We start from the raw sequence: 137,484 nt of genomic DNA on the forward strand, positions 1-137,484 counted from the left end.
AGACTACCCGACTGTAATTCATGAATAAGATCATTAATAAAAACAAGGTACAAAAAGGTAGAAAGCACACCGCCCTGTCTAACACCTTGGTTAACAGGAAACCAATCTGATTGGGTTTGGTTTACAATAATTGAACTCACTGTATTTTGGTGACATTGGTTAATAAGTGACCATAATTTACCCCTGATGCCAAGTTCGTATATCTTAAACATAAGACCAGGCCTCCATACCGTGTCAAACGCTTTGCTAATATCAAGAAAACCCACGTAAACATTACTACCTTGTTCCAAATTATGAAAAATTGTTTCATGTAAATTGAACGATGCAGTCAGACAACCTAATTCTTTCTGGAACCCTTGCTGTTGAGTGTTGGGAAAATCTTTCTTGTGTAAAACATACTTAGTAATACGATTGTAGATAACTTTTTCAAAAAGCTTAAAAAGGCAAGGCAATAAGGCTACAGGTCTGTAACTGTTACAGGAATCTTTAGGTTTATTGCCACCCTTATATAACGGAACTATCAGACCGCGTTTCCAGTAGACGGGGACATGACCACAATTTACAATTGCGTTAAATAACTTTAGAAGACAGGAGATAAGTAGTTTACCACCATGTATTATGTGTTCATTTGTCAACAAGTCATCTCCAGGTGCTTTTCGTAGTTTTAAGGTGTCGATAGCGGTGATTGTTTCTTTTAATGTGATCTTGCCTCCTGGTATATAACCGAAGTCTAGCTCACTTTCGTTTTTTAAATGTTGGAACTTCTCCTCGATTTTCATTTGAAATTCGTTGTCAAAATTATCTTCATCCAGTGGAGTGTAAAGTTTCTTGTAAAATGTAGCAAATGTTTCCGCTACACCATGTGGATCCGTGTGAATCACTCCATCTTCATCGCAGATCTCAGGATATACTCGTGATGATCTAGGCCTCCTGCGTTTAGTCAACTTCCAGAACAGCCGAACATCAACTTCAGCAGCTTGATCGATATCACTATATACCTTGCGCATATAATTCTCGTGTTCTGTGTCAAGAGCATTACGAAATTGACGCTTTGCTCGCTTATATTCACGATAGGAAGAGAACTGCATACCTCGAGGTCTTCCCTCAGAAATCCAGATTCTTCGCTTGGTTCGCTCTATCGTGTGCAGATGTTTGACAGATTTTGTCCAATCTGGGCGTGTATAGGGATTATACGACGAGAATGGAATAGACGATTCAGCACAAGATAACAGTATTAACGAGAGTTCATTAGCGAAATCATCAATGTCTTTGTCGTCTTTGAGTATAGTATTAAATAAGTGTCGCAAGTTGTCCTGAACAAGATTTCTATATTCTACAACAGATTCAGGGGTAGCCTTATGCCATGCGGGTAATTTTGATTGAGAATTTCTTAAAGAGTGTCTTCGAATTTCGAAATTAAAAGTCGCTTTGACTGGTAAATGGTCTGATGTAATGGAAATAGACCCTTCTTCAAGAATTCTGTAACTTTTTATCCATTTAAGAACATGCTTTTCAAACAAAATGTAATCGAGAGTAGTTCTCTTTTGGATGAAGGAAAAATGTTCACCCTCAATAACAAAGTCTCTGTTTTGGATGCATAAATTACATCTTGAGACAAAGTCTGATAATAAAAGAGCTTTGATAGGGTTTGTGTTACATGTATCAATCAAGCTGCCGTTGAGATCACCTGCAATGATAACCTTACCATAGTTGGAATAGTAGCTGTACAGATTTTCAAGAATATCAAGCTCTTGTTTATATGTATCAATATTGTTCTCAGATGGCAAATAAACACCAAGAATGTAATAATGGTTGCCATTATGATCATCAAGTTGCATACCTACAATTCGGTTTGTGTTATAACAACTAATTTCTTTAACAGAAAACATCAGCGATTTCTTGTACATAATAGCAACACCGCATTTTCCAGTAAACCCTGAGTTACAATACAATGTGCTATCATCATCAATTTTGACAAAGCAGGCATAATTTCTATGAATACTGTCAAGGTAATTTTTCGTGCTTTCTTTTAACTTATGTTCTGTTACTACCATAATGTCACAATTTTCTTTGTCTAAAACGGTTGACAAGCACATTGTAGATGAGATAATACCACGTACATTCCATGTCATCAGAACAACCATAATATATAATAGAATATTGCTTAATAAGTACATAATATACAAGAAAAAAGTCTACTAGATAACTAATGTGTGTAACATTTGTACTTGTACATCATTTATCTTGGTAGTCATAGTCAGCTTCATTGTCCCAGTCCTCGTGTGTGCGTTGCGTTGCACACTTTAGTTCCCATTCTCTATTGTTCATCCATCTCCTGCACCGAACACCTTCGGGCCAAAAGTCGGGAGATTCCACGGTTTTCGCGAACTCTGGTGGGACGTTTACTTTCGCAGTCATGAGGGATCGATTAAATTTCGGCTTAAATAACATTAAGTGGGTTAGTTTTACACCTTTGTGTTCGATAAAGTTTGCAATGCCTGCTCTTGACGATCCTTTACCTATGCCCGATAAGTAGTATCTGGCTGACTTTTGATATGTAACACCAATAAAAATGTCATCTTCATGCGTAGGAGGTGCTTCCGAGTTACGTTTGTCACTTAGCGTAATAACGCATGATTTTCCATTGTAATCGACCGCTCTGTAATTCGACGGCCCTGAAGATCCACTTATTATTTGTTTGCCTTTGTCTACGTTTTTCTGGCTATCGAAGCGCAAAGTCTTTAATTGACTTGCCTGGGAGTCATTGAACCGCGGCGGGGTAAAACCGTTACCAATAAGAGTACAGTTAGAGGTGCACGACGTGGACTTCCCACTTGAGTGAGATGGAGAGAAATGCAGATTGTCACGCGGCGTATGGTTGTTTGCATGCTGGTCTCGCATCTTTTCTGTCGTGATATTTTGGATTGAGTCTGACGATGTAAAAGAGCAGGGTTGTGATGATGGTGTTGATGATGTTGAGCGTAATGATTGAGTATGTGACAAAGAAGACTTATCCAGCTGTGAGAGGTTACTACGTCCCTCAGTTGTACTATCACTATCACCCTCAGATTTGCGTTCGTTGACCGTGCTGGCGTATGATTTGCATGGACTGAACACACTTATTTGTTTTTGGAAATTCATAGTACTTTTGAGAGCCTCTTTAATTCGTCGCTTGTTTTAGCTTTATACGATTGATAATCCATATGATCTGTATCCACACGTTTGAAATTGTCAGAGGTGAGTTTTTGGAAAGAGTCATATTTGGTGAATCTTGAAACGGATTCTTCTTGGAGGCGGTCATGTTCAGTACGAAGCTGTTTGTATTCTGATTGGAGTGACTCAAGGTCAGAGGTCAGGGATTCAATAGACTTATCTCGGGAGTGTATAACATTCTCTAAATTGGCTACTCGTTGTATGAGAGAATTTATTGTTGTTTTTATTTCCACTGCATTGATTTTGGACATGTCAGTGCCACATGATAACCCTTTGCTTTTATCAAATATTTCATTTATACAAGATTTTTCTCCTTGTGTAAACATATATAATATGTAACAATCTTTAGCATATCTTGCTGTGCTCGAACTGCTTTTTGTAGTTTTTCTGTTGAGCAATTTACCAGTAGGACAATCTGAATGTGTTTTGGCGCGTGAACATAATACATCTCGATACCAACAAATCATACTTTCATCATCTGAACATAGGTCAAGCAATTTGTTTGTGTAAATTTCTTTGGGTAAATTGTATAGCTGACTATTTATATTGTCGATTTTAGTTTGATTTGGAATAATACGACGTTCATTGCCTGCTAATGCTTCTAACACTGACGTATTTTCCGTCTCTTGAGATACTGTGTGGCTAAACAAGCTAGGTTGAAACTCGTTAGGAGTACTCACGCTATTCGATGTAAACAGCGCCGCAAAGTCATCAGTATCCATCGAATTTTCACAATTTAACAAATCTGTCAGTAAACCATCACTAGGAGGACAAGGTGCACCAATTTCATGGCCAAAAGTCTTCCTTTTAGAAGGCTGTGCAAGAACTTGATCACGAGCCGAAATGCTTGGTCCATCACTGTTGGCCGCCATTTTTCTGACTCATTATATTGAAAAAATAAAATTTAGTGATGACCCAGGTACTGTATTGGATATCTCCTGAACTATAAATGTAAGTAAGTGCTGTCATATTTCGTATTTAGATTAAATTCTTTTATGACATGACCTTGTGACACCACAGTGTTTGACCTTGTGACCTTGAAGTTTGACCTACATGTACATGTACTTTTTCTTAATTATATGTATATAAAAACTTACAACAAGAACTTTCATTTCATTCCATAGTCTATGTGACCTTGGCCTCCCAGAACAGGAAGGTCATGCCGGGTTAGTCATGTGTGAATTCTATTCTCTTTACTGAGAGAAGTGGACAGGCATAGCCTACCTCCACTTCTCTTCACAAATCTTCATGTTTTGATTATATATCGAAAACGTATTTAAACTCATGAACCGGTGACGGTAGATTTACGGTTCGTCGCAAATAATTGCCTGGATTTACCTACATTAACAGGCAGGTTATTTCTAGGCTATGTCAGACTAAGCCTATCCACTATATATAAGAGAATATGTGAATTCATGTTCAGTTGCGTCCACAGGCACCTGAAGTGTGGATAGCTTGTATAGATCTTATAAATGTGCATACCCCCCCCCACCCTTTCTAAAAAGAAATTATTTTATACAGAACCAATAATTTTCCAAATTGTGTTGTTTCCCCACCGATCACCCTCATACGTCGTTCTGAATAGTCAGTTGAACTACCTTCTGTAAGCTTTTGAGATGATCACTTGTGAGATACTAATATGTACATCTTAGAACGACGTATGAGGGTGATCGGTGGGGAAATACTGACATAATTGTTTCTGTATGAAAATAATTTCTTTTTAGAAAGGGGGGGGGGTATGTACCTAAGATCTATACAAGCTATCCACACTTCAGGTGCCTGTGGTTGCATCGGAACCCTTTGAAAATTTTCATAGGAATAGAAATTGGGAAAAGGATATTTTAAAGATCACAACAGCATGGCTTTAAAGTCGAGATCGGGATTTTTCAGTGTAAACATGACGTCATTTGTCGATGCTGTATACATGTATCTTTGCGGCTAACCCATCGTCGCAAGCCACAGGTTGAAATAGAATGAAACGATAACCCGGGATTTGTGACGATGCGGCTAACCAAGGGTTTTCAGTCCACTCTGCGGATCTGCTCCCTGAAGCTTTGGCTAGCGAAGATGCTCTCTTGGGAAAAGTGTGACGACACTGACGTGACGCCATTCAGTACTAGATCCTATAACTAGGTAGGCCAAGGTAGACATAGCTGCAGAACTGTAAAATATTATGAGGGAACAGGGAGCCTTATAAAAACCTTCGATTTACGGCGCACAAAACGTTGCGCACGGTTGAGGCCTGATATCGTTGTATTCTTAAGATATTTTCCCACTATACTTGTGTCCAAACATACCTTCAAATATATAGCCTCATACTGCATACGACCCGAAAACTCGCAGCTTGTGATGATTTCGTCTGTTGACGTAGCCATATTAGGTAGCCAGTAAATTCGAATCCCGGTTCATTTCCATACTTGCACAATAATGTCTAAATGTGAACTAATATCCCTACAAATATTTTAGCTAAATATTTTAAATAATATACCATCCCAGTTCCTTTAAATAAAAGTCAGTCGAATGTTTTTTGGGAGTTGAACTATGTTCAATCTCCCTGGGTCATCACGCACTTTTCTGCGCAGTAATTTGTATTGATTTGTATAGTGGTCGTCAGCGAGGGTCCTGTGTCAGCTGATTTACTCCTAGGTAAATCAACATAAACTTTTATAAACATCCGCCATTAAATAATCCATGTAACTTTTCTGAATTAATCTAATTTTGATAATTGACATGTAAATAAATGCAATGATATTGTATTCAAATCAATTTGAATACAAGATTTCGATCAAATTGATACTGATATACATAAAAAAATAAAAGAAAAGGTTGAAAATTGTCGTTTGTAGCGCAGCGTCACCTATAAACATTGATAGGGAAACGAACGACAACTGCACACAAGGCCTATTGACACCGTGGCGCGAAATATCGAATATGGTGCGAAACCTCAGAAAATTTACAAGAAATAACTCTACAACATTGTGTATGTGTATATATTTGGTTTTTTTTAATGTGATATAAAAAATGCTTGATGTTACATGTAGATTGAATTAAAACACGTCATTCCCAGTCAACAACTTTCGATTGGGATCGGAATACGAAATAAAATTTCTTATATCCGGTGGCAAAGTGAAACTTCTTCATGCTTCAAGTTATTGAATTACGTAGTAATTGCACGTTACACATTAGAGAACTGTTCCTTTTAATAAAGAAAGTCACAAAATAGATACAAAATGAGTGTACCTTATTCATTACTGTTACCGAGCTTTCGTCGACTATAATCTCGAAATGGCGTGTTTCGCTGCGCTTGATGACGGTAAGGTCCACATTTTCTACGTGAGTAGTGTGATATTTGTTTATGAATTTTTTGCGCATACATGGTATGTCTCGGCTAGGAATAATGGAAACTTTCTCACATATGTATGTAAAGACATATTAATCTCTATTTTTAAAAATGTAGAACACTTTTATCAAATGACAATGTTTGAAAACGCTTAGAGCCCCGATGTCAGAATTTCCTTTTCCAAGACATCAATATGTCAAATTCATTATCCTTTTTGAATAGTATGTACCATATTTTGTACCAGTTATCCATTTTGAATCCCCTATTACAATGGGATTTTGCTGCACTCTGTAATGTTTGAGTGGATGTCATGAGTGTGTGTCAAACAGAAATTTTAAGAGCATGGGATAAGGTGCTGCCATGTATTACTTCACTATCAAAGTTTAACCCAGTTGCCACAATGTTGAATTTATGCTGCAAAAAGGATTGGAAATTGCTCTGGTCAAAATACATTGTTTATTTGTCTACAGATGAAAGAGACATGAGGATTCTCCCTCACAAACTGAAAAAAAAAATAGTTATGGATCTTGTACATGTATAGTTTATTAATCACTATAGATTTCCAGCATCACAAGTCTGATTCCACTATATGCTTTCCATACTGTCAGGTTCATTCACCCCCTGTTTGAGCCACAGTATAATATCCCAAATACCTTGGCAATAAATAACATTATTTGACTAGTGTTTCATTTTTAGCGGAGTTGCTATGAAGTCGAACTCGGCTTATGATCTGATGAAGTGCCTTTGGGCGGGCACGCATCAACATTTCATTTCCGCACCATAGCTCTTGAGCAAATTATAGGATCTCATTCAAACTTAGATGGATTGTCACCCTCAGTAAGATGAGGAAGCCTATCGATTCTGGGGTCACTAGGTCAAAGGTCAAGGTCACTGGCTATAAATAGACTGAAATTTGGAGAAAATTTTGTTTTCCGCACCATAGCTCTTGAACGAATTATAGGATCTCAATCAAACTTAGATCGATTAAGTAAGACAAGAAGCCTATCGATTCCGGGGTCACAAGGTCAAAGTCACAGTGGCTATAAATAGACTGAAATTTGGAGAAAATTTTGTTTTCTGCACTATAATTTTTTAACAAATTATAGGATCTCAATTAAACTTAGATGGATTATCGCCCTTGATGAGACAAAGAAGCCTATTGATTTTGGTCAAGGGTTAAAGGTCAAGGTCACAAAGGATTTAAGTCGGCTGAAATTTATGTACGCAAAATTTTGCTCCCTGCTTGATAATTCTTGAAAACTTTTCTGCCGGTTCCCTCTATGCCCATTCCTTGCGCAACTCGGCTTGCGCATTTCCGATGCCCGACAATTTTTAATTTTTTTGCATTTCATTTATTTTGAGTTATTATACGATTATTTACCATTCCATTGATCCTCTACAGGACTGTAGTATACTCAGGTGACAGTTTAGCATATTGGACTACCTTTTCAAGTAATGAATCCTTAGAATTAGCTATAACTAGGATTAAACTTGAATGTATATATACAGGGGAAAAACTTCTTCACAACTGCAAGGCATTGATAACCATATTGATTTGAATGTTTGGGCCATAATATGTGGTCACATTTTTCATGAGAATATAAAGGGGTGAAATTCTAGAAAACAACAACACGACTTCAGTTACTCGAGGAGCGTTGTGGCCCATGGGCCTTCCATTATCCATGTTTGCTGTTGTAACACTTTGAAAAACAACAACAGTTGATTTGTATCTAAAATCATGATAATATTCAGTCATTTATCCCCCTACCCTTCCAGTACTATCTTTTCTAACTGAATTTCCACAATGTTCAACTCCCACGAGTACTTTAAGTACTTTGATTATAAGAGAGGGATCTGTAGCTCTGTTTCGTCACAATATTTTTTTCAGAGAGCTACAGTTCCAATCACAGGGGCTCATCACGAAATTTTTGTCTTATTAAAATTGGACATCGTCTAATGTACACGTATCAACACTTCGCCGCGAGTTACGTCCCTTTGCGGGGTCAGCCAAAGGTCAATCGGTGAAAAACCAAGTTTTCCTTCTTTACCTTACCAAATGTAAGATGTTATTACTTTGAATTTTAGCCAATTACCAAGTTTTCATACAAGTTAATGGGTTGCCCCAATCTGGGACATTATTGTAGTAGACTGCAATTGATGGAAACATAACACCCAGATAGCATGACAACGTTGGCCCAACGTTGGCTAATGGTTGGACCGTTGGCCGATGGTTGGCATTGGCTAAACAACGTTGGCCCAACATCGGACCAATGTCAACACGTCACGTTCATACTCTGATTCCGGGGTTAGTCGGGAATACAACATTGGGCCAACGTTGTAATATTGTGACTAATTAATTGCCGGAGTATGTTGTCAACACAATGCTGGCCCAACATTGGGCCAATGTCAACTTATCACTTTCATACTGGTACCGAGGTTAGTTGGGAATACAACATTGGCCCAACATTGTAAGATTGTGATGAAATTCGACTAAAAAATAGATTTTGATATCTATATTTATGACACACGCACACACAAATGCGCATGACTCGCATGTTTTGAAGAAGAGGATGATGAGTTAATTAAAATAAGCTACGTATAGAATGTATAATTGATTTGAAATATTTATAATTTTTGTAAAATATATGCATACATTTTAGAAAACATATTAAAAAATTAACATACATTCAATTATCATTTGTGCAGGGATGAAAATTAACCTTGCATATCAAAAGAATGAACTCAAAAGAGAAAGGTTTAACACATGCAAAGATTACATAAATGCTCTAAAGTGTTGGATTTAGGAAGCAGATTCTAAGATAAGAGCACATTTACTGACCAAGCAATTAGGACAGAGTTTTTCACAGCTTGAGACTGGCCAGTTTCCATGGTAATCTTGATATCTGATATGTTGGGATGGTCAATCCTGTATCTATTTTACGCGTCCAGCATTCTAATCTCGGAGTTTTACTGAGGAATAACGTGAAACAAGGCAACTGAAAAAGGAAAACTTATTCCGGGGAATCGTTTTTATTGTGAATTCAGATTAAAGTAATACGTCCTGGCATACGTATACGGAAATGTAAGAACATTATATATGTATATCTATCTCAAATCAGTTAAATATTTCAGATTTCAAAGCAGAGCCACAGGTTAATACTTTTTACCTAGATCAGGGGTCATTGTACAGTCCTGCAGTTTTAAAAATAATTTTTGCTTACACCTTTTTTTAAGATTACAGCTTCTCTTTTTTAAGTAGAGAGAAATTTAGGGTAATTATTTGACTTTTATTGAAAGGAGCTGCTCGAGCAAACCGATTATGTGCAGACGCAACACACAATGAGATAAACAATGTTATCAAAGAGTGGTTCCGGTACGCATGTGACCGTGAAGGAGGTCGAAAAGAAAGAGAGGAAAGAAAAAAAGACGAAGAGAGAAACCAAAGCTCCCAGAATGCAACAGAGGACAGTGATTCATAATTGTGGAAGAATTAAAGTGTATGCACATGTATCAGACAAAGAGACAAAGTTAACTTGTTTACACTGGAATGCATTTATTGTTTTAATCATATTTTCATTTGACCAGTTGTTAACACAAATTAAATTCATTAGATGTCTTTTATTTTGTTTTGATAATGTGTAGAAGTTGAACAATCCTTATGTCTCTGGTGGAGATTTTAAAAAAATGGATAGATTTTCTACTGAGCTCTAACAGTGGTCAACCTTATATTGTAATTGAAGGAGGATTATGAGATTAGTTACTTCATCTGCAAATTGGAATCGTTTCTAAAATTTGAATACAATATTTTATTGCTTAAATGAAAAAACAAAACAAATAACCAAATGTGTATATGATGTTCGGCAAACATTGGGCCAATTTTATTTCAGTGATTGGCCAATATCATTAGAAAATGCACACAACATTAAGCCAACCTGTGTATGATGTTGGGCCAATGATGGCCCAATATCACACACACTGGGTCAATGTTGATTCAATGTTGGGCTAATATACGAAAAAGGCACACAACACAGGGCTACTGATGACGTTGGGCCAACGATGGCCCAATGTCACACACATTGGGCCAACGTTGATTCAATGTTGGGCCAATGTCATGAGAAAACTTGCATTACATTGGGCCAACATTGGGCCGATGAGCAAAATTACATTGGGCCAACGTCATTTGCCAACATTGGCCCAATGTAACTGATTACGTTGGCCCAACGTTGGCCCAATGTTAGCTTGCTATCTGGGCAGATGCCCAAGCTACAGATAGGAAAATTACAAAGGCCAACGTAGGGAAATACGATTTTTATCCGGGAGATGGCGGACAAGGGACGTAACTTGTGCGAAGTGTTGATACTAGTCTGGGGGACCAGACTAGTGTTGATACGAGAGGGTCAATTCGTGACGTGCCCCTGTTCCAATCTCTACACAGAGTTGTCGTTCCTTGCTCTCACTTGTAGCTACATGTAAGGTAGACAATGCAGTATATTGTTCAATATTCAATAATTTTTATAGATTCATTATAACATTCACAAAAAACTGCCGATGAAACGTAGTTTATATAGTTTCCCAGCATTCTATAATTAGAGGTCGCGTCATCAAGTTGATGTGGGTAGCACGTGACCTGTGTGTACACAATGGTTTCCCAGTCTCGGTGTAGTGTTTCAAATTTTATAATGTACACATGTTTTTATTGTGTCGTGTTTAGCGCCCGATCGTTCGTTACCTCCCATTCTAGAATGTTTGCATAGTGTCAGGAGAGTTCTTAATCATGCCAACTCCTATCGTGACATTTGACCTCCGTTTTTAAGGTCATTTCACTCATTTGTGAAACACTCGTGTCCTTCACCTCTAATGCCCGGCGCTTGGGAAAGGAACTATATACTACGCTCATTGGCTTGTACACTGTCAGAGACCCGATTTAGTACCGCGACAAAATGCCCGAAAGTTCAGCATTATTGTTTGGGGATGCTTGTGTTTTAATGGAGTTGGAACATTATGTCGAGTTGAAGGGAATATAAATTCAGCAAAATGCATTGATATTTTAGATACAAACCTTTGGCCAGTTATTGTGCGTCACTTTCCATACAGAAGTTACCTTTTCCAAGACGATAATGCCCCAGTACACCGATCTCGTTTAACAGAGGAATTCATTGCCAGAAATCGAAAACTTCAATCACAGATGGCATAATATCAAAAGTCTGTCGTGACTCGTCGTCGTAAACTTTTCACATTTTCATCTTCTTCTCCAAAACCACTGGGCGAATTTCAATCAAACTTGGCACAAAGCACCCTTGGGTGAAGGGGATTCAAGTTTCTTCAAATGAAGGATCATGCCCCCCTTCAAAGGAGAGACAATCGCAAAAATAGGGTAATTTAAAAATCTTCTCAAGAACCACTGGGCCAGAGAAGCTGAAATTAACATGAAAGCTTCCTGACAGTGTCCTACACGGCACCTGAGGAGTTGTGGCGAGTTATATAACTCGCCTAAACTCGTGGGACCACTCGTGACAGTGTGACCAGGGATTAAGTCCCTATCCACTAGGCTATTTTAGCGAGCGGCTGGTTCAGACTCCGGCACATGACGTTACGTTATCATGATGTGACCACGAGATTTTGTGAAAAGGCAATATAGTGTTGACGTTTGGACATTCCTTTGTTATTTTCCATAAAGGTTATTTGACCTCGGAGGTATTTCGCCATGTAGCCCATTAAAATCGACGTTGTTAATTTTCTGAATTCCACGTAAAGGTTGCATTTTGAAAATAAATGTTTTATTTCAAATAATACAATGTCATGTATATACAATTTACATCACAGAAATGTTCAATGTTTTTAACAAAAAACACATCTTACAAATTCGATAACAAAATGATAATTCTCAACTTTAATACTCGATTATGTAACATTTTCTAAAGATATGGAACACTAAATAACATTAAATCACAGCACCGATTGCATGCATCTCAGAATGAGACTGTCTGTTCAATGATGGCGTGACCACAGGCACATAACGTGCATGTGGGCGTAACGTGTAACTTTTAAAAACAGCGAATTTGACAACTAACTTGGGATAAATTTTGTACTAAAGAGAATCTAAAATTTTATAAAACAACAAGTTCTAAGAAATTTTTTTTTCATATTATATAATAAATATGGAGATATAACAAGATGTCCTCAGCCTGCCTCCTCAGACGCTGACGAAGTGAAAGTAGAAATTTCATGCTTAGGTAATACTGATTCCACGCCCATCACTCGAATGATCCTATAGATATTTTGCGAGCACAGCGACAACAGTTAACAGCATCAAAGGTGTGAATACCGAGATCCGCCCCTGTCCGTTGCAGTACGTTGTGGAACAGCTGCAATATCCGTATCCTATTTTGTTATCACAAGTATCGGACTCTGACGATAAGCAGGACCGCTCCACGTACGAAAAAACTGAAGGGAAAAAAGAAATGAAAAGACCCCTGCACAAATTCAATAATAGCTATTGGTCAATCTCAATTTCACAATATTGTGTAAAAATATATATTAAAAAAAAATCAAAAAAAAAAAAAAATCAGCTTTTCCCTTGCTTAAATTTCCAAAGTTTAGTCTCAGATTAACTATGCTTGATATAAATTCCATCGACTCATTTCTGAGTGCTGAATTTTTCATAACCATTACGGTCTTCCAATTGAGTATTTAAAACGTGTTTACTCTTAGGTATTGATTTAAAAATAAAACAGGCTGTCCCTTTGTGATTAAAAAAAAGGTATTTTAATGAAAAATAGATGACTAAAAAGACAAAGGTTTATACTTATTTTACAATCCACGGGGGGAGGACGGGCTATCACACGAGTAGATCAAAACTTATAGGCAAAAAATAAATAAATACAATAAAATTAAATTAAAAAGTTAATTGTTTACCCTGGCTATAGTAAAAATACTTATTAGTATATATGTAAATGTTGAAACTCTACTACATGTTCCGATACTTTGTCTGTCATTAATTAACACCAGACAAGTAAAAACATCCAAGTATATCACAGTACGTGTATACAATGTATATATGAACTTTTCACATTCAAAGTTACATATAGAAGTTTCATATATTAATTAATGAGATTATCTTTACCAAAATGATAGAGAAGTTCAAATTCGTTATGTACAGGCCTAATTTATAGTGACAGGAATTTACGACAGAGAAAATTCAGATTGTGGCTTTAATCACTTTAACAGACACCGTTTTTCAACTCGCTTAGAAATTATAAGACAGCCGAGGTACTGTATATCTACAAAACGTAATAAGGTTTCAAATATTTGATAATCCCCTCCTGTTGTGTTCTAGTGAACAGCTGTCGTTCAGTAATAGGGTGCTTTCTTTTTGTCAGATTATGTAAATACGTCTATGTTTGTACCAGTTCAGGTCTGACAGCGAGACAGTATTTAAGGCACACAATCTTTAAAAAAAAGTTGTGTTTCCTATAACCCGACCGACCGAATTACTCAAGAAATTATCGAATAAAAAACATTGTTTCTTATAGACTTGTCAGAGACTCGCATATTTACTGCAGAGGTAAACGATATTAAAGCATATTATAAAATTTAATTAATGCTGAAAAATATAGCCCTTAATGTTCAATGTGTTAATAAACCTGCAAGACGATTGTGCAAAGTTTGAGGAAAATATGATTAATTTTTAACTGATCTACCCGATTTTTATTTTGGATGTTACTGGAAACACAATTATTAGTTTTGGTTTAATGTAACGTGACGCATTTGTAAAAAGAATCGACATATTTCAGTAGGTCTGGTCAAGTATGACCGTATCTAATTAATATTTATTGGCACGCTTTCTATGCAACACTATTAAGCTTACTTTTTGGTATTGATTAAATGTGTAGCAGTGACTTTGATTTTTTTTTTTAAATGTTAGACATTTTATAAATTACAAATACCATATGCATATTGTAAATTACTGATATCTTGCTGTAATTTACAAATACCATATTGTAAATTACTAATATCTTGTTGTGAATTACAAATATCAAATGTCTTGTTGTAAATTACAAATTACAGATAACACTTTTTGTAAATTACAAATATCATGTAAATTTTAAGTAGCGTGATGTCCCCCCTCCCCCAAGTTGTGTACCCTTGCAGTAAACCATAACGATCATCTATTAAGCATTGAATAAGCACACTGAACAATTACGATTGTCAACGAGAATCCTAAAATCTGCTACCTGTTCCTAGACTTTTGAAATATTTGCCACATGCCGCACAGTTAGAGGCGGTGCTTTTCGCGTCCTGTAGCCCGATCTCGTTGATGGATTCCCCACAATTCGTGGAATCACTGTCTGAGTTACATACCCAACAGTCTATCGCCGAGGCTGAAAAAACAACATCAATAAAATCGTTAACACCCGTACAGGTATACACAAGTTATTATTATTGACAGATTAACTGGGGTCGTGTTTGAAAGTCTCAAAGTTTGTGAATACATTGCCTTAAAATTCTTTACGATAGGGAAAATTTTATATTGAATTCAATTAAACTTGTTTCTATAAGGTTTCCCCGCCATATTTAATCTAAATGAATGCTTTATTAGAAATCAATACACCAAATATAACGAAAGTAATTAAATTTAGCATTGCGGTGTTATGGTTTTACATTGAGGAGGGGTGGGGGTTGGGGGGGTATCTTACCGTGACTGACACATCCCAGAAGTAAAATGGACACTAATAACACTGTCTGACCGCTTACTTCCATCCCTGAAGTCACATAAAAAGACGTTCCCACCCAGCACTGGTAAATCAAATCCACACTTGCACAAGCACCAAGTTTCTGTGAAATCCTTTAAAGCACAGCCATTTTAAAGTGAAGTTTCACCCCCTACACTCGTAATCATTTAATAATGAAATAGGCTTTTAAAGATTGTAAAGGAATTAGCGGTGCATACTTTACTTATTGTAATGCCCGTTTGTCACTCAGGTAAAAACTGCACTTCTGATTGGCGTTCGCTCTTGGTTACATATCAATAATGCTTTGTGTATTTAAAAAAAAATCAATCGGGGTTTGGGATTTGCGTTAAACCAAGTGGCGGTCGATACAGAGATTATCCCGTTAGTTAATAGAAAACAGAAAACATCGCTGGATGATGAACTTTAAATTTAAGCTGTGTAGCAAGGGAGCAATCTATATTTTGAAATTCATCTCAATTACCGTCAGTCCTAATACTTTCACAGTTGTTCTTATCAATACTATCCTATGGGGATCCGGGTTTGAATCTTACAATACTTTCACAATTGTTTTTCTCTCTATCTTACAATACTTTCACAGTTCTCTCCCTATCTTAAAATACTTTCACAGTTCTCTCCCTATCTTAAAATATTTTCATAGTTATCTCTCTCTCTTAAAATACTTTCACAGTTACCTTTCTATCTTACAATACTTCCAGTTGTCTTTCTTTCTATCTTACAATACTTTCATAGTTATATTTCTCTACATCTTACAATACTTTCTCTTTTTCTTTCAAAACTTTCAATTATCTTTCTTTCTATCTTACAATACATTCATAGTTATCTTTCTCTACATCTTACAATACTTTCAAATTTATCTTACAATACTTTCTCTCTATCGTACAATACTTTCAGTTTCTATCTTACAATAATTTCACAGTTATCTTTTTCTCTATCTTACAATACTTTCTTTATCTTACAATACTTTCTCTCTATCTTACAATACTTTCTCTTTATCTTACAATACCTCTCTCTATCTTACAATACTTTCGCTCTATCTTATAATACTTTCTCTCTATCTTACAATACTTCTCTCTATCTTACAATGCATTCAGTTATCTTTATCTAATACTTTCACATTTATCTTTCTTTCTATCTTACAATACTTTCACAATTGTCTTTCTTTCTATCTTACAATACATTTACAGTTGTTTTTTCTCTCTCCATCTTACAATACTTTCTCTCTATCTTACAATACCTCTCTGTATCTTACAATACATTCAGTTATCTTTCTCTCAATTTTTCAGTTATCTTTCTCTCTATTTTACAATACCTTCTTTCTATCTTATAATACTTTCTCTCTATCTTAAAATACCTCTCTCTATCTTACAATACATTCAGTTAATACCTTCTTTTTATCTTATAATACTTTCTCTCTATCTTACAATACTTTCTCTCTATCTTACAATACATTCAATTATCTTTCTCTCTATCTTACAATACTTTCTCTCTATCTTACAGTACTTCTCTCTATCTTACAATGCATTCAGTTATCTTTATCTAATACTTTCACATTTATCTTTCTTCCTATCTTACAATACTTTCACAATTATCTCTCTCTATCTTATTGCAATACATTACTTTTAAAGACGGTATAATGAAAGTGAACAATTTTAATGCATGCAGAGAAGCGATGATAGAATTATGAATGACGATAATAGAGTATATTAATGATGTGTGATGGCATACATGCAGAACGAGGGAAACTTGCGCTTATTGAAGAGAAACAAAGGAAGGGTGATAACTCCCAAACATAAAATTCTTATAATGTTTCTTTTAAAAAATACGAAATATTATAGTGATCGTAGAGTCTCGAGAGCCAATGTCAGTAATAGTGGGGGAAAATAATAATGATAAAAAAAAGAACCAAACAAACAAATACAAAACACCCAACCCAATCTGATTAAAATAAGATTTTTGATCCGCTCCGTTATTGTTATGTTGCTACACTAACGGAGCGGATCAAAGATCTTATTTTAATCAGATTGACCCCCAACCCACCCAACAAAACAAAGAAGGAAAAGCAACTATAGTGTAGTATACAAGTTGATGCATATTTAGCAAAGAAAGAACGATCATAACTATTTAACATGAAATAAATTCCTAGCATTAAATAGTCGAGGGTCCACAATCCTGTATGAACTACGAAATATTAGACGTATGCGAGTACTTCGTCATGATCGGACAGTCCTGTCCCTTCTCCTAAAAGAATCTGCGACAACCTGGCTCTTAGACGGGCTCACTCTTGAGATAATAGGAAAAAAAAATCCCACTTTTCAATCTCAACTTAGACCGTCTCACTTTTGATGTGCCATAAGGCTAGTTTTCTCTCATTTAGCATTTTCTTGCTTAATACAAAAACACAGATTTAATCAGCTTCCTCTTCCTTAAGTCTAGGGTAGTTTATCATAATTCTTTAAAACCTCTTGATCTCAGAGAGAGAGAGAGAGAGAGAGAGAGAGAGAGATATTATGATTAATGTAAAAAAAAAAATCAAAATAAATTTTATATTTTACATATGTGTATAGTCTATCAAGTAATTAAATTGCAGTATACTGTTTGATTCAGGGCAATATTGAAACGCAGCACAGCAACTGGTTTTTGTTTATATAAATGAGAAAATAAAGTACAGAAGCCTCCCCAGGTAATCCGTTTTAGAGCACTTCAAACGGTGAATAGGGAGGATGAGTCAAGGCGCTATCTATATATGGTTTGAGCATCACAGTAGACTTGCCCTACCTGCCAAAGCGCGTAGTCTTGATCACCCCTTGATGGATAAGTGGAATCGCTCACACTTACATGTATCTTGAGAAGAAAAACTTACGTTCATAGAGAAAGAAAGAGAGAAAAAGAAATTAAAAGAAATAACGATGTATAACTGTGCTATTCGAAAGGATATTTGATTTAGTCGTGATAATTTTCATTGGTAATATACCAAAAAAAAAAAAAAAAAAATGAATTCCGAGAGAACTGTTAGTTCCTTGGCTTTAACTGGTAGAATTTCCTGTCTGTGTACATGGTGCTTGAAGAGAAGGATGGTGTTCGGATGTAAGAGGAGCCAAGTCATATCGTGGATGTTCTGTTCGTTGTTTTTCTTTTCCCCCGCTGTCTATGGATTTAATTTGGATACCAATACTCCAATTTTTCAAAGAGGAAATGCAGGGGATATGTTTGGATATTCTGTGGCACAACATATCGACCAAGGCCAATCATGGTAAGAAACATGTTAACAGGTGAAAGGTTGTTTTTTTTTTATTTGGTATGAACTTTAACTGAAACTTTACTTGACCAGTGATTGGCCGTCCATTTCTTGAAGGAGAACAATGGTGCTGTTCAGAGCTGTGCTATTTCAGGCGTTATCAGATGATGTTTACCTCATTCTGAGATAACACCCCCACCACGTAACAGGGATGTAGTGATGTTCAATCACGTCGGTATTCACCCTTCCCACGACTGGTGAGGTTACCTAGGCCGCGCCAGCTGACTCTTCGCTTCCTGAACGTTCTGATTTTTTGTGTAAATTGAAATTTTGACCTCTTGGCAGGGGAAACTTAAGAAGCACTTCTCTGGAACTGTAATTTGCGGCTTTGTATAGTATGTAGTTAATTTTCGAAGCTAAAGGGTTTATTGAAAACTTAGCGGGCCTGGGGTGTGTACGGACGATCATAAACTCTTTTGAACCCCAAAGGCAGTGGGCCATACTGGGCGTGATAAGTAATTTATAATGGTCATTAATCCTGCACCTAGTTTTATCTTTATTGTGGTTAGGACAAAGCATCGCCTCTTCCCCTAAAAAATAATAATGAAATTATGCCCTTCAGGACAGCGTATATAGATCGTAAGTAGACGTAACGAGGAACATTGACCCTGTCCCCGGGGTGCCTCTCACGGGCCCCCACTTCCTTGAGTAGTAAACCAGCGGGGAAAGGTTATCGCAAAGAGATTACACAATGATTGGCATCATCAGATAGCGCACCGTGGTATTTTGGGAGAAGAAAGAAACGGATTTCATCAGTAATGTCTTGTCAGGAAGTGGCCCGGTGAGAGGAATGAACAGGCGTGCGCTCGCCGCTGCCATCCAGTTTATATTTATGATCGTAAAGCAGAAGCTGCAGAATATACTTCTCCGTGCAGTGTCTCAATGAACTCTGCTCGTGGAGAAATGCCACCAAAATTAAGGCTGTTGTTCATTAATTATAAAACAATAATCGACATACTATTAACATGCACAGCGTTCTGCACAGCGTTCTGCACATGCAGTACTTATTCTGTGAAAGATGTATATTCTGATAGCCACGTGTCTCATTAAATGCTAATTATTTCCATTCCACAATACAATTTTTTATTACCCCGATACTATTATTTTTTATTAAATTGGTAGCATACTGAGAACATTACACACAGTCTGTGGTGGAGGGTACCGGAATTGTCTGATAATCAAAACAATACACGTGATGAAATTGACCTAAAGCAAACGGTTAATTAAACCTAGTGTCTCTACATAGCATAGATCAATCCATCTCCCACAGGTGTCTTCATTACTAATGTTTGGACAACAAATTTGTTATTTCCGATGTCGCGACAAACCACTCGACACAAAACGGTAGCCGTTGCTTATGCTTGGACCAAATATAATTTGTTATTTTCCGATGTCCCGACGAAGCTCTCGACGCAAAACGACTGTATGCTGATTTATGACATGCCAATAGCCCAGCCACTCATTTCGTGATTTGATTAATGCCGCAATCACTGGCAATATCAGCATTTTATGTCTCGTTTTGATGGATAGTGTCCGAAACGTACACATGTAAAGGACTATTGAGTGTTTACCGATATTTTATGCCTTGCACGTGCTCTGAGTCAATATAAACATGCGTGTATATGGGGGTAAGTGTGTCATTGGATAGCGACCTGCAATTCTCCGCAGGATAGATGAATGAAATCCATCTTCCCTCGTCAATGATATTGATCAGCGTAGTATACATTGAAAAATGCCAGCTCAATTAGTAGTACGGGCACTTAATGACGCCGGATGAGAAAACGAAGAAGGGGGGGGGGTTACACAACCGTGGGCATAGAAAAAGTAAAAAGATCCTAAATCAATCGTTCGATTGTTGCCCACGCGGCACTGAGTACAGTGTTATATTGTTTCGTTTTCTAACACACACACACATTGTTTTTTTAACAAGAGGTCCACAGGCCCCATTGGGTCACTTGAAAAATGGTTAAATGTATCACTGGCCCCAAGGGCAAGAGACGTGTAAAGTGAAATAATTTTCCTGTTCTGCATATAATATAATATAATATCTAAGTTATATTCTAATATTCAGCAGCAGTATAAATACGTTCTTAAAACACATATGTCCCTGAAAGAGTCCATACTGCATGCTGAAAGATTCTGCATAATATATGTTACATTAACACTGTATGACTAATTTTGACCCACCACAGAGTGAAAACCCTGGGTTGCAAATACAATTTTGGTACCCCCTTTCTGCTTTTCCTAAATATGCCTTTAGTTTTTACACAGTATCAAAGTCTTTCAAATGATAAAAATAATAATCACTTTAATAATTTTGTCCCCAACCATGGAACAAAAACCGGAACCCCTGGGATCATGAAATTTATATTTATGGCCAAGGGTTGCTATATGCTCCTTCTAGATAAAATTAATCTTGATATTTAAATGTTTTGCACATAGACACTTATATTAACCAAGTGCGACTCAGTCCTGAAGTCAGAACCCGGCCTTCCCACAGGGATTATGAAATCTACAATTTTGGTAAATAAAGGCTCTACATCACTTTAGTTAGTTTTTCTTGCATGTGCAGTTGTAGAGAAAAAGCTTTTGAAATTGGTAAATTTTTAACAGTTTTTACCCACCCCCTAAAGCCCTGAGGGGTGCAGGAGTCCTGAAATCTACAATTTATGTCCCTTTGTCCCAAATTAGATGCTTCATTTGAAAACATTGAAATGGTAGTTCTGAAGGGGTGCGTCTTTTTACCACAAGGAACCACAAGATACTACAAGGATACATCATTGACATCCCATTCAATCTTAATGAATCTAGATATGGCTTATATGCATTTTTAGGTCATCTGAGTCACTCAGGTGACCCATTTCTATCTGTTTTGTCCAGCGTTGTGTCTTAAGTTTGTGTCATAATTTTTTTAACTTTCTCAACTTTTTCTCCAGAACTGCTTAATCAGTTTCAAACAATTTTGGTTTTGAATTACCCATATTATCATCTATTGGTGAAGTGACACAAAAATTGTGAATTTCAGGATCTCTGTCTCCTGGGGCCTGAGGGGTGGGACTTCAAAAGAAATTGAAGTAAACTTTGAAAATCTTTTCCCATACTCCTGGAAATCAAACAGTAAAGATGTTGGCTTGATTGTAAAGAGCATAGAGCTTTCCATCGAAGTTATGAAATTTATGGCCTAAGGATCAGGGTTTCTGGAGTTAGGGACTGGAACTCTATTGACCATATAGTGAAAGTGCATAAATTCTTTAAAAACCTGCTCTCCTTCATTAAATTTAGCAGATGAACAAAGTGCATGATTATGATGAGCAAGGGTGCTTCTTCCAAAATTGTGATATTCATGGTCCAAACCCCTTGGGTCAGGGGTTCTGAAGTTAGGGTGGGGCTCCATTAATATATTGAAAATGCATTAATTCTTTAAAAGTATTCTCTGCTCCTTGGTATTTAGCCGACAAACTTAGTGTTATATTATGATGAGCAAAGGAGCCTCTTTCTAAATTGTGAAGTTCGTGGCCCCTGGGTCAGGAGTTCCAGAGAAGGGTGGGGCTCTATTAATTCTATATTTAAAATGCATTAATTCAATCTTTTAGAATCTTCTTCTCTCTAGTCGGTTTTTGACAAACGAACTAAATGCACAGTCAAGTATAATAAGCAAAGGTGTTTCATCTTAAAATTAAAAATTCATGGTGCCTGGGTCTGAAATAAGCCAGGGCTTTATTGTTCGTATTTGGTGAAAATGCACCAATTCTTTGCAACCTCCCTACTTCTTGAAATTTAGCAAACAAACTAGGTTCATAGTTGTTGAAATTTTACTCTGCCTTAAGAGTTTTACCTCTTTGTCATTCATTATGATGATCAATCAATGTGATAATGTTAATGATAGATAAATTAGATTAAAGAATTATACTGGGTTGTTACTGATTATAACTGCATTAAGTACTTTGTTGCTCCCTGATCATCTTCCTCTTTTTTTTTTTTAGCAATATATCTTCATCAATCACTTTATTTTGTTTTATTATATAATTATTAGATTGACCCTTCCGTGGCTTCTTTACAGGATTGATTTATACTTAGGTGACAGTTGGGCCTCTTGTGTTATGTAAGAGTAAATTTACCTGAAATAAAGTAATTCAAATGAGAATATATAAAAGTATCCTAAACTTGTATAAGCTCATACATCTTTGAAAACAGATTAGAACTGTAATAAATATTTTCAACTGTGAAAAAAATTAAATATATGTTAATTGTGTATTCCAATACACAAACAAAAGATACCCTCAATAACCCAAAGGACATCCCTTAGTAATCAACTGGAGATAAATGATATGGAAGCATTCATATTATGCATTTAAATCTTTGTGATGAACAAGTCAAATAATATCTTGGAAAGAGTAGAAACAATTAAGATAAATATTTAACTATTATTTCAAAAGGTACAGTATGCCTGAAGATTCCTTTAAATTTGTTAAAAAATTTCTTTAAAAAATTGCAGATGATGTTATACATACCAGTTCATACTACCATTTTGGTTATTTTTTTTTTTAAAGAAAAAGGTTAATATTTCATCAATTACAATAAACAAAAGAAGAAGAAAAAAAATGAGAGTAAACTGTATACGTAGTATGAAATTTCAATCAATGTTGTTAAAAATTACAATTTTTTAGGTTATTATTTTTTCCAGTTCATAATACTTGTAATTTCTTAATTCATCTAAATCTCATGTATTATTTTCAACTTTAAACCAGTACAAATTTTTTGATGTTGTGCAGTAGTTAAAAAGAAAATGCCTAAGTGAAAAATTTTTAGTTCGATAAAATGTGTTGAAAGCTCAAACTTTATTTATTATGGTTCATATATGAAAAAAAAAACCTCCCTAACATTCAGAATGGTATGAGAAAAAATAAACAGGTTTTATAAAAGAAAAAAGGCAGGTGAAAAAACCTTTTAATTGTGCTTTATTATTGCAACAGAGGCAAAATTCTGGCATAGTTTAAGAAAATACCCTGTTTAAGAGCTACCCCTCTGACATTTACAAGGGTTGTCTACCTCCAATACACAGGGAGTAGTAGATGTCATTTAGGTGAACACTGCACATTAGTGATAGGTCAACACATTGTTTTCTCCATATGCAAGGGAGACATCCCTATAATCCCTGGTGTTAGGAATGAATTAATCATGCAACACTTCTAAATTGGTTAAATTAAAGGAATCTGTGGATGCTTAGATCATTTGAAACCTCCACTAATCTTTTGAACTTGATTTATAATACATGTGGTCCTGTTTTTCACCTACAGGATCCCCCATTTCACTGTTAAATGAATAATATGGTCCAGTGACTCTCACATACACTGCATGAAGATACTTTACATACACTGCAGTATCAATAGGATACTTTGGTGTGTCATTAGGTCACATTAGGATGTCATTTGGGGTGTTAATAGGGTTCCTTGTGGTACCATGTGGTGTTAATGGAGTTACTTGGGGTGTCAATAAGGTTGTAAGGGGTGCCTTGGGTGTCATTAGGGTTCCATGGGGTATCTTAAGGTGACACTAGTGTCCCTTGAGGTACCCTGTGGTATCCTTGTGGTTCCTTGTGGTATCCTTGTGGTTCCTTGTGGTAAAAAGACGTGCCCGTTCTGAAGAAATGAAAAATGTTCAATGGATGACTTACAACAGATAATGATTGACACTGACCAGTAGTAATCAGCTGGAAATGAAACAGGTGGAGGTCTAACAGATGTGTAAATAAAGCCCAGCTATACTTCAGCTATGTAGCTACACAAAATTATCATGTACAGTGTACATATATACTTTTATATGAAGAGGGAGAGCACATCAACTATAACACATATCTTCATGTGCAGACTCAGTCAAATATTGAATTTAAATTTTTTTGTATGGTCCTCTCTTTGTGTGCTATATATGCCAGTATGTCAGATGTAATTGAAGTGATTGTGCAGATACTTTAGGATTTCTTCCTAACTGACTGGCACAATCAGGCGGGAACCTAACATCTAATACACAGACCTCGTACTGATCATAGAGAGCAGAGGAGCTCCTGCTGTAATTAGTGCTATTGTTGGGCCCAGTCCTTATTCAGTAGAATTCCCAGTATATCATGCTAAGTGGTCCAGATCTTTTGGTGATGTTTGAACAAGATAAAATTCTGAATAATTAAGTTGTAATTTACAGTATATATATTATAGCTACTACACATTCTGACAAAGATATCTCATGTCTAGTTGATTTTATTTGAACCTATTTATAAAAATTTTGGTTTTCAAGGTGGGGGGGGGGGGTTGTTCCACCCTCAAAATGCGTTATTTTTACCCTTTTTATTTTAGTAATTTTTTTTATGAAGGGGGGGGGGGGGGAGTGTCTGTGCCCCTCCTCCTTCTGGATCTGCCACTAGTGTACAAGGGCAAAATTATACATATTTTTTAAGAATTTTGTTATGGCGTCCGGGACCATTTACTGCTTACAGTTGAAATATATTGCGACCTGAATGGCTCACTGAATTCACGTCCAGTTCAATAGATTTCTAATACTGGTCAGGCCTACAAGAAAAATTGCTGTTTGTACTTCCCGACTGACACTGAATTATACCCCTTATTCCTATATACAGACAATTTTTGTTTATGAATAATGATCGTTAGAGATTATTTGAATAAACATTGTTTTATAGTGAGACTTAATCAGCTTAATAATTAATACTGCTAGGAGACTGGCTACCTAACATGGCTACGTCAACAAACGAAATCATTTGAAGCTGGGACTGTTTCAGGTCGTATGGGGCTTTGATGAATATTTGAAGGTATGTTTAGACACAAGTATAGTAGGGAAATGTGTTATGAATTTTTTGATATTAAATTTATGAGACAGCAACTCAAGAATACAACGATATAAGGCCTCAACCGTGCGCAGCTTTTTGTGCGCCGTAAATCGAAGGTTTTTATAAGGGGTGGCTCTGTAGCTCTCTGTTATGTCAAAATATTTTTTCAGAGAGCTACAGTTCTGCAGCTAATTTTTTATATGCATAGTTCTTTGTGATTCTTCAAGTCGAATTTTAGAGTTACAAATTAATTAACAGCAGGTTTCCATTTTGTACTGAGCAGACATTACTTTATTGTGCGTTACCATTCAACAAGTTAGCTGGTTGAATAATAATTAACACGTACGTACCTGACCACTGTTTAAGATAATTAGTTCTATTTAGTCAAAACTCATTTTGGTAAAAAAAATTTCTCACCCCAAATCATCTTATTCCTTTCTAATATGATTTAAAAAGATATAAATGAATGGTATATATTTCAACTTTTAAACAACAGTCACTATGTTTGTTAAAAGTTACACTAGGAGCCAACTTGTATAGCAGATTGAATTTTTGTCCAGGAAGCAAAAATTCAGGGGACATGATTTGAAGATTGTGTAGCAGTCAGCTGGGTTCGATCGTCGGTGCCAGATAGCTCAGTTGGTAGAGCACCTGACTAGGGATTCAGGGGGCCCGGGTTCGAATCCCGGTCTTGTCCATTGCATTTTCCCCCTTACTGTTACATAGGGATAAAAATCCTGGGTTGACGTCTTCAGGGTGTGAAGACATTTAAGGAGGGAGGAATGTAGCGGTCAGCCGGGTTCGATCGCCGATGGCCAGATAGCTCAGTTGGTAGAGCACCTGACTGGAGATTCAGGGGGCCCGGGTTCGAATCCCGGTCTGGTCCGTTGCATTTTCTCCCTTCCTGTTACATCATTGTAAACAATAGATTTGGAAATAAATGCAGATAAATGCCAAAAATTGTTATTTTTTAACAGGAAATGACTAATTGTATCTGTCATTTGGACTCGTTTTGATTTTTTCAAAAAATTTGGTCCAGTGGGGATCCGGATTGGAATAGGTCCTCAGTACCCCTTGCTTGTCGTAAGAGCTAGGCGACTAAATAGGGCGGTCCTTCGCATGAGACCGCAAAAGCCGAGGTCCCGTGTCACAGCAGGTGTAGCACGATAAAGATCCCTCCCTGCTCAAAGGCCATAAGCGCCAAGCATATATATAGGCCTAAATTTTGCAGCCAATCACCGGCAGTGGTGACATCTCCATATGAGTGAAAGATTCTTGAGAGGGACGTTAAACAATATTAAATCAATCAATCAAAAAATTTGAACAAAATGATGAACAAAATTACCTTTATCCCTTTTGCTAAAGATGGATCTTTTAAGTGAGGAACCCTGCAATTGTTCCCTGACGAGTGTTCGGGTGGAAAATCAACAAGAGACTGGGTCTGAATGTCCATGACAGTGACAAAAGTCTTGGAAACTCCATTGAGGTTTTTATTTGATTTTAGATAATGACAGAGAAAATGAAAATCATCAAAATGTTGAAGATTTTAAAAGTTCTGATAATTCAGTCACCACTTTACATTGGAGATCATGTATCAATGTTCAATTTCCTGTGACAAAATCTTAATACTTGGACTATGCCTTGGTCATGGCTTTACTGAAACATTTCCAATTTCCTTTTATTACCACAAAAACCAGGAGATTGAAGTTTGCTTAAATCTGTAAGATCAATTGGTTTTGCTTTAAGAACTTATTTTAAGTATTAAAAATGTTTCCCCAATTTCATCCAAATATACTTGTTGACGCTTATAATATATGATGAAGACGTTGACATTATATGTGATGTATATGTTGGTGTGACATGTAAGATATATGTTTGTGTGATATTATGTAAGATGTAGTGTTAAATCTAAAGCAATTAAACTGGCATGGCGCCATGCCCTTTTTAATTGCATCAATCATGCCCCTTTTTTTCTCTCTATATAATTTAAAAAAATATTTGTTAACATATAAACAATTGTTCTTTATTTCACAAGGTTGATTGAAAAGTTTAAAATCAAGGCAGCAGGTATTAACTTTTAAAGAGGCTAAATGATTAATTACTATCATAGTATGATACAATGAAAGTGCCCCAAAATTGTCTTGCCGCAATGAAAACTGCCCTTTTGAACATATGATATGTGTGCCCTAGCTCTCTAGATCTTATAGATTTTAAAACACTAAAGATGTATATATGTTTGTGTGACATTATGTATGATGTATATATGGGTGCCGGTAAAAGAAGTACTAATATTGCAATAATCTCTGAATTGGGTAGATATCCTATGTTCTGCTCTATAATCCAAAGTATTTTACTATATTGGCATAGACTTGAGAATTGCCCAGAATCATCCCTGTTATACAGTGCTTATACAGAGAATATCAATATGAATCCATATAATATAAATTGTTGGTACAAAAACATTAGTTATTTTAAGGAAAAAATGGGCATTTTGGTACCCAATTGTAAAAATCTCAAATTCTCATTTTTCAAAAAACAAATGAAGAATCAGGTACGGAAACAATTTTTACTTTACTGGTCAAAACGACATGAAGAGGGTCAGAAATCGGGAAAACTCGCAACATATTTTTCGTATAAAGAAAACTTTACTATGGAAAGTTATATATTTTTAGAATCCCTAGAATTAAGAAAAACTCTATGTAGATTCCGAATTAGTGCACATGACCTTCGAATTGAAAGAGGAAGATATGAATTTACAAAAACCAATTCTGGCCAGAAGATTTCTTTAGAAAGAAACAAAAGAATTTGCGAATTATGTAACCTTAATTGTATAGAAGATGAATTTCTTTTCCTTACTGATTATCCATTCTATGTTGAAGAGAGAAATATGTTTTTTAATGGTATATATACAAGCTCAACAAAAATTTTATCTATCTAACAAATAAGGACAAATTTACTTGGTTGATGATTAATGAAGACAAACCAGTAATTGTCAAATTGAGTGAATATTTAGTGCAAACTTTCAGAAAAAGAAGTGATGCTTTAAAACTGCAAAAATCATTATAGTTTATTATTCATATGTTGGTATACCGTAATACTAATACTGTCCATTTACTTGTGTATACACATGATTAGCAATTCATATATGTATGTACTTGTTTCCCCAACATGCTGCATCCACATGCAGTTTGCAGTCTATGTAACCTAGCTGTAGTTAATGTTGTAAACTTTCTTACTTTTTTTCAAATTTTCCTTCTTTATAAACTGTCTTACTGTTATGCCTTCTGGGCCCAAAATTGGAATAAACTTATCTCATCTTATCTTATCTTATCTATATGTTGGTGTGATATGTTGGTGACCTATGTTTTGGTTTTACAGGATGCTAGTTGGAGCTCCCCGGGCCCAGACAGGACAGCCTGACATAGTACGAGGAGGGGCTGTGTTTAGATGTAGAATAGACCCACACAATCAAACTAATAATATTCCATCCTGGTGTCAAATCATTCCTTTTGACAACCGAGGTCAGTATCCAATCATTTTTACTGTTTCCATGTATACGAGTAGCTTTTAAAATTTTATTTTGTCACTTTCAGGAGTGTCTACGCATACATGGACATCTTTTAAGTTTATTGAAAGATGTGTTGGTCTAAATTATCATATGTTCACAAAATCCAGCAAAAGTTTGTAATTCATCATATTCTAGAACAGATTTAAGATTCCCATGTAGGCTAGATGGACTGGTCAAAAGGGTGTTCATGTTGTCCCCGTGCAGTGTATATCACAGAATCCCTTAATTCTGAATTTTCTCCAGCTTTTTTGTAGCCCTTTAAACAACAACAACCTGGTATTGAATTAGCTATGATTATACAATCTGCTGTAAATCAGTAATATTTCACTACAATTTATTTCCTTTGTCTTGCCATCCACACAAAATTATTCTCATGAACTTCATTTTCACATCAAAGTGAACCCCCAAAAAGCATTTTGTTATTTTTGTATTTGTACCCATGCAATAGCGGTTAGCCGTGTTTGATTGCTGGTGGCCGCAGGTAGCGCAGTTGGTAGGGCACCAAACTAGAGATTCAGGGGGCCCAAATTCAAATTCTGATCTGGTCCGTTGCATATTTTCCCTTCGTTACGTTTGGTGATGTAGACCACCTCCTGAAACTAACAGGTGAAAATGCCTGCCAGGGGATAAAGATCCTGGGTTGATGTCTTCAGGGTGTGAAGACATTTATAAGGAGAGAGGAATGTAGAGGTCAGACAGGTCCGGACACCAACGGCCATATTAGCTCAGTTGGTAGAACACCTAACTAGAGATTGAGGGTTTAAATCCCAGTCTGGTCCATTGCATTTTCTCCTTTCCTGTTACATGATCCTGCATTTTTCAAGATGATACCGATGGATTGATCTGTGTACAAGTAGCATTTATAGTATACCGGGTATATTGTAGTAGTAAGGGTGATTGATACGGATTATGGATATCGGCCTGGATAACTTAGTGGTTATATGGTTAGAGCACCTGACTAGTGATGCAGGAGTCTCAGGTTTGATTCCCGGTTCAGCCACAGATTTTCTCCTCTACTATACTACAATATATTTTGTAACATGTAACAATTAATGCTCTTTTGTAGGGAATGAGAGGCGGACAGATCCATTTGGCATTAGCCAGCCGATTGAGGACAAAAATAACCAGTGGTTTGGTGCGACTGTAATCAGTTCTGGGGAAAGTGGACAAATATTGGTAAATATTCAAATCTTTATTTACCTAGTGAGGAAGGAACCTGAAGATGGAAATTTGTTAGCTCATTTGAACTTGTTGGCTTGGTGAACATAATTTATTTCCCTTACTATAATGGTTTGTGTCATCAGATGTGTGTAAAATGTTATAGATTGTAAGTTGTCCATATTCTGAAAACCCTTTTGCTAACCCTTTGGCTAAGTATAATCAAATTTGGTCCAATTAGTTTCCTTTAGCTATGAGCTTTAACATATATGTGTAGCAGTCAGCTGGGTTCAATTGCTGACGCCCAGATAGCTCAGTTGGTAGAGCACCTGACTAGAGATTCAGGGGGCCTGGGTTCGAATCCTGGTCTTATCTGTTGCATTTTTCCCGTTACATTTGATGTCGCAAACCAGCCTTGGATCTGACAGGTAAAAATGCCTACCAGAGATCAAGTTTCTGGGTTGAAGTATGAAGACTTTTAAGGAGGAAGGAATGTTGTGGTCAGCCGGGTTCAATCGCTAGTGGCCAGATAGCTCAGTTTATAGAGCACCTGACTAGAGATTTAGGGATCCGGTGTTCGAATCCCGGTCTTTCTCCCATTTACACTATATTACACATCAATCTTGCTCATGGGTGTCCAGGTAGCGTAGTGTTAAACACACTTGCGTCTCACCACCCGAGTTCGATTCTCAGGATCGACAGTGGTATATAAGAGGGTATTACTGTCACTTACATTACTCATGCAGACACGTGAATTTCCTCCGGATAGTCCGGTTTCCTCCCACATCAATGACCCCATCATTCCAATATCTGACCCAGTGAGAATTTTTAAGCATTAATATTAGTTACGTAGAACTTAATTGTTTGTCAATCATTGTAAAATGAATTAAGTTCAACTTCTTCTCACAAATCTATATTTAATAATTGTTTAAATTTCAACGGGTGAGCATTTTTAGGCATGTGAGCTTCTTTTAAACCTCATTGAAATGTGGAGAAGTCAATCAAGTTTACACGCAATAACAGTATCCTGAATTGTGCAGCTTTTACATAAGCAGAGATGGTTAATGTTTTAAGCTCATCCCAGTCAGAATCTGGCATCCATCTGTCGGCTGTCTGTCTGTAAACTTTTAACAACATTTCTTTCTGAACCATCAGGCCAGTTTCAAATTATAGCACTCCAGGCTACTGTTTCCCATTGAAGGGATACACCCCACCTCGATCTTTCCAGGGATTATGAAATAAAATGCTTAGAATACTAGGGGTTTTTTTGTTTGTATTATGAGGGTGTGAAGTAGGGAGTAAGTTCTACACTTGTATAACTGGCAAAGTTTATTATACAATATGATCCCCCCCCCCCTCCTCCAACCACCAGCATCATACTCTACATGTATTCCTTATAGTTCTAATGTAATTTGATTCTTTTTATACACGTAAAGTCTTTATGTAAAGTTGAAAGCTGAAGCAAGCTAGCTAGGTCAGTGCTAAATTAAATACTTTGACCATAGGATTAATTATCCCTGCCAATGTATTGGTAGTTTATATAGATACTGTGAATTTATGATATATATATATATATATATTAAAGTAAATAGTGATGAGAGGGGGGGGGGGGATCAAAAAGTCAATGGAGAGGTGGTATAGCTGGAAATTGTCTGATATATTTCCGTGATATAGTGTACATTTAAATTTATTCAAATGTAATATATTACCTATATAGGGCAACAATAGGATACAAATTAAGTGATGCATAAGAATGATAAATTATTTGGAAAACAATCAACATCCAGTTTTGAGACATTGATTCATGTAATACTTTTTATTTGTAAACAGTTGGCTGTAGTTGCTGTGGATGTTTTCAGCAGATGTTAAACATCTGACCTGCTATGTTAAGAACCTGAAAGTTTGGGGAAATGCTTATAGTGGTGAATGGCGAGACATTTGCTTTACATATATGTCTAAGTGGATGTAACTTATTTTCACAGCAACATTTCAGAATATGGTAGTTCGGATTAGAAAGCTGATTATATTGAGGTAATATGGTAGTTCGGATTAGAAAGCTGATTATATTGAGGTAACATGGTAGTTCGGATTAGAAAGCTGATTATATTGAGGTAATATGGTAGTTCGGATTAGAAAGCTGATTATATTGAGGTAATGTGGTAGTTCGGATTAGAAAGCTGATTATATTGAGGTAATATGGTAGTTCGGATTAGAAAACTGATTATATTGAGGTAACATGGTAGCTCGGATTAGAAAGCTGATTATATTGAGGTAACATGGTAGTTCGGATTAGAAAGCTGATTATATTGAGGTAATATGGTAGTTTGGATTAGAAAGCTGATTAAATTTGAGGTAATATGATGTTCTTTTTGTTTACGCATGGTTATCACTCATCAGAGTTTAGCTCAGTGCCTGCCCCTTTCGGTTTTGAGATAGCCGTTTTCTTCAAAACCGTTTCATTGTTGGAATGAGGTGTTGGAACATCAGTGAGATAGGTAGGGGAGTGTATAAGTCTGGCACTTGTGATGTAAGGGATATTTATAAATAACACAAGGTATTAATCATTCCCTCAGCATGATAATCACTTCTCTGTCTATCCCCCTTCAGTGGTTAAGCACATATTGAGATGTTTTATGACATGCACTGTGTATATTCACTGTATGTGTCTGCTGTTCACTGCACCACTGTGTGAAGTTTAACCTTTTTGAATGCTGAAGTTTTAAATGTTCTTTAAGAATTGTTAGCCATTCTACTTGCAATACCGTTTGAATATTAATTAACCCACATAACGCCTGGATTTCTCGAAACAATCTGAAGTTGAAACTAATGGACTTGAGTGTATAAGGTTATACTAAAATGTTAACTTGAGATTTTTTTGAGAAATCCAAACCTCAGGTCTTGTCAGTGATGAGACAAAGATGAGATCTGTTGAGAAGACGAGATCATGGGTATCCGCGACGATGACACTTGAATTAGTAAGAGCTTCGGTTAACCTCTGTATGCTCCTTGTATACTTTGGTAATATTATATGGTAATAAAAATAGATATATTGAAATAAAATGAAATACAAGATAAAAATAAAATGTAATAAAAACAAATATGACATATACACATGATAACGATTAGAATAACAGGTATACAGCTGACCCTCTAGCTGGCTGGAGTACGTTCATTCATTCATATATATATATATATATATATATATATATATATATATATATATATATATATATATAATTGTACTAATTAAGTCTAGCTACAATGTACTTTGTCACAGCTAGGTCACACCCACATCATAAACTATAAGCAATCTGTATAAACTAATCAAGCTGAAATGCGGGTTAGGCATTTTCTCTGCAATGTTTCTTACCTTCATCTCCTGTTTAACAAGAACAACCCCCCCCACCACCACCCCACCCCACCCCCCCACCACCACCAAAAAAAACCCCCCATTTTATTATTTAATTTTGTTCTTGTTTAATCCACTGTTTAGAACTTGGAGAAGATCAGATTATCATAACATGCATATAATATGTTTGGTTTTATCTTGATTATAGCGTTTTGTTCTAGATCTCAGGAGATATGATGAAGTCCTAATTTTTTATTGCTATATACATTGAATTACAAGTGCACTCAGTAGATAAGCAGCACCAGATGTCAGCCATAATCAAACTTTACCTGCAGGTTTAGGCTGAGTAATTGAAAATACTCAGATCTGGCTTCCAAAACTATGTTTGTACATTCCATCTAGCCAAACCTGTATGGGAACAATACACAGACAAAAGAAAACTACATCACTTAGGACAAGGATGAACATGAATGTAGAACTAATCGATTCATCAGTATCATTTAAATGTTTTACTGTATAAAAATCATTAAGGAGGAATGCTACACCAGAGAATTCTTGATATAGATGAAAAATGGCAGTTTTTTTGTGTGTTCAAGAATATTTTGAAATTGAAAAGTTTCAAATTTACTTTATTTAATCAAAAAATGCAGTTCGAACCCGCTATCTACAGTTCAGCATTCGACGTGCTAACCTACTGAGCTAGGCATTGATATATGAAATGAATAGACAAATATTGCTGCAGGGATTTATATTTTCATCTGTCCATGATTTAAAAGGAAGTTAGTCATTATGACGATGTAGAGTACTTCCTTAAAACACTTCATTTTGACTTTAAAAAGATTCCCCAAATCCTTTAACTTTTATTCTGTTGACCTAGTGATTTGCTGGCCAACACTTCCTTGATCGATGTGTTAGCTGAATATTGTACTTAAATTTTGAACAATGGTTGTGTAAATTTATGGCAGCTAGTGTGAAAAATTGAGGATGTATAGCAAAATAGTTACAGAATTCGGTTCTTGGACTTTGGCAGTTGTTTTACCCTTGAATAAAATATCATCAGACCTGTAGATCTTTTCTTGACCGGGTCAAACAAATTTGCTGTTGTCCTCTAAACCAGTCAATATATTAAATGTTTATACTGTTAAATCAATTTTATATACTGTTTGATCAGTACTGTAATTGTTACGAGGCCCAATATTGTCAGAATATAGTTAGATATTGAATTATTTTTAATAAAATTCAATTTAATACAATTAACATTTCACAAATTTTCCATCTGTACAATGGAAGCTAACTGGTTTATTTCTTAATTTTATGTCTGATAATCATAATGTCATCTAAAACTCTAAATCCAAGAAATTTATGTAACAAGAAGGGAGAAAATGCAATGGACCAGACTGGGATTTGAACCCGGGCCCTCTGAATCTCCAGTCAGGTGCTCTACCAACTGAGCTATCTGACCGCCGGTGATTGAATCCGTGTCTTACCACCACAATGATTTTAAATTACAAATGTTTAAGAACAAGAAAAAAAACATGGAAATGGACACAGAAATAGGACATATGTTCAAAGAAGTCTTAATCATATTCCATGTAAGATAGATTATAAATACTTTGCACATGCAGTAACACTATGCTCCCACAAAAACTAGAGAGGGAATCTTATACTTCAAACACTCAACAGGCTTAGAAATAATGATTACAGAGCCTTTCATGTGATTCATTGGCATGAAGCAGGCAGACTTAGCTATTACCGTATCTGTGAAAAATAAACTGCACTCCATAGACAAATCTGATATCGTCTATTTTTTTTTAATTGAAGCTTATCATTGAAAGTGAAAGTCATGACATCCGCTCCATAAATAACTTGGAATTCTTTCATTATATATATTGAAGGCAATCATTGAAAGTGAAAGTCATGTTCTATATATATGTAACAGGAAGGGAGAAAATGCAATGGACCAGACCGGGATTCGAACCCGGGCCCCCTGAATCTCTAGTCAGGTGCTCTACCAACTAAGCTAACTGGCCACCGGCGATCGAACCCGGCTGACCGCTGCACACACTTATATATATATATATATATATATATATATATATAAAAGAGAGGAGAAAATCTATGACTGCATTGATCGGGAATCGAACCCAGGACCCCTGCATTACTAGTCAGGTGCTCTAACACTGAGCTATTGAGGCCGATATCTAAAATCTGTATAGTCCTATGACTACAGTTTACATTCCACCCTTCTTTAATTTGTCTTCAAACGAACAACCCAGATTCTTTTTGCCCTTGGCAGGACAACCTGCAAGTTCAGGGGTGGCCAACGCCACTAACTGTAGTATAAGAGAGGATTCTATGACTGGACTGTGGATATCAGCCTGGATAGCACCTGACTAGTAATGCAGGGGTCCCGGGTTTGATTCCTGGTCCAGCCATAGATATTCTCCTCTCCTATACTACAGTCACGACCTCCACTCCACAATGAACTTAAATCTTTCATCATATATTGAAGCCATGAAGCAGGCAGACTTTAGCTATTACCGTATCTGTGAAAAATAAACTGCAGTCCATAGATAAATCTGATATTGTCTATTTTTTTAAGCTTATCATTGACATTGAAATTCATGGCATCCACTCCTAGTTTTCATATGAGGACTTTCTTATTGTGCAGAGTGTTTGTATGGGTGTTGAAGCTATGCATGTGGGAAGGAGTTAATTGATTTTCTTAAATTTGTTTAGAAAATTAGTTTGTTGAACTTATTCAGATTTGAAGAAATATTACAAAGTGAGTACTTGGTTTATCCATTTCACTTATCTTATAGTTTTAAGGTGGCTAACTACACTAAAGCATTGGGCTGGTGAACCGCAGATCTCGAGTTCAAATCCCCCAGTCTTTTGTTCAGATGTGTTGAAATATTTTTTTTGAAAATCATGTTTTTATCCAAATTTGTATATTTTTTGCCTTTTTGTCATATATACTTATTGTATATCATCATATGTTATATAATTAAATCAATTCGTACTGATTTGAGAAACTATTTCTGGGTGTAGTGAGCCACCTTTAAAAGCTAAGACTTTGTAATCAACTTGAAGATGTGCACATTGCCAGGGTCTATATTCCCAACAATTTTCTAATTTTCTGTGATGTTTGAAAGAAAAGTTTTCCCCAGAACTAATCATTTTAACTGTATATATTTGAGTCAAATTTAGAAAATGTGTCACTTTTGGTGCTATGCCTTTGTGATAGTGTTAGGTACACTATAGATGGCCTTCCTACTAGCTCTGTCTAGTGGGTTAACCCTTTATAATATCGATCAGCAGACCACTGATTTGTTGTGTCAGAGGTCTCAGATTCAATCCTCAGCAGAACTTTGTCCCACAGGTGCTGGCACCCTGGGAGAGTCAGGACACCTTTCTCCCTCTCAGGATCGATTCGAGGGGGACTGTGTTGTAGTGTCTGTTCATGAAGCCTTTATAACAATGTGACAAAATTTCACTGTTAGCTTTATATATAATTGAACTTTGGTATCTCAAACACCAATATATCTCAAATACCACTGGATCTATCAATGTGATTTGACCACACTATAAGTATTTTACCCTCGATATCTCGAATCCTCTAATATATCGGAAGTTTTCCTCGGTCACATTGAGTTCAAGGTAACAAGGTTTGACTGTGCATGCAATGGGTTTTTTGAAACCCGAGTAATGGATATAATAAGACTTAATTTATGGATGTAGTAAGACTGAATTTATTGCTTTACTTTCAGGCATGTGCCCCTAGATATGTATATCTGTCCACTCAGTTCAACAAGCGGGAACCTGTGGGTACGTGCTACCTGGCCCGGTCGGGCAGCACCACATTTGAGGAATACTCGCCTTGTAGAGGAAGTAAGAAGCTTGATGTTGTTGAGGCGTCTACGGTCCAGATAACATTAATATTCCCAACAGTACTAATTTAGATTATTTTCTATGTGAAGAAAGTAGTAAAAATATTTCAAAATTGATTATAGTAATTCAGTTAGAAACAGTGAAATTGCAAACTTTCTAAACAGTCAAAGGTTGGTGAAATTGTACTCGAGACACTTGACAGCTGAGGAATATTCAAGGTATTTTTTACTGAGCTAGATTATTTTTTGATAGGTAAAAAGATTTCCTAAATGTGTATGATCGTACTATGATTTTGTATCATGATTGATGTACAAGGGGCCTGATTGATGGCTGAATCACACACGTGCGTCCCTCAGATATTCAGAATTCTCAAGTTATTTCTGATCATAATCATGTGATAACATGATTTTGTAGAGAAATTTCAAGACCCTGGTAAATACAAGTTTAGTATTGCAGTGCTGTGATGCATTGAGACATAATGCGGCTCTGAAAACATTTGGGAGTTTATTATTGCAAGCATAACCAGCATTGTTCTGACAGATACAAGTTCAGCATTTTTTTTTTTTTTTACACCAACTGCCAAAATATTTGCAACTTTTGGGGTTCTTCCACACCTGAATAAAATTTACAAACTTGTACCTGCTCAGGTATTTACCTGGTTTTGTGTGGGTGTTCATGTGCTCCATTTTATAATTCTTGAGTGAATTTTGTGCTTACTAAATGTGGAAACTATCTAACAAATGTTACTTAATATTTCCAGGTGTTTATACTGTTATATAATTCAATATGTGCTCATGCAGCCATATTTATTTGGACCAATGATGTTTAATATATCAGACTTATTAAACTACAAATGTAGTATGTATGTAAACAGGGTCAATATTGTACTAATGACAGGGTGACCAGCTGTTTGTGGATAACTAATAGAATCAGATTCAATGTTTATACCAGAACCAGGTTCAATGTTTTCAAATATTTGACAAGCTAGTTATTGAAATGACACCCAGGGTTTTTAGTTTTAATTTTGACAGTTTTTGTTTTAGAAATTTTAAAAATAGAAACTTAAATGTCCATCACATGATTTCTGGAAATTGTAACTTATAATTTGTCCATTACATGTTTTCTACATGTATGTTAATTGCGTTTTGTTCAAATTTATAATTTCCATAAAGAATTTCATTTGAAGTACAATACAACATACGTATAATAGCAATCCTCCAAGGCCAGCAAAAAACTGTTTGATGTATCCAATAAAATTTTCGTTATTTTTCCTCTCATTTGGGAATAAATATCATTTGGCAATAAGCAATATTATTATAAACTATTTCGTCATAAGTACTTATGGCGAAATAGTTTATAATATTGCTTATTGCCAAATGATTTATCATGAAATTATAGTTTATGATATTGCTTATTGCCAAATGATATTTATTCCTTATGATGAAATTATAGTTTATAATATTGCTTATTGCCAAATGATATTTATTCCTTATGACGAAATTATAGCTTATAATATTGCTTATTGCCAAATGATATTTATTCCCAAATTCCCATGTTTTACTGTGTAGAAAAGTAGACAGTGGCTGCAGTTGTTGTCTTTTCAACTATATTCATTTTACAACTGTAACAGGAAGGGAGAAAATGTAACAGACCAGACCCTGATTCAAACCCGGACCCACTAAATCTCTAGTCAGGTGCTCTACCAACTGAACTATCTCTTCACAGGCGATCAAACCTGGCTGACCGTTACATTTCCCTCTCCTTAAATGTCTTCACGCTTGAAGACCTTAATCTTCTGACAGGCATTTTCACCTGTCACTTTCAGGGGCTGGTCTACGGCACCAAATGTATCAGGAAGGGAGAAAATGCAACGGACTAGACCGGGATTGAATAATGATGCACTATTGATGCTCCACAAACAATTTGGTCACCCTATTGTCATATGTTTAATTCGTATTATAATGTATATCTTTGAAAATTATTGAACATGTATTCTGATTAACACAGTGGGTTTTGTTATATAAATCAATACATGCTAATACTCTAAGCTAATGTATTATCTTAACTTTGAAAATATACATATCTCTCTGTAAGGATCATATTAAAGGAGGTTGGACTATAACAGTGGATTTTGGCCCTGAAATAAATCCTTGGATCAGCATACATAAAACAGTTTTAAGTTAGTACACGTACAGTGTATCCCCTACCTTAAGACCAAAGCTCTGGATTTCCCTACTCCTAGCTGTCTCAAAGATTAATTTGCTATTAATTCCTCCTTTTTTGTTTTTTTTTTGTTATCTAGATCAAAAAATCCAGAGCAACATTTTTGTCTTGGGAAGCAGAACAGTTTGTTCAAAAAAGCTCTAAAAAAAATGGGGGGGGGGGGATAATTGTATAAAAGCACCTTGATGAGCACCTTTATTGTTTAAAAGGTTGACATGGGGGACATAATGCAAGAAATTAATAAATTAGGTCTTAGAATCTGTCACTGCAGTCTCAATATATTCTTTGTGCTACTTTGAATAAAGTATTGAAATGTTAACAATAAAAATTGGTACAATTTATTTCTGGTACAAAAGTATTGTTTTGCACTGTTTGCAGTGTTTAATATAAAGCTTATTGAAGGTGTACAATGAATGAAACAGATCAGTGTTTTCTGTGTGTGCTGTTTGATAACTTGAGGTGGTTCTCTGATTTTAGATGTCGATTTGCTAAGAGATACAGTGGACCAATACCATAAGTCCGGCTACTGTCAAGCTGGCTTCTCAGTAGCCATGGCAGCTGTAAGTCTGGCCAGAACGCTTCATTGCAAAATCATTTGTCAATTTGTGCACAACAGTTTGAAAGAACACAATCATCAGTTTTCAAAGAACACAATTATCACTTTTGAAATTAGTCCAAATATATGTTAAAAGTCCACCAACACCTTCCTTCCAAAACAAGCAGATGATTATTTGTTCATTTATCTTTTGCATGATGTTTCTTTATTTCATTTATTCATTGAATGTGTTTTGCATGGATTGGACATGTTGGAAAAAGCATGCTCTTATTAATAAGTATTACTAATGCACAGAAGTAGATAATGTACAGATACAAAATAAACACTGGGTGACTGTCGTAATTGTAGTTAAGGTACTAATACTACATCATAACGGTCATTCAGGGCTTCACATTGAAACTGAAGGAAGCCTATAATAGTAATCACTTTGTCTGTCTGTCTGTATGTACTCAGTGTTAATGGTCTAAAGTCCTACAAGAGCTTTCAAAAGCTCAGTTATTGCCCTTACAATTCATTATTATTTATATACTTGTACCTTTGTTAAGTGATATATAAGAAATACATGTGTAGATACAGTGTATATCCGTATATATAGATAAAATGAAATGAAGATGACTAATGCACAGTATAATGTAATTTTAAAAAAGCATGAAAATACACCACCACCCCCAAAAAATCCCCCACAAATTTCATACCTGTTTTTTCAAAGTTTAGATTTTGATATAAAAGTATGTTTAGCTTATGATAAATTTAAGAGGAACAGCTCTGATTACAGAATTCAGGTCAACTGGTCAAGGTCACAAAGACGTACTAATTAAGTTTATAATCAAATAACTAATGGAGTAACTTTTAGTTGTAAAATTTCAATGAACGATTACTGATAATTTACCAGTACTTAAGAGTCTCCTATGTATATTTTTAAATTGGTGATAACCACAAAATTATTAGTTGAGTAAATCTTCAATATTAAAATTAAAACAGACCAAAATAATTGTTGGCAATTTAGCCATCAGAATGAAGGTACAATTGAATTAACAGAATCTGTAAGTTTTGGGTTAATAGCTGTGTGCAATAATTGAAGATCTCTGGTAATTGTATTGCACAATCATGAAAAAAACCCAGTATTTAACAGAGAAGGTGACTTCTGTTGAGATGTATAGATTAAGTATTTAAAGTTTTGTTTTAGCAGTCTTTGTTTTGAATGTATGATTCATACTTTAAAGCATCACTTGAAACATCTGGCCATGCCAAACCCAATATATGTACGTTCTGATTGAAAGTGCAAAACATTACATTTGCACTCTTCTAATATTTTGATATATCTATTTTAGTTAGAGTTTATATATATATGTTTGTAGATGTTGTTTTAAAAGTGTCTTGTTTTTTTGTTTTGATTTTTCATAATCTGAAATTGTTTTTCCCTGCAGCATACAGCTTGGTGTTTTGCATTTAGTGATAAACTGGTTTTTGATTACAGATGGCATAAGTAGTCTAATGTTATGGGGCTATCATCGAGTCGGATTTTGTCAGGCAGGGATGTCTGCCACGTTTTCAAATGTGAGTCTCATCACTTGTATTGTATAAAGCTGTTTACGTTGCGTCATACTCCAACTTCTTTTGTCATTGTAGCGTAATTATTAGGTGTAAGAACTTCTTGTTAAGTGCCTGAATTCCTGGGGATAGGAAAAACCCATTGAGACAGATCAATAATAATCATCATTTATCGGGGGGGGGGGGGGGGGGGGGGGGGGGGGGGGGGGGGGGGGGGGGGGGGGGGGCAAAATTTGTCTAAGGTGTTCATGATAGCTCTTCAAACCAGATGCATGGACCGACAGTTTGAAGTTTATAAATATATCAGTGCCTCCTACTGTCAAAAACTCCACTCTGCAATCAACCCGTGTACAACAAACATGATCAGTATATTGTCGCACAATGCCGATCCCAGCCTAACGAAAAGCAACAACCAGGTGTGGATTTATTTGTTAATCTTAATGTGATTTGAACGAACAGTTCCAGCTGGACATAGAGTGTCAGACAAGGGTTTTATATGATATAGCCTTACTGAGTGTCAAACAAAGGTTTTGTATGATATAGCCTTACTGAGTGTCAGACAAAGGTTTTATATGATAGCCTTACTGAGTGTCAGACAAAGGTTTTATATGATATAGCCTTACTGAGTGTCAGACAAAGGTTTTGTATGATAGCCTTACTGAGTGTCAGACAAAGGTTTTATATGATATAGCCTTACTGAGTGTCAGACAAAGGTTTTGTATGATATAGCCTTACTGAGTGTCAGACAAAGGTTTTATATGATATAGCCTTACTGAGTGTCAGACAAAGGTTTTATATGATATAGCCTTACTGAGTGTCAGACAAAGGTTTTATATGATATAGCCTTACTGAGTGTCAGACAAAGGTTTTGTATGATATAGCCTTACTGAGTGTCAGACAAAGGTTTTATATGATATAGCCTTACTGAGTGTCAGACAAAGGTTTTATATGATATAGCCTTACTGAGTGTCAGACAAAGGTTTTATATGATAGCCTTACTGAGTGTCAGACAAAGGTTTTATATGATATAGCCTTACTGAGTGTCAGACAAAGGTTTTATATGATATAGCCTTACTGAGTGTCAGACAAAGGTTTTATATGATAGCCTTACTGAGTATGAATATGTGATGAAGCTGTGATGCCACTAGAATGTTTACATCATGATACCAGAATTTAGAATGAATGAAACCCTTTATACATAAATCAGATACTTTAAACAATCAGATTAATGTATCCTTCAAAGTTATTTATAAAGAAATCATTCAGTTACTGTTTTGCTGTTGTTAACTTTTCATAATTTCATCTTCTTTAGAACCACTTGTTGATTGAATTTCAACCAAATTATAACTTGGCACACTACAAGTTGATCCTTATACATGTAGGTAAAGGAAATTCAAGTTTATTGAAATGAATTGCCCTCTTCCCTTCCAAGGGGAGATAATCAAGAAATAAAATTGGGAAGAGTCCTTTAAAAGTCTTACTCTCGAGAATCACTGCACCAGAAAAGATGAAACTTACATGGAAGCTTCCTGACATAATGAAGATTTGTTTTGTCCAAAGCGTGGCTCCTAGGGGTATGGGCAACAATCGGGAATTACAGTTATACATGGGGGATAGATGTGGAAAGTCTTTAAAACCTTCTCAAGGAGCAATTGCCATGATTAGTCATATAAATATGTGTGCTAGTGATAGTTACATTGGCTTTTAAAGTCCTACTAGCTCGATCTGTCTAGTGGGTTAACCCTTTAGCTTTAACCCTTTAGCTTGATCAGTAGAGCTCTGGATTTTTGTGCCAGAGATCCTGGGTTCGATACTCAGCAGAGGCATAAAAGAGTCTCTGTTGGATTAGGTACTTGTATTAAGGAAGTTGATGGACTAAGTAATGGTTAACACAGAGGAAGTTGATGGATGAGGCTATGGTTAATACAATAAGGAAGTTGATGGACCAGGCTATGATTAATATAGAGGAAGTTGATGGACCAGGCTATGGTTAATACAGAGGAAGTTGATGGACCAGGCTATAGTTAATACAGAGGAAGTTGATGGACCAGGCTATAGTTAATACAGAGGAAGTTGATGGACCAGGCTATGGTTAATACAGAGGAAGTTGATGGACCAGGCTATAGTTAATACAGAGGAAGTTGATGGACCAGGCTATGGTTAATACAGAGGAAGTTGATGGACCAGGCTATGGTTGATACAGAAGTTGATGGACCAGGCTATGGTTGATACAGAAGAAGTTGATGGACCAAGCAATCATGTTGTAGTCTTGGTGTTAGTATTAACCATGTGATGCTGATCTCAAAATTGCAGGTCCTGATTTTGACACTATTTCAGATGATTAGCGGTCTCTAATGTCTATATGCAGGTATCATGACTGAATCATTTAGCCAGTAGTTGGGTTAGTAAACTGACATTATCTATAAAGTTCTGATAATGTCAGTGACATCACTGACAATCTGACAGTCTGGACAGTAATTTGTAACAATTATCAATCAGACCAGTCGGGGCTGCATTGCACTTGTCAATCTTAATGCACAAACTTCAAGTTAGTTTACGACATTCAAAGATGTCGCTACGACCATGCATGCATGTTCAATATTTAAATTGTCATGACATGGATACAAATCGGCATTGTGTGACAGAGCTTAATGGGGATTTAGTATGTGGGACTTGTCAATTCTAAGACTACATTGTATATATTGCTGTGAAGTTGTACAATCGCAGGCTTGAATGTATACAGATATTGTACAAACAATAAGGCAATTTGTGTAAACTATCACATATTATTTATATCATTCTTTTGGATGAAATAAAACAATGGGCATATAGAATCTTTAAAAATTGCAAGCCTCCTTCCACATGTGGTCAAGGCTGAGAAAACCACCCAGAGAAAAGAATGGAATTCAGAGCTGTACCCGAGTTTAATGGATTTTTGCCTGTTTTGAGGCACATTATTGTATGGAAATTATCAATGCATTTTTTTTTCATCGAAACCTGATAACAGACAGACAAAATAAGCTATATCAATTAAGACTAATTGGTTCCAATGAGTTTGTAAATTCAGAGTGTCAAAGGAAGAATGCAAAAAAATAAATAAATAAATGACACAAGTAATCCAAACCTATGTTAGCCATCTTAGTGTAGTCTATCTCAAGTTCCAGTTCTGTGGAAAAGCAGGAAAAACTGGATATCGATGTACAGTTAACTCTCAAATTATCGCCACTGAATTTATCGTCATTTTCGTTATAATGCCACATTTTTCTGATAATATTGAACACCAAATTCGCTATCGTCATTTATCATGGTGTTTTATTGCAAAAATCTATTTCAATGTGTAGATTATCTCGATAAACTACCATATGGGTACATGTGGTCAGTGAAGCGGAACATGGGTCATTATCGATCTTCGGCGTACACCTGGGCAGACACTAGGTTCTCGATCAGTAATTGCTGTATTAGATAAACAAGAAACTTACTTAATATATTAAATGTCTAGTTTTGTTGTTTTACATCATTATAGCAAAATATCTCAATTTAGCAACTGCTTCACCATGAAAGAGGTTTCTGTTGAACTTCAAAGAAAATAAGTTTTGCCAAATTATTACAGAAATTTACACAACAGGAAATTACCAATTATTTTACTGTTTTATAAGAAGAGTCCATAAAAAGGGGCTATGGGTTACATTTTGGCTGCAAATGATGAAATTCTTGTTGACCTTGGTCCTGATAATGATGGCTCACCTGACAGGAAACGGCCATGCAGTGCGCTTTAAAATGCCGACACTCATGGACAAGGATTTTAAATTACTTTGAACATACTGTGTATGCTGTGTATATGTCTTGTATGTGTATTGTTTTAAAATGAAGCATCAATCATTATATATCGATAGAATTATTTTAGTCATGTTAGAAAATTTGAAAATAATATTTTAATTACGATATATTTTTACATTATCGTAATTAGGTATTGGTATTGTAAGTAAAGGGAAGATAAGTTTTACATATACAAGAATAGTTAGTAACTGCATGTTTACCCCAAGATGGTGGAAATTCAATTCATCACCAAATTCATTATAACACCATAAAGGCAAAAGAACAAAAGGTGGCGATTTATCGAGAGTTGACGTATTGTACAAATAGTCAATGAACTTTTAAGATGGCCTGAAGTATACATAACACATTTCATGGAACAATTTAATTAAGCTGTACACCAGGCATAATAAATTAGAAAAAATAGATATCATCTTAAATTTAAACATTTAGTAGAACATCATCCACAGGTTTGAGTATACTGTGGTAAGTATATGATATGGTAGTTTTGCACTGAGTAGATAATATATTAGGGCCCACTTTGCATTCTTTGAGATAGTGTCTAGTGTGACCGTATATATAACTGGTAGCTAAAGCAATTGGAGTCAGCACAATCTAGTCAGTAAACTCAGATGAATGTCATATTGGGTGTAACAGTGATATCAGATATGACTAGTTCATGGCATGACAGTATGTATGTACGTGTACTTAATGTTAGATTTAGATTGTCTGGTTATAGTTTGTCATTATATGGATGTCATGGAAACAGGCACCCTCCTACATAACATGCACATAGAATATTGCCCATGTACACTTTTTAAAAAAAACATTTAGTCTGCACAAATTTGTGTTCTTTGAGACTGTTGTATTCATTTAGATAACGGTATCTATAATTTTGATACATCTGTTATGTATTAGATGGTATATGTGACTATAATGACAGTGTTTTGAATGCATACTTTCAGAATGGCAGCCGAATTTTGATTGGTGCACCTGGTGCATTTTACTGGCAAGGTGAGTCTGGGATGACCCCCCCCCCCCCTCCCCCCACCCGACCGTGTCCACAGATCCGCAAAGATCAAATACTGTGGTGCCAATATTTGAAAAACAAATCCACTACAAGAACTGTAACTTAGAAAATTCTAATTAATAGATGCATATGCTAATTAATTTGACATACATTCAATTCAATTTAAGGTTACTCCATCCTTATGTGAAGTGAAATAACTGTATCAAGTTCCACTTGATATAGTTTGTTTTAATCAATAACCAAAGAAAATATGTATGTTGCCACGTACCTTTTTAAAAATGTCAAAGATACAAAAACAGATTGTGAAGTTATATATGTCAGAAAATCGCACAATGTCATTAAAAAGAAAATACATAAAAACTTGTTCAAATGACCAAGTTATAATGTCAGTATAGTTTCAGAAAACTTTTATTTTATAGATGTATGAATTGATTGGGGAAATTATTCTATAATAGAGGGGGGCTCCGTGGCCGAGTGGTAATAGAGCATCGTGATCAAAATCACACGTGTCGGCACAGGTTTGAATCCCGCTCGCGCCGGTAAGTGAGAAAGTTTCCCAGTTTACTTCCACCAATAACAACTGGGTACCACCAGATAACTGAAAAATTGTGGAGTATGGCGGAAAACATCAATCAATCAATCAATCAATCAATCTATAATAGAGATACAGCTGAGAAAACCAGCATAGGAGTTATTGCCCTTGATAACATTTAAAAAATTTTTAATATAAAAATAAACTTTTTCAGTATCAATAGTTTACCAGCTAGATTTATCATTTTATTCAGTGAATAAAATTCCTCCAAAAGATATATTTCTATCATTATGCAAAGTTTGATTGACATCACATGAGGATGGAACTATCTTACTTATTGTTTTAAACTTCTAATATGTAATTTTACAGGCCAGGTTTACAATTACTGGTTGGACCTGAATAACAACAAACTGTCAACAAGGGAGGAAGGAGCTTCAGAGGATAATAAATACAGGGGTAAGAGGAATGGGAGTGAGATAGGCTGGATTCAGATTACACTCATTTGTATATTTATAACATCCATCATACTGTAACTAAGTACATATACACATACACTTTGATCCTGTGGGGATCCGGGTTAGAATAGGTCCTCAGTACTCTTTGCTTGTCATAAGAGGTAACTAAATGGGGGTGGTCCATCGGATAAGACCGCTAAAACCGAGGCCCCATGTGACAGCGGGTGTGGCACGATAAAGATCCCTCCCTGCTCTGTGATAAGTCATAAGCGCCAAGCATAAGTCTAAATTTTGCAGCCCTTCCCTGGCAATGGTAACATTTCCATATGAGTGAAAAATTCTCGAGAGTGCCTTCAATGTGACATTTAGATATATTGACATTTTATTTATTAGCAATAATAATTTTCGTTCATATGTTGATTCCATATATCCCTGTGAACTCGAAATAAAAGACACCTGCACAGAGTTAACTCGTTCACTTCTGCTTCATACTTTGATATTTTATTGAAAATAGATATTAAAGGGACTGGTTCACGATTTTTGATTAAAAATATTTTTCATTTTTTATGGTAAACATTTAAAATATAATTCATTTAATATTGACAGCCAAAATTTTGACTTTCTGAATGCATGAATTAAAACAATATTTTAACCTTAAATCTGTGTTTTGTAAACGAAGTCTTTTTAATATGTATATAAACAGAGAAGTGAAATACTGATTTTGTAATATAAAGCATCTTAATTTTGCATAGTCACAAATTCTAACTTTTAGATGACACATTTTGCCCCAAAACTGCTTGAAATGTGAAAGATATAATAAACTCAGATCGATATCCATTTCTTTTGAAAATTCCATAAGCAATAACATACTGCAATCTTTGTTTACAAAACAAATAATTAACTCTCTAAAATGAGCTTCTGTGATAATTAATGTATATAACCTTAATTTTTATGTGAACGCTTTTAAACATTAGACAGTAGATTTTGATCACTAAAAGCGAAAAAGAAAATTTTGGGTAAAATTGTGAATCAGTAACGACAAACTAACAACTCAACTTTATGATAAATGGGATGATTTCAGCTCCTCCATCGTCAACATCCCATATTTATGTAGCAATATTCCATTATCACCTGCATATGGTGTTTATATCTCTCAAAATGATTTGATACGCAATAACTTGTTCTGCGTATGGTCAGTTTTTAAATCTAAGCAGGCTACTGACAAACAAGTTGATTGTGTAGGGGTTTCAACAGTCTCATTTAAAGTCAGCATTTTGCAAAGTCTATGGTTGTTATAACAGTCTAGTTTGCCAATACAACCTATCATTGGGTCAAATACTGTCTGATGTGTTTCATACTGACTGTTAGGCCGTTATCGGCACACTGATTTTGACTACAGATTACTCCATTTACCTGATCAAGATTTAGGGCTCACGGCGGGTGTGACCGGTCGACAGGGGATGCTTTCTCCTCCTAGGCACCTGATCCCACCCCTGGTGTGTCCAGGGTTCTGTGTTTGCCCAACTCTCTATTTTGTATTATTTGTGGGAGTTATGAGATTGATCACTGTTCGCTATCTTCACCTTTCATGTTAAACAATATTCAATAAATCCTACTTTTTAAGTTCATGAGGTAGATGAACTTATAGCTAATACCATACCAGATTAACCCAAGGCAAGATAGCTTAATCGATCTGTACAGTTAAAATGATAAGAACAAAAGAATTATTTAAAAAAAGAATTGTTGAAATCTTTATTGTAATTGTTTCTCCCAAATGGAAAATGGGGCAGCAGTACTGTAAATTCCTAATTATACCAAGGAATTTATTGTTGCATAATTTCACAAAATAAAATTCATTTTTGTCCCCCACCGCAACGCAGAAGGGGACATAGAAATACTGGTGTCCGTGCGTCCGTCCGTCCATCCCACTTCACTTTGTGGACGCAACTCCTCAGAAACCGCTCAATGGATTTTGTTCATATTTTGTAGGATTGTTAGTCACCATGTGTAGTTGATCATAGAATGCCGCCATTTTGATTCGACAATTTTTACAGGAGTTATGGAACTTTGTTGAATTTGTACAAGCTACACTATAGAAACACTTTGCGGATGCAACCTCTTCGAAACCCCTCAAGGGATTTTGTTCAAATTTTGTAGGATTGTTAGTCACCATATGTAGTTGATCATATTGCGCCATCATTTTGATTCGACAAATTTCACAGGAGTTACGGGACTTTTGTGCTTCAACTTTTTTTGCGGCGGTAGGGGACATGACTACGTGTAGCATTCTTGTTATTTTTGTATTGCTAAAGTACATGTAAAACTCTTGATCAGCAAAAGTTTCATGAATTTATTATCTCGCAATTTTATGTGTAGGAGTCATTTCGCGATTTTAAGTACTCACGTAAAATAAGGAATCTTCAGTATATCAATTACCTGTCAATCAGACAATCAGTGGGTGGAGCATTTGCATCATGTCTAGATCACAGGTTCAAGCCCCACTCTAACCTTGACCTCATCAAAACCTAAGATGTAAAATTACATAAATAGTGACTATATTCCTTCACTATCATCTAATCTAAGACTTAAATATCTGAAGTCTGCACTGTGAAACACTGACTGTAAAACTTTTATTTTTCAGGGTACTCGTCAGCTGTTGGCCACTTTGATAATGACAACATGGAAGGTAATAATGATAAACTCATTCACAGAACACAAGTGCTGCTATTATTGATAACATTTTAATCACATGTCTGCTTAGAAAGCTGCTTGTAAACAGTGCAATAATTGGATTGCTTGACATGCCATTTCAACTTTATTCTTTCAGATTATGTAGTTGGCATTCCCAGGGCGGAGAAACTTTTAGGAGTAGTACGTATATATATAAATGCATATTTATTTTATATCAAGATTCATTTCTTTCAAGGACTCAGAGTGTGCTTATAAATGTATACAGTGTTTTGTTAGGTATAGGTTTTTAAAGTGCACTTGATTCATGAGCAGTTTATGCAGACCTTCAAGTGTTTTTAGTGCTTTGTACTGTATGTGAATAATAGAATCAGATTAGAAATGCTGAGTGACTCAACATTTCGTAGACTTCTTAAAAATGTTAAAAGTTTACAGATTCTCCAATTCTAAAAGAATGTCAACAATTCAGGATGTTATATTTTGAAATGATACCATTGATGACCCTTCATCTAGGGGTATATGATATATATGTGTGTATTTTAAAATTAACTGCAGGCTAATTTCACTTTATTGCTAGATTAATTGTAGTTTGGCATATTGATTATGGCATATATTGGGTTTATTAAATGAAAAAAAATTTGTTTTAGGTTCAACTTTACAATCAGAATTTGCAACCTATAAAGAACATTACCGGCAAACAGGTAATAAGATATTAACATGTTAACTGAATATAACAATTAATAATTATACCCCCCGCGAACGAAGTTCAGGGGGGTATATAGGAATCACTCTGTCTGTCCGTCTGTCTGTCTGTACGTCCGTCTGTCTGTGCAGATTCGTGTCTGGGCCATAACTTCTTTGTTCTTTGACATAGGCATACCATATTTGACACATGAGTGTATCACCATGAGACGATGTGTCGGGTACCTTCATGACCTCCATATGACCTTGACCTCAAGGTCAAAATTAAAGGTTTTTACAATGGATTCGTGTCAGGGCCATGACTTCTTTGTTCTTTGACATAGGCATACCATATTTGACACAAGAGTGCATCACCATGAGATGATGTGTTGGGTACCTTCATGACCTCTATATGACCTTGAACTTTGATCTCAAGGTCAAAAATTGATTATAGGGTCTTTACATAGTCATACCATAAGACATGGGTGTATCACCATGAGACTATGTGTCATGTACATTCATGACCTCTTTATGACCTTGACCTTTGATCTCAAGGTCAAAATTATAGGTTTATACCATGAATTTGTGTTCGGACTATATCTTCCATTTTCTTCTACAAAGGCATACCATATTTTTACACTAAGGAAAGAGGTAATTTATACCTATTAACAACACCCTTTGGGAGATTGGGTTAAGCGGGGGATATTCTTAGTGAGCATTGCTCACAGTACCTCTTGTTAAGATATTAACATGTTATCGGAATATAACATGATATGAAGTAAACAAATAATTTAGAAGTAACAGATATTGATAGACTGATTTAAAAGCAATACTAAGTAAAATTGTGGCACTAAGTTAAATAAACAGCTGTAATATTGATTTAACAAGTGATATTAAGTTTAGAGCTAACACTATGAATAGGTAATACTAACAGGTAATACTATGTAGCCGCGGGTCAGTCAGGTTCAATCACCAGTGACCAGATAGCTCAGTTGATAGAGCACCTGACTAGAGATTCAGGGGGCCCTGAGTTCAAATTCTAATCTGGTCTGTTGCATATTTTCCCTTCCAGTTACATTTGATGCCATAGAACAGCCCCTGGAACTGACAAGTGAAAATGCCTGCTAGGGGATAAAGACCCTGGGTTGATGTTTTCAAGTGTTAAGATATTTAAGGAGGGAGAAATGTTGCGGTTCAATTGCTAGTGGCCAGATAGCTCAGTTGGTAGAGCACCTGACTAGAGATTCAGGGGGCCCAGGTTCGAATCTTTGTCTGGTCTGTTGCATTTTCTCCCTTCCAGTTACATTTGATGCTGTTAATCACCCCTGGAATTGCAGGTGAAAATCCTGCCAAGGGCAAACATAATCTGGGTTGTCTGTCTTCTACGATGAAGACAATTTAAGGAGGGAGGAATGTGGCAATCAAACAGGTTCGATCGCCGGTGGCCAGATAGCTCAGTTGGTAGAGCACCTGACTGGAGATTCAGGAGGGCTGAGTCTGAATTCCAGTCTGGTCCATTGCATTTTCTCCTTCCCTGTTGCAACTGATTTAACAGATAATACTAAATGAAAATCACTGTATAATACATATTGTAGAAACCCTTAACAGCTAAGGCTAAGCAAGGATGTGAGCTATAGACTACGTGGTAAATAAAATTATTGGTGCCTAATGGTATTTTCTGACAATTTTTTGTTAAAGAAAACAATATTAACATATACCCGTAATGTTCCATGATTTAATATGACAAGAGAGATAACTCTTAACTCTAGATCCTAGTTAATGACTCTTCAGTAAAAGGAAGTACTTTGTGTGTAAGGAAGTTGACTTAGCTAATGGTGAATAAAGTGCAATGTGGAAAGTGTTTCTGATTTACTTAGTGACTCTAAGCAATGTTTAACATAGAATTAATGTTTTACAGATTGGAGCTTATTTTGGTTATGCAGTAGCAGTTGAAGACTTAAATGGTGACAAGTAAGAGTTTGAATTAATCACATTAAATATATAGTGAAGACCCAGAAAATATGTCAACCAAAGATCTTTTCCAGTTTGTATAAATGTACCAATCATTCTTTTAATAATTATTTACCTTTCACAAGGGAATACTGTAAATTCCTAAATATACGTGAGGAATTTATTATGATTTATCACATAATTTCGCGAGAAACATCACTCGTGAAAAACTATTTCTCGTTTTTGTTTTTATATTGCTGAAATACATACAAAAACACTTCATCAACAGAGCACTCGCGAATTTATTTTCTCATGATTTGACGTCCATGTGTCATTTCGCGATAATAAGTACTCGCGTAAAATAAGGAATCTGCAGTAAATATTACGTACTTCACAATAAGCATGAATTCATTTCAAGCGTGTTCATTATAAGTGTGTTATAAGGGTCATTATTTTTTTCATCATGTCATTCAAGCAAAATTGATCAAGAGTTATAGCCCCTGCCTAGACTTTTTATACCTGTAAAATTCCTCCCGTTGCAACTAATTAGAGCAGAATAATAGACTGTCCTTGAATTCATTAGTATGAGTTATATTGTACAATATTCAAGTGAGGGGACAAAATTTGTAGTCTAGGACCACAGTCTTGGTTTTGAGTTGGACTTTTACATAACACATAATAAATGATGAAAAAGTGAAGATAATGAAAAGTGATCAATCTCATAACTTGTATAAGCAATACAAAATTAAGAGTTGGGCAAACACGGACCCCTGGATATACCATAGGTGGGATCAGGTGCCTACGAGGAGTAAGTATCCCCTGTCAACTTGTCACATCTGCCGTGAGCCTTGTATCTTGATCATGTAAACAGAGCAATCTGTAGTCCAAATTAGTGTGCCAAGAATGGTTTAGCAATTTTTCTGAAACATATTAGACAGCATTTGACCTAATGACAGGTTGTATTGGTAAAATAGATCATTATAACGACCATAGAATTTTACGAAATACAGACTTTTAACAAGACTGTTGAAACCCCTGTAACACCAACTTATTTGTCAGTAGCCTGCCTTGATTTAAAAACTGATCACAAGCAGACCAAAGCTCATGCGTATTGAATTCTAGTTGAGAGACATAAAAACCATATGCATGCAGGTTTTTTTTCTCTCACATTTTATACACAGTTTAGTGTATTGATGTGAAAGCTTTTAGAAACATTTGAACTTAAATGCAAAAACTGATTAGGCAGTCAGAAAGAGCATCGATCTCATTAAAGCAACAAATTAATAAAATTTGTTTATACATTTCTTCTTGCTAAGTATGCAAATATTTTAAAGTTCTTCTATTAATATACTGCCGTGGTGGTCTAGAGGTAGAGCATTCACAGGCCCACATGCGAAAGGTCAGGGTTCGAATCCTGACCACGACAGACCTAAGTCGTTAAAATGGGTAGTGACAGTTCCATCGCCAAACGCTCGCCATCAGGTGTGAATGTCACGGGTCCTCGGAGACGACCTTAAAAACAGATGTTCCGTACTCACAGTAGGTGTGGCACACTAAAGAATCCTCACTGCTCAATGGCCGTAAGTGCTGAGCATAGGCCTAGATTTGAAACCCTTCACCGGTATTGGTAACGTCTCCATATGAGTAAAAAATTCTCGAGAGGGATTATTAAACAAGATACAGTCAATCAAACTTCTATTTATAGGCTTGATGACATCATCGTGGGTGCTCCTCTCCATTCAGACAAGGATTCCTCCTCTTACGACACGGGCAGAGTTTATATATATTATCAGGATGCTAGGGTAAGTTTTGATGTTGTGATCATGATGTCATATAGACAGTATAAAGTGTCATCATTGCTTGTAATTCCTTATCATTCCTTTAAATGCCTCACAGAATCTTTTTGATAGACCAGCTTCACAGCTTCAATGCCCTGGTTGGCCCTTATGAATTTTCTAAAGAATTCAAACGTGGTAATTTTCACTCTTTGGCATATGATCAGAACATATGCATCATGAGGACAAATCTATAATTATATGACGCAATTTTCATAGAAATTTGTACAATGTTAGAAAATATGTCACTATAGTTATTTTGTCAAATTTTCAGTCAAAATTGACAGAAACACTTAAAGATACGATGTTTTTATTTTAAGTTTTGCGCATTTTATACAATATAAAGCAAGTGACGTCGCAATTTACACAACTGACACTTTATAAAATAGTGCAAACTGTTCCAAGCATAACTTACTTTCATTCCTTATTATTTGATTTAATAAATTGTGTTTGATATTATTTAAATGAATAATTCTAAAGAAAATACGAATTTTATATGACATGAACTGATATTGCCATAGCAACAAAATGGAAACAGAACAACTAAACGTATTGTGATGTCATTTCTAGGATATGTCTTATAAGGCGACTAAATAATGGCAACTTGTGTTTATAAGATTTGTGTCTAAATATGGCATTTTTCCTGACGCTAACAAGCTTATTCTTAAAAAGTAGCTGCAAATTTATAAAGTTCTTGATTTTTACTAAAAATCAAGAACTTTATAAATTTGCAGCTACTTTTTAAGAATAAGCTTGACATGTTAGCTATAATGAAAAGTGGAGTCTCTACTCCATATTTCTGATTAAAACTTGTGACAAGCAGGCACCTGTTTGAACTGAAAACATAACTTTTTTATGGAGAAAGTAAAACTCCATTCTTTGTACAATTTAGCATTGTAAACTTGTTTTCATTTTAAGTTTTACTAAGTGTGTATGTAAAGAATATTAAAACTTTTGTCGTAACAAATATTCAAGAAAAAGAAAATTAAAGCTTGTTGTTTTTTGAGAGGCATTGCATTTGTTGTGTGAGAGGTTTTGAATTTGTTGTGTAAGAAGTTTTGGATTTGTTGTGTGGGAGGCTTTGAATTTGCTATTGTATGTGATCAGGCTTTTAATTTTTATTTGAATTTGGGTGGAAACAATCAACAACAGTAATCAATACATAATGAATATATCTGAAATATCATTTACCTATAGCTGAAATATAATGTACCATTTATACCCAATGTTATTCATTTATAAAACAATTTGTCTCAGACTGATATACAATTTTTACTAATTAATTGCTGTGTTTTGATTATCATTAGGGCGGTTTTAATTCAGAAGGATCAGACTTAGTAAGTAATCATCTAGTCAGGGATTTGGTATTAGAACTGCACCATCTAATATATTTCTTTTCATGACTTGGAAGTAAAGGGACATAACCCTGTCTGGTGTTGGGATCTGTGAATAATTTTCTAGGATAAAAAAATATCAAACATGACAACTGCTATCTCTAATTGGTTGCCACATCTTGACTTCATTTTAAGCATGTCAGTAGTTTTGTTAATACCGTCCAATGTAGTTAGTTTTTTTCTTTTTGGTATGCAATTTTATCATCATCCATTTAGACAGAGTTTCAATATGTACAAATCAATATTGGTTTGAATAAAACACTTAATGTTATCCGACAAGAACAAATACAATCCTATATAAAATGGTGTGTGATTGAATTCTTAAAGTGTGAGGTAAATAATACCTGTCTGATGGTGTTTTTAGAAATCTGTGTTCTCTCTTTATCACAGGCAATTATATCACCCCTGGGTTCGAATTTACTATTAAAGAGTACTCTTTAGTAGTAAATTCGAACCCAAGCTATATAACTGCTTGTGCTCTACTTATAACACTTGCGATTGTACTCCTCCATACCATTCTTATTTACACATTCATCAAACCTAATCTTTTTAAAATGCCATATTATTTTGTATTCAAGTGATCCAGTGTCATGTTGCTTTTGATATACACCATCCATGCAGTAGAGATGTAAAACTTGATTATTGAAATATGGGTTTTAGTTGTGGTGACTGCACATTTTTAGAAAAGGCATACGTGATACTTTCTTTCCTTTGTAGTAAAGAAGGAAGTGAAGTTTTTACGACAAGACTTTATAGTGACATGCGTTCCCTCATAATGTACATCATTTGTATTTCGATCTGAAGATAACTTAATTATAGTTAACTACAACATGATCACAGGAAAAGTTTGTTGCATAAACCATATCTGAAAGGGTTAAACTAATGCAACTTTTCCATGGCAGCATGGATAATGCTTGGTAACAGGGAGGAACACCCATAGAATCTTTAGATTCACTGGCACATTCCTTCCCATCTTTATGAGATATTAGCCCCAGGCTTTTCTCCTGTTATAATCCTGGTCATGGCACCAAATATAAGAGAAAAGAAGAAATATGACAGACCAGGATGTTTTAACCTGAGCTCCATGAATCTCTGGACAGGTGCTCTACCAATAAGCACTGACTGTTGAATCTGACTGCCACAGCCATACGTGCATTTATAGGACTTGTAGCTTCACCATCACAAGAATGACCCCATATATCTTTTATTCAAAACTATATTACTGAATAGAGGATGAGAGTCAAGGTCAAGGTTTCTTATGTGTAAACAAAACATCATAGCATACAGTTACTTGTCATCAGTAATGCCTTGTAAATTTGTAATGAAAGGGGGTGGGTGTCCTAAATCTGCCACTTTAGTATTCATTTTGAGCTGACCTTGAGAAGGCACTGTTATCTGAAAAGTGTTGAATTGTTGAAAAGTACTGAATCATTGAAAAGTGTTGAATTATTGAAAAATGATGAATTGTTGAAAAGTGCTGAATCGCTGAAAAGTGTTGAATTATTGAAAAGTGCTGAATTGTTAAAAAGTGCTGAATTGTTGAAAAGTGTTGAATTAAAAGTGTTGAATTGTTGAAAAGTGTTGAATTAGAAAGTGCTGAATTGCTGAAAAGTGTTGAATTATTGAAAAGTGCTGAATTGTTGAAAAGTGCTGAATTGTTGAAAAGTGTTGAATTAGATCTACAGCTGTTACTTCTGCAGCCAGGTGTCTTGTTTATTTATGTCATCAGTAACCTAGTGACGTACACAATGGAGATCTCATGTTCGTATAGTCACAAAATTCTTACATTGTTCTCCTGTAAACAGTGCATCTGTGAATGAAAGCAAGACAGCGATTAGAAGCATTCAAAGTATAGCCTTATAAATATATGTTTTTAATGCATATACATGTATCTTTTAAAATATTTATCGTAGTCCAGATTGCTCAAAGGGTTGTATATGTGTCCTCTGAACAATAATCCCAGTAGGAAGTACCTTGCTCATCAATTCTGAATAACTTTAGTCACACCTCAGACTATTTGTTTCGTATACTAGATTATACAATAAATGGTCATTAGTTATTGGTTAGCTGAATATCACGGAGCGCATCTCGTGGGATTGTGAGGTTTTGTTTACTGTTGTCAGACTTTTTATTATGTTCATGTCACTTAATACTTAGGTTTATTAATTGTACAATTCTAGCTGTAATTTATGTCACTTAATACTTAGGTTTATTCATTGTTCAATTCTAGCTGTAATTTATGGATTATGATCTACCTGTATTAATGCAGAAGTTGATGTAAAGTTATTTTCCAGTTATATTTTAGTTATATTTTAGTTATATTCTAGTTGTAAGCTTTAATATCTATGAGGTGAATTTATGAAGGATTTGTGATGGTAAGAAAACTTCACAGCTTAGACTAACTAAATCAGTAAGTGTAAACTGTCTTCATGATATGCCCTGATTGTCTATCAGTCCTATTATAAGATCAATCATAAAGGTGAAATCTTCGTGATATGCCCTGATTGTCTATCAGTCCTGTTATAAGATCAATCATGAAGGTGAAATCTTCGTGATATGCCCCGATTGTCTATCAGTCATGTTATAAGATCAATCATGAAGGTGAAATCTTCGTGATATGCCCTGATTGTCTATCAGTCGTGTTATAAGATCAATCATGAAGGTAAAATCTTCCCATTTCTGTTCATTTTAGGAATATTTCTAGTTGTCTTTATAAGGATGATACATTGATAGTGTAAACCATTTTCACTGAATTAGCAACATTTGATTTGGTGCAGTGCTGCATTGGCATGGAATCGAGAACTGTGTTGAACATAACTTTGATAGGAAATAATGTCATATCTGAATGGAAATGCATTGTTCTTACAATGAATTATGATATTTTAGTGTTTTGAAATGTATAAATGTAGAGCAATGTTTTAATGCCTCAATTGTCCCACCTTATTGATTCTGATGTTAGTAGTGTTTTACACATATGGAAGGGATGAGTGATTCTGTAATTTATGACATACATTTAAAAAAAAATCAGTATAGTCAACATTAAAAGAAAATGTGATACCAAAACAAATAAAACATACCACAGATTTACCAGTATAATTTGTATCGATCGAAAAATTAATTTTGTTAAACAAAATGTGAAATTTATGAAAATATCTATCCAGTTGAAATATATTCTAAATTTTCAAGACCAACTATGAAATTCTAACCTGAGTTTTGCGGTATTGTCATTTTTGTTTTGGAAGCATTATCTTTAATTTCTACATTAAAGGGGGATTCTAAATTACAATAAAAAACAGGGGTCATAGTTCTTATTATTGAGCTACTAGTATGTACTGTACTGTGTGTTAAACTTGACCATTTTCTTCTACAAATTTACTTGTGATTTATTCACATAAACTAGCTTAATTACTTAGTAATATATTAGTACATGTACATGCATGTATGTCTGTTGGTGTCAACACATCATAAGCAGTACAATTCAATCATTACTTAAAATTAATATACAATCATGTCATCAAACAATATAGATCCATATATAAAATATTAATGTAGTGGAATGGAAATAAAATAAGTTGGAAGTTTAGAAAGTGATCGAGGGATATATAGATTACATTTTAAATTAAATTGGCCAAAAAGCTAAAATTTTCATACAAAATTTCGAGTTAATTAAAATAAAGGTTTTCAAGAATTGGTGTTCTCTTTGGGAAAATATATTGACCAAATTAATTAATTTACAACATTTTAATCGGTGAAATGGTTAATGCAATACCTAGAATTTTCTAAGACTACATAATATGATACTAATTCTTTGTAAAAATTTTGTCATTATAGTCTCTAAAAAGCTTTTAAAAGTGTTGGTAGCAAAATTTATATAAAAGTCTCTTTTCTGTAGTGACTTCAAATCTTGTAACTAAAGATGCATTTTTACTTTTAAAGGTTTTGATTTTTGATAATTTAAGAATTTAAGATCAGTTTGTAAAAAATGTCATGAATGATGAAAGAAAGAACTCTTATTTTATTAAACAGAGAAAATTTCGACAAAAGAAAAAGGACATCCTAGAGGGATATGAACCGAAGTCAAGGTTTGGGAGTGCTCTGACAGGACTAAGTGACATCAACCGGGATTCTTACAATGGTAAAATGCCTGCATTATTTGCCAAGGTTCTTTAGTGTTAAATTGTTATTAATTTGCAATCCTGGAAATGTGTATGGTAACGTTGCAGATTTAGCAGTTGGCGCACCTTACGGAGGAATAGAGGGGCGGGGTGTGGTGTACATCTATGTTGGTTCGATGGACGGAATCATTACGGAGGTTTCACAAATCCTGCATGGGCAAGCTCTCGGTTACTACCTCTCCACGTTCGGTTTCTCCCTCTCTGGGGGCTACGACCTGGACAAAAATGGCTACCCAGGTTAGTCAGAGGGAGTTCTTATTTGCACAATATTGGTCGTAATTTTATTTTCATGCATATACTTCTGCTCAAAAGTGTTTAGGAGTAGAAAATAACAGTACTGCATGCATATACGGAGAAACACGCTTATAGTGATATGTGCTGGGAGACAATCAGTTTTGATTGGTCAGAAAAGTAATTTATATATCCAATGTCAGTTCATTACATGTTCATATGCTTTAAAACTACAGGAAATGAAAATCACTTCGCTGTAAGCATGAATTCATTATAAGTGTGTTCTCTGTAACAGTGTTTTACTGTATTCTAACCTAGAGAGATGAAGATGGCTAGGTCACTGCCAGCTAAGGCACCATCTGATTAAATTTTATTCCCATTATAACTCGACATGTCATTAATTAAGATAATCATGCTAAATATAAATATACTTCCTGTTTTACAGATTTAGTTGTTGGAGCTTATGAATCAGATACAGCTGTTTTTGTGAAGTAAGATTTGCTTGCAATTTTTAGTAAAATTATTATATTTAATATCATACTGTGTTATATTAATCCTGAGTATTACATGAGGGCTGTTCGAAAATTTAGTCAAGCATTTTACGTTTATTTTCTGCTTTTTCCAATGTTAGTTACATGTAGATTAAAAATTTTGCAGAAACAATGTCTGTCTCACTAGAATAAACCAAGCATATATTATGATATGTAGCACAATTAATTTAAAAAAAATTCTGTTGCTAAACAGATCCAGGCCAATAGTCCGGGTGGCAGCCAGCTTACGTTTGGATCCAGATATCATTAAATTAGAGGAAAGGAACAAAAACTGTCATATTGGGGATGACACATATAAAATCCATGTCCCTTGGTAGGTGATTTCAAGGCCAATGATTTCAATGATGATGATTTCAATGATGATGATTTTAATGATGATCATTTCAATGACAGATAAGGTAGATGTTGGTTGAGTATCTTTTTATGGTGGCCTAAGATGTACACATTATTTAAAATTTTGACTCTAGTAATATCCAAAAAAAAATTCTTTAGCCGCCAAAAAACGAAGCAAGTTTTCCCAGCACTTCAAATTAAAAATCACCAGATATGAATAGCGACATGTGTACGTTTACATACAGTGTATAGAGGATATTAGTATATAGTAATCCTGATATTTTGGAATAATTATAGGTCTGATGTTTTATCAAACTTGTTTAAGAGAATGTCAGAGTGACATCTTTGTTAATTTCTTGACTTATTACATTCAAGGACAGTGTTGATTGTAGAGGGCGTGTCTTGTCAGTTTGATAGTGCAGACATGCATGTGTTTGACTTATTACATTAAAGGACAGTGTTGATTGTAGAAGGTGTGTCTTTTCAGTTTGATTGTGCGGACCTGTGTGGAATACAATGGTGAAGGAGTCAGTAATGAGCTAGGTAAGAGACCTTACAGTCATAAAAATACTACCACAACATCCCCCTATAGTCATAAAAATACTACAACATCCCCCTGTAGTCATAAAATACTACCACAACATCCCCCTATAGTCATAAAAATACTACCACAACATCCCCCTATAGTCATAAAAATACTACCACAACATCCCCCTATAGTCATAAAAATACTACTACAACATCCCCCTATAGTCATAAAAATACTACCACAACATCCCCCTATAGTCATAAAAATACTACCACAACATCCCCCTATAGTCATAAAAATACTACCACAACATCCCCCTATAGTCATAAAAATACTACCACAACATCCCCCTATAGTCATAAAATACTACAACATCCCCCTATAGTCATAAAAATACTACCACAACATCCCCCTATAGTCATAAAAATACTACCACAACATCCTCCTGTGGTAAATATTAGAGCTGTCATATTGCGCATGAACATTTCTTGTGACAAGATCTTTCCACTGGTACCAATGCAAGGTGAAGATAACGAACAGTGATCAATCTCATAACTCCTACAAGCAATACAAAATAGATAGTTGGGCAAACACGGACCCCTGGACACACCAGAGGTGGGATCAGGTGCCTAGGAGGAGTAAGCATCCCCTGTTGACCGGTCACACCCGCCGTGAGCCCCATATCCTGATCAGGTAAACAGAGTTATCCGCGGTCAAAATCAGTGTGCCAAGAACGGCTTAACAATCGGTATGAAACACGTCAGACAGCATTTGACCCAATGTGAGGTTGTATTGACGAACTAGATCGTTATAACAACCATAGAATTTGCGAAATGCTGACTTCAATCGAGACTGTTGAAATCCCTGTACCATCAACTTGTTTGTCAGTAGCTTATCTCGATTTAAAAACTGACTATACTCAGAACAAGCTCTTGCATATCGAATCAATTGAGATATATAAACACCATATGCAGGTGATAAATGGAATATTGCTACACAAATATGGGAAGTTGACGATGGAGAAGCTGAAATCATCCCGTTTGTCATACAGTTGAGTTGTCAGTTTTCCATTAATGTCTACTTTCAATAAAATATCTAAGTATGAAGCAGAAGTGGACGACTCTGTGGTGTCCTTTATTTTGAGCTCACAGGGATATATCAAGTCGACATATGAATGAAAGCTATCATTGTTAATAGACAAAACGTCATCGATATATCTAAAAGTTGAATTGAAGGTCACAGGGAGAGATTCTTTCTTCTCACGTAGAAGTTTTTTAATAAATTCTTCTTCATATGAATATAAAAACAGGTCAGCTAACAAAGGAGCACAATTCGTGCCCATGGAAATTCCAACAGACTGTTGGAAGACCTGATCACCAAAGACCACGAAGATATTGTCAACTGGTACCAAGTTATTTGTCCTTGTGACCGTGACCATCTTTGGAATTGACCATTATCGGGGGCATTTGTGTTTCACAAACGCATCTTGTTTCTTCCTGAAGTTTGCTTGATTATCGAGTGAATGCAATACTTATTGATTTTTCTGTCATAAATATATTGGTTGGAATGCAGTTAGGATTTCTTTAAATTAGTATAATGACAAGAGTTATCTGCCCTTAATGATGGGTCATATTGTGACAAGAATTGTGAAAGGGTATTTCAGATGGGTTACATTGTGTCTGTGATAGAATATTATAAATAATTACAACCAACGTCATTGCAAACTCAGTTTTGTAGTTTGACATATATAATCAGTCTGATTCAGTCATTCTCAATAAATAAAAGAGAATTAATTTACCGATGATCCCTTAAATTTGATGTGCCACCCTCTCTGATTTTCCATGGACATCGTCTTCAATTTTTGAGGAAATGTAAACCTTCCTGACTACTTTTGTCTGTAATTTAATTTTAAACTAATAACTTGTTACCTATGTTTGTAATTTGATTTCAAATAAATAGCGCATTACTTAATTTGTCTGTAATTTGATTTTAAACAAATAGGTCATTACTTTTGTCTGTAATTTGATTTCAAACAAATAGCGCATTACTTAATTTGTCTGTAATTTGATTTTAAACAAATAGCTCATTACTTTTGTCTGTAATTTGATTTTAAATAACTCATTACTTTTTCCATGTTTGGGCAGTAGTAAGTTGTATGAAATTAAGTTTTATGAACAAGTTTTATATTTTGAGAATCATTGTATGAACAGCAGATTAATGTCTAAATATTTGGACAGAATTTGACTTTTTCTGGACACTGGATGCGAGGAAAAATATTTCCAAAAGGATGTTTCAATACCAGACTCAGCAGCCGGAGGTTTCAGAACTCAGCCTTAAACTGACAAAGCAGGAGGTCTTCTGTCACGACTTCATAGTGTATATATTGGTAGGTGTCTGTTTTAAGGAGGTACTCTACATCGTCATAATGGCCGACTTTCTTTTAAAACATGGATGAAAAAAGAAATATCAGCAATATTTGTCTATTCATTAAAAAAAATTCTCACCTAGCTGAGTAGCTCAGTAGGTTAGCAAGTCAACTGCTGAACAGTAGATCGTGTGTTCGAGACCAGCAGGGGTTTTTAATTTTTTCTCAGTTTGCTTTCAACTAAAACTGTATTTTTTGACTAAATAAAGTAAATTTGAAAGTTTTCAATTTCAAAATATTGTTGTACATATCCTTCTTTATTCATCCATATAAATTTTTTCTGGTCTAGCATGCATCCTTAAGAAATGAATTTTATGATTCCTTTCTTGATGCAGGTATCATAGGAAAAATTGAACGGAAAACTTCATCAATGTGCGTAATGCATCGATGAAAGAGCTTTACGTCCAATTTTCCCTGTGATATCACAATCAAGAAAAGAATTATAAGATTAATTTCTTATGATTTAATTATCATTTAAATATTCTAAAACATGGAGTTTAAACAATAAAACATGATTTTGTTTTCAAATTCAGAAGACGTTTCAATAGTGAATACACAACATGAAGTCAAAATTAGGTTTTTCTTTGATCCAGAAATTAAACAAATTTTTTTAGCCAATCAAAATCGCCATAATTTCATCAACTTGAAGATGAATATTAAATGATATATAAATCTATGCACCAGAGTTTTTAAAAGCATAAGGAATTCTAAGTGAAGACAGGTGACCATTTTTGTGCTGTAGTTGACATTATTTATTTATTACATTTAGCAGATGATTTTATCAACTGCTCTTCTTGTATTATTTGATTTATAAAAAAATTTCTGATCAGTTGTAGTTACAAATGTGACATATATCCTTGTCAAGCCTTTTGACACAAAATCCTGAAGTTAAAGAATCTGTTTTCTATATATATATATATATTGATAAGTATGCTTGTGATTTTGCAGATAAAAAACTGCAGTTGATGAAATTTAATGAAAATTATTGGATATGTTTACAGAACAACATAAGAGACAAGTTAACTCCAATAGATGTCTCCTTCTCATATCGTCTGGTTAGTGATGACGAAGTCACAGGTCGGAAGAAACGTCAGACGGCCCAAAGGACAATACCTCCGATTCTGGACAAATACATCCCATCCACAGTCACTGTGGAGGTAGGATATCCCATTCACATCAGAGAAATATTGATGAATTACAGTTGCACTTTGGTGTCTCGAATATCATGGATATGTCGAAGTGATTAGGAAGTCCCAACCATTTATTCTTCAAGTCTATTGCTCTCAGATATTTCAAAGTTTTTTCTTGGTCATTTGAGATAACGAGGTTTGACTGTAGTAGTAAATTTTCATTGTGGATAAATAAAATGGGAAGCCCCCCAAAAATGTGCATTGTTGTCAAGGGAGGATAACTGAGTATGATTTTACAACACTTATTGAATTTTGTAGGGAAAAATTAGCAAAAATTGTGGAGATGATGAGCGTTGTATTCCTGACCTATCGGTCCTGGCTGAAAGAGTGGAACCGTAAGTGTAGTGGATCTTAGCAAGGAATATTCTGCTTCATGAAGTATGCAAGTATGAAGCAATCGCAGTTCATACCTGCATGTATTTTCATGTTAATGAAATTTATATCTTATACATGTATTTACGTTCTACTTTCATTTCTGTCGAATTTCAAGTCGTTAATAGATGTACTATATTTAACAAGATTCATACGTGCATGGTTCACAACTACATTGCATTCATGAGGAAATGGCTATAATTACAATTGGTAAAGATATTAATAACAAACAGATGTGTCGGCATGACACGAATGCCCCCGCCTATGTAGGAAATTCATCGAAGTACAGCATTGAATGTGGTATTCAGATTGTATGTTTAATACACACATTTAGTACAATGATGAACTCAACAACAATCCTTTATATGTTTTAACAGCCTTAGAATAAATACATTAATTTTTCTACGTTAAAGGGGAACAACTCCATCAAAATCAACAAACAGGAACAACAACAAAAAACTCAAACTGGGGTCTGTAACTCATCAATATACATCTGCATACAAAAAATCAGTTCAATATCTCAAGGCGTTTAGAAAAAAAGCCCGGAAAACTGGTCCCAACAGTAATTTTTCTAAGTTAAGGGACATCAATTCCATCAAAAATCAACAAACTGGAACAAAACTTAAACTTAATCTGTAACTCATCAATATACACCTGCATACAAAAAAAATCAATTCAATATCTCAAGGCGTTTTAGATAAAAGGAGGGACAGAAGCTGTAGGATGGACAAGGGTTAACTATATGCCCGACCTCTATGTGGCAGGGGCATACAAACATCGGAAATGTAATATTCATTAATGATGTAGCAAGTATTGAAGGCCGGGCTTTTATTAAGTGGGGGATTGGCTTGTTCCATACATCCCAAAAGCTCCCTATTGCTATTTGTAATTTTTAAAATAAATGTAGCAGAAGAAAGTTAGTGTACAGTAAATATTGATTGCAGCACAATATTCTTTTGTTTAAGGTTTGCCAAGCCTATAGAAGTCGGAAGTTCTAATGAAGAAATCGAGATTAGCATTACAGTGAGAAATTCTGGACCAATGGCAGAGGACTCGTACGAGACAATGCTTTATGTGGAACTACCGGAGGGAATGTTGTACAGTGGCATTACCAATACAAATGCTGTATGTTAAAAATATTCAAGTATAATATTCCAATGTTATTTATTACAATTGTTTTGATTGAACAAAAATAATGCCAAACGAGAATTTACACATCAATAAATCCCAAAAAGCTATGTATTCATACGCGCCTGAAAACAAATAACATAGTGCGGGGAAACTATTCTTTTAGAAATTGTAAATACAGTGAACAAATTGAAGTTATAAGTATCAAACATTATTTTTGAAGAATTTATCGATGTGTAAACTCGATCCAGACATTTCACTCACAATCTTAACATAAAAGTGTGCTTAGGATACATATGTAGTAATTATGGCTATACAGACCGTGGATATCGGCCTGGATAGCTCAGTGGTTAGAACACCTGACTAGTAATGCATGGGTCCCGGGTTCGATTCCCGGTACAGCCACAGATTTTCTGCTCTCTCCTATACTACATTTGGTGCCGTTGACCACCCCTGAATTTGCAGGTTGTTCTGCCAGGGGCAAAATGAACCTGGGTTAATATTGGAAGACAATTATAAAATTATAATTGATCTTAAGGAGGGAGGAATGTAGTAATTAGGGCTATACGGACCGTGGATATCGGCCTGGATAGCTCAGTGGTTAGAGCACCTGACTAGTAATGCAGGGGTCCCGGGTTCGATTCCCAGTCCAGCCAAAAATGTTCTTCTCTTTTCTTTATATACTACACATATTACCTCTGTCTCAGAGGTGCATAAATACGTGTATTGATATCATGGCAATATGTTAAGAGACACAATTTATTTATTTTTATGTTTTTGTGTGATTTTTGTAGGCAGTAGCTTTGACCTGCAATTACAGGGCCATCAACACATCTCCGTTTGTTATCTGCGACATAGGAAATCCAATGCCAGCCCGAGCCAAGGTAATTAGGTCTGCATTCCTAGGGCCCATTTTACAAAACAATTTACGACAAAGTCACAAGTCTTAAATTGTATTACACTGTTATTACTTTGAGTGAATGAAGTAAAACTATTCTGAGGCTTAATTTTCAACATTTTAAAAAAAACTATTTTGCATTTGAAGTGAATGATCTTACAATAAACTGGAAAATTCCAGTATGTAAAGTTGGTTGTAAGTCATAAGTTCTTTTGTAAAACGTGCCCCTGAACAGTTAAAATTCTCCATTCACACAGAAACTCTATGTGTTATTAGCAGTACAGGGCACAGATAAATATTGAAATTACTGTTCTTTGTGCAGGTATTAGTACGAAATATCTTAGCAGGACAGGGACAGTAAAAAAAAATTAATATTTGTGTTTATTTACTGAAACTAATTTCTTGAAATTTGTTCCAGACTTATTTCACTCTGCTGGTAACTCCTAACAATACAGATGGATTGACGGACAAGCTAGCATTCAAATTCAATGTCAACAGGTACTGATAAATGTTCTTATTCGTGATAAATCTTTAATGACAGGATTCCCTTGTTTTTGATGGAATTTCTCCAGTCCATCTAAAGTTCACTGTAACATACTTATTAGCTTTTGTGATGTTCGATTGTGAAGTACTGTAAAGTCTATACTTTAACACAGTCTTATGTTTGTACCAATTGAGCTAAGAGGTTAACACACTAACCAGGGCAAGTTAAGAAGGCCATGTATTGAACACTACCACATATATACTCATGAATTTAAATCCTCTACTGGCTCAAGAAACCTGCAGTACAGTGAAGAAGACACTTCAACCACACAATCATGTCAACACTAACATATTGTTTTTATTAAACCACAAAACTATGGGAATTTGACTGACCCACAGAAATGAATGCTGCAACAATATGACTTTGACATGACCTATGACCTTGAGTTTAGTTCAGCATGTGGCTTGGGAATGGTATAATACAAAAATTGGACTATACAATATTAACATGTTAACACAATTGTCCAAAACTCTTGTCAAGGTTACTTATCCTTCCCAAGGTCATGTATGCAATCCAGGCGCATACTAGTATATGCCCTTTAGTCTAATATCAAAGTCCAAAGTCGCATTGATTACAACAGAAGATTTATATGCCGAATCACTGAAGCAGAAAGGATTTGTTCTGTTTTAATACATTAATGCACGATATCCAGTCACATATACAGCGACGTATTTTGCAAACAAAGTTAGATTATATTGGATATAGATTTTTTTTTTACGATTTTTTTTTTTCAGTTCAAACCCAGAGAACAACACAGATATGTGGGACAATGTGTATACGATGCACATAGAGGTCAGGCAGCGTGCGTTTCTGGAGATTTCTGCGTAAGTTTCACGTCCAACTATTATAACTAAATTTTGCTAATGCCATGTAATTCTATCCTTCACAATGTGTGTATAAACATATTTTCATAAACACAATGTGCTCACACACACATACATACCATACCTGTGCAGTATCAACCAAGCTTAAGTGAAATAATAAATCCATCAATTTCTAAAAATATCTTTCAAATCAGAGTAATTGACAAACGCTTGGTTTGTGTATCGTTTTTCTCTGCCCCCCCCCCCCCCCCCCCCCCCTTCTTTTTATGAATAAGACCATACATGATGGGTATTGTTCAGTTTAATAATTTACAGAAATTTGCCTATCTAAAGGAACAGATTATTTAAGGAGGTACTCTACATCGTCATAATGGCTGACTTTCTTTTAAAACATATGGTGGAAAATATAAATATCAGCAATATTTGTCTATACATTTAAAAAATTCTCACCTAGCTGAGTAGCTCAGTAGATTAGCTTGTCAACTGCTGAACTGTAGATCGCATGTTCGAGTCTAGCAGGGGTTTTAAATTTTTTTCAGATTGCTTTCAACTAAAACTGTATTTTTTGACTAAATAAAGTAAATTTGAAAGTTTTCAATTTCAAAATATTGTTGTACATATCCTCCCACTTTTCATCCATATCAAAATTTTTCTGGTGTAGCATACCTCCTTAATATGTGGTTGATTTGCTATATTGCAGAAATTTAGCTGTTTCAACTGAGCAGGTTATCTACAACGCCACTGGTGTGAATTTGTACAAAGGCACAGGATTTGGTCCAGAAATCATTCACGAGTACAGGGTGTGTAGTTTTTTGCCAGTGAAGATTTGTTTTCTTGTTGATCGTTTATGACTAAAGGGAAGTAACTCTGAATTCATCCTGGATTCATGTCTTTTAGACAGACATAGAAGATTTAGTGATCCCAGATACATACTACCTAATTATCTTGATATAAATGATGATTGATTTAGATGTACAATTTGACAAGACAATTTATGGTCTCTGTTACAATTGCTTTAGGCTGAGAAACAGTAGAAAATAACTTCTACAGAATAGCAGCTCAGTAATTCAGTTTTCAATTTATTTATTGGCATCACCATGTTGCTTTAGGCTGAGAAACAGTACTTATTAACTTCTATGGAATAGCAGCTCAGTAATGATACTGTAACAGGAAGGGAGAGAATGCAACGGACCAGGCCGGGATTCGAACCTGGGCCCCCTGAATCTCTAGTCTGGTGCTCTACCAACTGAGCTATCTGGCCACTGGCGATCGAACCCGGCTGACCGCTACAATACTTTTAAAGTTCCAACATTGAATTACTGTACATTTCTTAATGACAAGATTATTTACACAGCCAACAAATCAGAAGTAGCTCACTTTCACTGAATGTTGAAACAGCAGATTAATCCTTAACGAGGTACTCTACATTGTCATAATCATGGCAACCTTCCTTTTAAAACATGGATAAAAATGTAAATAACAGTTATGTTACTATTTAGATAGGTGTTTTATGCACAGATGTCAATAAATTGAATTGAATTAATTCAACCATGGGAGTTAATTACAGAACATGTATGAAATCGATATTTAAATTGAATTCTTCCAATGAAAGACACCATAGCTTGTCAGTTAAAAATATTTGAATGTATGTACAATTTGATATGATTAATGTGATCAACAGATTTAATATAGTTAACAGTCAAAACTATAATTGTCCCGAGGTAGTGGCGAAGACCCGTGAAACTGTTGTCAGAGGCCGTAAATAGTTTTGATTGTTTTTCTAATAGGCATGAAATAATTGTTTTATTACCTACTCTGCCAATTGGGCAATAGTCACCAGGAAACAGTTCGTCACATGATCAGGTAATAGTACATATATGTAGGTCATGTGATGAACTGTTTCACCTCTGCTTATTTTGGGTACCTTTCTCAGCTGATTAAAGTTGGAAAACAGAAAAAAATATGTAATAACAATTTATATAGTAGATTATGTCGATAATGTCGAATATGAACCTACAGGTGAGAAATCTTGGACCAACACCAGTAAAGAGTAGTCTAGTCAACATTTACTGGCCGAGCTACGACGACCAGGGGAATCATCTTCTTAAAATAGACGAAGGGCCGCATGTGCTGTATCCCAATGGGGGTTTCTGTGAAAAACAGCTCCTGTCTCCGGAGAATTCCACGGTATGAGCTAATACAGACTTGATTTAATGCCTATTTTTACAGTCATATATGCCAAATTTGGAATTCTACCACTAACTTTTCAGAGACCTACATGTATGTATAATAATGGCCAAATTTGGAATATTCAACAGACTTGAAAATTATCAAATTGGTGAGATTTGAAATATGATTTTTTAACTCATTTGAGCTGAAGGCTCGAGTGAGCTTTCTGATAAAGTTTTTTGTGAAATGTTTTACATTTTTATCTTCTTCTCGAGAACTACACACGTCAGCCATTTTGGATAAAACATAGCACAAGAGAATATATTGGTGAAGGCAATTTGCGATTCAAGTTTGTTCAAATGATATGTTTCATTACAAGGAGATATGATTAAGAAGTACTGTAGTGAAAATAGCTGAAGAACCACCAAACCAGTACAGCTGGAACTTGTGTGAAATTTTCCTTTCATAGAAAAGATTCAGTTTTGTTCAATGCATGAGTCTTATGGGTAGGGTGGGTCCACAATAAGGGTTCAAATTTTATTGTTGGAAAACAGTTGTGTGACAAAAGTGAGTTCCATTTCAGTGACCTATCCTTGAGAGAGTCATGCCTAGTAATTTAAAAACAACATTCGTGATTATCATGTTTTAAGATATCACCAGCATTTTCTATATTTAACCCCCCCACCCCGCCCCTCCTCTTCCCCTGAAAAAAAATCCATATCAGGAAGTGCATGTATATGCATATTCAGTTAAATTATTTGCTTCAAAACATCAAAATCATTTGGGGGCCCAAAAACCTTATTTTGCCATTTTCACTTGATTTGAATCCACTTTTAGGATTTCACATACCGAGAGGGCAACAGCAAAATAAACGTTCAGCTGCAGACTAAGACTAGAAGACATACCCGACAGAAACGGGATACGTCCAACGTTAAAAACGTGGTATGTATCAGAAAACAAACGGGATATGTCCAACGTTAAAAACATGGTATGTATCAAAAAAAAAGAAACGGGATATGCCAACGTTAAAAATGTGATATGTATCAGAAATCAGAATCGGGATACGTTCAACGTTAAAAACGTGGTATGTATCAGAGAAATAGCAAGTGTCTGAAGTACTAAAGTATGCCTCTAAAAAACCAAAAGTTGTACTGATACAGACACAGTGACCGATTTCCTCAGTCTGCCTGTAATTTTATCAGATTTACACATCGAAAACCATCTCCTGAAGACTTGGTTTATATTGTAGATAACGACTAGTAAAACTTGAGTGATGGAAAATCAGGTTTTACAGGATGAATCTTTGCCAGTCACTCCACAGTAACTGTGGTATATTCTCATGTATTGAGGGAAATGTTATGTGTCCAAATCTTCTGTTTCAGGTCTGCAACAACCAGTACTGTACATTTATCAAATGTTTCTTGGGTCCAATGCCTGGCCGAATGGTGGATTCTAGAGACGCGGCTGTCATACAAATCAAGGCTCACATTTGGACCAACACTCTTGTTTTAGTAAGTATTTATAGATACTCTGCAGATCTATATGATTCTTATTCATTTCCCTTTTGTAGCGTTTTAGCGCAGCTATGCCTTTGGCTAAAGTGAGCTCTCCTGGTTGAAAATTGTCTGTTTTTGCATTTTCTCATCATAAACTTTTCACATTTTTATCTCATTTTCTCTGGAACCATTGGGTCAATTTTAGGCAAACACCACACAAAGTGCCCTTGGGTAAAAGGGATTTTAATTTTGTGCAAATGAGGGTTCATGTCCTTTTCAAAGGGGAGATAATTAATAAAAAATTAATATTGAATGGGAGTCTTTGAAAAATTTCCCTTCAAGAATGACTGTGCCAGAAATGCCAATATTTAGAAGAAAGTTTTGATATATAGTTTAGATTTTAAGTTTGTTTAAACCTTGATCCTTGGATTAATAATTTCTCCAGAACCACTTAGCTAATTTTAGCTAAACTTGACACTAAATATCCTTGGGTAAATGCAAATTCAAGCTTACCAAAGGAAGAATCACACCATTATCCAAAGGGAGAAAGTGCAAGAAAGAGAAAAAAAAATATGGTGATGTTCTTCAGAACCACTTTGCCAGTTTCAACCAAACTTATCACAAAATATTTGGGTAAAGAGGATTCAGTTTTCTTCAAATGAAGGACCAGACCCTTTTCCAAGGGAGATAATAGCAAAATAGTGAATATACAGTGATGTTATTAGAAGGTCTCCATAACCACTAAGCCAATGTCGACCAAACTTAGAACAAAGACTTTTTGGGTAAAGGAATTCAAAGTAGGCAAAATTAAAACTTCTGAAATGGGGTGACATATTTTTGTATATAGTATCTGTTATTGGATAAATTTTATCTCGGTGAAGCTCTTTTGTCGTGAAATTTCGCAGGTTTTCAATGACTAAGGTATGTTTGAACCCTACAGATTTTCAGGTCCAAAGTGTACGAAAACATCCATGGTATTACTGTACATGTAAATATCAGTTTTGATGAAAGGGACACTTATGTTCCACATTTCATTTTATACATGTATACAGTTCATCAAAATGAAAAGAAAATCTGTGTTTTAATTCTGTCTTTTTATCCACTGTGATGAAATTTCTGAAGTTCAACATTTTGGAATCGAAGTGACTACATGATATACATGAATACTTCTTGTGTAATAACTAAAAGGATTGTTTGATTTTATTTACAACAGCGAGGTCTCACAGTAGATCCATTCAATCTGAAATCACAAGCCCTCGCACAAGTCCAAACCATGCCCTTTAATATTCCAGTGGATCACAACAACGAAACATTCATGGTGTCAGAGGCAGAGGTAAGCTGAGATTTAGTGGGTACTAGATACACCATTACATGTAGTGTTAAATATCCTCCTCAAGGAGTTACCTAGATAATCATTACATGTAGTGTTAAATATCCTCCTCAAGGAGTTACCTAGACACACCATTACATGTAGGTTAAATATCCTCCTCAAGGAGTTACCTAGATAATCATTACATGTAGTGTTAAATATCCTCCTCAAGGAGTTACCTAGATACACCATTACATGAAATGTTAAATATCCTCCTCAAGGAGTTACCTAGATAATCATTAATGTAGTGTTAAATATCCTCCTCAAGGAGTTACCTAGATACACCATTACATGTAATGTTAAATATCCTCCTCAAGGAGTTACCTAGATAATCATTACATGTAGTGTTAAATATCCACCTCAAGGAGTTACCTAGATAATCATTAATGCAGTGTTAAATATCCTCCTCAAGGAGTTACCTAGATACACCATTATATGTAATGTTAAATATCCTCCTCAAGGAGTTACCTAGATAACCATTACATGTAGTGTTAAATATCCTCCTCAAGGAGTTACCTAGATAATCATTACATGTAGTGTTAAATATCCACCTCAAGGAGTTACCTAGATAATCATTACATGTAGTGTTAAATATCCTCCTCAAGGAGTTACCTAGATAACCATTATATGTAGTGTTAAATATCCTCCTCAAGGTTACCTAGATAATCATTACATGTAGTGTTAAATATCCTCCTCAAGGAGTTACCTAGATACACCATTATATGTAATGTTAAATATCCTCCTCAAGGAGTTACCTAGACACACCATTACGTGTAGTGTTAAATATCCTCCTCAAGGAGGTACCTAGATAATCATTAATGTAGTGTTAAATATCCTCCTCAAGGAGTTACCTAGATAATCATTACATGTAGTGTTAAATATCCTCCTCAAGGAGTTACCTAGATAACCATTACATGTAGTGTTAAATATCCTCCTCAAGGAGTTACCTAGATAATCATTACATGAAGTGTTAAATATCCTCCTCAAGGAGTTACCTAGATACACCATTACATGTAGGTTAAATATCCTCCTCAAGGAGTTACCTAGATAATCATTACATGTAGTGTTAAATATCCACCTCAAGGAGTTACCTAGATAATCATTACATGTAGTGTTAAATATCCTCCTCAAGGAGTTACCTAGATAACCATTACATGTAGTGTTAAATATGCTCCTCAAGGAGTTACCTAGATACACCATTACATGTAGTGTTAAATATCCTCCTCAAGGAGTTACCTAGATAATCATTACATGTAGTGTTAAATATCCTCCTCAAGGAGTTACCTAGATAATTATTACATGTAGTGTTAAATATCCTCCTCAAGGAGTTACCGAGATATACCATTATATGTAGTGTTAAATATCCTCCTCAAGGAGTTACCTAGATAATCATTAATGTAGTGTTAAATATCCTCCTCAAGGAGTTACCTAGATACACCATTACATGTAGTGTTAAATATCCTCCTCAAGGAGTTACCTAGATAAATATTACATGTAGTGTTAAATATCCTCCTCAAGGAGTTACCTAGATAATTATTACATGAATTGTTAAATATCCACCTCAAGGAGTTACCTAGATACACCATTACATGTAGTGTTAAATATCCTCCTCAAGGAGTTACCTAGATACACCATTATATGTAGAGTTAAATATCATAAAGGAGTTAACTAGATACACAGTATCACCATTACACATAGTAGTATAAAATATCCTCAAGGAGATTTCCTTCAAAAGACAGAGGAATAGAACAAATCAATCTATAATTCCCAAGAAATTGTGTCATTGAAATTTTTGTTGTTGAGAATTTAAACATTTTTTTTGGTAAAATACAAGAATGAAAAGAACCAGAGGAATCAATAGGAGATCTTCCATCAGAGATGGAAGATTTCAAAAAGACATATTAAATAGATTAGATTGCTACTGAATTCATACACACACACAGCTGATGTATGAATTAATTTAGCTTCATTTCTTTTGGTATTTTTCATTTGTATGTGTGTTTTATAGGTTTCCACATATGTCAATGCGGAGAAGTTGGCACCCAGAAAGAAAACTGTGGAGATCTGGAAGATAGCAGTTGCCATTGTGGGGGGTCTGTTGTTACTGCTGATAATAATCATCGTCCTTTGGGTGGTAAGTAAGCGTGGAGCTGGCGCAATAACTGTAAATATACCGTATAAACAGAAATTTTAGCGAGGATTTAAGTTTGGCATTGTTAGTGATGATGTTTAGGTTGCTAAAATTGAATATCACCAACAATCTATTCCATTTCGGAGATAACGGCCATCTTTCTTGGGATTATGAAGTTGATAAAATAAGCTCTTGCTAAATATCTATAACATGTACCCATGATTCATGGACGAATCGTTAAATTTGTGTCTCGCTAAAAATACCACTTATACAATATGTCCAATTGATTTGATCAATTTCTTAAGTCCTTTGTGGTAAAAAAAAAATTTCTTAACAAAAACGTAATACATTCTCCCTTTTTTTGAGTTCTGTCAAAGGAAAAAGTTTAAATCATTACCTATATATTTTCAGTGTGGATTTTTCCGAAGAAAGCGACCCAATGGCGAACCATCTTATTCCAAACCGTTAATGAAGAATGGACAACAGCCTAAATCAGACCTCGCTGCCCGGCCTTATGAGTGACAAGAGTTATTTCCAAACGATGAATGTGGAAAATTATAAAATAATGTCCTATCAAGCATTCCATTAAACAGCATGAGTTGAAAGTCAATAATATCAACAGGCACCAATCAGTACATACACTTCTCTCCGTGTCAACCAGGGGATGTGTGAAGAGGGTCAGCATTATTGTGATTATGTTTGCCATGGAAATACCACTGATGGTTTCCATGGAAAGTGACAGTATCATACATTTCTAAAAATATTTAATATATGAAAGAGAATGAGAAGGAATTCTTGTATTATAGATACTTTCCATTGACTCGGAGTGTGCATGTTGATACTTTTTGAGGTTATGTAATAGACAAAAGTTTATGCCACTCGTGTTATTCATGAAGGACAATCTTGGGTGATATTTTTTTGTATGTTAACCATATAAACTATTGTTTATAGTTTTGTACTAAAAAGGAAGTTCTAATAGGTACCCTGTGCATCTCATCAGTATCAAAAGGAAAAATTTCATCAATATCGAAAGAAAATAGTTGGTGGATAAACTCCCATCTGTTTTCTTGGGTCCAACTCCTTGCAGTGCCTATCAATTTTTCTCTTGTCAATTCTGAATTTTTTTATTCTCATCAGTCAACCTTTTATTAGCTAAGGTGAAGATGGGGTGTTAAAAATATACTCAAAAATATCATTTGAAATGGAAAAAGACATTGTTTTAATAATTAGTTTACAATTGTGATACAAATGTACAAGTACAGTTAAACTTTCATATCTTGAACATTAATATCTCGAATATCATGGATATATCGAAGTGAGCTAGAATTCCCAACTACATTTTCTTTATGTATTTTAAGATCAGTATCTCAAACCCTAGGATATCTAACCCTAGGATATCTAGAAGCTCTTTCTCAGCACCACTGAGTTTGAAATAATGGGGTTTGACTGTAATACTTTATTTGATGTAGACAAGCCTGAAGGTATTGGCATGTAAAGAGATAACTGGAGAGTGTCCTTAAAAATTATATGCATTGTATAAAACAAAACTTACCAAAATAACAATGGCTATTTAGTCAGATATTTTCATAGTCCCAAGTGCACTTTTCTCAATGGCATTATACTTTGTCTACTCAGTCATATTTATAGTTAATTATGTATGGTATTTTGGTATTTATATACAGGTAACATGAAAATACGTTTTTATGTTGGTTAAATATAGATTTTGTAACATTTACACACTATGTTCACTTATTGTGGAAGAATTACAAACTTCAGTAAATACGAATTTACTTTTCTCCTGCAAAATGTCTATGTGTTAAATGACAAGAAAAAAAAAAAATAACTGTAAAGTTTAAAATCAGTTCCTAGACATTTTATGATTTCGTGGTACCTTTCTGTCGAATTCTGTAATAGTATATACATGTGTGTTATTAATAGAAAGGGTACCTCTATTCCATTTTTATTTATTGGGAGTTGATTGCGTCTACGGACACTACACTTGTGTATATATTCATTTTGTATAGTATAAACACATTTATATTGCATCTCTCTCTAGTGTTGATAATGGTCTGTAAAATAAACTGAAGGTACTAATATTGTCACTATATAGCTGTTTATCATACAGTCACATACTAGTTGTACGGACTGGTACTAGTCAGTAAAATGTTGATTGTAGTTCATTTTAGAATGAATTTTATGTTAACAGTTAATACACTACTTAACGAAAAAAAGATTAATTTATGTTCTTGCATCATATGAAAGTACTGTGTTGATTAGTTATTTTCTAAGTATAAGTTAGAGTATATTAAGTGAAATCTTAATGGATAAGAAGGGGCGGAGCGAACGTTAGTGAGCGAGCCCCTTCTTATCCAATAAGATTTCACTTAATATACTCTAACTGGCTTAGAATGTAACCTAGTTTTTCATTGGCTGGGAACATTTACAATGTCATAAAATTTATTTTCAAATAGCCAATCACAGTCAGTCACGTGATATCTCTCTGTTGGGAATTCTTAATGAATAAGTGAGCCACTTAATGAACAACTTCTTGAAATCTGATTGGTCGACAAACTAGGTTATATTCTAAATTATGTTGTATCTGCAGTTTGCGTGTTTCATTTATACTAAATTTAGTAATGTTACTAATTTTAGCGATGAGATCAGTAAAATAGGTAACATTCCAATGCAATATCGAGATTGAGGAAAATGACTATGTTATTATGAAAAAACAGAAATCAGGGCAAGAAATTCAAGAATGTTATTTTCTTCATTATACACAGTTATACTCAGAGCAGGACTGAATGTACATGGATTATTAGTTCAGGTTACAATATATTAATTAGCTAATATGGGCTTGAAGAATATTTGGCTGATTTTTTTTCCAAAAATAGTGGTTTGAAAGGTTGGCGTTTTATTTTTTGGAGTATTTTCATTTTTAACAGTTAGATTTACATGATTGAAAATTCAGGCATTTAAAGTTTTTTTTTGGCAAATCATCTTCATCTGCCAGGGAAAGTCCACATTTCCGACCCTCTGGAATGACCAGATGTATGGTACATAATGTTCTGAGACATTTTGCCCATTTTCTGTTCTGTCATGTTGCCATACTGTGTTTATAAGACATAATTGTCTGTGATGTTCTATGCAGTGATTTTTTTTCATTGTGTCTGTGTTTTTTGTATAAGAGATGATTACACAAATGATGTGATTTGATAGTTCCGTCTGTGTAAGAGAGGTGTGTGAGAAATCGTGACAGCGTTTTGCTGCTAACGTTAATGAAGAGAGAAATAAGATATATTCAGAGGTACGTGTGAATTTTTAACTGATCGATGACTGCAATATTTCCTCCCTGGCAACTACAAGTTTGAGCTTTGCTTATGTGCATGCATGAAAGATATTGCAATATGTATTTGAAATGAATGCATGTATAACATAGAGAAAATTTTACACGATGTACATTGCTTTCCATTAGTATTTTGAAGGTTTGAACAAAATAACCATGCTTCCATTTAATGTGAACTGAGATTTGCAGTAAAACAGACTTGTGTTTTGAGAGAGAGAGAGAGAAAGAGAGAGAGAGAAGGTTGAATGAATCTAGCATTTTATTATAGTAATTTATTTGATACTTTGTGTCATTTTTGTTGACAATTATTCACCATATTCGATATTGTGCAATTATATATATTGACATACATGTATTTGTTCAGTAAATATTGTTTCTTAATTGGATGTGTTGTAGTAAATGGTGTACATGGGTGGAAAAGTGGACAGGCAGAAGTCCACATCCCCCCCCCTCTTCCTCCCTCTGAATCTCGTCTTCTTCCTACCCCTTCATTCTTCCTCTACCCCTCCATTCTTCCTCTACCCCTTCATTCTTCCTCTACCCCTCCATTCTTCCTCGAACTAAACCTCCATTCTCCCCCCACTCCTCCAGTCTTCCTCTACCCCCCCCCCCCCCCCCCCCCCAACTCGACCTCCAGTCTTCTCCCCACACCTCCATTCTTCCTCGACTAAATAAAGTAAATTTTAAAGTTTTCAATTTTAAAATATCCTTCCCTTTCCATCCACATCAATTTATTTTCTGATGTAGTATTCCTCCTTAATGTTTTAATTTGAACGAATTCATTATTTCTATAGATCTACATAAAGAAAAGGTCAAGATAACGAACAGTGATCAATCTCATAACTCCTATAAGCAATACAAAATAGAGAGTTGTGCAAACACGGACCCCTGGATAAACCAGAGGTGGGATCAGGCGCCTAGGAGGAGTAAACATCCCCTGTCTACCGGTCACACCCGCTGTGTGCCCCTATCTTGATCAGGTAAACGGAGTTACAGTGTATCCGTAGTCAAAGTTAGTATGCCAAGAACGGTCCAACATGAAATAAGGAGAATATATCTTATTTACCGAAACGGAGGAAAACCAATTGCAGATATATATATAATATATATATATTTAGCGAGAGCTAATTTTAGCGATTTCATAATTCCAGGAAAGGTAACTAATACCTCCGATATGGAATAAATCATTAGCGATATTCAATTTTAGCGACCTCACAATGCCAAATTTGAATCATCCTTGCTAATACGGTGTATTGATTGTATCTTGCTTAACGTCTCGAGAGAGAATTTTTCACTCATATGGAGACGTCACCGAGACTGGTGAAGGGCTTCAAATTTAGGCCTATGCTCCGCGCTTACGGCCACTGAGCAGTGAGGGTTCTTCCTCTAGCCTCCATTCTTTGAAATTGTCCCATTTCAAACGGACTGTGAAAAAGTATTGAGAGTGCCTAATTTTTTCTTAGCAAAATTACGACATAATTATTAAAGTCTGGCTACAAACATACTTTTCAAAATTAATAAAAATGAAAGCTATATATATTTCTGTTCATTGAAGTAAAATGAATACTTTTGTAATTACACCTCTCTCTAGCTCTCTCTCTCTCTCTCTCTCTCTCTCTCTCTCTCTCTCTACACCAGGTTTTCGCTCTGAATTAGACATTATTTAGAAACCGTGGTAAAAAATAAATAAATGCCATGCGGTGAAATCCATTCATTTTACTTGTATGATATGATGTGATATAAGTCCAAACATGAATTTTATCATTTGACCTATGTGAAAGGTTTTGGTCAAGAAGTAATGAAGACTACATAGAACGAATTCAATTCATCGGTTCAAACTTAATTTCCACTACCTTTTATTACTGCCACAAAAAGTGGGGGCGGACCGGCTGGTGAGTCAAACTTTACATGAAAACCCCCACAAACAAACAGGGAAAGAAATAGGCAAGCCCCCTGTTGTAATAATATGGAATCATAAAGTAATGTCAATATTATTAGAATATATTATAATCGCTTGCCAAAGCCTAACGTGTCGGCATCTTGATTAAAATGACTTGAAAGGTTTAAAGAGGATTCATATTTATGCCCCTGAAGTCGAAGAAGATGGGGGGGGGGGGGGGGGGGGGGGGGGGGGGGGCATATTGTGTTTGTCTTGTCTTTCGTTCAGTCATTCCGTACTTCTGTCTGAAATTTAACCTTGCTAATAACTTTTTAACATTAAGTGCTAAGAACTTTGGTATTTCACATGAGTATTCCTTGTGACAAGACCTTTCCGTGGGTACCAACATTTTTTACCCTTTGACTTTGGAGTTTGACCTACTTGATGAAACCTTTAACCTTACTAATAACTTTTGAATAGTAAGTGATAAAGCTTTGATATTTCACATGAGTATTACTTGTGACAAGACCTTTCCGTAGGTACTAAACCTTTTGACCTTGACATTTGACCTACTTAAAAAAAAATTGACATTGGTCATAACTTCTATAAATGGTAAATATTAGATCTTTCATATTGTAAATGAGCATTTCTTGTGACAAGATCTTTCTACTGGTACCAAGATATTTGTTCACGTGACCTTGGCCATCTTTGGAATTGGCCATTATCGGGGGCATTTGTGTTTCACAAACACATCTTGTTTTTTGATGTTCCACAATCTGGAAAATAAGCGCCCCCCCCCCCCCCCCCCCCCCCCCACGACACACAATAAAACCTTGCGGAAAAGCATTTAAATTATTTTTAAGACAATTGTATCATACGATTTTTTCCATGGATTAAATTATTAGGACTGGAGTAATAAAGGATGCCCAGTTTTCAGAGTTTTTTGGTCCCAAAATTCAAGGGGTTTCATCTCTATTTCCCCCTGAGCTTCATATATTACATATTTTTTTCCATAGAATATTCGAGAATAATTATGTTTAGATGAATCTTGCGCAATGTATAGACACTGTTATGTTTGATGCCGGAATACCTAGGGCATTATAAGTGGATGTCAAGTATTAATAAATAGTCGGCGTCTAATAACTACGGCGGGCTGTCGGCAAAATATTTTTATAATTTTGTTTTTGTCATCAGATATGGAAATATAGTGGATACCATTAAATTGTTACATCCTGCTATTCTCTGATTGCTCCTTGTCAAGTCCGTATCAAAGTGAACTGTAATCATCGGGTTCGGATCACTATTTACTTGCGGGATCGAGCTTCACTTCACTTCACTTCTAGTTTTAACGTCAAATTCTTGTTTGGCATATTTGGTAAGGTACAGTACATGGGATATTTTGATGAATTAAGTCATTTAGAGAGAAATTACTGCCTATATAACACTTTAAATTTGTTTATGAATTATTGGAAACAGTTTCCTTTGGTAATTCTTTTCATAATTTTAATAATTGTCAATGTAATTCATTATGCACAAATTTTATCAATAATTGAATAAAGTCAATAAAATTCACTCGATGTACCAATTCATGAGAGTTATGCGTTGATAAATAGCTCTTGGCTTGGTCAATCAAGTGAATTCTATTGACATTATTGATAAAATTTTGAACTGTGCATTTCATGTGATACTCGAATCTTTCGGAGGTGTGTACTGTGTATGTAAACAGGAGCCTGTCAGGAGGCATGCACAAGATTTATTTAATATTTCTATCCTACCGTAGAATGTTAGATTTTATAGTTCTATGTAAAAATAGTTTTAAAAAAAAATTGTCAAAATTTGTTGTTATTGTACCACAATATTAGTACCAATATTTAAGAAGATATGATATTCTTCATAAAGTACCTTAGTTAGAATAATCTAACTGTGTCTTGGGACAGGCCCTCACTACAGTTAGAATACGTCCCACTTTAATGGTAGAACATTCTATCTAATAAAACCCCAGTTATACACACTGCGAGTCAAATTGTATATTTACCATTCAATGTTTCAGTTCAGCAGTTGTAATTGTTAGATTTTGCTATCCCATGAACTGCCAAATTCCTGGGCTTTGTTTTATCACGGCAAATATGAATTGATTACGTCAAGACAAACAAAACCGGGTATTTTTTAAATTTTTTTATTTGAAGGTCGAGAAGTATATATGTAGTTCATATCAGAACTTGGCACTTTATCACCATTGAATGGCAACTATAGTTTGTGCCTTAATGTCATCATTGTAAAGTTTCCATTAAGCTCAGAAGAGAGGCTTTATCAGTATAGATGCACCATCAAAAGACATGCCTTCAAATTTAGGCATGCCATTTAATGCTATCAAATTTAGGCATGCCTTTCAATGCCATCAAATTTAGGCATGCCTTTCAATGCCATCTTCTCCATATGAGTGAAATATTCTTGAGCGGGACGTTGAACAATATTCAATCAATCAATGCCATCAAATTTAGGCATGCCTTTCAATGCCATCAAATTTAAACATGCCTTTCAATGCAGCATCAGTCTCTGAACATAGATTGCATACTGCTTTCTTATTTTCCTTTCTATTTCCCCCAGACTCAACTAGTGCTTTTTCTACTTAATATCTTTAATGATGGATTAGTTGAGGTCTGATCCCGATCTTAAAAAATGCTCAGTTTCCAACCCGACTTTATATCATCATAACATGTATATCGTTAGACAGGTGTATATCGTTAAATATTGATTCACCTCCAATTTGTACTATTAACACACTGGATATATTTTATACTTGGAGGGAAAATGTCTCCTGGAATTTCATAGAATAAAAAATAAGGGGGTCCATATAATGACTAGAATTACTGCCATTCACGAAAATTACAAAGAAATGACAGAAAAGTATTACACAGGCCAAAACGACATCAGTATATTGTTTGGTCTTCATACCACAGGCAATTATATCACTTGGGTTCAATTTTACTAAGTACTCTTTAGTAGTAAATTCGAACCCGAGCGATATAATTACCTGTGCTTCTTACAGGTGCATCTATGAAGATTGATTACAATTTGAAGGAATTTTGGTCAGACAACTATCTTGTTCTGATCGTATAAATAACTGAGAGTGATTTTGACTGTCTTGATATTTTTATACAAAAGTTTCTTGATCCATTGTAAAAAGTGATGCATAAGGACGGAACAAATATTTTTTTTATAGTCATAGCACTTTATTGTATAAATCAAGGATATACATGTATATATAAAACCACAGGCAATTGCATCGCTTGGGGTCGAATTTACTATTATATAAAGAGTATAGTAAATTCAACCCCAAGCGATGCAATTGCCTGTGTATAAAACATATGATCTAAATCTATAATGTTTGATGTACCATGTACAGTTGCGAAAAAAAATAAAAAATAATAAAATAAATATAAAAATACATATAAAAACACATTTAATGCAATAAATTTCATCATTTATTAATTATTGGAGAACAGTAAAAGACCCATAGAATGATGTTGACCGCATGTAACATACATATGTTGAAGTGTATCTTAATGCAATATATTATAAAAACGCACATAGATATAACGTTCTTTTCAATATTTTCTACAGGCACTCGACGTTTTAAATATCTATAACAGAAAAATTGTCTTCCTGTAAACATAATATTCACAAGGTATATATTGCCGATAAATGGACTTTATTTCCAGTTCACCATGACGATGCGAGAGGTAAGACCTTGACAGAGTTGCTTCTAAACGGTAGGGGTCTAGTTATCATATTATGTCGAACTTTTCACCGAAATTTTCAAGCGATGTAGCTGGTAAAAAAAGAAACCAAGATGGCGGCGTGATATACCTTGTGAATATTATGTTTACAGGAACTTAGACAATTTTTTTTTATTATAGATATTTAAAACGCCGAGTGCCTGTGATATTTTCATATTGGACAGAAATTGTGCTTGGAATTCGTGGCATGCTGTCATAGTTTTACTGCTGTAGACGCCTCTAATTGGCTCAAGATTTAAAATTTGCTGATTAATTATGGAATTTTATATATTTTTTTTTTGGTGATTTTTAATGATTTTACTGTATATTTGATTTTAAGCTTGTTCTTCATTTTGATGTTACCAGGTGTATCAACATGACCTGAACAGCAAAATATTGTATTAAAGTTCAGAACCAATCACCAATTCATTATATGTCTTGGGAAAGTTTTTGACTTGGACATGCATCAGTGCTGAAGATTGGACACATGGAGACTTGTGGCGATTCTAAAGAAACGAAGATGCTGGGAGACCATTCTTTGGTACAGGGTATGGATACTGCTAGCTCTGTACAGAATGTGAATGCCGGTAACCCCGCACAAAATATGAATGCCACTAGTTCCACTCAGAGGGCCAGTTCTAAGATACAGATGTTAGAAAACAGTGAACACCTAACTGGACCTGAAGCACAGATTGTGGTAGTGTCTTCTGCTGATCATAACTCCTCCTTAGACATTCCCTTCAGTCAACTCAGAACCATGGACGGGCAACAGATTGACTTTAATCAGCTCTCTATAATCAATAGTCAGCCATTACAGTTGAACTCCGTGGTGCAGGGGACTTATGACAGTCTAGGCGAAATTACCATCATGGGAACTTTAATGGCTTCTCAGAATGAAAGTGAGAACCAGCTTAATCTGGTTCAGACAGTCTCCTTGGGTTCGAATGTCTCGGAACCAGAGGGCGAGGATGGCCGGGTTATTAATGCAGAACAGAGCTACACGTTCACCCCAATTCAAAATGTATTCAATGTGATGGGGATCCCGCAGGGAGCGGAGCAGGGAGAAATGTTTCCCACAGATGTGAGTTGTGACCCAAGTTTATCGCCAGAAGCCGTGGCAGCAACAGATGAACACGGAAAAGTGAAGATTGACGAGAAGGACACAACTGCGAATGAAAGCAGAAATGTGATTAGAAATGTGCAGCTTTCCTGGCCCGAGTCATCCAGTACGCGAAGTAGTAATATTCAGCTTGTGATTCCGGAAGAAATAGCTGCATTGGACTCGGAGTTGGAGAGTGAAGATCCACATCATCAGCTGGGCGTGGCGGATAAACTAGACAATCAAAAATATGTAAGCTTGTTGCCTTCAAATATCAAGGGTGTAAAAAAGTATAAAACAACGGCCATTCCTGTGACTGAGGCGGAAGCAAACATGGACATGGATGAGTGGACTGCCGACACTGTGGACAAAGACAAAGGGAGTAAACATCAGGTGTGTTTAGCAGTCTTTCTCACGATACTGCTGGCAATTTCTACAACGATTTATCCTACACACACGCATTTGTAAAGATAAATGAAGAAACCAAAATGGTCACTGAAGTTCACTTTTAAGGTCAAGGTAACTTGGAACATAATGTCTTATATGTGAAAAAAAAAATCCTCATTTCAACAATATTTCAACAGTTATTGATCATTGTGCAAATGGCTTTTGGACAAAGGTCACTCATGGTCATGTTGAAAGGTCAAGGCCATTCAAAACTTAGATTGTGCATGAAAAAGGCATCTTTGAAAGGTCAATGTCACTTAAAACATATGGCTTGTATACACATGATACATGAAAAAATAAACCCCCTCAATTTCAGCAGTTTTTCATTTGCAAGCCAGCAATCATATGTCTGAGCTCTAAATATTTGCTTTACAAGTAGAAACATTTCTTTATCAAGTCATTCATCATATGATTAAGTAGTACGTTGGTTACATGCACTTGAGGAGCATCCATCATTTAACTGATATTCTTGTTATATTGTATTTATATATACAGTTACAGACATACACCATGTAATACTATGTGTAAGTGACAAATACTAAAAATTGCTCCTTGATTTACCATGGCCTTGATATGTAATATCTTTCAAAGACTACATATTATGATAATACATGGTTTACCAGCATCGTCAGTTACCCATGGGTGCTTCAAATCGATTCTCTCCGTCATCATTGAGGGAGCGTGTGTGTGGACTCAAAACCGTGATTGGTGATGATGGGTTTACTAGTTGCTCTATTAATACTTTAACTCTGTGTTGTAGGTCTACTCTATAGTTTTGGATCAGCTTTCCAATCATCAGTCAGCACTGGTAGAAATGATCGAGGTTTGTCAGAATGTCAGTTTGTCTAATTCTGTGCACTTTGAAAAGTTAGCCAAAATTTTGATGGAAAAACTTGAAGGCATGCTAGAATTCTTCCATGTCATCAAACCTTTGGTGGGAAATTGTTTGGGAAGCTTGATGAAGGTCGATAAATCAACTCAAACTGAAGTGGAAGTGGAAAAAACACCAGTGTGCAATTTGAACCAACCTCTGTATTCAAGTGTGTCAGGACGAAAAATACGCCAGACGGAGCGATTTCAGGGATTCCTGGACGTAGAGAATGGGGTCATTTCAGGATCAGAAGAGAAGACTCCCTATTGCAGAAAGAAGAGAAAGGTATTTAATAGTGGACCACTCGTCACTACGGTAACAGATATTAGACTATTATAAGCCACCTGATTGACTGAAGTGAGTCGTACTGTTAATTTCAATGAATAGGTAAATAGGTTAATCAATCCCTAGAATAATTCAGAACTCTTAGTGTAATACATTGGATATGTGTAGCTAGTAAATTTTCTCAAAGATAGCAAGTAAATTCTTAGATCCGCTCAGATAGCAAGTAAATTCTTAGATCCGCTCAGATAGCCAGGAAATTCTTAGATCTGCTCAGATAGCAAGTAAATTTTTAGATCCGCTCAGATAGCCAGGAAATTCTTAGATCCGCTCAGATAGCCAGGAAATTCTTAGATACGCTCAGATAGCAAATAAATTCTTAGATCCGCTCAGATAGCCAGGAAATTCTTAGATAGCAAATAAATTCTACACGGGCAGTAATACTTGATATTGAACCCATAATTTTTAGAAAGTTGTTTGAAGATTTTAAGATATCCTTTACAAATTTAAACAAGTAATGTTGTAATTATGTCTCCCCTTTTTCGGGGGGGGGGGGGGGCATATTGATTTTGTACTTTTTGACCGTTCGTCTCACCATCTGTCACAAAATCTTGTGAACGCTTCTCCTCCTACATGTATATGGCTTGTCAGATATACTTGAAACTTAGTACAATGCTTCATTGCCACATTCATTTAGATATGCATGTTGTCAGGACAGGAGGATCCAATTATTTTCCTAAAAAGTTATAGTGCATCTAAGAGGAGTGGAGGATGTAAAATAGCTTGTGAACACTTCTCCTATATGGCTTGTCGGATAGACTTGAAACTTTGTACAATGCTTGACTACCATTTGTAGACAGGAGGATCCAATTATGTTCTTAAAAGTTATAGTGGATATAGGAGGGGTGGAGGATGTCAAAATAGCTTGTGAACACTTCTCCTATATGGCTTATCTGATAGATTTTAAACTTTGTACAATGCTTCATTGGGAAAGGAGGATCCAAATATTTTCTTTAAAAATTTTTAGGAATTAATTAAAATATAATATATTTTAATATATAAATATTGTGAACTATATATTTAACTATTTTCCTGAAAGTTATAGTGGATCCAAGAGGGGTGGAGGGTGTTAGAATGGCCTGTGAACACTGTTCCCCCTTTACTACATATCCGATAGGCTTGACATTTTGTACAATACTTCAGTACCATTTGCAGATGTGCATATTGTAGGGACAGGAGGATCTACTTGTTATCCTTAAAGTTATAATGGATCTGAGGGGTGGAGGGTGTAAAATAGTTTGTGAACACTTCTCCTATGCGACTTATCGGAGTTCATAATGGCTATATTCCTGCTCATGCTTTCTCCTCCATATCATGCAGTACATTAAGGGGAGGACATTTCATTTGGATCACTTCCAATATGGGGAGCTGGGGAGACATTTGTTTTTCATAAAAAGCAATCTCTAGAACAAGTTTGTATTGTGAAACAATCTTAAAGTTGTATGGGTTATCTTGTTTTTAAACATGAACCATTGTGACTTTTCAGGTGACCAGTTTTGGAGAGAGCGTTGAGGTACCCCCCAACACTGTCAATACTCCAAGTGAGCCCTCACCATCAATAGGCAGGGAGGTGCAGGTATTCAGTTCTGTCCTTTTGCTGACTGGGGGAAGACTTGGTTTTCTTACTGGCAAAAGTTTTCTAAAAATTGTTCCATCAATTTCAGGATGGAGAGGAGGACAGTTTAGAATTAATGGCTTCAGAAGAGAAGGAAGGAGATGCGTATCTTGTGAATTGTAAGCCTCCGTCTGGTCTTGATTTGTCCACGGAGTGGGTCAAACAATCATCAGAAACAGGTACAGCATACACGTCAATTTTAACTGATTTTTTTCTCTCTTGTACTGAATGTTTTTAAGAGTGTTGAAACACACTGTAGATTCCTTATTTTACGCGAGTACTTAATATGGTGAATTGACTCGTATGTACATCAAATCGCGTGAACATGAATTCGCGAGTCGGCTGTGAATCAAGAGTTCTTGCATGTATTTCAGCAACAAAAAAATTAAAAGCGAGTAATTTTATTTTGTGAGCGATGCCTCTTGCGAAATGATGTGATGGTGAATTCCTGGCGTATATTTGGGAATCTGCAGTAGTTGTATGTGATGTATGGCTAGTATGATCCTGTATTTCTACACAGTGATCAACAACCAAAACTGAAAATCAAAAATTTCTTTTACAATCAATTTATTTACAGATGAAACTTCAAAGCCTGATGATGGTGCGAGGAAAAAGCGAGTCTTTAAAACCAAAAAGCAGTATGAGGCAGAAGCTCAATTCAAATTTTTCTGTCAAAATTGCTCTTTCAAGTCAAAGCGGGAAAGTCATTTCCGCAAACACTTAGAATTACATGATAAAATTAGTGACATTTTTGTTTGCAAGCTCTGCGGTTTTAAAACAATTCGGCAAAGCACGTTACGGAAACATGAAATCAGTCATAGCGTGAATGTTGTAAAATGTAAACTCTGCTCGTATGTGACGGACTCGGATACACTACTTAGACGACACATGAATTTAAAGCACAATAACAGAAAGAGGCACTACAAACGAGATAAAAACCAGACGTACTCGTACAGATGTGCTCATTGTGGTCAGACTTTGCCCACGCTGTCGAAGTACAGACTCCATTTAAAGATGCATAATTCGGATGCGGACACAGAAGAGTTTGCTTTTCATTGTGATCAATGTGATTACAAAACGAAACGTAAGGAGCACATTAACCGACACCGAATGAACCACACGAATGACCGACCCCATCTCTGTGACACGTGTGGGATGACCTTCAAGAGAAGTGACACACTTAACCAACACAAACAGGTTCATTTGGAAAAAATGCAGCGAAAACTGGACTTTGTCTGTCAGGTCTGCAATAAGGCATTTAGATCTAAGGTAAGAGAGATGCTTCCTGGTAACGGTGTATGGGGATTCTGTAAAGCAGCTATGTCTTGCGGAATCTTACATAGACGTGTTCTGTAAAACATCTATATCTTACGGAATCTTACATAGACGTGTCTGTAAAACATTTTTATCTTACGGAATCTTACATAGACGGGTTCTGTAAAACATCTATATCTTACGGAATCTTACATAGACGGGTTCTGTAGAACATCTATATCTTACGGAATCTTACATAGACGGGTTCTGTAAATCTATATCTTACAGAATCTTACATAGACAGGTTCTGTAAATCTATATCTTACAGAATCTTACATAGACGTGTCTGTAAATCTATATCTTACGGAATCTTACATAGACATGTTCTGTAAATCTACATCTTACGGAATCTTACATAGACGAGTTCTGTAAAACATCTATATCTTACGGAATCTTACATAGACGTGTCTGTAAATCTATATCTTACGGAATCTTACATAGACGGGTTCTTTAAAACATCTTTATCTTACGGAATCTTACATAGATGTGTCTGTAAATCTATATCTTACGGAATCTTACATAGACGTGTCTGTAAATCTATATCTTACGGAATCTTACATACACGGGTTCTGTAAATCTATACAATGTATCTTACGGAATCTTACATAGACGGGTTCTGTAAATCTATATCTTACAGAATCTTACATAGACGGGTTCTGTAAATCTATATCTTTTGGAATCATACATAGACGGGTTCTGTAAATCAATATCTTACAGAATCTTACATAGACGGGTTCTGTAAATCATCTTTATCTTACGGAATCTTACATAGACGGGTTCTGTAAATCTATATCTTACGGAATCTTACATAGACGTGTCTGTAAATCTATATCTTACGGAATCTTACATAGACGGGTTCTGTAAATCATCTTTATCTTACGGAATCTTACATAGACGGGTTCTGTTAATCTATATCTTACGGAACCTTACATAGACGGGTTCTGTAAATCTATATCTTACGGAATCTTACATAGACGTGTCTGTCAATCTATATCTTACGGAATCTTACATAGACGGGTTCTTTAAAACATCTTTATCTTACGGAATCTTACATAGACGGGTTCTTTAAAACATCTTTATCTTACGGAATCTTACATAGATGTGTCTGTAAATCTATATCTTACGGAATCTTACTTAGACGGGTTCTGTAAAAGATCTTTATCTTACGGAATCTTACATAGACGTGTCTGTAAATCTATATCTTACGGAATCTTACATAGACGGGTTCTGTAAAACATCTTTATCTTACGGAATCTTACATAGACGTGTCTGTAAATCTATATCTTACGGAATCTTACTTAGACGGGTTCTGTAAAACATCTTTATCTTATGGAATCTTACATAGACGGGTTCAGTAAAACATCTTTATCTTACGGAATCTTACATAGACGGGTTCTGTAAAACATCTTTTAATTATCAAATATATAGGGAAAAACTTTTAAAAATCTTCTTCTCAAGAACCACTAAGCCAGAAAAGCTGAGATTTACATGAAAGCTTCCTGATATAATGCAGATTCAAGTTTGTTCAAATCATGGGCCCCGGGGGTTGGATGGGGCCACAATAGGGGATCAAAGTTTTACATACAAATATATAGGAAAAATCTTTAAAAATCTTCTTCTCAAGAACCACTGAGCCAGAAAAGCTGATTTTTACATGAAAACTTTTTGACATAGTGCAGATTCAAGTTTGTTCAAATCATGGCCCCCGGGGGGTAGGATGGGGCCACAAGTGGGGGGGGGGGGTCAAAGTTTTACATACAAATGTAGGAAAAAGCTTTAAAAATCTTCTTCTCAAGAACCATTGGGCCAAAGAAGTTGACATTTACATGAAAGCTTTCTGACATAGTGTAGATTCAAGTTTGCAAAGGGTAGTTTGGGCCATAATAGGGACTATTAGGTTTTACATGTAAATATATATGGAAAGTCTTCAGATATGGGCCAAGGTGACTCAGGTGAGCGATGTGGCCCATGGGCCTCTTGTTTATGTGATTCTTGTTTATATTGTAGTGTCATTTAGTGATATTGTTTTTTATGTGATTCTTGTTTATATTGTAGTGTCATTTAGTGATATTGTTTTTTATGTGATTCTTGTTTATATGGTAGTGTCATTTAGTGATATTGTTTTTTTATGTGATTCTTGTTTATATTGTAGTGTCATTTAGTGATATTGTTTTTTATGTGATTCTTGTTTATATTGTAGTGTCATTTAGTGATATTGTTTTTTATGTGATTCTTGTTTATATGGTAGTGTCATTTAGTGATATTGTTTTTTATGTGATTCTTGTTTATATCGTAGTGTCATTTAGTGATATTGTTTTTTATGTGATTCTTGTTTATATCGTAGTGTCATTTAGGGGAACACATGGCCATGCACTCTAACAGTCGACAGTACCTCTGTGATGTTTGTGGAGCTTCATTCAAAACCAAATCATGTCAACTGAAGCATGTGAAGAACATTCACCAAAATCCCAGGTCATTTCCGTGCAGTATGTGTGAAAAGCGTTTCAACACCAACTATGCCTTGAAGAGACACGAGAGAACGCACGAGAATGATTTAAAAATGATGCCAACATCAACAAACGTATTGGTGACCCAGAACTTCTTGACAGACGTTTCAGCACAAGGCATAAATCAGGCAGAACTGGTACAAGCTACAGACATCATCATAACACCGTCTATTGAAGAGACGTATGAGCAGAGTAATGATGTAAAACTTCAACAAGTTCTCGGGGAAAATGCCTCGGCCATTATGTTTCTCTCCAGCTCACTCCCCAATTCATGGAATTAAAATGTTTCTTTTTTTCAAGCTTTTGTAAGACCTACTGAGTTGTTTATACTGTTAAAATGTATCTCTAGATCTTTTTGTATGCAGTAAAACACACTTGTAGCATAGTGTTTGGGATGTAAATGTAATTTGTTGTATCCAGTAAGTTCACAATATTTAAAACTACAGGGAATGAAAATCACTTCACTGTAAGAGTAAATTCATTATAAACATATTCGCTGCAACTTTTTTTTTTTTTACTGTATATTGATGTTTTCAAATTTCAATATTTTCGGCTTGCTGTAGTCTCTAATAGTATGTTTATTTGTTTTAAGAATGTCTTACACTAATTTCTGTGATAGCTTGATTGTTTTAAAACATAATAATTATACATGTATATTCTGACATCATGAAAAGGTATAAAGGAGAACAGATACCTAAAAATAATACTCAACAAATACTGTATAACGAATTATTTTTGCGTATCACAAATTTTGCGAAAATACCCTAAAACACTGTTATTTTTTTATATGCGTAGTTCTTTGTTTGCAATTCTCCAAGTTAAAAATTGACACTTGACAGGTTTCAATTTTGTACAGACCAAACATTAACGTTACGCGTGTTGTCACTCAACAAATTAACAGGTGCGTGTACAGAGTGATAACACCTGACCACCGTTTAAGATAATTCAGTACTACATCCAAGGTGGTGAGTTTCTACTCGCGGAGTTATTATTATCTAGTAAAGTATGGTACACAATCGGTGTAAATTTTATGCGAATTTGATTGTTTGTAATTCAAAAATACTCACAAAGAAAGTGAAAATTGGATTATTGCAGAAAAAACCCCGTTATCCATGTATGGTAGTCTATAGTATAAATGATTTTGACACGCTACATAAGGACCCCTTTGATTCTAGATGGACAGAAACAAAATCAAACCTGTTAAATATTCATATTGTAGAAAATCTTATAAAGGTAAGTTTTAGAGAAATGAATTTTATAGATGAACTTGGAGTTACACCAAGATTTCTAAGAGTGACTTGATAAATTATTTATTTGCCATCATTCCTGGTAACACTCTCTCGATCAGTCAGTGTGATATTGTGAATTGGTATTTTGCATACACATTTAAAGAAAAGACGTGTATCAGAAATTTTGGTTTGATAGGACGTCAAAACTCTTGAAGTATGAGTTAGCCGCAAATGCAATCGGTCAAAAGAATAATGAATTGACCATAAATGCTGTCCTGAAGAGGAATGAAAAAAATTCAATTTTGTTATTCCAAGACAGTGTGTCAATTGGAAAAGTTTGGGGGGGAAAGTGAAAATTATATATACAGTAAAACACGGTTATATTGAACCTCCAGGGCCAGTGAGAAACTTCATTATAACCAAACTTTATTATACAGTAAAACACGGTTATATTGAACCTCCAGGGCCAGTGAGAAACTTCATTATAACCAAACTTTATTATACAGTAAAACATGATTATATTGAACCTCCAGGGCCAGTGAGAAACTTCATTACAACCAAACTTTATTATGCAGTAAAACACGGTTATATTAAACCCCCAGGACCAGTGAGAAAATGTTCATTATAACCAAACCTTGTATCCAATGCAATTTTTGTTATTTCCGTATAAGGGGATTAAATATCACTGATAATCATGAATTCGTTATAATCATGTTTTACTGTAAATGATTTTGCCAATCTAGTATGTACACAATGCAGTGTCTTTAAGTTAATATGAAGCTGATTCATAACTCTACTAATCAACATTTCCCATAAAATGTGATTAAAAATATATGAAAAAAATACTGCCTAATAATTCCGTTTGGATGTTGATGCGGTTTTGAATTTCTCAGTGGAGTACCAAACTCGGACAGACATGGTCCATATTCTCAGAAGTGGTATCATGGTGAAGTGGACAGTACATCTAGGACTGTTGATGTCCAGCCAAGAGGACTAGGAAAAATCCCTTACTTTGAGACCCTCCCACTGACATTTCTATCCCCCTTTAGTCATTCGTGTCTGTATGTGTATTTTGGATCCTGTCATATGTCTTATAGTAATCACTCCATCTGTCCGTCAGCACGTCCTATAACACACAATATCCGTGGGAAGATTTTTACATGTATTTTATTCATGATACTTAGATTAGGTAGAGGAAGACCCCTTTTAATTTTCAAATATGGGACTTGAATATTTTACGATTGATGAGGTTTAGCACTTTCTGTGGTACAAAATTACTTGAGGTTACTTGAGATTTTCATAGAATTCAAAGTTGCTGTTTGGATTTGGCAGAGGAAGAAATCCTTTCGATTTTCAGATATGGGACCTGAATTTTCTAATATTGTCTTTGGTAAGATTTAGCATTTTTATGGCACGCAACAACTCGAGATTTATACTTGAGAAAATTTTATGTAATTCAAAATGGCTCGTGTAAGAAAGGGGAAGAACTCGTTCGATTTTCAAATTTGATCGACTTTGTAACGGAGTTTTGGAACTTTGAATTTTTAAATATTATAGCACTTTATGGAACGAAATAACATGAGAAGATTTTGGTAAATATTGTACACAATACTTCGATTAGACAGTGTTGGCATAATACCGTTATCTGCACCGCGATAAAATGTAAGATTTATTTTTCCTTTAGGAAGAGTTATTTGCTCTTTAATTTTGGTTTATTCCGTTAAATTACTATAGGAATATGCAAATTTTCAAAGATTTACAAAAGATATGCGGTGCAGATAACGGTATTATGCCCTGATTACATCCATATAAAATGTTTACAACTACCTATGGGTCTAATGGGATTGTCGAACAGCAGGGCTACCGCTAGGTAATTCTGTTGTTATAGAGACTGAGCACTAGGAACAGTTGTCATTGGTACACCGGGCGAGGGGCGGATCCAGGAATTGCGGTTAAGGGGGCGCCACTTTCTGAGGCTGGTGGTCGCATTTAGGGGTCAGGTGGGGTCCGAGGGGGCAAAGCCCCCGGAAGCTCCTGGATTTTACAGATTTTATATAGGGCTTGAAATATGTCTTCTATTTAGTGATTTGTACTATTTTCTATCATTTTTTATAAGGTGAACTTAATAAAATGACGCAAATTGTAAGGGTTTTTGGAAAAAAATTAAGTTCTCCCATTAAAATAATTCAAGAAATCTGAAAGATTTTGTCATTTTTCCGGAAATGAAAGAAATTATTGCTTCTTACATCGCTTAGTACCTTTTTCTACACAAAATACCACGGTTTACCTTCAATTTGAAAATTTTAGGGGGGGGGGGTGGGGTGGTGGTGCGCCCCCCTTAAATCCGCCACTGCTGGTCCTTTGTGACATGTCAGTTGTCTACTGCAAAATGATGAATATGGATGACCTTTCTCAAATTCTAATTTAAAACGCTGCCACAAAGTTTTGTAACGTTTTTATCTATACAAGAATTTTTGGGTTAGGTTCTTTTCTCTCACAAGAATACAGTTGAATTGAGAGAACTGGCAGTTATTAGGAAAGCTTATCGAGCAGTGATCTGGAGTGTTAATGTATTAAGTATTTTTCCACAATCCAATCTTGGAGAATAATTGATTAAACAAACGATAAAATGCAGATTGCACGTACAATACTGATCCTAAATAACAACAGTCCCCTTTCTACAGAATTGCGAACAGTTGTGCTGAGTTACGATTTAAAAGAATTGTTTTTCTTTGCCCGACCAAATGAAATAATCCCTGCTACCTTAAGTTTCATTTACCACGAGGAAATGGAATTTGAGGAAATGATTTTCACTAGATTTAACAAACACGCTATTTTCGAGTGTAAACGAATTGCAGTTTGATTGACACCTCATTTTTGTTCTGTAAAGGTTCGATGAGAAGAGCTCGGCATGCAATGATCGGTACCGAAATACTCGTCGCTTTAAATGTATGTAAATCGGTTATAGACTTCGTGCATATCCCCTAAATAAACCAAAAAGTCTTCGAAAATCAAACTTTGTAAAAATTAGCTGCAGAACTGTAACTCTCTGAGAAAATTTGGGGACAGATCAGAGAGCTATGTTCAGACCCACCCATCATCAAAACCTTAGATTTACAGTGCAGACAAAATGCTCACGTTGAGGCCTTATATCTCCAAATTCTTGCATCGCTGTCTCGTACATTTATAAAAAAAAAAAAATTCCTAACATTTTCCTTCTATACTTGGGTCCAAACATACCTTCAAATATTTATTAAAGCTCCATGCGGCTCGAAAATTCACAGCTTGAAATCAATTCATTTGTTGACGTAACCATGTTAGGTAACCAGTATACAAGTTTGACATACAATTCTTTGATCTTACGCGTCATATGTTTCGTGGACACTTAAACGAAAAATGAAGATAACGAACAGTGATGAATCTCATAAATCCCATAAAGAATAAAAAATTAAGACTAGGACAAATGCAGATCACTGGACACACAAGAGGTGGGATCAGATGTCTAAAAGGAGTAAACACCCCTGTTGACAGGTCACACTCACTATGAGCCCTCTATTTTGATCACGAAACAAAGTACAGTATGTAAAGGTTGACCTCACAATGGGTATGAAGCACGCCAGACAGCATTCGACCTAACGGCAGGTTGTATTTACAAATACGATCATCAGAACCACCATAGCATTTATGAACTGTTGACTTTGAACAAGACTGTTGAAAAGCCTGTGACATCAACTTGTTCGTCAGAAGCTTGCCTCGATTTAAAAACTGATCATACGCAGAACATGCTCTCGCGTATCGAATCAAATTGGCAGACATGAGCACCATATGCAGGTGGTAATGGAATATTGCTACACAAATATGTGAAGTTGACAATGGAGAAGCTGAAGTTTGTCAGGTCATAGTGATATAGCTGTACTCCCAAAGACCCCAGATCTCATATATAGGACATACAAATAGTCTTATACGTGGGACTTCTATGTCTACAGCAGGGGGTGCTTACTTCTTCGAGACACCTGATCCCACCTTTGGTTTGTCCAGGGGTCCGTGTTTGCCCTTTTGATTATAGGATTTACGAGTTGGAACATTGTACGTGATCTTCACATGTTCATCAGACATACAGGTATTTGTAAACACAATCTTTCTCTGTGAACGTAGCAGTACTTTGTGCGAATTTGTTCTACTTTCTAGTTTTTTTCAAACGCAGTCGGACTCATTTAAATCTGATTCATTGTCTTTGAATCATTGATTAGTCTAGAAAGAAGGTCAGTAAAACAATGATATCAACATTTTTTTTTATATGTTCTATTCTGCTATGCTCAGTACCCGAAGTATTCTCCATGACGTTATGCCCAAGAAAATTCTAGACGATGCCCAATCGTAGGATATTTACCGAAATCAAACATTAGCAGTGATGCGATCTCACCCCATCAAATCAAACATTAGCAGTGATGCGATTTCACCCCATCAAATCAAACATTAGCAGTGATGCGATTTCACCCCATCAAATCAAACATTAGCAGTGATGCGATTTCACCCCATCAAATCAAACATTAGCAGTGATGCGATTTCACCCTATCAAATCAAACATTAGCAGTGATGCGATTTCACCCCAACAAATAAAACATTAGCAGTGATGTGATTTCACCCTATCAAATTGTCCAAGTTTTAGTAGTGTTAGTAACCTTATCAAGACCAAAACGATGATAAATATGATGACACGGGATGCTTACTCCTCCTAGGCACCTGCTCCCTTCTCTGATATATCCAGAGGTCCATGTTTGCCCAACTCTTTGAATCATTTCATCTCTATTTTGTATTCCTGTTCGCTATCTTCAACTGAAGACCAACACCAAGTTGTCACACAAGAACATAGCAAAGGTTTTGTATTTGCATTTTATCACAGGATAAAAGAATTCTTATGTGTAAAATTTAAAATTAAACAATATACAGTCAATCTTTTTCAGACATACATCAATCCGATATTTGCTATTGAACTTGAAATAAAAGACACCACAGAATCCTCCATTTCTGCTTCATATTTGGATATCTTATTGAACAGAGATGTTTGCAAACTAACAATTCAACATTATGACAAACAGGATGATTTCAGCTTCTCTTTCGTCAAATTCCCATATTTATGTATCAATATTCCATCTCCACCAGAATGTGGTGTTTATGTCTCTCAATTGATTCGATTCGCGAGAGTGTGTTCTGCGTATGACCAACTTGAAAATTGGATAGGCTACCGAGGGATTAGCCGATATCACAGGGATTTCAACAAATAAGGTTTATAAACTTCAGTTATTAATATTCATGTTAGAAAATCTATCCAGAGGATGTGAATGAAGCAAAATTACATTATTGTCTTCCCGTAGAAAAATTTATTTCTATATAATGGTATATATTCAATAGAACTGAAATCTTTGTTTTGATAAAATCTTAAACTTAGTTTTGATTTTATCAATGACTATGGTGAAAATTATATACACAACTATAGCATATTTTTACAGCAAAATAAATTTCTCAGATTTAGAGCTAATATAACTTTAAAAGGCATAGGCTATATACATTGTAGATTTAAAATAGATATCGTTTATGAAGTTGCACTGAGCTTTTGAAATGAAAAATGACATTCAAGCATTTTGTTGCCAGATTTCTACTGACAATTAAGTTAATGTGACAGGGGTTTCAACAGTCTCGTTTAAAGTCAGCATTTCGCAAATTCTATGGTCGTTATAATGATGTAATTTGCAAATACAAGATATCACTGGTTGTAATTCTGTCTGACGTGTTTCATACCAATTTGTAGGCTAATCTGTACATACTGATTTTGACTGTGGATTAATCTGTTTTCCTGATAAAGATATTGGGCTCACGATGAGTATTATCGGTCGACAGGGGATGCTTGGCACCTGATTCCACCTCTGGTACGTCCAGGGGTCCGTGTTTGCCATACTCTTCATTAAGTGCTTAGAAAGAGTAAGTATCCCTTGTCGACCGGTCACGGATCCACAGGGAGTGAGTATTCCTCTTAAGTACGCTAGTGTGTCCATGGATCCGTGTTTGCAGTTCCCCAATTTCGTATTCTTTATAGGATTTATAAAATTGATTACTGATCATTATGATCACATGTTCATTTACATGTGAACAGAATAAAAGTTTCGCCGCTGAACCTCTAAATGGCTGTCAAAGTAGCCTTCATCCCATCTTCGATAGCGAAGGGTTTACGATCCACTCCGCTTCTCTACAACTCCTGGATACGTTAGCACGATTTTCGTAGCTTTTAGTGGTGTCCTCTAGCGGATGGAGAAAACAACAAACTCTGTTTGGATTACATCATGTTCAACCAATGAAAATGCGTTTTTCAGCTACACTTTTTGTGTTGTTAAAATAAAAATGGCTGCGCCCAGGGAGTTAAACGATGTTATTTGCAAATCATTTAAAACTTTTTTCACAGGCAAAGCCTCATGGCACAGATGTATAGAGAATCTATGAAACTCTGATTAAATGGAAGTGTTTAGAAGACAATGACTAATTGTTTACACATTCCATTAATTGTCTTGCACGTGGTGTAAGGTAACATACTATGAAAGGTGAAGATAACAAACAGTGATCAATTTAATAACTCCTATAAGCAATATAAAATAGATAACTGGGCAAACACGGACCCCTGGACACACCAGAGGTGGGATCAGGTGCCTAGGAGGAGTAAGCATCCCCTGTCGACCGGTCACACCCGCCCTGAGCCCTATATCCTGATAAGGTATACGGAGTTATCCGTATCTGATTAGATGCAGGGGACTTGGCCTGCATCAAATCGTATGCAAGAAAGTGTTGACACGAAAATCAAGTAAACTTAACAAAATCTAAATCTTTCGCTATCGCTTTGATAAACTAAATTTGTTCCATTATCAATTAAGGCACACCAATATGTGACGAATTCACTTCACGTTTTATCTATTAACGATGATAATTTTCATTCATATGTCAATTCGATAAATCCCCGTGAACTCGAAATAAATGACACCAGAGTCGTCCAATTTTGCTTCATACTTAGATATTGTATTGAAAATAGATATTAATGGCAAATTAACAACTCAAATATATGACAAACGGGATGATTTCAGCTCCTCCATTGTCTACTATCCATATTTATATACCAATATTCCATTTTCACATCGAGGCAATATACTGACAAACAAGTTGATGGTACAGGGGTTTCAACAGTCTTGTCTAAAGTCAGCATTTCTCAAATTCTATGGTCGTTAAAACGATCTAGTTTTCCAATATAACCTATCATTGGGTCAAATGCTGTCCGACACATTTCATTCTGATTGTTAGGCCGTTCTTGGCACACTGGTTTTGACTACGGATAACTCCGTTTACCTGATCAAGATACAGAACTCACGGTGTTTGTGACCGGTCGACAAGAGATGCTTACTTCTCTTAGGCACCTGATCCCATCTCTGGTATATCCAGGAGTCCGTGTTTGCCCAACTCTCTATTTTGTATTACTTATAGGAGTTATAAGATTGTTCGTTATCTTCACTTGTCATTCAAGACAAGTCTTATTAGGTAACACTGTCAACTGACGTGAATTCAACATAGGATATTTCTCACAATGTTTAGATGTCGATGCCTGTGAATCAAAATTCTTTTTTGTGTGTAAAGTAAAAATAAACGATCTCTGAATTACGTGTAATTTTTATCAGTTCTTAGTGTGAAGTATGTTAGTATTACATACTAGAATTGGGTGACCCTCTCACTCTTAGTCACCATCTTAATCCATTTAACGACTTTCAAATCAGTTATCCATGATTGTTGATTCTGCTGGATTAAAAACAAAATATGTTGGCTACTGTATTAGTTGTTAGGGTTATACCACATGCCTTATTGTCCCTCGGAGTTTGGGGTACTGTTTGCTATTCCTCAACAAGACATTCCACATTCTTAATCGTCCGTGTCAACATAGTCAGACGCGGTGTAATTGACATAGTCAGACGCGGTGTAATTGACATCGTCAGACGCAGTGTAATTGACATAGTCAGACGCGATGTAATTGACATAGTTAGACGCAGTGTAATTGAGATAATCAGACGCGGTGTAATTGACATAGTCAGCCACGATGTAATTGACATGGTCACATGGAATTAAAAATGTTCGCTGACAGTCGCTGGAGATGTAAATTTCAATCATTTCACGCAGCGTGATTAAAACTAAATTAAACAAATTAAAACTTTAAAATTTGATGACGAGCAACCGTGACACTTAATCCGGACAGACAACTGTGTATTTTGACGTTATTATCATGTCTAAGTATTACAATCATTATAGGTTATAGACTTTGTATGGGAAAATCTGACGACCGAGTTTTTTGGCGCGTAGACGGACCGAGCTTGCGAGGTCCGTCCGCGACAAAAAACGAGGTCGTCATATTTCCCATACAAAGTCTATAACCTTTTTATTATATACTTTCAATTTCATTTAGAAACTAACTATAATTTTATTTTTAACAATAACTTTATCGGTTTAACTGAGTAAAAGATGAAAAACACGAAAAAATTGAAGATTAACGGCGTAGAAATTTGATTGTGACGTAATATTTGCGAGCCGGAATGTTTCCGGGCATATATCGTGTGATATATGCCCGCAAACTTTTAAAGAAAAAAGAAGATATGAAATTGAAAGTATATAATCATTATGGATATTTTTGTGTTTAGTATAATGATGCTTTTCGTTTCGTGTGCAGAACCGTAAATTCTATTTCAGTTGGAATTTTAATCGATGGACAAATACCCCAACGTCCGGCCTCTAGTTCGCCGACATGATTTTAGTTAAAAACAAATATGTTGCTGTGCTTTGTTGTTGACACAGTTTATATGACAATTGTGAGACAATGACGATCAGAGGAAAATAAACGACATCAATATGATTAATTATTATTTTAAAATTTAATTTGAAGTCGGTGGTTAATAAGGTAAGACTGGGGAAATGTTCTCCAGGTTGTTTTTTTTATCAAACGTTAATGCCTTGGGTCAAGTCTATAAATATTTTTTATTTGTAGCACACATAATCGAAACGGCGTGAATTGTAATGAATAAAACGTAGATTTATAAACAAATAAAAATGATTATTATGTGTACATAAATATACAATGAAATAAAATTAAATATTAAAGATATATACATGGAATACAAAATGCCTAATTATATATGAGGCATACATGTATTTACTTGTGTTTAAATGCCAACATTCTAAGCATAAAATATTACGCTTAAATTTTAATGGAGCCCGAATGAAGTTAATAGAATTAATCCATTACACCATTTCTTTTCCTATGCATCTCAATATACATTTTAGAAATGTTTTTATGAAAAATGATGTGTCCATCCTTAATGAGAGTGACCGTAATTAATTGCACCTCAATCTATGAAATCAATTAGCCAGTTGTGAACTGCACAGTAACTTTTTGTGGCTTTAGCTAGTGCATCACGTTAACTAGTCGCTCGCAACATGCACAGCACATGCGAAATGAACCCATAGATACAATGACATCGAATTTGGCAAGATCAGGCAAGTGTGAAGTACACCAACAGTTACTCGTGTTAAAGCTATCTGCCAACTTTGCAGTCAGATAATCTGAAGATGAACGAAACAGGATGCCTATAGTGGCATAATTGAGGTACTAGTGTATAGAGGATAGCAATTCGTGTTATATTCGTTATATTCACCTTTCATGAAAATAAAGACTCTAATGTCTTCAATGGATATGTCAATAACGGGGTCGAAACGTTATTAATGTGGTCAACAATATAATTTTAACTTGAATGTTTACTTAAAAATACGAGGGCGAGTCAATAAATAACCAGCCTAACTTATTTTTCTGGTTGAGATCCACCTCTTCTTTTTTTGGTGTAATTGCTCTCTAGTGTGATGTACTTAGACCAACGATGTTCATGTGCCATCAGCCCAGAACTTAAAATGTCAAGGCTCTTTCCATTGACCCCCTCCTCAACTGCCGTCACGACGTCTTCCTCAGACCGGAAATGACGTCCACGGATATCGTTTTTCAAGTTTGGAAATAGGAGGAAGTCGTTAGGAGCTAGGTCAGGCGAATAGGCAGGATCTGGTATTAGTTTATACTCGTTTCGCTCTACAGCATCCATTGCAACTTTGTAAGTGTGGACTCTCTCGTTGTCCTGTTGCAGCAAAATACCTTTAGAGAGTTTACCTCGGCATTTTTCACGGATGGTGGTTCTCAGCTGGTCTAGCAAGTTTGCATAGTACACTCCAGTTATTGTACTTCTCTTGGGTAAAAGTCTAAAATAATAACGCCTTTTGCGTCCCAAAATGCTGTGGCCATCACCTTGCTAGCAGATGGTTGCGTCTTGAACATCTTTGGCCTCGGGGACCCAGGCCCTAACCACTGACGACTCTGAGCCTTATTCTCTGGCTCATAATAATGAACCCAAGTCTCATCTACAGTCAAACTGTCATAGGTTTATTTGATTATCTAAATTTGTCTTTTTATATTGAAAATCAAAATTTAAAAATCGAATTTCAATTTTGTGTTGGTGCAAGTACTAGCACATACATGCATGAAACATACTTCAATGATGATATGCATGTTATGTTTTGTTTACCTTGTAGTGTCTTGAGCCATTGACAGCTAGAAAATAAATCATTAGAATAAATTAACCAATCGTTATTAAGTCTTCAAAATTCCCTCAGATTGTCGCAATTAGGATCCTCGACACACTTTTCCTCACGACTAAATGTCTGATTGACTTAGCAGCAATGGGCCTTGGAAATTGCTCGCAATTTCCTAGAATTGCACTCCTAGTAGGAAAGACAAAATCCTTCCAGTTTGTAGAATCTGATAGTCTCATTGTTACAGCGGTGAAACAACACGACAGTATTGCATTAGTTAAGGCGTCTTTCTATGACAGTTTGATTGCAGCTGACGGGACGTAACCCCGAATGCCGTAAATACATTTAGTGATCAGGCATACGTACAGTGTAAAAGTTTTGAAAATAGACTGGAGGCACCACTATATTTGATTGAAACCTGTATCTGTCACTTTTGATTCTGCAGCATTTCTTATACAATGAAACTTCTCCAAACCGGACCCCTCAGAAAACCGGTTCTCCCTGAATATCGGCCGATTTTCAAAGTCCTGGCAGAAATCTTAACATTTCCTGACAAAGAGAGTCTTACATTTTTTAATAAACACGTGTAATTTACCCTTATAATACCGGCCACTTTTTGAAGACAAGAAAATTTTGATCAGAGGTTGATCAAATTCGGCCAGGTGTGCAAATTGACTGACCGACTGGCCAGATGTGAAATTATCGACCGGAGGTGTGAAAAACACTAGTGGCCTCTATAATTTCTATTGTTTCATATGCTGTCGTGAGTGTCAAGTGACAGTTGGCTAATCCAAGTGACCATTCCAAATTCTGTACCGAACGTAAAAAAAAAAAAAAAACCCAGTTAGGAATATATTAAATGAATACAGTATCAAACGCCATATTGTTGCACCACACTATCGCATGGATATAAGCGGTAGTTAATAAAGAACAAACTGTTAATGATAATTGTTAAAAGATAAATAAATTTTCTTGGTTTCTATAGACTTAAAATTCCTAAGAAATATTCAAATTACTATTTCATATTTCCTACTGTACTTTTCAAAAACGTCAAAACAAATTTGTTAATGATATGTGCCATGAATGTAAACAGGTATATAGGTAAGAGAAATTCCAATAACAGACCTGTGTTTTCTTTATGCATCCTGTTATAGATTTTCAGTTTAAAATTAGATAATTTCAGCGAGAATTTATAATTATATGTAGGTACAAACGGACTAATTCGATCTCCACCCATAATTGATCATAGATCACCAGAACAAAGTGAACAGTACCTACTTTGTGAATATTGAGATAAAATGTCTCTAAATACTAAATTCTCAGTAAACTGGCCACCCCTTTAGACCGGTCGTTTTTTCGGCCCGAGAGCCGGCCGGTTTAGAGAAGTTTCACTGTAGAACCGTTGAGATTGCACGGACTGGCTTAGTTTTTTTAAATTACTAATATCGCTGACTTGAGAGAAAAACAACATACAATGTACATTTATTGTTTCAATCTGAATCGTACAGTGTATAGGAATTTGTCATAGTAAGTTTTATTTTCTCTTTATTTTAAATCTGCATTTCAACTCTCTATTGCCATTCTTCAATGAGAATGATCACTGTTCGTTATTTTCACTTTTCATACTGGGTTCTATGAACTTTTTTATGTTTCGCAAATCAATACAGCTAAAAAACAATCTGCGTGTAAAGTAAAAATAAACTTCTCTTTTTAATTAAGTAGATGTAATTTCTATGAATTCTTTGTGTGAAGTATGTCCGCATTACATAATAATGAAGAAGTGAATATAATGAACAGTGGTCAATCTCATACATCATAGAAAGAATACAGAATTCATTAAGAGAAGGAAAAACACCGACCCCTGGATATACCAGGGGTGGGATCAGGTGCCTTCAAGGAGTAAACATCCCCTGTTGATAGATTTCACCTGCCATGAACCCTACATCTTGATCAGGTACACGGAGTAATCCGTAGTCAAACTTTGTATATAAAAAAGGGCCTAATAATTGTTTGAAACATATCAAAGAGCATTCGAACTAATGATAGACAAAATATATAAAAAAGGTAGATGTTCCCCACATTCTTAATCGTCTTTTGGTCATAGAGCATCTAACTTTAGTCTAACTTGCAACTTGAGTTTTCTGATCTTGAGTTATTTCACACAAGCTATGTATGTTCTTTCAACCCAAATTAGACCATCTGCCATAGGGAGGTTACATATGTAAATGTGAAGATAACGAACAATGGTCAATCTCACAATTCCTATAAAGAATACAGAATTAAAGCGGACATGTACCCGTGGACATAACATAAGTGGAGACACGTGTCTAGGAGGAGCACGCATCCCCTGTTGACCAGTCACACCCGCTGTAAGCCCTATATCTTGATCACGTAAATAGAGTAAAGCGTAGTCAATCTTAGTATATATAAAACGACCTAACAATTGGTATGAAACACGCCAGTCATCATTCAACTTAATAGTAGGTTGTATTTGTAAAAGAGCGTTATAACGACCATAGAATTTGCGAAATGCTTACTTCAAACGATATTGTTGAAACCCCTGTAAATCAAACTAATTTGAGAGTACCCTACTTTGATTTAAAAACTGATCATACTCAGAACATGCACGTTCTTATATCGAATTAGTCGAGAGACATGTTGAACACCATATACAGGTGATAACACTATATAAATAGGGGAAGATGAGGATGGAGAAGTTTGGCATAAAATTGAGGTGTTCGTTTGCCGTTAACTGTCATGTTCAATAGAATATCCAGGTATGAAGCATGTAGAAGACTTTGTGGTGTCTTTTATTTCGAGTTCACTAGAATATGTCGATATCTAAATATCGAGATGAAGGCCGTAGGAAGGGAGTTTTCCACTCGCGTAGCTTTTCTATAAGTTGCGCATCGTAAGATTATATAATCAGGTTAGCTAATAAAGAAGCACAATTCATACCCATGGGAATTCCAAGGAACTGTTGGATCACCAAGGACTACGTAGATATTGTCAAAAAAGAACTCCAATATCTTTTTAATATCAACTTAGCTTCAGAGTACTTGTGCATAAAATCAGAGTGGTACTTATGCTTGATAATGTTGATTTTGGGATTTTTTTTGGTGTGATTTCAAACCTTAAACAAAGATAGGAGCTTGGTAGACCATTTACTGTATCTAGCAATGATTGTCTTTAAGGCTTTTTGTGAAGTTTTGGAATCCAGTATAGATACAGTAACTCGTATTAATTCGTCCCATTCACATGGATATTGAAAGTGTTTAAAACTGAAGCACGATTTTGAAAAAAAAAAATTTGGAAAGGGAAATTGGAGTAAAAGTAGGATTATTAAATATGGAATTAAAACCAAGTTTAAAATACAGTTGTATTAATGAGATTTACAAAGACAATGTTGTCACAAGTTTTGTCAGCTGAAACCAAGACATACTCCTCACGTAATCTGCCAAATTCTTTCGTCACGTCTGGTTTACTAAAACAAGGAAAGATGATACGCATTTTTTGTTTTTATGTCTGATGCGAGATTGTAATATTTCTCTTCTTCGTTCAATCCATTCTGACAAGGTGTCAAGTTATTCTTTTTCATATTCAGCCCATCGTCTGGCATATTGCGATTATCCATCCTAGTATGTGGTAATTTTACTGGATAAAAGGTGAAAATAACGAACAGTGATCAATCTCATAACTCCTATAAGCAATACAAAATAGATAGTTGGGCAAACTCGGACCCCTGGACACACCAGAGGTGGGATCAGGTTCCTATGAGGAGTAAGCATCCTCTATCGACCGGTCACACCTACCGTGAGCCCTATATCCTGATCAGGTAAACGAAGTTATCCGTAGTCACAATCAGTGTGCCAAGAACGGCCTAACAATCGGTATGAAACATGTCAGACAGCATTTGACCCAATGATAGGTCGTATTGACGAACTAGATCGTCATAACGATCATAGAATTTGCGAAATGCTGATTTCAATCGAGACTGTTGAAACCCCTGTACTATCAACTTGTTTGTCAGTCGCTTGCCTCAATTTAAAAACTGATCATCCATCCGAGGTTAAGGCATAGTGTTACTGTTTTTCGAACAAGAATGTAACTTCTTTGATCTTTCGTGTCTGCATAGTCGAAGGTAATGAGATTGAAACTGACTGTTCGTCCCGAATTAACGTTTGCTGGCATTCGCTGTACTTTTAAACACATCACACTGCAAGCAACTAAAAGCTTTAAACGTTGATGACGAGCAACCGTAACACTTAATCCGGACAGACAGTGGGCATTTTACCGTAATTACCAAGTAGCAGATCTATTGTACAATACGTCCATTATGGAAAGTTTCTGCGGTGGTATAATGATGCTTTTCTTTTCTCGTGCAGAACTCTTAAATTTTATCGGTCACCAAAGTACGACCTCTACCTTGCGGACGCGACTTTTGTCAACAACAACAAACAAATAAATATCTGGCTGTCTGTGTTACTGTGATTTGTAGTTTAGATCACAACTGTCGTGAAATGAGGATGAAAAGGTAAGAAGATGATAAACAACGTAAACACAATTAATCATTTTTTTAAATTTTATTTCAAGTGTGTGGTTTTTATATAACAAAACGTAACAATGGGAAAATGTTGAGGATTTCTCCAGGTGTTTTATCAACATTTAATGCCTGGGGTCAAGTCTTTTACAGATGTCAGGTGTAGCACGCATAATCTGAACGGCATGTTGTAATAAATAAAACGTAGATTTATAAACAAATGAAAATGATATTATGCGTACTGAAATGTACAATGAAGTAAAAATTAAATATTTAAAATATCTACATGGAATAGAAAATGCCTAATGATATATGCCCCTAATTATGTTATAATGAGGAAATTCTATGTATAGAAGATTACAGTTGAATTCAGTGGAGCAAGAATGAAGTTAATAGAATTAATCCATAACACCATTTCTTTTCCTATGCATATCAATATACATTTTAGAATTGTTCTTGTGAACAATTCTGTGTCTACCTAAATGAGAGTGATCGTAATTATTTGCACCCCAATCTATGAAATCAGTTAGTCAGTTGTGAATTGCACAGTAACTTTTAGTGGCTTTAGTGCTTGGCGTCATCTACATGTAGTCGCTCGCAACATGGGCAACACACGCAAGATGAACTCAAAGCTACACTGACGTCGAATTTGGCAGGACCAGTGTCAATAACACCAGCCCATGTTACATCTATCTGCCAACTCTGAATTCAGATAATCCGAAGATGTGCGAAACTGGATGCCTATATTCCTTCCGTTTTATGGCGTGGAAGATATGGGGCATAAAAATGAGGCATATAATGATAACATGATTCGTGTTGATTGGAATTAGAGACTCTTATTTCTTCCATGAATGTCATAGTGTGGTTGCTGTCTGGATTAAACGACTGGGGCGGTTTCAGAGGGAACATCTGTATTCTGTGGTGCTGGCTGTGCTGCGGATTGTGCTGCTGGCTGTGTTGCTGGCTGTGAGGTTAGTTCAAACTGAGGCTCGCAAAGATAAGCTCGTACCTAAAAGAATACATTGACAGATAGAGTGGTCATAGGGAAATATTCATGAATTAATGATTGTTTTAAAATTTAATATTTTGTACATTACATATTTTTAAATTACATACCATTGCAACTTTCCCCACGAAATATCCTTTGTCTGGGCACCAACCTACTCGAAGGTCAAGACCGGTGTCAAGGAAATCTGCAAGGTGAGAGATTTTGTTAATTTTTAAAAAATCCAGATGAAAAGATTTGGAAACAAAATATAGCATTGCACTAATCTGATCTTACGACGTATGGTTTCTAGCTAATAGTAATAATAATAATAACTGAATTTCACTATATGTTTGATGACATTTGCAATATGATGAAATAATCGACAATAACTAATTTTCGATTACATATCATGTGGCCATATGCTGCAATCATTGTGAAATGATTAATCATAATTAATTCTTTACTCTAAGCATTTTAATCAAATTTTAATCAAATGGGACCCTTCAGCTCACGCCGCAAATCGCGTGACTCCGTAAGCTTTACACCAAATGACTCGTAATGAGAAAATTTGATATGCAAGCGTGGATTTAGTGACAGCTTCTCCAAAATTTATGACACATGGAATGACTGAAAATTAGTTGTGTAGGCATGAGAACACAGTGTACGATACTGGGATCAATCATTAATAACGGGTTGTTACAAGCCTCAAGAAGTTTTATATACAGGTTTCTGTAAGTTAATGGTTAGAATCATGAAGTAAGCAAAATACTGAATCCACAAGAAGTCACGTGATTGTTGAGCTTTGAATATGGCTTACTTTGAACAGCTGTGCTTCCCTCGCTAATCACATCACCGGTCAAATCCAGATTCCGTGCAACCAGAGAATTCTTCTCTCCATTGAACACCACTTCAAGTTTGTTCCAGTTGTCAGGCTGTGTGGAAAAAAAATTATATTGAATATGGTTACCTTCCACACTTAAGCACTGTTCAGCAGATAGATAACTGTGAAATATTTAATGTACACCACACGTCATTCATTCATGTATCACGTGATATTTCAAAGAGTAAGTACAATCGTTTAGCGTTTAGATATTACATTTTGTTTACTTTTGATGCTATGAATGTTTTTGTTGACGTCTGTCACTTTGAGGCAACAGTCATGACTGCTTTTGAACGTGGTTCGTTTGGAATTGTGACGTCACGAGACAGTAAAAGACTTGAGGTTGACTACTATATATACCTCAGAACGTTTTGATTATTAATAATCATCATAGTCATATGTTTTGGGGGGAAATGTATTTTTCCGAAATCGTCAGAAATAGGTTAATTTTTTTTTTCATCTTCGTGATTTTGCATTGTACATGTACTAAAAATCTTGTTTGCTGAGTTTTCATATATTGGTATCAATTAAAATATCACACGTCTTGAAAAAGAATCCGCATATTTAGATGAGTGAAAGATTTTGTCCCATACACAAACAACTGAAACATGCAAGATGATTTCAAGTTTTTATAATATAATATACACAAACTGAACTTCGTTTTCGTGGGGATCCGGGTTAGAATAGGTTCTTAGTACCCCTTACTTGTCGTAAGAGGCGACTAAATAGGGCGGTCCTTCGGATGAGATCGCAAAAACACAACATGTGTGGAACGATAAAGACCCCTCCCTGCTCAATGGCCGTAAGCACCGAGCATAAGCCTAAATTTTGCAGCCCTTCACCGGCAATGGTAACGTCTCCATATGAGTGAAAAATTGTCTAGAGAGACGTTAAACAGTATACAATCAATCAATCGTTTCACCTTAAACACGTTGCATGAGGTTGAAATAACACATGCGGGGCACAACGTCTCGTGAACAATTAGTATAGTTTTTCATCATACATTATATTGTACACGTCAATAATTAAATATGGTATTGTTTACCTTGTACTTCATATTCAATGTAAAGGACTCGGGGGTGGCTGTTGAAGCTGTTTCAGATGGGACTCCTAGTAAAGCTATCTCAATATCCTGGGTGTCTTTCAACAGGGTGATTTCGAATGGCGCTAAGACCTTGTTACCATTACTCTGACAATTGGATACTAAGATCTGTTTCTTTTCGCCTTTTCCGTTGTCTGGATTGAAAAGTATTTCAGTTGCAAACTTTTTCCTCATCTCCGTGTTGCGGTTGTAAAATGGAATGTACAGGTTGGAGGATCTGCCGTCAAAGCGACCCACGGTGTAGACCTTGTCTCCGAACTGCGCAGTCTCGGGGATGGAGCGGAACTGGCCACCGATCCACTTCCAGTCAATCGTGTTTTTGATTTGGTTTCCTGACTCAAACGCTATTTCAACATCTGGTCTGCACTCTGAAAGACGTGAATTAGATTAATGATATTAAAAGAAATGGTAAAAGTCTTCAAGATTGACTTACTTTCAAATTCTTCACTTTTGCATAACCTAAGTCCTTACTGTAAGCGTTATAAGGATGTGTCGTACACGTAATTTATATGTGAATTATTACACATATAACGCACAACTAAAATGGTAAATATTTTCACGATTTCAAACTCTAAATGTGTGCATTTGTGGGGGTGGGAGACTGTATATGACAAATATTCAGGAGAAAGGTAGGTTGTAAATCAAATCCCTGTGGCCTAAATAGATTTGAGAACTTGAAAAAAGCATCAGACAGCCTACGTGAGATTACTGCTTCAACCTTAAATCTGTGTCATGAAAATGTTTGTTATACACGTATACGTGTTGGTAAACGGCATGCCATCAATACCCATATATTTCTCTGATACAGTTGACCTACTTAACAGTACAATCTGACCTATTTATGAAGGTTATTAGTACACTCGTAAATCAAATGTTCACCATTGTTTCTGACGTAGTTTGGATCTTTATCACAGATGCACTTCTCCTGGTTGAATTTTGTTCCCAAGCCGCATGCGCGTTTGTACTCAATATCACCGGCTAATTCCATGTACAGAAAATCGTTACCAGCAACACTCTTATAGGTACATTCTAAAAAAGAGAAAAACCAACACATCTATTAATTACTGCGTCATTTTGTATTTCAGAAGATTATCAAACTTGAATCATTCCAGTGTCAATGTGATCGTCCTTGACCTCTGACTCACTGACAAAGTACGTCACTTATACAAAGTACAGTCGACACTTTCATTAGATTCGGTCCACAGGTGCTCGCAAACAGACTAGCATATTCCTACACTTGCATACAGACTGAGTCAAATGACGTGTCGGTGTAAGTGACGTATTTCGTCAACTGTGAAATTCAGTCTATAGCCACTTAAAAGCGATAACGCTGACCGTGGAATGACTCTATATGATGAAACATGTGCTTTGGATAAAATTGTGTTTGAAAGACTCATGATGAAAGGCTCATGGTGAAAGATATATCGCACTATTTCTCCTTACCCTCAGTGCATTTAGAACCCATCCATCCAGTAGCGCACGCTGCACATTCTCCGTTCAAGGAATCACAGGTACCGATGCAATGTTCTGAGCATTGATATCTGCACCCTGCGCCATACCTCCCCTCCGGACAAAGTTCATCTAAACGAAATGGGAAAAAGCTGTCATAGTTTTATTTGGTTATCTGAATTCGTATTTAGATATTGGTAATTAAAATTTAAAAATCAAGTTTCAATTTGGTGTTTGTGTAGTCTTAGAAGCGCATGCGTGAATCAGACTTTAAAATTCATGATCTTGGTATGTTTTCTATTATCTCAATATATTCCGTGCTTGCGCTAAAGCAGTGGTGGATCCAGAGGAGGTTCCGGGGATCAGACCCTCTCCCCTCCCTCCCTCTTTGGTCAGAAAATTTCACTAAACAAGCTACAAATAACGCAGTTTGAGGGTGGAATCCCTCCATTGAAAACCAGAATTAATGGTAGACCCCCCGCTTTAAAAAATTCTTGGATCCGCCCCTGTAGAGGTCGCTAGAAAGTAGTTAATCAGATTATTTTTTTTTTTACCAATCATGATTACATCTCCGGGAAGAGTGGTGCATTCCTCGAGATTGTCGCAGGCGGGATCATCGACACACTTTCCCTCAGGACTAAAGGTCTGGTTGACAGGACAACAATGGGCCTCGGATATTCCTCGTGATTTCCTAGACTTGCACTCCCAGTAGGAACGACAAAATCCTTCCAATTTGTAGAATCCGCCCGTCTCATTCATACAGGGTTCTGGCGGTGAAACAATACTACACTGTTAAATCATATTAGGTGTATTCCTCTGACAGTTTCATTACTGTTGACAGGGCGTAACCCCGAATTCCATGAATACTTTCAACAATCAAGCATACATATTATCTACGGTTTCCAAAATTTCAACCTTCATTATATTTCAAAAGGAATTTTGCATACTGACAAAAATGTGTAACCAAAGACCTACACAAAAGAGAGGAGACTAATATAGTCCTTAAAATTGGTGAAAATTTATGAGAAATATTCGAAATTTGAAATTCATTGTTTTCAAACTTTCAATTATTTTGTTTAAAAATGTGTCTTTTCTTCCAATTTGACGTTAATGAAGCATTTCATCGCAGCTAGGATGGGACTCTATTTGGCCCATGCATCGAAATTATAATGTAGATTTAGAATCCTGGACATCAAATATCCAACCAGAGTACATAGTGAGGAGAGAAGCCTCCACCAACATTGTTAATTTCATAGTCCCTAGATCAGGGTGGCTGACAATAGGGCGAGGTTATGAGGTCTGTGTAGCGAGAATTCATTATTTCTCAGAAATACTTCTTAAATCCTGAACACCTGAAAACTGACTTAAGTAGTGAAGAATGGGTAGGAACGCCTTAATAAAAATTGTATCACTCATTGTCCCATGACCTGGTCATATGGGTAATACAATGGTGGACATTAAAACTTATTAAAAACTTGAACATTTAGCACAAAGATTTTTTTGTTTCATCCTGATGAGTTCTCCAATAATGTCGTGAAATTCCTTGTCCCTTGCTTAAATGTTCAGACCTCGGTGTGGTGTTCAATGTTCAAACCTCGGTGTGAAGTTTAATGTTCAAACCTCGGTGTGGGGTTCAATGTTCAGAGCTCAGTGTGGAGTTCAATATTGAAACCTCGGTGTGGTGTTCAATGTTCATACCTCGGTGTGAGGTTTAATGTTCAGACCTCGATGTAAGGTTCAATGTTCAGACCTTTCAATGTTCAGACCTCAATGTAAGGTTCAATAAAAAAGGTGTAAGTGACACTCGGGAAATGATCTTCCTATCTTTCTGTCTGTTCATCTGTTTATTTATCTCCTGTCCTACATTGTACCATTGTACTATGATTCTAAGCCACAACTCTGCAGTAAAGTCGAAACCAATGCCATTCTTAATCAATGTCAATGGTAAAACAGCTGAATCATTTCCTTTGGACTTAACGTTTTGGAGGTCTATCCGAAGTTCATACAAGGAACTGGAATTTTAAAATCATTCCCAGGGTGGTGTGTGCCTTCAAATGATATCAAGTAGCAAAAGTCACGGTCCACGTAACTGGTAAACTTATCAGAAACATTTGTAAAAAAAAACAAAAAAAAAAAAAAAACCAGACCTCGTTTAAGGAGAAAATTTTGTTTTGACCCCCCTCCCACCTCCACCCCCTAAACCATGGTCTGTTGGCCATACTTAAGGCCACTAATGAAGAATTTCTATTTGTTCAATTCATGATATACCTTTGGAGATGCATACTTCACTCTGGGTCGCAAACACGGTTCTCATTGTAAATACTATTATACCAACCACATGACATGTATGAAAGGTGATCAATCTCATAACTCCTATAAGCAATACAAAACAGAGAGTTGGGCAAACACGGACTCCTGGATATACCAGAGGTGGGATCAGGTGCCTATGGGGAGTAAGCATCCCCTGTCGACCGGTCACACCCGCCGTGAGCCCTATATCCTGATAAGGTAAACGGAGTTATTCGTAGTCAAAATCAGTGTGCTAAGAACGGCCTAAGAATTGGTATGAAACACGTCAGGCAGCATTTGACTCAATGTTAGGTTGTACGAGTATTGGCAAACTAGATTGTTTTAACGACCATAGCATAAAATTTGCGAAATGCTGACTTTAAACGAGTCTGTTGAAATCCCTGCACCATCAACTTATTGACATCTTCTAGTACAAGTTGTTAGTTTTGTGATGTCCAGGTGGTCCTTGAGGTTCACGGGTCTCTAGTTTTATATCTTATTTGATATCTATTCTTTATCACATTTTGATAAAATCCAAATAAATAGAATTAAAGAACCTCTAATAAGAATAAAAACAAATTGACGTAAAACATTTCTTTTGATATGGGAATTGGTACAGTTTTTTGACAAAATATTCTTCTGTGATAAGACTAATTCTTAGAAAGTACACACACTTTAAATTAATCTTAATTGTTTCTTTGTTCATGGCAAACAATCATAAAGAAAAGCTAATTCTGGATGTCCCAAAAGTGATATCATTACGCACTTGTCACTCAGGGACGTCGATTTGGCGTCCTGTGTAGAAATATAAGGTGCCAATTTAATTTAACTAATTTAGTAGGAAAATCTCGACATGTCCTTAATGTTCGGTCTGATTCCATTTCTGTATTCACAAGGCCTTGAATAAAAATGTCCAAATACCTCGACTGGTTACTTAAGACAGAGTCCAGTTAAATTCTTCGAAGTTAATGGAGGTCGTGAAATAAAGGAAAACATATTACTGTCTGAGTAGCTCTATATATACTGTGTCCATATTAAATAAACATTTACATATTAAAGTTTATAAAAAAGAGAAATTACCATAGGGACAGTTTGCATCCGTTGGCTGTATACATCCGCCTGACGTTTCGGAGAAATGAGTTCCGTGAGCACAATTCATTTGTTCAACATACCAGTTGTTTTCAACTAGTTGACATCTATAGTACTGCACGCACTGACCCACAACTGGGACATCACATGACCCCTGACCTTTACACTGACTGCATATTTCTGTCAAGAAAGAAGACAATACATTATTAAGTTAAATGAGTTAATAAATCAATCAATGTTTTTTCTCCCCATGTAAAGTACATCATAGAGAAGAATGCATATGGATACCATGATTAACTACAACAAAAATTACAATAAGAACTCAGATTTGTATAATAGCGAGATGAAATGACGTCATTAAGACAAATCTGCACCACACAAGTCAAATATAGGCTAATTACACAACAAAACTTATCATATACCACAAGGTCTAAGAGTTTTGATATATGATTACTTATAGCTTGTGAGGGGGTGGGTGGGGGTGGGGTGGGGGGTTAATTTGTACTTTTTAAAAACCAATCTATCAACCCATTATTATTTGATATGAAAATGAAGGTTATCGAAATACATTCGCGGTTGTTTTTCCGCTTCCCGGAAAGCCCGAAAAGTAGCAAAGGGTTCCCTGCATGATAATCAGGATCACCACGACGTTTGCGTATAATTAATCCCGAAATATTGGGAATACAATGTATACACAAACGTCCAAACGATCAAGAATATTGGACCGGTCTAGACCAGGCTATCGAATAATTCATAGGCTTTTTATTAAGATTTACTAAATTTACCAAGAATCGATACCGTCATTTGGGTTTATAGTCTAGGATGCCACTCCATGTTGTATAGAAAACTTGAACCCCCCCCCCCCCCAACCCCCCCCCCCCCCCAACCCCCCACTAATGACCGAGTTCGTAGTCTTTCTTATATAAGTCAGAATCAATGGTGCCCACTGCATATATGCGTTGTCATTATGTGAATACCTGGATTAGAATTAACACGCTGTGGAGGTACACCCTCAGAATGTAGTATTTTCGTTATCAAACATTGGACCTTTCCATCTCCTGAAATTCTTTGATCTTTTGATCTTGTCGATTACGAAACGCCAGAGATCAGATGATATTTAAGACATCTTTGAAAGAAAGATGCAAAAAAAAAAAAAAAAAAAAGAGAGAGAAGAATTTTGACTTTTGAATTTAAATGAACTGTTCTTACCTTCATAATTAATGACTGGGTCTGCGCCCTGTGAGTTTACCAGCAACACTAAGCTAACACCTATCAAATACTGCAATCCTCGATACATTCTCCAAATCTGTTAAAACAATAATAGGAAAAATAGGTTGGTAAGCGATGTATGACCGCTGTGACAGCGGCGTGGCTTATATAGTAAGTAATAAAATTCTGCCGAAAATTTATCACCTCTGTGATTCCGACAGGGTGATTGTTTAGTGCGTATGAAGAGACCAGAATAATCTTAGGCGTTGAACGTCAGAATTTTGATTATGTATCTCAACAATAATGAATAGACAACCAAACTCTTTTTTGAATACACTATATGGTATACTTAAGGCTAAGGAAATAAAACAAATTATGAATAATGTCTAAGAATGTGAGGAGATTTAGTATGATGAGTTTGACATCTGTCAATTCTACACGTCAGGAAATACGTTCCAGGTAGCTACAGGTGAATGTTACACACTCGTTCTATAGTATAATAATGTGCCGCTGAGAAATGTATTCACGTATCACCAATACTATTGAAAACAAAGGTTTTACCAAACAGTAAACATCCAAGAAAATATTTCGTTTTCTTCAATATTTAAAAAAAAAACCCCGAATTAATTAGAAATCATTCTGAATATCCAAACTTTGCATTAATTCCATAGTTTTAATATGTTGTATTTTTTTTATTTACATAATTTGGAGAAAGAAACTAACCTTGTTTCGTTACACTCCGAGTCTGAGATTAACAACTGATGATTGGTTTGAACTGGGTTGATTTTTTATAGAGAATAATTAACCACGTCGTGCCCGTGGCTTCCGTTATTCAGTAGATTTGTTGGTCGCAATTCGCCCGACGTATATTGTTCCTGTGATAATTATTCACGAAATGGCGCCTCGGGCTATCCTAGCTTACATCACTTGGAAGGGAAATCTCAAAAAGAAAAAAAAAGTGAGAGAGAAATGCCTCTGCTGTATTTCTAATATTGGCATGTTTTGGCACTTTTTATTGGAAATGCAATATGCTTTTTGTGCAGAAATATCGATTTAAAAATAGAATGTCATATTTAGAATGAGATGTTTATACATACAGAAAAATAATTAAGAAAACAGGGGCAGCAAAAAATGCATAAATTATGATAATTTGATTTAATGCAGACATTTTAAATTTTGTATAGCTATAAATAGAATTTATTGTTAGACAACATCATCAAGATGAAGTACATTCAAACGCCTTAACTGCAGTCCCATTAGCCTCTTCATTGTCTCCCCTTCTTACCCCCCCCTTTCTAAAAAGAAGGAGGCTGCGGATGTGGAAATAAAATACCAACGTCATTACTGTAGTGTGGTGTGTAAATGTGGATATGCTTTCTGGTACATTCTGGTACTTTCTGGTACCGTTGTCAGAATGATAATTTTCATTTCATTTACACGTGTTGCGTGAAATATGCAAAGTTACAAATCGTGTCAATGAAAGATTGAACAGGAGACACAAAGAATGTTGAATATAATTAATAATATATTGATTTCGTTATGATTCATCGTATTAAGTTACACAACCTTTTTGAAGACATAATTTCAAATGCAATTCGCAACTTTATATGTATACATTATCTTGATGTACCATGCCTTATCGATAAGAAAAGAATTTAAAATGCTGAATTATATGCCCCCATCTCCCTCACCCCACCCCGGGACGTTCAGTTTTCTTCACTTTCTTAATCACCATCATTATGGCGTGGCGAGGAGAAAATAAAATTTACCATAATTATCATAATGATATTCCATCTGGTGACACTATCGGAGCAGTATATACGACTGACTGCAGAAATTGAAGAAATATTTAATAAGCTGCGATAATGCTTTTGTACACGCCTAATGTAATTATTCCAACCATTTTTCGGCAGTGTAAATTGCACGGACTGGTTTGGACGACTTTGCGGTCGCTAAATGTATGCAGAGCTTGTCTTTGGTTTGGTTTTCATTAACTACCATGGCAATGCAGATTGAGGAACTCTTATACATAATTAACCATACCATATGCGCTAGATAGTTAATTGCAATTAAGCCTAGCCCACAACCAAATTGCACAACGGTTTGCAGAAATATCTGATCCAGACAATAATATTCCATTTAGCGAGCATCATTTCTAAAGGTCATTTCTTCCAACTGTTTGACACGATGTCGGTTTTTCCGAAATTGCTAAATGCAAAGAAACCAATGTTGTGAAATGGATAAAAAAACATATCTTGATGTAAGGGTGATGGGGTTTTCAGCTAACATGGCTGCAATTAAATCTAACAGGCAGGGGGAAAAACCAGGGTCCCGTTGCACGAAGATGAATTAAAGCTAACTGACAGTTAACGTCCAGTTAGCGCTATGTAAATGTACGCGTTAACAACGGGATCAGTTAACTGCCTGTTAATGTTAACTAACTGTCGCACAACTGGGTCCAGACAATCTGTGACATTTACAATACTATTTTCATAAGTAACACACACACACACACACACACGTGACACCTGCAGTAGTTATGAATGCAAGTGAGCTGTGTAGCACATGGGCCTATTATGTCAAGATGCACATAAAATACAAGGTGTTTGTCTCATAAAAACTAACATTATTGGGATGCTTGTAAGGGTTTGACGTTTGTGAGGTTTTGATACTTACCCTTATTTTTAAAGTGAAATAATTAATTGCTGTGAAATGCTAGAAACTTGCTTATTGTTTGCATAGCATAGATGAGTGCTTCAAAATACGAGCCGCCAAAATATTTGCGTCTTTGGCGCGTGCGTCATGGCTCTGTGTGCCCGGCTTTGTTGTTTCGTGTCTCTCTCCTATCAATTAGTAATGTCCTGTTAATTGATGTTTAAAATGAAAAATACACACAAATTTTAAAGGATGATATCGTGGGACGTTTTAAACTCCACGACATCGTGTGTTAAACCGTAAAATTACAAACAATGATAAGATAAAAACCACACATCGCTGACATCAGCCTTTTGGGTTACGTCAAGTTTCTCAATTGTTGAAACAACACTCTTTGTGAAGTGACAGAAACGCTGAAACAGCCCACTCTTCAAGAACTTGTTATTAGGGATTTGATTTAGAATAGGTAGGAGCGGTTCTTATTTAAAACTTATCCTAAGGTTTGATGTCAAATATCGGATGAGAGTTTCTAATTTAAAAAAGAATACCGGAAGGTTTACCGTCGAACGAGTCCCTGTCTATACAAGTTCTAACATTGTCATTAGAGTTGACGCTGTTTAAACATGGATACATTATTATCGCAAGAATGTAAAACTATTTTGATACACATTTATTGCATGATAGTGACCGGGGGGGGGGGGGGGGGGTATGATGTTTAATTCGATATATCGCCCACAGGAAACGCTTCAGCGAAAATATGATTCAATGAAAACGAAAGTTGATAAACCCTGATATGTCTACTCTACTAAATCTCGAGTTATTCTCCTATTTCCTTATAATTTGCAGCACAATTCAGGATTTTAATTCATTTGTGACGTTACAATGTTATCGTGTTAATCAATGCAGGATAAGAAGGGTAAATCTAGTGGGGTTCCGGAAAGGTGGGAGATGATTTTATTCCAGGAAAATATGATGTACATGTACATAATTTCCATTCCCCCAAAGCTCGATCGATCCTACTCTTAGACTACTAGTAACCTATAGAAGAGGGTGTGCCACAAGGTTCTATTCTTGAACCTCTGTTGTTCAATGATTTTATTCATGACATGGTCTAATTTAAGAAGTATGGATTTCTGTACTGAAGATACGATACATTGGCACACAGACTTTGTCACTTTTGTTGATACCCTGTAAGAAGATCCTGCGATTCGCATTCATATACATTTCTGGTTATTGTGTTGGTGTTAAGAAAACGTATGGAACGAAATCCGTTTTAAGAATGTATTAGACAGACGTTCTATGAGGAATCTGTCAAACGTCTGTAGATATGAGCAGAAAATGTAGAAAAACATTTCAGTTGTTAAATGCTCCGAAACGTGCTGGTTGCATTTTGACTACAGCAAAAAAAATTGCTACATTTTGTTAAATTTTAATCATATTCTCTTTTGTAGTGCTTTGTTCTCTAGAAATACTCTAGAAAATGGGAAAATGTCTGAGAGTGTGCTCTTGATTCATTAAATAACGATTATATTTGTACAATGTACTTAGGAAATTTTGACACAGAAAGCAATGTTGCCCTCTCTAGAAATGACAACAATGCGAAGTATGTCGATTGACTGTTTTAATGTTACAAATGAACTTTCACCGAAATGTCTGTCAGATTTCGTTAAGTTTGAAAGGGGCATTAGTTGTCAACTAGAACATAAAAACGTTTTAATTCTGAGGTGTGATTAAAGTTCTGGAATGCATCAAGAATGAATAAAATATACACCTGGGAGTGAAAATTTACCTCTAATTGAAGTTTATGAAAATTATACAAACTCCTCGCAATGATTATGAATTATTTTCTTCCCTACAATAAAGTTTCGTCCTTGTTTCCGATATAAACAAAGAAATTATATTGTTAAAATTGCAGCAAAAGAGTGCAATATGTATGAATGTGAGCATCTTAGTGGTGATTTTTATAAAAGCTGTTTTAGTCAGTTTGGTAACAACCGAGAAATATAGCTTTGGCAGCTAATGCCCCTTCAAGAAAAATTAACCGCAGTTTTATATACTGAATTATAATCGAGGTATCAAAAGCCAGACATATGGTAAAATATATGAAACTCTTTGCCAGAGCCCCTTCCCCGTCCTCCTGAAATGGACTGACCCCCTTCCCCGCCCTCCTGGAATGGCTTGACCATCTCCACCGCCCTCCTGGAATGGACTGAACCTCTCCTCGCCCTCCTGGAATGGACTGACCCCTCTCCGCCCTCCTGGAACGGACTGATCCCCTCCCCCGTCCTCCTGAAATGGACTGACCCCCTTCCCCGCCCTCCTGGAATGGACTGGCCCCTCCCCCGCCCTCCTGGAATGGACTGACCTCTCCCTCGTCCTTCTGGAATGGACTGACCCCCTCCCCCGCACTCCTGGAACGGACTGATCCCCTCCCCCGCCCTCCTGGAATGGACTGACTCCCTCCTCCGCCCCCTGGACTGGAGGAGACTGTGCTTGTATTGCCGGTTAACATACCATAAGGTAAATCTGTGTGCTAATTACCTGTCTGTGCTATTTTTGCATCAGTTAAAATTTCAACGTTTTATGCGTTACTCCTAGTCTGTGTGATTGTGATAATAAAAGGCCCCTTTGTCTGGTTCTGCGACGTTCAGTGTTTGTGTCTGTTGGATGTGTGTGATCCATCTTTACGTTAACACTATGTATAGATGTTATTATAAGATAATATCGGTGAACATTTCGATAGAGAATGTATTGTCTTGTTGAATTTTAATTGAATGTACTTTCCTTTATCTAAACTTATCTTACCCTATAAGTGACATGTATCGTTTTTGCGGAGTAAAAATACGAGGGCTGTCTAAAAACTTCGTGAAGACATACGATTTTTCTCTATATGATAACGATTTTTGCAAATATGTGGAATTACATTTAGATATAGGCCATACTAATGTAAATATACATATATCATTATACTTTAAGGAGGAATGCTACATCAGAGAAATTTGATATGGATGAAAGGTTGGGGATATGTACAACAATATATTGAAATTGAAAACTTTCAGATTTACTTTATTTAGTCAAAAATGTAGTTTTAGTAGAAAGTAATATAAAAAACCAAACAATGAAAACCCCTGCTGGACCCGAACCCGCATTCTACAGTTCAGCAATCGACGTTCTAACCTACTGAGGTAATTAGCTAGGCGATGATTTTTGAAGTGAATAGACCAATATTGCTGATAGTCATAATTTCATTCATGTTTTAAAAGAAAGGTGAAGATAACGAACAGTGATCAATCTCATAACTCCTATACGCAATAAAAAGTTGAGAATTGGGCAAACTTTGGATATACCAGAGGATTAGGTGCCTAGGAGGAGTAAGCATACACTGTTGACCGGTCACACCCGCCGTGAGCCCTATATCCTGATCAGGTAAACGGAGTTATCCGCAGTCAAAATCACTGTACCAAGAACGGCCTAACAATCGGTATGAAACACGTTATACAGCATTTGACCCAATGATAGGTTATATTGGCAAACTAGATCGTTATAACGACCACAGAATTTGCGAAATGCTGACTTTAAACGAGACTGTTGAAATCCCTTCACCATCAACTTGTTTGTCAGTATGACGATGTAAAGTACCTCCTTAAGTGTGTTAAGCCGCCCGGTAAAGCTCGATATAAAGCCAGATTAACGTTTCTGGGACACTGTGATCATGAATATCCTTTAGGTGTGGTCGTGGTCACCTGCATATACTTCTCACATATCCATGGCCATGAGTCAAATACAGTAGAACACCATTAATTATTGTCATTAATTAATTAATAATGATGATATTGAAAACCGAAGAATATTGCTTATATCACAAATAGACATGATAAGGCGTTTCTCTTTTATGATAACATCTTGATTACGGGATTTCCTATTTTCATTACGTAATAGTGATTGTCCACGTATTACAACGTTACCCAAAATCGAGCACACCATCGAAACACCGCTTATGTATTCCAGTTACCCCTATTACGTTTGTTATTCCTTCGTCTCTATCGGCGTTTTTCCCCATATCAACACAGAATCTTATCATTGCACGCTGTTCCGTTCGGGTGGCTGATATCGCTTTCTTTGACGTTTTCAGAGACGTATTTCTTGCGGTGTTTTCTCGATACCTCCTTTATGACATCAGCTGTTTTTGGTACGTCACAATAACATTCTAACTAGTTCTGACTTTTTATGATTGATTGATTAAATATTGTTTAATGTCCCTCTCGAGAATCTTTCACTCATATGGAGACGTTACCACTGCCGGTGAAGGGCTGTAAAATTTAGGCCTATGCTCGGCGCCTACGGCCTTTAAGCAGGGAGGGATCTTTATTGTGCCACACCTGCTGTGACACGGGGCCTCGGTTTTTACGGTCTCATCCGAAGGACCGCCCTATTTAGTCGCCTCTTATGACAAACAAAAGGTACTGAGGACCTATTCTAACCCGGGTCCCCACAGGATGACTTTTTATGAAGAAATATGACCATTTGAATGCAAAACTTTGATTATGAAGTTTATAACTGCTTTACTTGGAACTACGCCCCCCCCCCACCCCCTGACCCTTTAAGACGACACTTGTTTCATTTAGGTATAAACATTCAAAACTAACTTATGTTGACTTGGAAATTTATAACAAAAACTTTCGTATATAGTATGTAGATGTAAGCCAATTCGAAATGACAAAAATGCCACTGGCCACTAAGTTTTTGGACAGTCCTCGTACGACAGTGTCCTATGGTTTTCAACAAGATTTACTCCAAGCAACACTCGCAAATCGGGTTTGAATTGAAGTGAAAACAAGAGGACTTGCAAACACATAATTTGGGAGCGACACTTTGTCCACAAAGTACGCAAAAAGGGTAATTACTGTCTGCTCTCATTCCATAAAGACAATTGATCTCATAAATCCTACAGAGAATCTGAATTGAGAGTAGAACACTAGAGGAGGAGTAGATATCCCTTGTTAACCAGTCACCATCTGCCGTGGACCATATATCGTTATAAGGTAGAGTGTAAACGGAGTAATCCGTAATCAAAATCAGCATGTAAAGAACGGCCTAACAATTGGTGTGAAACACGTCAGACATCATTCCGCCTGATGACCAGTGTAAAGTAGATCATTATAACGATTATGAAAGGTGAAGAGAACGAACAGTGTTCAATCTCATAACTCCTATAAGCAATACAAAATAGATAGTTGGGTAAACACAGACCCCTGGACACACCAAAGGTGGGATCAGGTACCTAGGAGGAATAAGCATCACCTGTAAGCATCCCCCATATATTAATATAATTTATGAAATCTTACTTTAAATCAGACTGATGAAACCCCTGTAACATCGATTTATTTGTAAGTAGTTGGCCTCGATTTATAATATGGTCAAACAAAGAACATCTTCTCGTGTATTAAATGAGCCTCTAATACATCCAGGGGTCCGTGTTTGCTTAATTCTTAAATTTGTTTTCTTTATAAGAGTTATGAGATTGATTACCGTTTGTTAATTTCACTTTTTCATGAGTACCAATTGTTATATCGTTCTTTACACAGTCATATTAAATTTCAAATTTATGATGATGAACACATTCGGACCACATTAGATCATGAAAATTTCGCTGATTCCGTTTGGAGAACTACATATTCTGTCAAAAACTAAAAGTAAAAAGAAACCTTTGTTTTACAACCCTATGATCCATATTAGCAAGAAAATGTATTTTAATAAACATTTATTCGACAATAATATCAGACACATTAATGATATTTTTGAGGAGGACGGTACTTTTTTTTAGCTATGAAACTTTTATTGCTACTTATCCAAATGTAAAAATTAACTTCTTGGAATATGCAAGTATTATTCATGCTATAAAAACTTGGATTAAGCAGTCAGGTACAGACACTAACTTTACAAGATTACCAAATCCTTTTATTAGAAAAACATTTACAATGTACTGAAGTGTAAAAAGTCAAAGTTTTTTTAATGAATTTTTAAACAAAAACTCTTCAGTGACTGCAGGTACAATAAAATGGAGTCAGCTTTTGGATATTGATAACAGAGAATGGAAAATTTTCAATATACTACCTTTTAAAATAACTAAAAATTGTAAACTCCAATGGTTTCAATACAGAATAAATAACAGGATTTTAGCAACAAATTCGTTTCTATTCAAAATTAAAAAAGTAAATTGTAAAATGTGTACGTTTTGTAACAGAGAGGAAGAGACAATAGAACATATACTGTGGGAATGTGATTGGATAAAACAAACTTTCATATAGTTTTTACCAAAAAATATTTTATTTTAGGTACTCCTGGTAAAAAGTTTTGTATGCAAAATACTCTTATCCTTTGGTTGAAATACTATATTTATACAGCAAGATGTACTGAGAAATCATTGAACATTCGTTTTGCAATATCCTACTTAAAACTCTTTTATGAAACACAAAAATTCCTATTTTACAAAAATGGTGATAGCGAAAAATTTGACACCCAGTGGAACAGATGGAGCCTGATCTTTACTTAACTCTCTCTCTCTTTCTCTCTCTCTTTCTCTTCCTCTCTCTGTGTGTGTGTCTCACATATAAAAAACTTGTCTGTATTCCTAAAAAAAAAAAGAAAAAAAAAAAAAAAAAAAAAAAAGAGAGAGGTCTACACAGGGAGTATATTTTTACATATTGTAGATGGAGCTCAGTTTTAATCTGAGACAGTATATTTTGACATATATTGTAGATCGCGATCGAGCTCAGTTTTAATCTGAGACATGGGTTTCCATACAGTAAGACATCACAGTTGAAAAATGTAAACGGTTGTTAGAAAGTTGCTCAATTTATTATAGAGGAATGGCTTAGGCTATTCAATAAGTCTGACCTGTAGACCAACACACATGATCCTTGGTATGCATATATTGAACATATATTATGATATATACAGATTGTTTACAAAAAAAAAAAAAAAAAAAAAAGTAAAAAGAAATTTTATCTTCAAATCTAATACTCAGTCGAACTATACAACTAATGCTGCATTGACTGAATGAAGGGATTGTAAGAGGACATTCAAATCTTGTGAATTATGAACAATTTACCTGTAAATATTATTGTTCCCAGCAATCACGTTTTATACTCCAACGATCTAATGTTAAAGGATTCGTGGAGTGGTTGCCTTGAATCATTGTAGTGCTAACAGCCAGGCATTTTCGATCACATTGTTCACATTTTACGCAAATTTGAAAGGGATTCAGGAATACATTTGGGTAATGTAAAGGACTTTAGATTCTAATTATGTTCCATGTTTCAACAATGAATACAACACTTTGCAGATGAAAGGTGAATATAAGAACAGTGATCAATCTCCCAACTACTACAAGCAGTACAAAATAGATAGTTGGACAGACACTAATCCCCGGATATTCCAGAGGTTGAATCAGGTGCCCAGGACGAGCAATCATCCCCTGTCGACCGGTCACATCCTCCGTGAGCCCTATATCTTGACCAGGCAAACGGAGCCATCCACAGAAAAAACCAGCGTGCCAAGAACGGCCTAACAATCGGCATGGAACACGTCAGACAGCATTTGACCCAATGATAGGTTGTATTGGCAAACCAGATCGTTATAACGACCATAGAATTTGCGAAATGCTGACTTTAAACGAGACTATTGAAACCCCTGTACCTTCAACTTGTTTGTCAGTAGCTTGCCTCGATTTAAAGACTGACCATACGCAGAACAAGCTCTTGCGTATCGAATCAATTGAAATGTATAAACACCATATGCAGGTGATGATGAAAAGGGAAGATAACGAACAGTGATCAATCTCATAACTCCTATAAGCAATACAAAATAGAGAATAGGACAAACGCGGACCCTGGATATACCAGAGGTGGGATCAGGTGCCGAGAAGGAGTACGCCTTCCCTGCGAGATTTCAATATTCCTCTAATAGTCTTTATACATGCTGATAAACCTTTCATTCAGCTTTTCGTTATGCAAAAACTGTAAGTATTCCCTGTCCACCGTTCACACCCGCCATGAGCCATATGTCTTGATCAGGCAAACGGATAATGGAATATTGCTACATAGATATGGGAAGTTTACCAGATCTGAGATCGGCATTCTAAAAGTTGCAGTGAAAGAAACATATTTTAAAAACGTTGCAGATGGAGGTTCAATTTCTCGAGAAATTCCGGTTTGTTAAGTAAATGGGATTTTTCGTCTTTTGGCCGACGAAATCGCAAGCGGTTATTGAAATTTGGGAAATGAAAGAAGTATGCTACAGACAGCGTTTGACCCATTGATAGGTTAAACTAGCAAACTAAATGATTATAACGACGATGGGATTTGCGAAATGCTGACTTTAGACGAGACTTTGAAAGCCCTGTAACATCAACTGATTGTCAGTAGCCTGTTTCGAGTGAAAAAAACCCATCCCGTGGAGATCTGGGTTAGAATAGGTACCCAATTCCCCTTGCCTGTCGTAAGAGGCGACTAAATGGGCGATCCTTTGGATGAGACCACAAAAACCGAGGTCCCGTGTTACAGCAGGTGTGACACGATAAAGATCCCTCCCTGCTCAAAGGCCGTAAGCGTCGAGCTCAGGCCTAAATTTTGCAGCCCTTCACCGACAAAGGTGACGTTTACATATGAGTGAAATATTCTCGAAAAGGACGATAAACAATATATAATCAAACAATCACTCTATCTGTCTATTTAAAAACTGATCATACGCAGAACAAGCTTTTGTGTATCGAATCAGTTCAGAGATATAAACACCATATGCATGTGATAATGGAACATTACTACATAAATATGGGAATTTGACAATGGAGAAGTTCGATCTTTCGAAGAAAGTGAACTATATGCAGAAAAGTTAAGCTAATCGTCAGATGAGAACCTGATCTGTAAAAAGACGGCAGTTTTTGCATTTAGAAAAACGTTCAACGCGGGAGTTGATTAGACTAAGTTTAAATGAAAGACTTTACATTGCTGTTTTGTTCAAGTACATTGATGATAAACGTGTTTTAAGATAAAACTTTCCAGTTATACGATTCGCAAATCTTACTGAAGTAAGTCAGATAACTCAAAAATAGAAATTCGTCTACATAAAGCCTGAAGCAAAACGCAACCCTGATTTACTGAAACAAAACTCATGGTTGTATGCTTACAAGCAACAAATTGTGAATTTCGTGAGCATTACAATTGCTTGAGGCAAATAATTTTCGACAAAGTGTATTTTCATGATATATCTATTCCCCAAATTTTAATTCAAAATGACAATGAGAACAATGCATTGTTTAAAATTTTCTTAGCCCCATGGAAACAACTATGCCAAAAATCATATGACAGCAATCACATTACTTGCATCTTTTTATGATATATATCAATCAATTATTTGGATTACTGATCACACGATATAGGTATTTCCGAGTTCCATTTTAATTATTAAACAGTCCCGTGGGGATCCGGGTTAGAATAGGTCCTCAATACCCTTTGCTTGTCATAGAAGGCGACTAAATGGAGCGGTCCTTCGGATGAGACCACAAAACCGAGGTCCCGTGTTACAGCAGGTATGGCACGATAAAGATCCCTCCCTACTCAAAGGCCATAAGCGCCGATCATAGACCTAAATTTTTCAGTCCTTCACCGGCAGTGATGACGTCTCCATATGAGCGAAATATTCTCGAGAGGGACGTTAAACATTAATATTCAATCAATCACTCAATTAAAGAAACATATGTCCAAGTTGAGGTAAGAGTGAACAAACTATTAAAGAGGAGCAACACTCCGAACAAATCTTAAATAGATAAAAATTGGCGGATATGTACCATGATATTTTAAGAATGAAACGTTTTAAATTTATCTTATTAAGTAAAGAAAAAATGCCGTTTTAGTAGAGAGTAATATTAAAATAAGCCCAGAAGTCGACATGTAAACCTATTGAGCTACCCAGCTAGGCGATTGAATTTAAAAGGAACGCTGTAAACAAACTTTTATTTTCGTGCGACGATATCTTTTTTTTTTTTTTTTTTTTTTTTTTTTTTTTAGGTTCGCGAGAATCTGGTTTTCGCTAATATTTTTCGCTGCAAACCAGTTTCGAAATGCCTGCTGTATCCATGTATGATTAAATCGTCACCGTGAATCAGTTTATCATCGGTAATTTGCGAAATAAAGTCGATGCAAACAAAAGTTGGTTTATAAAGGAAGTGAGCCATTATGACGTCATACACTTCATTAGAAATAGGTTTTGATGATTGTTGATTTTGGAAAAAAAATGTGATTTCAAATTACTAAATGTACTTTGAAATGTTTAGGAATCCACATTCAATTTATACCACTTCTCAAAGATGTTGTGACATGGTTTCCCTGACATTATCTTTAACATTTTCGTGAGGAGTACACATTAGGGATTGAAGGAACATTTACTGGTTGATCCTGCAGAATATCTCTGTAAGCTTAGGGTTTTTATGAAGTTTTTTAATCCGATATAAGTACGATAACTCGTATTCACTTGTTCCATTGAATGGGATGTTAAATGTGTTTAAAATAAAAACGTGGATTTGGAGAATTATGTCTAAGAAACTATAAGTTACTTACGGAATGTGGGATTAAATCAAACTTCTTCTAAAAATGTAGCTGTAATAATGAGTCTTATTAAGAAATGTCATGTTGTTACAAGCTTTGTCAGCTTGAAATATTCCTCGAGTAACCTATCTATGTCTTTCAGTACTTCTGTTATCGTAAACATAACAAGAAAGATTGGCAAAAACTGTTGCTATTAGCTAGAACCATTATATGAATTTCGTTTAAACTTCATAAGTATGTATCACACGTTTTATATTTTTTACTAGTTTAATGAAAGGTGAAGATAACGAACATTGATCAAACTCATAACTCCTATAAACAATACAGAATTGAGAGCTGGGCAAACACGGACCCCTGGATATACCAGAGACAGGAGCAGGTGCCTAGAAGGAGTAAGTATCCCATGCGATATTTCAATATTCCTCCAATAGTCTTTGTAGATGCTGATAAAACTTTCATTCAGCTTTTCGTCTTGCAAAAACTGGATGCAACAACAAAATCGCTATTTTCAGACTACATTGATATTGGTACATGAAATTGGTTATTCATGTTACCGGAGGCATATCGGGTTTGTGTTTCAAGCTGAGCCACTGGTATTTATAGATTATTATAGATATAGAGTTTCAAATGTCACAATGGACAAATATTGAATTTGTTATATGGTTGTGGCAGTCACAGTGGTCATATCACATTGAGAGCAGCTAATGTGCTTCAGGTGTGCCATATTCGCAGTCTTGTTTGTAGTCACCTTTTCTCAAATGACACGGTTGTAATATTATCTTATTTGCAATTACAACTTGTCGTTAGGTCGAATGCTGTCTGACATATTTCATACCAATGGTTAGACCGTCATTTACATACTGATTTTACACCCTTCGTCTGATGAAGATAGAGGGGTCATAGCAGATGTGATCGGTCGACAGGGGATGCTTAATCCTCCGTGACACCTAATCCCATTCCTGATATGTCCAGCGGTATGTGTTTGCCCTACTCCTAATTTTGCATTCTTTATCATCGTCGCAAACCATTGGTTATTGTTTCAATTCCATTCCACAAATGAAATAAAATGTAAAAATAACCCGTGGTTTGCGACGATGATTCTATATAGTAATTATGTGATTGATCACTGTTCGTTGTCTTCACATTTCAATGTAGGGGCCTCAGAAGCAAACCCATGGTGTAACTGTTGTAAGTTTACAAAAGGTACGTTCTTTGCATGTCATAAAAATAAATAGAGCACCAACAAGACATTTAAAACATGACTTAATCAACATTGCACTTTTTGTGACTTAATATGGATAAAGTAAATTATTTCAGCCATTTCAAACGGTTCCTAATGAATACAAACGCTTTCTGATTGCCCAAATGCATCTTCTTATTTTGTCTTTAGCGACAGCATGTCAGTATTAAATGTTGAATAGTAATATTTTTAATTCCTTTAATAGTTTGTACCAATAAAAATCGTTCATATCCAGCGGATGTCAACAATTTGATAGGTATACAATTTTTGGATTATATATCTTAAATTTAATTTTTTAATATGAAAGGTGAAGATAACGAACACTGATCGATCTCATAATTCCTATAAGCAATACAAAATAAAGAGTTGGGCTAACACGGATCCCTAGACATACCAGAGGCGGGATCAGGTGCCTAGGAGGAGTAAGCATCCCCTGTCGACCGGTCACACCATATATATATTATGATCAGGTAAACGGAGTTATCCGTAGTCATAAACAGTGTGCCAAGAACGGCCTAACAACCGGTATGAAACACGTCAGACAGCATTTGATCATGAAGTCGTTTAATAATTTGCCATTTATAAATAAAATGATGCCAAAATATATTTCCAATAATTAATCTATAATAATGTATGTGGTTCCTGTTTAAATGAAGATTACTGATTTCCACGGGCCATGGATGAAAAATTGTTATTTTATACATGTTGGATAAAGTTTAGTTGTCATCTTACATGTTACAATGCTACATATGAATGTTACACTTCCCTTTAAAATAATTGCTAAGTTCTTTTCAAATAAACCAACATTGTCATGCAGTGAAAGAAAGAGTAAGAGTTACCTCCCGTTTACTATCAGAATTTATCCTTTTGATAATATGAATTTCCATGTGTTTAAGTTGTGTTATGGATAAATATGAATGAACATTTTCCGGATTCCATATAGATCTACAATTAGTATGTTAAACTTATACGGTACCAATTTTGATGCACCAGATGCGCATTTCGACAAATAATGTCTCTTCTGTGATGCTCAACCGAAATGTTTGAAATCTGAAATAACAATAAACATTTAGAGCTATCTTAAATAGGGAAAACAGAGTACCATGGGACGATGGGACCATGTGATATGCCATTCCAAAGCGTTGTAAAACAACAGAATTAGTTACTATTTTTTTCAAACACAAAAACTAGGCTATATTATGTGTTCAGCGATATGATATGAGGTTTTTTAAAGAAAATGTATGGGTTATATATATGATGATATTTCACATTAGAATATTATTTCCATAACAGAGAAGTTAGGATAATTTGTGATGTTTCCTAAATGTCAAAACAAGACTTCGATTGCAGAATTTGAGAGTTTGGCACAAGAACATTCACTACATTCTAATGCGCATCTGATCCGGTCTGGATGTTCCTTTCCTAATGCTACAGTCCACGAATAAAGAATTCTGACTATCAGTAGGATATAATTCCAGAATACCATACAGAAATGTAGTCAATGGTCAGTTGAATTACGTTTGACCGGAGCAAGAAATCAACATACCATATAGATTAAAACAAGATGTATTTGTAGAAGATCATGCCCCCATGTGCGACTAGGTTTATATTTCCTTGATCTTGATAAATGACCTTGACCTGATCAATCGTCAGTCATATTCCTCTAACCTTCACATTTTTAGATCACACAGGTATCTCTATCTGTTAAAGTTAAGAAAAGCTTTAAAGGATCACAATAAGGGTGCAACTCTGCACAAATGGTAAGGGTCACTTTATAGGAACTTTACCCGTTATTTTTCTATAATTCGTAATTATACTTTCTGGGGTTGTGGTAGGGTAATGCAGCATTGAAAAGTTAAAAAGAATGAATGCGTAAATTTTGCTGCATATCTATTATAAAACAGCCTAGAGGTTTTATACCGAGGTGCTATATGTTTGAACTATTGGTTGGAACTATAGTACTTAGGGCAATATGTACAGTGGATATGGACCGTGGAGGGTCAATGGATAGAACACCTGACTAGTAATGTAGGGATCCCGGGTTTGATTCCTGGTCCAGCCATACATTTTCACCTTTCCTATATATATTACATGTAGTGCAGTTGACCACCCCTGAACTTCAGGTGAAAGTCATGACAGGGGCAAATCTGGATTGTGTATATTTGAGGGCAAACACAATTTATGGAGGGGGGAATATGATAGTTAGAGCTAAACGAACCTTAGATATCAATCGGGTTATCTCAGTGGTTAAGCACCTGACTAGTAATGCAAGGGTACCGAGTTCAATTACCAGTCCCACCAAAAAGTTCCCCTTTCCTATGCTACAAAAAAATCAAGTGAAAGATAAAACCTACTAGGTCGGTGATTTCATTGTAAACTAATTCATGTGATTTTACCTTTAGTGACAAGGACTGCCCTATTCACAGAAATTTAATTCCAGTAAGATTGTACAGGATTACACCTGTCGCCCTGGTGCGGTTAGGAGTGATTTGTATGTCACGGGGTCCAATCTTTTTTAATCAAGTCTTTTCTTTGAATCATGACAACAGGGCTTTTTTTATTTCCACATAACCATATACACTAAACAGGCAATAAAAGTGGTGTAACCATTGCTAGACCTTTTGACACAATCGAATTTGGAGATGGAGAGCACACATAAGTAAAATGTTTTCCCAGCTGGTTGTCTATCGTTCATCGGATCATCTTTGTACAATCGCTTATTGACGGAATTTTAAGAAAATTAGAAAACAATGGTTGTTTTGATCTTTTTACAATTGATTTTAATCAAAGTAAACCTTCTTTCTACAGAGTGTTCATTAATCAGAACTAATTAAAAAAAACGCATGTTTGTTTTAATTCTTCAAAGTTTGGCCCAAAAATTTCAGGATCGAATAGTATTTTGAAATATTTGGCAAGTTTGTAAATTTCTGCAACACCAAACATATTTTTGTACTTGAATCGAATTACCTATTAAGAATAGATATAGTATTGATTTTATAAAGATACGTGCACTGTTCGTTATCTTCACCTTTCATGCATCAGAAGTACATTTGTAGGACCAGGTATACAGTGTTCTCTTTGATACGAATTCATTATGTATTCTAAAAATCCCGTATAAACCGGGATCGTCCAAATCATGTTCAATAAGATATATTCATAATTGCTTTGCAATGAAGTCGAATGTGGTAGAAAGACAACTTTTGTTTCATTTTATGCAAAATCCAATTATCTATCATACTAGGCTCTTAAAATCGTGAATTTGATCTAGGATATTCTGCGTCTTTGTATAATAAATCATTTATAACACCAATTTCAAGTTGATTTAGAAGATCAGCCCATCTGCTCCCCTTCAATCAATTTATAAATATGCAAAAACGAAAATAAACTGCGGTGAATGAGTTCACTGACCCACTTTTTCAACGATAGTTAACATTATTCACAAAAAGTATGAGAAAGTACAGAGAAAAATATTTCCAAGCGGTAGTGTGTTCCATCAACAGGAGTTATAATATACGTTTATAGATCACCGGCCCATCGGACGTCTACACCAGATTTAATTATAAACAGGTAGAACTGACCTGGTGTTGCAAAGCGTACTTTAATTTGAAAGTGAAAAATCACCCCCTCTGAATTGATTGATGAAAGAGGGGGAACATTTCGCATGAAATGAGGGCTTGTGTTGTTTATGAATAGGTTCATTAAAACCATTAAAGACAGAATTAACCGCGTATGTGATCTATCAAATCTATGGAGAAAAATCAAGATGTTCTTGGAAAGAAATTTGAATCAAAAGTTAGATTCAATGAAAAAGGAGGCGCCAATTCCGTCTTTTAAACAATGTATATTGTTTTTCGCAGCTACTAGTATATCTTCGTAATAATACTTGCCA

The 137,484-nt window shown here is 35.6% G+C and overlaps 3 protein-coding genes and 3 non-coding genes across 14 annotated transcripts; 4 read left to right on the forward strand and 2 right to left on the reverse strand.

Moving 5' to 3' along the window:
- The first annotated feature begins 18,101 nt into the window (after positions 1 to 18,101).
- Positions 18,102 to 80,199, forward strand: LOC125665724 (integrin alpha-8-like). Of its 8 annotated transcripts, none has more exons than XM_048898517.2 (33): positions 18,119 to 18,556; positions 28,815 to 28,957; positions 30,071 to 30,180; positions 37,282 to 37,402; positions 37,817 to 37,834; positions 40,103 to 40,185; positions 46,511 to 46,559; positions 47,477 to 47,563; positions 50,204 to 50,248; positions 50,390 to 50,433; positions 50,898 to 50,951; positions 52,850 to 52,902; positions 54,587 to 54,683; positions 56,024 to 56,053; positions 60,137 to 60,245; positions 60,334 to 60,522; positions 60,962 to 61,007; positions 61,261 to 61,380; positions 61,888 to 61,943; positions 64,167 to 64,315; positions 65,356 to 65,511; positions 65,803 to 65,879; positions 66,882 to 67,041; positions 67,839 to 67,928; positions 68,361 to 68,440; positions 69,221 to 69,310; positions 70,011 to 70,110; positions 71,330 to 71,497; positions 72,317 to 72,421; positions 72,862 to 72,990; positions 74,189 to 74,308; positions 76,353 to 76,478; positions 76,887 to 80,199. In XM_048898517.2, the coding sequence occupies exons 1-33, from the start codon at positions 18,297 to 18,299 to the stop codon at positions 76,995 to 76,997; spliced, it is 3,375 nt and encodes a 1,124-aa protein (XP_048754474.2). In that variant the 5' UTR covers positions 18,119 to 18,296; the 3' UTR covers positions 76,998 to 80,199. The 8 variants fall into 8 exon arrangements, with proteins under 8 accessions (XP_048754476.2, XP_048754474.2, XP_048754475.2 ...); XM_048898518.2 differs by lacking the exon at positions 40,103 to 40,185 and adding an exon at positions 41,659 to 41,738; XM_048898519.2 differs by lacking the exon at positions 37,817 to 37,834 and having other exon boundaries at positions 18,102 to 18,556.
- On the forward strand, positions 26,062 to 26,134 carry Trnap-agg (transfer RNA proline (anticodon AGG)). Its single transcript has one exon. It is a non-coding gene; the product is annotated as a tRNA-Pro (tRNA).
- Positions 26,250 to 26,322, forward strand: Trnas-gga (transfer RNA serine (anticodon GGA)). Its single transcript has one exon. It is a non-coding gene; the product is annotated as a tRNA-Ser (tRNA).
- Trnas-gga (transfer RNA serine (anticodon GGA)) lies at positions 34,901 to 34,973 on the reverse strand. The gene has a single exon. It is a non-coding gene; the product is annotated as a tRNA-Ser (tRNA).
- A 2,740-nt stretch (positions 80,200 to 82,939) lies between the features above and the next one.
- On the forward strand, positions 82,940 to 94,323 carry LOC125665727 (GDNF-inducible zinc finger protein 1-like). Of its 2 annotated transcripts, XM_048898525.2 has the most exons (7): positions 82,940 to 83,072; positions 85,843 to 86,968; positions 87,783 to 88,178; positions 89,722 to 89,811; positions 89,900 to 90,029; positions 90,428 to 91,119; positions 93,509 to 94,323. In XM_048898525.2, the coding sequence occupies exons 2-7, from the start codon at positions 85,964 to 85,966 to the stop codon at positions 93,950 to 93,952; spliced, it is 2,757 nt and encodes a 918-aa protein (XP_048754482.2). In that variant the 5' UTR covers positions 82,940 to 83,072; positions 85,843 to 85,963; the 3' UTR covers positions 93,953 to 94,323. The 2 variants fall into 2 exon arrangements, with proteins under 2 accessions (XP_048754482.2, XP_056008404.1); XM_056152429.1 differs by lacking the exon at positions 82,940 to 83,072 and having other exon boundaries at positions 84,465 to 86,968.
- A 15,794-nt stretch (positions 94,324 to 110,117) lies between these two features.
- Positions 110,118 to 120,068, reverse strand: LOC125665728 (uncharacterized). The gene is made up of 10 exons (XM_048898526.2): positions 119,820 to 120,068; positions 119,097 to 119,193; positions 117,879 to 118,067; positions 115,064 to 115,276; positions 114,504 to 114,641; positions 113,940 to 114,089; positions 113,004 to 113,428; positions 111,896 to 112,010; positions 111,207 to 111,283; positions 110,118 to 111,099 (listed from the first exon to the last, which is right to left on the reverse strand). The coding sequence occupies exons 2-10, from the start codon at positions 119,182 to 119,184 to the stop codon at positions 110,968 to 110,970; spliced, it is 1,527 nt and encodes a 508-aa protein (XP_048754483.2). The 5' UTR covers positions 119,185 to 119,193; positions 119,820 to 120,068; the 3' UTR covers positions 110,118 to 110,967.
- Between the last annotated feature and the right edge of the window lie 17,416 nt (positions 120,069 to 137,484).

Source organism: Ostrea edulis, chromosome 10 (assembly GCF_947568905.1).
Source record: "Ostrea edulis chromosome 10, xbOstEdul1.1, whole genome shotgun sequence".
Taxonomy (NCBI): domain Eukaryota; kingdom Metazoa; phylum Mollusca; class Bivalvia; order Ostreida; family Ostreidae; genus Ostrea; species Ostrea edulis.

Excerpts from the sequence above, each read along its gene's own strand:
- LOC125665727 (XM_048898525.2), top strand. The coding sequence starts at position 85,964 with ATGGAGACTTGTGGCGATTCTAAAGAAACGAAGATGCTGGGAGACCAT. Across the intron at positions 88,179-89,721 it reads ATTGCAGAAAGAAGAGAAAG|GTGACCAGTTTTGGAGAGAG; the intron begins GTATTTAATAGT and ends GTGACTTTTCAG. Across the intron at positions 91,120-93,508 it reads ATAAGGCATTTAGATCTAAG|TGTCATTTAGGGGAACACAT; the intron begins GTAAGAGAGATG and ends TTTATATCGTAG.
- LOC125665724 (XM_048898517.2), top strand. The coding sequence starts at position 18,297 with ATGAATTCCGAGAGAACTGTTAGTTCCTTGGCTTTAACTGGTAGAATT. Across the intron at positions 61,381-61,887 it reads TATAAAATCCATGTCCCTTG|TTTGATTGTGCGGACCTGTG; the intron begins GTAGGTGATTTC and ends GTGTCTTTTCAG. Across the intron at positions 65,880-66,881 it reads CTGGCTGAAAGAGTGGAACC|GTTTGCCAAGCCTATAGAAG; the intron begins GTAAGTGTAGTG and ends CTTTTGTTTAAG.
- LOC125665728 (XM_048898526.2), bottom strand. The coding sequence starts at position 119,184 with ATGTATCGAGGATTGCAGTATTTGATAGGTGTTAGCTTAGTGTTGCTG. Across the intron at positions 118,068-119,096 it reads CCCAGTCATTAATTATGAAG|AAATATGCAGTCAGTGTAAA; the intron begins GTAAGAACAGTT and ends CTTTCTTGACAG. Across the intron at positions 113,429-113,939 it reads AAACTACGTCAGAAACAATG|AGTGCAGACCAGATGTTGAA; the intron begins GTGAACATTTGA and ends CACGTCTTTCAG.